Source organism: Ischnura elegans, chromosome 3 (genome assembly GCF_921293095.1).
Source record: "Ischnura elegans chromosome 3, ioIscEleg1.1, whole genome shotgun sequence".
NCBI lineage: Eukaryota > Metazoa > Arthropoda > Insecta > Odonata > Coenagrionidae > Ischnura > Ischnura elegans.
The window spans coordinates 63,257,164-63,401,342 of NC_060248.1; positions in this window are offsets into that span (position 1 = coordinate 63,257,164).

Here is a 144,179-nt window from a genome sequence, read left to right on the forward strand (position 1 = left end):
GACATCGCTAGAAAATTAGCGTATTCGTTAGGGTGGGTTATATGGCATGATGTGAGAGTTTCCTCGCCTTCTCTCATTCGCGAACTGAAAATGACAGCGGGCACAGAGTCCGCTGGGGGAGTTCCATTGGGAAGGCAATGTATGGCAGTGGGTGTGGTCGAGGGGGGTGGGAGAGGGCAGATACTCTTGGGGGGTCTTGACATCTCGCGAGGCCTCTCCAACGTGGAGGGAGTATAGGCGGAGCCAATGGGGAGGGAAGCCAAGGTTGTGCGCTCAAGCCAGGGCGAAGAAACAGGACCAACCCGGGAGCGATTATTATTCATTATCATCTATATCTCTCATTTAAACCTTTCCCCAGTTCAAACGTAGTCATTTTTACCTCGAGTCGCTATACTAGAATTGCATTTTTCTGCCTTCATAAGATTACTTTTGCAAGTATTCTATCAATTGAGGTAGCTTTTCATCAAACATTTTGCAAATCTCTCCGCCTCGAATCTCTACGCCCTCCTTCCTTACCTTCTCTTACAGCAAACTATATATTCCGAACCTATTTTGAAAGAATGCCGAATTAGTCATGGTGAATTTATCCTTGCATATCCTGCTTTTGGGTGTAATTTACTTGGAATTAGCCTCAAATATTGTGATATACCTTCTGTACGCCACCTTAGCCCCCTACTCTGAGTATATCGGCTGAGCCAAACGTGAGCCACTTTGGAATCAAATGTGTGGCTTTCCTTGTGCTACACCGATGGAAATATTTGGATTGAATCTTCCTTTAGCGTCTTCATTTTATGCTAATGCATTAGATATTTTTTATCCTTGAAGTGCTCAGTGAGAGGGCGAGTGAAGTTCCTTCGAAATAATGTTGTTACTTATGCATAGATTGTTTCTTTTAATACCTCAAGTGATATGTCCATCCTAGATAAACCAGTAATATTCTTCAAAATGGATCTGTTAGCAGCTTCGATCGATTCATGTTGAAGATGGCTTCGCCAGGAGGTTTTAATATTTACCATGTGAGAGTTCATTGCTTGTAAGCTGGAGAGACAACTCGCCTCGGTCCGGAATGGTAGGCATTTCAGCCACCATTGATTGATTCCGACTCGCTTTCATTGCGGTATAAAACTTTACTTGACTGGCTGTTTACTACCGGTCTCGCCGACTGCCTCGAAGATCTAGCTATTGTTTCTCTGATTAAATATTACCGCGGAAAGGTTGCTGAAGATATTTATTGAAAACCCACGTCGCAAACGCCTTGAGTGTTTCCATCCCTTCTCTTTCTGCTATTGCATTACATATTTTTTTATCCTTGAAGCACTCAGTGACAGGGCGAGTGAAGTTCTTTCCTTCGAAAATATGTTGGAGCTTATTCATTGGTTACTTCTTTTAGATACCTGAAGTGATGTGTCCATTCTAGATAAATCAATAGTATTCTTCAAATTGCATCTGTTAGCACATTCGATCGATTCGAGTTGAAGATGGCTTCGCCAGGAGGTATTAAAATTTCCCATCCATAGGAGATTCATGATGAAAGAACACAAATTGTGATTTCCACACTTTTTTAATTCCAAAACTCAACAACTGACCCACGTTTCAACATACTGTGTCATTTTCAAAGTGATGCAACCAGTACTCTCTCAGTATTTATGCCCAAGCCAAGGTATAAAGTGGGGGCATATTGAATTGGTGTTACGAGAGTGAGAGGGGAAACAGTTTGAGTGAACAAATAAATGAAGGCCGAAAACAGAAAACATACATCAAGTGGGACGTGAGTGAAGGTCAGGGTTTTCACGTCATGGGGATGCTTAACTTTAACAAAGGTGAGCCAGTACAAAATAAAACATCATTACTAAGTCAATCCGGGCTATTGGCAATTTTGAATTTTTCCATAAAATCTAATTTAAGTCCTTTGTCATTACAATGTAAAACATCTGCGTCAAAATTGCTGAAATGGTTATTCAGGCATAAATGGTTAGCAAAGCAAAATTTTCCGTCATTATATGTAAAACTTCTTCTCTGTTCCTAAACTCTGTCTTTAAACCTTCTACCAATCTGGCCAACATAACTCAGACAGCAGTTCTCACACTTTACTTTGTACACTCCAAATCTGTCCATCTGATCATATTTGTCCTTAGAATTAAATCAAATCTTTTCAAGCGTTACTGAGAGAGTGCTGGTTGTATCACCTTGAAAATGACACAATTTGTTGTAACGTGGGTCGGTTGTTGAGTTTTGGAATTAACAAGTGCGGAAATTGACATTTGTGTTCTTTCATCATGGATATATCAAACTTCTACCAAATCAAGCCAGAAACCTCATACCTTTCATTGTATGCCAAAGGCTTTATGTGATCTCAAATCTTTGGCCGACATTAAAAGAAAAGTGAAATATTGGTTAATATGTGATATTGTAGACTTGTAATTTCTTTATTACAATCTGAAATGTAAAAAGTATATTAAATTATCATAGTTTTGTTTAAAAGCCCCTAAAGTTGAAGTTGAAACTTGTAATATAAATGCTATGCTCTCCATGTGCCACATGTTGTATTGAATAACTGGAACCTTCTGACGAGCCATATGGCTCAGAATGACCAAGTTTGTATATGCAAATAAAGGCAATTATTAAATATAAAAAAAAACGATTTTATACGGTCCCATGGGTGAGTTCATTGCTTCTAAGCTGGAGAGGCAACTCGCCTCGGTCCGGAATGGTAGGCATTTGAGCCACCATTGAGTGATTCCGAGTCGCTTTCATTGCGGTATAAAACATTTCCTTGACTGGCTGTTTACTACCGGTCTCGCCGACCTAACTGCCTCGGAGATCTACGCTATTGTTCCTCCGATTAGAATATTACCACGGAAGGGTTGCTAAAGATATTTATTGATAACCCACGTCGCAAACGCCTTGAGTGTTTCCATCCCTTCTCTTTCTGCGTCGTGCCAATCTCATTACACGAACTCTGACAACTGATTATCCCATCCTCTCCTCAAGGCTCGAAACAAGTTTGCATCATCACGAAATGTAGCATCTTATAAATAATGGCGTAATGTTATCGAAATAAATTACCTTTAGTGATTGGATCTTCCTTGACCTTACCTCATCGTTTTGTTTCACTCTATTCCATATTTCTTTATCAAACTCTTCCCAGCAATATCGTTTGAATACTTCACATAGCTACATATTCTCTACTTCGTCGTAGATTCGCAAAAATTCTTCCTATCTTCACACGACGGTAGAATTTTTTTGCGTCTTATTTATCTTCAAACCCTTTGCCTGACCTATTCCCTTATATTTTTCTCTCCTTTTATTTCCCTTCTACAGCCACCGATGAAGCCATATTATTGAAAGCGCTGCATAGCAAGTGACTTTGTTCTCAGTCACGCGCACGGGTGCTAAGGTATCATTTCACCATGAAAATATCATTAGACTTAGCCAGGATACGAACCTGGGTCTCCCGATTGCCGCTTAAGTACGTTACCAGATGATCTCTCCATATTTCGTGTCACCCTAAGACAACCAACGCGGCGAGAACCCGGAAGATGGAGAGATAACCTAATCAAGAACGCCACGGAAAACTGCGAGAGTACAAAGTATGCTAATACATACCCCAACAAGTCATCCACTTTCGAATCTTTGCCAGCCCCGGTGGCGGTGAGGTTAAGTTCGCCTTCCAAACCGTAGGTCATGGGTTCGAGTTCCGCCTGGGTAAGTGGTCCCCATTAAGTGGTTTGTGCTGTGCAGTGTTGATGCTGGAATCCCCGTTGTAAAGGCCCTTATGTGCTACGTACGGGAAAGTTGGAAATAAATAAATAAATGATTAAAAAATCTCAGGCTGGGTTGACCGAACAAGTTCACATTGTGGCACTAAAGACAGAGAGAGGTGTTGCTGCTTAAGCCACTGTCGGAAAAGCCAAAGTGCTAAGCCAAATGATGTTTTCAAGGCGAATTAAATTCTTGGTGTATACCATGCTGATGTTATTATGTTATCCGCTTGCTTGGATCAGCAATATGATGCGATGAAATTCGCATCGTTGGCGTTTCCTCATTCGTGTATGGTCAACGTCACTTACTGAGTGTTTATATATTTTGTTTTTTGCGTACTTCCTTCTGCTTATAAACATGTATTTATTTTCTGCCTTTTCTTGGAATCCAGCTTCATGCAATTCATTGTTATATATTCCTATTACGTTTATGAGCGACTATAAGACATAGCGATTATGCGTTAAAAGTTATAATTATCCCCTCTTGCACATCGCGACATCGTTTTTCATGTGTAATACCATAGAGTAAGTAGATGGTAACACGAATGACACTATTCATCCATACTTGAAGAAAATACGAAGTTACGCTTATTTCCGAAAGATTTCAAATGAGGATACATTATCACCTCTTTTTCTTAAAGTGAATAACTATGAAACGAGAAATATTTAACGTGAATTTTACTTCCATACTATATTTTTATTCACTTGGAAAAGTTTTTTAATGACTAATTCTTCTTTTCTCTCTTTCAGGTGAGTTGAAATCATCATACCATTTGCAAGTAATTAAGCCTGTTCCGTAAGTAATATTTCATCTCAATATCCAGTCAAACTTTTAACCTCAATGCAGTATACCTTCTAGTCCTTAAGTTAGCTAGCTGTAACACGGAACCTATTGATGTATCATAATTTGAACAATGTGATGCCTACTTAATTTATATGCATAATTTATCCATCCTTGAAAATAAAATTATCCATAATCGACCTTTTTTGAGCTGAAAGTGTCATTTTTAGACACAACGATATGCGTCGGCAGAGGATAAATGATGGGAAAATGTCATCGAAAGGGTGTTTTAAGTCAATTTTTGTAATTCCAAATAAAATAAAAACGCGAACGCTCTAATTTTTCCAGGAAGAATAAGAGTTGAATTCATGTCAACGATATCGAATGTCCTCCTGAATATATCGCACTTAGCTCTTTTGGAAGTCTTTAGTATCTTCAAAAAGTTTCAATGCTAAATGCCTTTTTGATGCAAATTTTGTTTTACGTGAAAATACTAAGTATTCCTCCAACCGTCATATAGTGATTTCACGAAATCGCGCCGCAAAAACCATACTTTTATACATACGTACTTACATACATATAAAATCTTGATGAAAGCGAACTAAGCGAAAATATAAGTATGTGGCCGATCAAGGCGAACGAACAAAAATTGTACTAATAAAAACATAGACACACGTAAAAAAGGGACACTCACAAAAAAAACGTTCAGACGTTTCAGCGGATTGATCCGCTATTACTTAACGCACGATCTCGCTTGCCCAGAGTATGGAGCGCATGAAACCTTAGTATTTTAGTCGTAATTACGTCCCTTGTTCCTTATGCGCTCCATGCACTTCTTTCCGAGTCCATTTCCACTCCCTCCCGCTTGAGCGAATGCACCCCATTCATTCGTCTTCCTCTCTCTCTCTCTCTGGCTCACTCACACGAGCTGTCCGCTCTCCCACCTCATACATCTTCCAATTCATCTTCCGCGGGCGTGATTGACTCCTCGGGGGGTGCGCTGACTGACATCACGTGATGGCAAGGGCTCGAACACGGAGAATTCATTATTGGATCGGTGTTACTCGAGGGTGTGGGTCTTGGAGGGGGGGGGGGGTGTGGGTCGGAGAGTATGAAGGTCAAAGGAGTGTGGAGAGAGAGAGAAAATAAAAAAAAGCCATCCCCCTTCGCGCCTTTTGCGCCGCATCCTTAATGAGCGAAGGGTGTGTGGAATATAAAGACGAGGTGTGACCGCTCGTCTCCTATGTAAGCGGTGCGCTTTTCGAAGCGAGGGGGTTTTTAAATGCATCGAATCCCATTCTCTATGCTTTCTCTCTCTATCCCTCGCGATGTGCATTGCAATTTTTCCCTCTGCGCAGGGGGTCCATCCCCCACGAGTGGGAAACAGTCCCGCTTTTATCTCGCAGTAATTTCCACAATGTTTTCAGGATGGGTTTTCAAACTCTCATTCCCTCCTCAACACTCATCTCTTGTGTTTTTCCCTTCTGACGTCCTCTCCTCCCCCTCACCCCACCTTATATGCTTCACTTTCCGTGTTAATTGTTTCCCGCCTTTACATTATTTAGGATCGTTATTCATTTTGAGTGTCCTCGGGCCCATCAAGGAGAGATAAAAAGGAGGCACCCCTCTCTAATTTACGGCCTCAGTTTTGCACTCCGCGTGATTTTCACGCTGATGCGAGAGTGCCTTTTGCCTCGTGTAATTGCCTCGCATAAGTGGAAAATAAAAATCGCTGTTAAAGGATTGCTAATTCGTGGTTCATTACGTCCATCTCGAGGAAATGCGCGTGGCCAGACAGTTTTCTGTTGGAGATTCTAGGAGTGCTTATCTGTGATTGGCGCGCATCTTGACGAAATGATTATGTGCGGTAAAATCCACGTGTTGGCCTAATGGTTATGATTAAAGTAATTCCTCCGGTGAAGGCTTGTTTACGCGAAATATTTTACTAATAGTCGTATAAAAGTGCCCCCTGCCCCACGTTTAATTCCTCTTCTTATAGGACGGGGCCGATCCAATTCTATTATCCAATACTGTTGGGCGTTTTCGGCTTTACTTTGGGGAACCACGAATTAAGAAGAGTAATTTTACTTTGTTCATTGCACAATTATACTTTAGTCCCGATAATGCTTCAAATCATACAACGTCGAATTATCTTGATGATGACATAGCGTTGACGAAATCATGGAAAGGAAGGAAATTTAGAATGGAACGAATAAAGTGAATTTTTATTTCCTGCGTTCATGAACAGGAAGTAGCTTATGAGAGGATCGTAATACAAGAGTATAAAGAAAAGGCTAGGGTAGAGTCTGATCTGGTGTGTAGCACTTTTCGGTGCGGAAACATGGACACGTAGGAAGTAGAATGAGAGGAGACGTTCGAGGAGGCGTTGGATATGTGGGTGTTGCGAAGAATGGAGAAGGTGAAGTGGACGAATATTGGGACGAATGACAAAGTGCTGGGCATGGTGGGCGAGGAGAAGCAGCTTCTATTTGAGATACTGAGGAGTCAGAAGGTATGGATGGAACGAGTACTTATAGGGGAGGGGATGTTGAAAATGGTATTAGAGTGTAGAATTTTGGGTAAACGAGGGAGGGGAAGGAAGATAATTGCATTTTTAGATGGAATGAAATGGAGTAGACCATATTGTGAATTGAAGAGGGAAGTCCTTTAAGGGAGGAGAGGCAGTCAGAGTACTTCTTAAATGCTCCATTCATATCCATCATAATCGGTAGAATACTTAACTAATTATGTGTACATCTCATCTCCTCTAAAATTTTCCTCTTGCCATTCAGCAAGTTTAGAAGTTCGTCATTTATTTTCCTTTTCATCCTTCTAACCTCCTCCATGATTCTCCATACCCATCTCGAACGCCTTCAGCCTTTTCTCGTACTTTTTCCCCAAACATGGCACAAGTAATAATAGTGAAGTAATTTGTTTCCCAGGGAATAAAAATATCCCTCTTTAATTAATATTCAACTAACCATCGAACCATTTCCTGCTCTTTGTTTAGAATGTCCGAGGTTAAAAATTTCCGAGAGCCATAGTAAATGTTTCTGGAAATGCATCGCTGACAATTTTTTCTACCTGTCTTCCCTATTCAGTTTCCGCGGCACACGTGAGATTTCTTTTCCACGGCAGGATCTGAGATGTAGACTCTCATTTTTCGCGCACAAGTTCTCATTTGATGCATTGCATCAGTCGAAGCCGTGCCATTTAGACCGAATACTTGTCTCACATTCATCCCTTTACAGGTTTTTCAAGTCCCTCCCCACCTGAATCCACTCTGACGCCATCGTTTGAATAGCCAACCCCTCGGAGAGAGTCACAACAAAACGTTCGGGGAACCCGATGAAATATGACGCGACGGTTTTAGCACCGTTTGCAAAGAGCACCCATTTGCATTAACGAGGGAATCAATCTTTCCTCCTCCCTCCGGTCTGCGATGCACCAAGTCCCTGGGAAAAGTGCATAGCAGGATGAGTGTGTGTGGTTGTCTAGCTATGTGTGTCCCTACTGGAAGTCCAAAGGTGATGTCTCAAGCTCCGCCGTTGACAAACGCGTGTGCATATCTCCGGCGTTTCATCTAGTAATTTTCGATTTGAGAGTGCCCGCTGCGCTATAGGACGCTCGCTGTCTTTGCGAAGGCGTCTCCAGCATGCTAGACGAAGCGAATTCCTGGAGCACGGCGCGAAAGTGAATGGGCCTCTTCCTACGTCGTCAAACGGGGCCTTGAATCCATAACTTCGCTCGCCGCGGTTTCTCGCCTTTCATTTAAATATTTGGCGTGTTCCCCTGGAGTTATTTTAGTCGCCGTTGACGACCAGATGAACCCTAGAATGGAGTTGTGAGCATTATTGCTAGCTACATCCATTCCGGTTCGGTCTGTGTGTTTTACTGCTTTACGTCATCGGTGATGTTGCCAGTCTACAAAGCATTGGATTTCATTCGCACTATCCACGAAAGGAAATCGGTTGAAGGTTTGATTTATAATTATTCATGCCTGTTCATTTTATGCATGCATTCCATGGGGAATTTTCATAATAGCTTCTCTCATGAATTACCTTTAATAGCATGTCTACAATAGCGTTATTCTTTCTTCACTAGGCATTATTCCTCCTTATAAATTCAAGCTTATGCGGACAAGAACATCACAATGCGTCAATTTTAAGGCTATATCTCTGGAAGATTTTCAATACCGTTAAATAAAGTATTTTGATCAATACAATTGATATCGTACGTGGAATATTCCCTTCATTGAGCTTCTAAGTTGAAATTTGGTTTTATAAAACGCAAAATGAAAGCAAGCGAGGAGAAAAGGTCGTCAAAATGCCCTTCAAAGATATTCGAAGGTAAAATTATGGCAAAAATGTTGCGGAAGGCAGAAAAAATGTATCTGCAAGCGTGGAGGACAAGTTTGCTGACTTGAGAATAAAATACGGACTGAGAAGTGAAGGGGAAAGACTACCAGGGGAGAAAAGTTATGACATAAATAATTACAGGAAAGTGATAGCAGTGATTATAATTGGAAGCAATTTTAGTTTTGGTGAAATCTCTTTTAAGAGGATTGAATAAATACATCCACCCAGTCTCGGAATTAATTGATCTAAAAATGGTATTTTTAATAGTTCTCTCATTTGAAAAACGTGGAATCGGCTAAAATAATAGGGAATCGATTTTATTACCAGTAATTTTTGAAAACGCGCCGGAGAATCTTAAGACTTCAATTGCAAAGGTAACTCGTTGGCTATAGATCAACTATCCGCTCATGAAATGTGATTCGAACTGCGGTCCCCTTTGATTTCTTAGTGATTCCATAGCATTTAGCGGCTACCCATAGGCAATCCACGTTTTCTCGTACGATAGCGTTCTCAAAAACTGCCGCAGGTATTGGACCCCTACTTATTCCGTAGTCGCGTAGTTAATAAATAATCGTATTCATATACACTAAAAGTATTCTTTGCCCCACATTTTAGAATTTTCAGTGGAGATTATTTACAAAAGTTTGAACATTTACAAGCTATTATTTATTGCAATTTCTGCAGAGTATAATGATTATTGTTGTTACATTTCACCCGATGTTGGACCAGGACGCATAAGTGCAAAATGCAGAATAGTGCGGCTGCTGATATTTAGGAATGTATTTATCGATGAATTAGAATGCATTCGCTCCTCCATATACCCATTCCCAGATTGTCACTAACCAAACGTTCCATCCTCTCCCGCCTCTCTTCCCTCATAAATTCCCATCCAGATCACATTGACCCGTTCTCCTTTCCAAACCACTCCTTTACAAACCGCGCTATTTCCTACCTTAATAGAAATTCTTAAGGTCAATAAGTTTACTTTCAATGTATTGTTATTTATTTAAATTTATTATGTTTGATTGTGTTTGTACTTTTTAAGTTTGTTATACTGTGCCACTATAAAATGGCAAACTATGCTGTATGTGGACAATTTGATAATTAAATAAATAGACGAAGAAATGCTTTGTAGTGATTAAAAATCATTAAAACCCGAGAGGTATTGATTCCATATGAGGCAGAAGAGTCGGTTCAGGCTTCCATAGAACTCCAGGGTGGTATTATTCATCAAGCCGAGCTTTCTGGTCCGGACACTTGGTCAACGCGGTGAAATGTATTTTCGCATAATAAATGTTGTTTACGATAATTACAGGTTCTCCGGTCATACGGTATTTCACCTTCAAATGATTCGTTTCTTCATTTTTATTTCCTCGGGCTGTTTCCTTTTTTTTCGGCCATGAATCTTCCGGTCCGGCTCCTTTTTTTCTCCACGCGAGCCAGCTTCGGAAACGACAATAATCTCCCCTCCGCGGGCGCGATTAGCAATCAATGCGTGCTTCTTGGGTCATCGGATTGGGGTCTTCCGATAGGGCCGTACTCCACCGCGCTTACATTAATTATGGCGAGAGCAGGTCCATCCCCGAGAATATATATCCCAATGCACTTCGCGTGGAGTTTTCCGTCGGGCGGGAAATATATTATGTCTACCATCGATTAGTATTACGCATTCGCTGCTTTTCCCGAAATAATTGCCTGGAGAACAATAGCTCATGCGCGTGGTGGCAGGATAAATTAATGTCCATAATTTATTACTCGCCGGGCCGTAATTTTTCAACGGGCGGAATCTGATAAGTGGCCATTATCGATAGAGATCGATCTAATAGAAAAATCGTTTCAAGTTGGTTATTGGCGTTGGCAGCAATTTGTGAATTGAATCCGAGATATCACAGAAATGGTATGTTATGAGTAATGTACTTACTTCTCTTCAATTTTTTATTTAACTAAACTCTCTGCTCCTAAAACTTTGGATTGAATATTTTCCACTACATGCGAAAGCATTGTTAAGTTGTGCTTAGTGTATGTCATTATATAGCAGATTCATGGAAAGAGCACAACTGTAATCAGGTATCGACTGACTGACTCCATTCCTCCATTGTATTCTGCTTAGCTATTCCATTAATTCTTCAGTTAGTATTTTTTCTGTTTGTTTTGCTGCACTCTCTGGAAGGATTTTCGTCTTGTAATTATTCAAGGGTGAGTGACATTATTATTTGTGAGTAACATTTGGTAAACAGATATTTATGCTTGGCTCCGCCAGAATAAAAGATGATTGTCAATTTTTAAAAAATACACAAAACCACAATATGAGCACAAAATAATATGATAAAAGAGAATAAATAAAGAAATTTGCATAAAAAAGTCTTCAAGATCTATACCCCAACACTCATTATTAAATAAAACTAATATACTATTCCCTTTCAAAAAATTACACAAAATCTCACTGTGAGCAAACATTAATAAACTAAAAAAGAATAATAATATTTCAGTTGCATTTAAAATTCTTCAGGATCCATACTCCAATAAAAATTCATAAATAAACTAATAAAACTAATATACCTACTATTACCTTTCATCAAATCGCACATAATCCCAATGTTAGCACACAATGTTAGAATTTAAAAAGAATAATAATTAATTTGCATTTAAAATTCTTCAAGATCTATACTCCAAGACACTGAATCAACATTAAACAAAGATTAAGGGAAAGGAAGATATCAATTCATGGTAACAATAATAACGTAAGTGATAATATTTCCGAGTGCATCGGCAGTGAGTTGGTTGGAGTGTCCTTTCTCTCCCATCCCAGTGCCCACCCCTCTTCTTCTGGCCGGAGGACGCTCAGCAATAAATCGCGCGGAATTCGAAGTGGAGGAGGGCACGCGGCATGAGGCCCCGCTCCCTCCTGGCGAAAGGCCGTTATTTCCTTTTTTTTAATGCTCCTCTTTCATTCTCCCTTCCTTTTATTTCATAGCGATTATCTCCTGTCCTTTCTCCTCCTCCTCCTCCACCGATCTCTTCTTTGCTCCCATTCTCCCTCTTGCCTCCCCTTTCCAACTGACCATCGCGGGGGTGGGAGGAGAAAAGGGGGATTACAAGGGGACGAATCACTCATATCGGATTAGTCCCTTTCGACGACGTATTTCTAACTTAGCATTTGCGCTATCATTTCGAAATTTTCTGGGTACTTTTTTTGTGGATCATATTTAAAATTTGCCGTTATAAAAATTTTAAAGTTTTAATTCAGTATTTTCTCCAATGTAAAATTTTGATATTAGCCTAAGCAAGACAGATACTGAAAAGTGTATACACATTAAACTCTGAACATTTCCATGTAAGGGCATAATTTAAAAAGGCGAAAATGTTGGTATTAGCGTTACAGGCAGATGTTGAAAAGGCTTTACTTTATATACAACGAAGATTTCAATGGAGTGAATGAATTTAAATTTTCGTTTAATAAATAAATACACCTAGGAAAAAAGGACAGAATAAGACTGATCCAGAGGGAGGGATGTTCCTTCATAAGGGGACGCAGAGATCCCGGTTGACCGGTTTTCTTTGTCGCGTAACATTAGTCTAAAACTTATGCAAACATCTTGAAATTTTTATTGCATATACCGTATAATATAGTTAGCATTTACCTATTCTCACCATTTGACAATTATCTCACAATCAGTGCTTTCACTGGAATAAATATTTATGCATGAAATGCAAGTAAATTTGAATAGAGTATACTTTTAATTCCCTGAACATTTTGTTATTATAACTCAAATGTAAAAAAGTTAGTACGTCTCGAGAAGAGAGGAGTAGGCGAGCGGTAGGGATGCGTACAATTAAAAGCAAAAGCCTCACATCGCAGGAATCAGGGGTTTTGAGACGTAATTGTGTGACTCCTTTGCAAATTTTAGTAGAATCAGCTATTGCCTCCCTGAACTGTATCTAATTTCCCACTTATCGGGTACTTTGCTCGTCATTCATTCTTATGTTTAATTTTTTATATCAAGTTTATTAGATGAATGCCGCACCAAAATGCTCATTTCGGTCCTGCCAATGGAATAAATTGTGAGGTTATGTATCGATATGAGATGATTTGTTCCTGATAATAAAATGAAGATATCCAATCTTGTATTCAAGTCTCGCCGAAAAAAATGTTGGTAGACGTAATAAATGACTTATATGAAACTAATTGACACTTTACTTTGAATTACTGCTTTTAGTGTGTATTTTTATTGTTGTTTCACTCCTGCTATGCATTTTTTCTTTTATTTCGTAATTTTTCCATTTATCGAATGTAAATCCCCACTTATCCGTTTAGCACAAGCTGCTCTATCGTTTCCAAATGAGCGTTAAATAAATAAATAAAGTCTGATGTCAGGGCACTTATACAACTACCAGTTCTAAAAGAAGTGACTATCAAGAGCATTGGACATAATTCATGTCTTCCAGAGCTTATGGCCCTACAAATGCGAGCTATATTTTTCCACGGCAGGCAATGAGAATTAGTGCGTTCGGATCCCTTTGTTCCTCCCTTATTCGTTTTCATTCCAATGGGCCGTGACGTATGTGTCTAAGGGAGAGTCATACGTGTGCGTGACGTATCGAGAGGTTCGTACCGACAAATGCGACGAGGCAGCGTGGGCAACCGATAGCGTGTAGTGGGCGACAATGAGTGGGCAAGTTTATCGATTTATCCCTTTGAATGCGATGGGCTGAAGAAGTGAAGATGATTCTCCCGCCGTGATGGTATTATATGTTCACTGCTAAAGGCCTTATCATTCCGAGTCGTTGGAAACACGCTTGGCAGCGGGAGCCAAAAGTAATTGCGGTTGAGGAGATTAAAAATTGGAAACCAATGTATTGAAAGTGAAGAAGATAATAGTCAACTGTTCTTCCGCTCTCTTATTGTCACATAAGGATAATTGCGTGCTTGAATTCATCGATTGTTATTCATTGATTCGCTTTCTCCTTTTCACCTTTTTCATTTTAAGAAAAACATTGAAACATTTTGCCATACGTTGATGTTTTTCGCTATACTCAGCTAATCATCAAAAATTTATTTTCCATCAAGTAAAAAGGTTAACCGGGATTGTCAATTGATCTTCTCGAGCCTGAAGATAAAGATTAATTTTAATGAATGATTATTTAATAATTTATTCCCAATAAGACCCATATAGAAATTGGTTTTTCATCCTCAGTTGACTGTTTTACCAATACATTTAATAAAAGCTGCTAATTAAAAGTATTTTTTAAATTTTTTTGACGCTATTAGGGGATCGGTTTAAATAATTGCAAATTTCATGCACGAATGTTAAATTTCACACGGCCCTAGTTTTGATATGTCGTTTTATTTTCACTCACTTATTTTACTGCCACCATGGTGAGATTAATAACAACCCTAATAAACATAATTGACCCTGAGACAGTTCAGTGAGGGGAATCGTTCCTTGCAAAATATTGTACGTTTTTGATCAAACCTTTTAACGATGCAAATTAAGTTTCAATTGCTTCAATTGAGTTTTCGTTAAAAAATTTGATATTTGACGATGCCAAAAAATATGTCAAAACTATTTGTTCAAATTATAAATCCTTGTAATTATATATATAGTTTTTAAAATCAGTTTTATTGCGCGTAGTGTTTGTAACACTTTTCAGCCTGACCTTTAGAATCGTGCCTTCTCCCTTTGAACTTTGAAAATTTTGAAATTTTTGCCAAATTTCAAAATTTATTTTCCTTGACTATATAATACGTAAAATTTTTTTGAGAGGGCAGTACTTAAAAATTACCTATCTTGTTTTACATTTCACGATAAAAAGCAATAATATTTACAATTATTACTGAGGGAAATTAATATGCGTAACTGTATGGCTAGTATTGAAAAGAAGAATTGGATATAAATGCGAATGGCCTGGTCATCGACTTTTTCGAGTGTCTGAGGTCGGTACTCTGGCCGCGACACGCGGGCATTAGCTCTTGAAAAGAGTCCGTGTATATTCGCCAGGTGAGGAGAGGTCTCCCGCGAGGCTCCCGCTCTTTTGTGGGCGCGAGGTGCCGAGGAAGGGCCGACGCCGCCGCCGTCATGAGCGCTTCCCTTTGCGACAAGAGGGTTTTGCGCCTTCGAGTCCGCGTGGGAACGCCATCCATCTGGTCATAGGTTCAACCGGAGCCCTCTCACACACATTAGCATGCTGCGGGCAATTATACATAGCCATCGCATGTGGCAGGGTGCCAAGAAGTGTTTTTACCGCTCTTGAAAGCGGACACACGCGAAATGGGCACTGCGGACTGAGTACAAAGGGGGAGATCCATGGTGTGTTACTTTACATAAACAAAAATAGAGTTCAACTTTAAGTTACATAAACTAAAATAAGACATAGTAAAGAAGCTACTTTCCCCCCAAAAAAGAACCAAATTTATTTAAAAAATAATCCAGTAGGATAAACAAAAAAGAGAGAAATAAGAAAATCTTACAACTAATACATAGTAATAGTGAGTAAGTTCTAAACTAATAATTAGTAAGTTCTAATTTATGTTAATCTTTAATAAATTAAAAGAGCCCATCTCCTCATATCACGACATTGTTTTTTTGCCAATTTAGACTATTACTTGTGTCATTTGGCCACATGATGGCGACATTATTATCCGATTAAAATGATTAAACTTGCGGTCCACTGGTTTATTAATAAGAACAACGCATTTCGACGCTTAGTGTCTTGTTATTTCTTTTTGACTTGATGATGATCAAAAGTGTCGAAACATTTTGTTATTATTAATAAACCAGAAGAGAATACTATAAGTGTTATCATTTTATTCAGGATGCTGTTCCACCATATCTCGCCAAACACAGTTGAATTTTAGCCGATTAGTTTTAAGTTTTTAGGTTTAGGTTGTTCAAAGGTTTTAGGAAAATATTGTGTCTTTTTAGATTAATTTTATCTATTATCTTCCGAATTTAGTGCGCAAGTCATGCGCTCACTACCAGCCTTTACTTCAACTTCTCTGTCACTTGCATTGGAAAGGTATACACTTGTCCCTAAACTATTGAAAAGTCATTCTCTTTTTTGCGTGCCAAAGGGCTCAATCGTGTCCAATGAAAAGATGCTCGTGCCGCACTGACTCATTACGTGTCAACAGGGCTAAAAATCCAAATTATGAAGGTGTTGGTGGTTTCATCATACACCCACCTAAATACGCCACTACCTCTGGAAGGTCACTCCGTCGCAGGGAAGGCGGATTGATTATGAAGACAAGATGAGAATTTTCATGGAGAAAGTTAATAATCAGAGTGGTTTTAGACTTAATGTCACTTTTGAAATGAATTTTTGAGTGCTACCCAATCTTTATTTTATCCCAAATCCAATAAGTGTTATCCAAAATTGAAGGAATATTTTAAAATTATTTAAAAGTAGAGAAATATGCTAAATTTAATAATCAAAGTGATTATTGAGGTCGCATTTGAAAACAATATTGATTGTGGGTGCTATCCAACGTTCCTGTTATCCGAAACCCAGGGCGTGTTTTTCAAAATTCAAGGAATCTTTTCAAATCATTTAAAAAGGGAAATCGATTGATATTGTTAGCAGATTTATAAATTCGAAAGGTCAAAAGAATATTTTTTGACGGATCGACATTAAAGTAGGAAAAAGGAGTGTTAGCTTATAGAGCAAATTGTCTATTTGTAGTGAATTTCAAAGTGAATGCAATCATAGAATAACCTCGGACGTCAAATACATGATAAATCATTAATTTAGCATCTTCACGCTCCAATACAGTTTATGAAAGGCCAGAATTGTCTCTAATCTTTTGCATATTCCATGGACACTGTGGTTCCTTGTTCAATCGCCTTCACTTCACTAACATTTATCGAACTTGTTCTCCTGTACCTCCATTATCCACGTATTGTGCTGAATATAATTCACAATACAATATTACTGTTTTATTTCATATGACTCCTATGTCTTTTTGATAATTATTTAGGGAGTTGTTCTCTTTTGAAATGAGAATAGCGCATTCCAAACGGCTTCGTGATAAGCCTATCTTTTACTGTAAGAAATGCTGTTGAACGTAATAATCAAAGAAAGTGTCATTTTTGAACCCTTTATCTGGTTAAGGATACGAATTTTGCCAGCTCGATATCGAGGCAAAAGCATCTCGAGGTTAAGAATTCCATTCAAATTATCAAATTCACTCTCATATATTCCACTTCTTCTTTTCCAAAAATTCACCACTTTAATTTGAATAAATTCATTTTCAATAATACTAAGCCAAATATTGTAGTGATCAGGGTAGTCATTTTTATTGCAGCTCTATTGAGTAGTAAGATCCGGTAAAAATTGAACTTTGAGCGTATTTGGATATCTAGTTTGATTAAACCAATCTATTTGCCACTGAGATCGGATAATTGGATAAATGAAGTGACATACGCTATTGTATTCATGATTTTGTGGATACTTTTTATAGTGCATGTACATTCACTTCCAAAATATTCTCCATTTTAATTTAAATCTCAATTTTCCTTCATTTATTTGGACAAAATCTAGTTTCAAAGGGAATCTCTCCCATGAGAACTATAAATATTTATATTTTTGAAACAGAAATGCAATTTCCCACTCAAAAGGAACAGAAAGCACTCTTTTTGCAGAAAATTGCCTGTCCACTTGACTAATAAAAGTAAGCTGTCTTTCCACCCATGAAGCCTAGAAAAATTCCATGCGTAAATGGTCAGTTTCAATAATCTACCCTTCAATCAGACTGGTTAATACTCGTATTTAGATACCTGTATGTTTGTATATCCATGAAAACAAACCGTGAAATAGTTGCTGTCCGAGGGAAAAAAAGAGACTCGGCACGTTTTGTGACGCCTCGTATGGATAAACCGATCTATCAATTAACTAATGCCGTCGAGCGGAATGGTTAAGGAGTTTGGAGGGAGACTGCAAGCGACCGCTCCCGTGCTGCGACCCACGCCCTTCATGGCTTCCAGAGTATTATTCCTCGGCGGTCGTTAGCATTAATCGTGGAAGTAAAGTCGTGGGTGGGGAGAAAGAAAGGGGGGAGGAGAAAATAGCGAAGGTCGCCTCCCTTGTCGATGGGAGGGAGGGGATTGGGGAGTGGGAGGAAGTGAGGATGTGCCGACCGTGGAAAGGGGAGGGAGGAGGAGAAAAACCAATTCATTTATCGGTCAATCTTTCTTTCTCTCTCTCCTCCCACTCTCTCATTTTTATTTATTGCCGGATTCGTTAGATCGCTCCCTCGGGGCTCATTTGCTGTGGGTCCCTGTTGCTGTGAGATCCCCCAACCCCTATACCACACTCTTTCCCTTTCCACCCATCTCTCTCTCTTCTTCAATGTTTCTCTCTCTTCTTCCACCTCTTTCCAATTTTCCTCCACGTTCCACCTCTCTCTTCTTCCTCTCTTTCCTCCTCTCTTTTGTGTTCTCCTTCCATTTTTCTCCCATTTTCTTCTTCAATTTTTCTTTTCCTCCACCCATCTCTTTCCTCCTCCCCTTCTCTCTCTCTCTCTGCTCTTTTTCAATATTTCTCTTATCCTCTTCTTGAATTTTTCTCTCATTCTCTTCTTCAGTTTTTTTCTGCCTCTTCTTTAATCCATCTCTTTCTTCCTCTCACTCTCTGATCTTCTTCAATTTTTTTCTCGTTTCCTTCACCCATCTTCTTTGCACCTTCTCTCTGCTCAGACCCTAAATTTGAAGCCCATCTGTCTTCATACCATGGGATATTTTTATAAGTTATTGGATTAATGAATCGGTGGATCACTTTTTTTAATACAGGTATATTTCCTACCAAAATGAGATGAGAATACATAGAAATTTATCTCGAAGTTCTCAAATGCTTTTAAATTCAAATCTCTATTTTATTAAGTCAGCAAAGCCAGTCTCTAGGAGAATCACTCCTATGAGGATTCTAAATGGTCATATTCATAAAACAGATTGGCGATTTTTCACTTAACAAGGCCAGAAAGCGCTATTGGAAAGAATCACATTTTTAGTAAAATATCTCTCACTCCTCCATCACAAGCATTTTCTATTTCCAGTAATTTTTGTCCATCTCTTTTTTCGTTTTCCTCACTCTCTCTCCTTGCCGTGATTACCATTTTAATGCCTAAGAAGGTGAATTACAAACATGGCATGGATTATAAAAGTTGAGCAAAATGTAATTCTTCTCTAAAATACTTTTCCCACTAACATTATAGCTTAATTCTCCCTCCTCTTTCTCGTATTCTAATCCGTTTCGCTCATTTCCCTCTCTATCACCTCAGTTCCCAATTTGCATATAACTTTGCCTACATGGCGTGGATATATTTTATAATGCATAGAAATATATCTCGAAGTTCTCAAATTAATATCACCATTTCATTCTGTCTCCGCTTTTTTTGTAAACTTCCCCATCATTTCTTTTATTTTATTCTCTCTTCCTCTTTTTAGTCTCTGTTTTCAGTTTTGCACCTTAGCAGATAAATGATTCATCGTCATGAGAGTCAAGTGATTTTTATTTAAATATGCTTGAATTTAATCTTTTATTTATTTTTTCACATCCCACTGAATAGAGCACATAATGGCTATTTTCCATTGGGGATTTCAATAAATTTAACACTTTCACGTGCATGAATGACCATGCCCTGGATAAGGGCAACATACCGAGGCACTACTTGAACCCGCGACCTCTTGTTTGGCAGACAAGGACTTTATGCCGCCGGTAAAGTCAAGACAACTCTTCAGTAAAATGCTATGACCACCATCCCTACAATAATTAATTAATTTATCCTCTTTTATTGCGCATATGAAATGATGCACTATGATTCTTCTATTACAACCCGAAGTAATAGTACTCCGAGAGATCTTTTGTAATATGCTATCACGTTTTCAATTACCCGCACTTTTTCGTCTTCAAGTGGCTGCTTATTGGTAGTGAAATGATGAAAATGCTTGATGAATTTGCCTCATGTAGGAAAAATGTATAATAGAATACGGTCGCAAGAAAGCATAATAAATGTAGCCGAGAAATTATTCCAATATTTGGGTGGTAAATAATTCCTTGCGTATGAGTAAACCGTGATTTTTTTCTTCACAGAAACCTCCATTTTCTCCTCAGACTTGAAAGTGAACAGGTAGTTTATTCACGTAGCAGAAACTTTATACTCTTGTCATGATATTTCTGATGCTAAATCACTCCATACCATACGGGGGGCTGCTAGGAAATAAGTGGTACGTAAAATACGCCAGCCAGAATGAAACGACAGTGAAATCTACCCAAATAGAGAAAAATTAGGAAAAGCCACTCGTGGGTTAGAGTGATAATCCTTGTATCTGAGGCTAATGGCATTCGAGCCCCAAAAAGTACCTATATTTTGGCAGTCAGTCACCGTAGATTCCTCCTGAGCTATCCGCCCTTGACACTTTTCTCCTCTCTTATCGCGGCTGAAGAGGCATGGGAAAGGGGAGACAGTTGGGTTTTCCTTTTCCGAAAGGCATGGGCCCATACATTAGACGAAGGAGAAAATCTAGGTGGAGGCCCGTCTGCGTTCCTAGCTTTCGGTTTGATAACAGGAAATAAGGAATGTTTTTGGTCTCGCTATGCCCCATGCCTTCTGGTGGCCATGGATATATTTTCTACCTCTCTCTCTCTCTGTCAACTAGAATGCCTCATTAGGAATCCTTGTCTCTCTTTGCCCTAATGACGCAATCGTTGGGAAACCGCGGTAATCGGATCTCTCATGGTTATTGCATACTTATTTCGTGTACATTTAATCAACTACGCATTGGTGAACTAAAATTTTCGACTATCAAGTAAAAACTAAATTAACGAACTAATTTATCTCCGGCAGTGAAATTTCAATAATGTCGTAATCGTTGGGAAATCGTATCTCCCATGATTATTACATACTGTTTGTTTCTTAACGCGAACTTGTAGAAGACACTGGTTGAGCATAAGTGAAAAATATGACTTCAACTCAGAGACATCATTTAATGAACACCAGATCAGAAGAGTATTATTGCTCAGACTTGTACATAAATAAATACATTTGGTCACTAATCAAAGAACACAACTGAATATTACAAAAAAATAACACACACTTATTCCGTACATCTGATCAACTACGCATTTATGAACTAAATTTTTCGAATATCTAGTACAAACTAATTGAACGAACTAATATATCTCCGGTAAAGAAATGCCAGTGGATTATCATGGTAGAATTTGACACTGATGTAGGCAAAATCTGATTGATAAGTCCCCGGGAAACGTTTCTAGCCAACTTCAGGACGGCGTAGGTAAAAATCTAAAAGTTTTCATCGTTATTAATAAAATTATAATCTTTTATTTAGTTTTTTTGTGATGAGAACATCATTATACTGATCACTTAGCTGATTACATAAAAAAAATTCTTAGGAGAGGAATTTCGCCGACCGTCTCTCAATTAATTCGATCTGTACCGCCTCCGTTGGCGACTATTTCGATTTTTTACCCATTCTTATCCATCATTTCTTTTTTTTCTTTCGCAGTAATTTCCACCTTTGAAGGTAAACCACTCTCATGGAATGGAGTATTTGTCCATAGCATGCAAATTATCTCGAACTTCTCCAATCATAATCGTATTTTCACTCTACCTCGTCTTTCCCGAATTATTCTTCATCGTTTCTTTTCCATCTCTCTCCATTTCCATCTCTCTTGTTATATTGTACTGACTAAATTCCCACAATATTTTTGAAATGTGTGCGAAATACCTCGAATTTCTCCCAAACGTGGTATGGAAATTTTAAGCTTTTAAAATGCCTACCAATACTGATTTTTTAGGCTAGTTTGAAATGCTTTTGAGGTATATACAGCGTGGAAGGAATTAAAAACCAACCCCTTGATTTTTTTTAACATTTCCACCCTTTAATTAAATAGTGTTTAGCTCTCTCCACAGTGCTCTAAGCAATGATTTATGTGAATAGGTGAGGATTGAGCTTACCATTACTTAAGCAACATCGTTTGAATTTCACACACTCAGGTTGCATGGGCCAGATCTTTTCCTTGGGCTGCTTCGTTCCTTCGGGATTTCTCTTAAGGGATTTCTAAGGTTTCAGACGGGATTTAAACTCAGGGTCTGAGGTCAACTGCTAGACTCTGCTCCCCTTAAGGATTGAAACAGAAATTATAGATTAGGGAACTGGAAATGAGGGTTAATATAGATAGTCTTGGAAAACCTGGAAAAACCCGTGAGGTAAAATCGGGAATTTATTGAAGTTTCACCCTTATTTGTGTCACTTTTATGACCACTTCCTCATCTTAAAAAGAGTTTAATCAATAAATGAACGATTTTCTAGAATCAAGCATCAAGCATGAATATTGTTGTCTTCCCATTTAATTGAAGTACGCTTTTGCAACACTATGTAGTCACAGATCGAAAAGCAGCATTAGTAACGCGCCGTTCTTTTTGAGATGAGGATAACTCCTGGACTTCGATTCTATTTTCCGTATTTTTATCAGGGATGTGATCCGGTACGAAACTTTACGTTTAGTGCCCGGTCCGAAAAGGCACGAAACGATTTCGTGCCTTTTCGGACCGGGCACTAAACGATCCGATTCATTTCGGTCCAGGCTGGCACGAAACTTTTCGCTTTTAAAATTTTAGGATCCCATACACTTTATTTTCCGCCTCGTATAGTTTCGTGCCGGGTGGCACGAAATTATCCGAAAAAGTGGTTAAAGTGCCAGACCGCGTATATGTGCCGCGCGGGGTTTAAGAAAGGGACCGATGCGGACACGAAAGACCAGCTTAGTGGATGTCCTTCTAGCCCAGGCCCATCCTCGAACTGAACGACCCTTATCTATCCCCTCTGCGCGGTCATCCACTGCTATTTGCGTTGTTTGTTCCAAAAATATATTCGTAGCTTACCTTATATTTCTGAAGTTAGAAATGAATTCTTCATTTTTCGCTCATCACATGGAAATTTCAATCGGAGTTCTAGCGTTAATTTCAACGGAGTTCATTTCAGTTGCAAATCATCCTATATGGAATAGAAATATTCTAAATCCGTCAATATGATCGTTAGAACTTCGCTTAAAATTTCTTCACGCTCAAAAAACCCAGGGAATTCATCTTACATTAAATAATCGATGGGAACAGCAAATACATGATTCTATAAAACACGACTATTTCAGTCAGTTGACCGTGGACTAGCACTGTGAAGCAGTCTTTTAATCCTTCGAGGGTCTGGGACTGGGGCAGAGGAGAAGGATCGGCGCGGCGCCCCGCTGAGTTGCGTCCCTGTCTTAGGGCAGTTGAGAAGCTTTGCTTTCCTTCGACGCGAGAGTGCTCGTTACAGAGGAGTACAAAAGATTTTCAAGGAACTCATAATGCCGGAACCTCCATGGGGCTCCGGCGCGAAAGTGTTAACAAATAATCCCAAATTTTAATTTGTTCTGAAAACATTATTATAATAAATATCAATATAATTTAATCTTCTTTTATAATATACATGCTATATTTCAACCATGGATGTCTACTACCGTGTGAGACGATTCAGTCCATTAATTTTTTTTATTTAAAGAAAATAAAAAATGCTTTTATCGCAGATAGAATCCATAAACGTTAATTTTTTCCCGTTAATTTACCCGATTTCCGAGCTAATTTTCTATGAGCGCTCACTATGTCACTAAGGCACTGTAATATCAGGATTGATTTTTCGTTATGTAAACTATTAATTAGTGCTCTGTCAAACGGTTAGAAGAACTTTCATTAAAGGTGTCAACAATAATGACATCACGCTTTTTGATAGTTCACGATCCGCTTTCGTACGACACAACAGCATCCCAGTTTAAGTTTTCGTCACCTCATAATATTTAACTGGGAAAGCAAAAGAATAACTTTTTGCATATAATTTTTTGATGTAACTATTATGAGAGATGACATCAAGAACGGGATACTTTCTTCAAGAAAGGGTGAAAGAGAAGAGTTATTTTTCGTCATCAATTTGTTGGCAACTTGTCTACAACAATAAAACTGTTTGCAATTTCCACAGTATTTATTTACCATGCAATGCATTTCAACTCCGAGAACAACTCTCGGAAATTTACTGTACAAAAATACAGACATATTCCCACCTTCTCCGATGGGGTGTTTACTAAGTGAAATGCTCAAATTTATGATCTACTTAGGACAGGTAAGAAGAAAGGTCGCCACCTGAATAAAATAATTAGAGTAGGTATAACAGCTGCTGGCAATCACAAAATGATTCATTTCTCCCTGCGAAATACCTGATAAACTCGTAGCATACATGTGAATTTGCAAAGGAGTGCAGTGCAAAGTCACATTCAGAGTTTGCATTAGAGGTAATTCAAAAATTGTCCAATTTCAATTCTCATACTTGGTTTATTTTTCGCCTTCTCCTATCTGTAGCCGCTCACTTCTCGCGTTGGAAACCCCAACCCCCTTCCACCTTATTTTATCCTTCCCTTGCGCTTCTCGTCTCTCCTCCCCTTGGATATTCCGTCTCATTATCCCCAGACGCCACAGAACCCTGACCACTTCAATTACCTCTTTAACTATGTCTTCACCCGATGCCCAAACCTTCTCAAACAATGCAAAATGCAAAAAAAATGCCAAAAATGCCAAACCTTCTAAAACAACTCCTTGAACCTTTCTTTATGAGTGGACAACCCCAGCATATGCCGTATAATCCCTCAATAGAGTCCCGAAAACGAACGTTCTCCCGCCCCGTCCCTTTTTCTCCCGCGGGGAATTCCCCAGATTGCCACCTCATTTGAGTGGCCAATGACCTTTCCTTCTCTTTCCCTCCATTCCGTCTTTCCTAAAATTTTTATAGGCAAATGTTCTTCCTCTCCAGCCCCTCTCCGCCTTTGAGTGAGTGAGAGGTAAGATCCGAAACTATATTGCACTATATGGCACGAAACTATGGTGCCTTTTCGGATCGGCACTTTTTTCCGTAAAGTGCCATTTCGGGCTTGAGGAGGTTTCGTGCCATCGCATTTCGTGCAATTTCGGTTTAGTGCCTTTTCGGTTTCGTGCCTTTTCGGTTTAGTGCCTTAAAGTGGCAGCGGTCCGAAACTATTGAAATTTCGTGCTTTAAAGTGCTTTTTCGTATCGGATCACATCCCTGATTTTTATGCATAACATTAACGCTAAGCGTAATACATGTATGGAGTTAATTTCTATTATCTTACTTTTGCCTTCTGTTCATTACTAATGAACTTACTCTTCAAATATGGAAACCGGAGGAACTCATTTTTATTTTTTTTATTTGTGTAGACTTTTTAATAATGCCAGGGGAAGCGTATGGATTGTAGTAGACTCTCAGGTCAAACGTAGGGATTCTAACTGAAGAATCTCGGATTTATATCCTTGACGAAGCCTTTGGACACCCTAGTGAAGAGTTCTCGCTGAGATGCTGGCCCAGGGAAGGAAACTTGATTTACTAACCTAAAAGCATGAACTTTACATTCCCATGGATTAGAATGAGGTGAGCTCAACCCCCACCTATCCAAAATAGCCTTCAGGTTGCATCGCTGAGTCAAAGAGGGGGAGATAAAGTTTAAAGAGGTCTAAAAAAGCTGCAAATGCATAATAATTTTATTAATACGTCATTATTCGAATTGTTTCGCCTGAAATGGACAAAAAATATTGAAATATCTTCCACAGTTAAGGACAAAAATATTGAAATATCTTCCACAGTTATCTCCTCTTAAACATGATAGAAAGTGTGGCGGCCATAATTGAGCAATAGCCATTGCACTTAATCCACCTTGGTGTGGTTCAATGCACTTCCTCAGAGATTCCTTATCTTAGGACCCTATTTTGAGAATCAAAGGCACGTCTGCCGCTGAGTTGGCATTTTTGATAGCTTTGAATACCGAGGCCAAAGAACTCGTGTCAAAAGGTTCTGCCTCGTCACGGTGCCAAAATGTGGAATGGAAATTTTGAGCATTTAAAATACCTACCCATACTGATTTTTTAGACTACTTTGAAATATCTTTGAGGCGTATACTTAAGGACAGTGTGGAAGGAAGTAAAAACCAACCGCTTGATTTCTTTCGTAACATTTCTACCCTCTAATTTAAATATTTTGCTATGTCATTCCCGGCTTTCTAGCGCTAAGTGTTGCTCGAAATTCCGGGCTGTAAATTTCTTCCCTGTTTCAACTGTACAGTATCCTTTCATCTTGTTCAGAAAGCCGTATTTTCTGATTTAGATTCGTAGTGAGCTCTATGCATCACATAATAATTTTATCAACCAGAAATCTTATTAGTGTCTTAATTGGGCTTTCTTTTAAGCACGAATTCTTCTCCTATTAATTCCAATAGTGGGTGTAATTGAGTAATGGATGTTAAATTTACTTTCATTTCGAACCAGCCCAAGAGATCACGGCTTCGAATCCCACCGCTGATGGAATTTTTTCTTAGGTTTCTGTTGATATTTTAGTTTCCTGAACTATATCCATCCCCTGCTGTTGGTTTTTACTCAATACCAATTGTCGGTGTTAATTATTCTTTCGACTTCGGCAAATCTATGCTTAGTTATCGTAGAGAATTTTTTTGTTATTGTTTCTTTCGTTTCGCAATTGTATTTATAATACCTACCTTTCTTTCTTAGCTCTACAAAATGGCCGTTTTTATGCTTGAGTCTTATATCTCTATGGATACTTGATACGGAATATTTCTACGAACTATCCTTTAGGATATATGTATCATGGGTATATTATTCCATGGTGTGAAACAATATTGTTTGAAAATCATCGCCGTTTCCTTTGAAATCCCGGAGGGATGTTGAGGAGAGATTTTTTGGTGCACTTCTATCAATTTCTGAGTTAGACCTTTTAGTTGTTGTATTTCATAGTTGTCTATTTATTAACTCCTTGGAATCTTGCGTTCCATTACTTCCGCTAGATTACTTCTCTTACTCTTAAAATCTGCTGCTATACTTCAACAGCTTTTCAAATGATTAATATGTAGAAACAATTGTTTGCTCCTGTCATTGAACTAAACTTTCTCAATGGGTATAAAATATTCCATGCAGTATTGTAATCTAATGCCGTTAATATCGCGTTGGTTTATCAGTTAATCCGAAGTTCCACGGAAATATTATAAAAAATTGGCGATGATTAAGCTTAACTATTTAGACCTTAAGATAATGACCGATTTCGATGCAGTACATCAGAAAAGGATTATTATGTTGCAGTAAAAACTGCTCGTAGTACATTTATGCTATAAAAATTGAAATTTTTTATCATCAAATTCCACTCACATGAAATTTTTATTTTTTATGTGGAATTTTAACAATTAAATTTCGCTCAGTCACGTCTAAAACGACTCTTTCTTCAGACCTTTAGGTCACCGATATTTTTGAAAATGAACCGTTAATATTAGTCTTTCGACGATACTTCACTAAGGCATCTCGTGTTCCTTTTCTCCTCCTCCAACTTTCTTCAACCCAACTCCTCCTCCGTTCCTTTCTTCTATTTTATTCGATCCTTCTCACACGTGTCGAACACGATTGACATCCCGCAACGTCAAAGATCACTCGGAAGGTTTTGACCGCCGCGGACGGGAACACAAAAGGATCGAAGCGAAGGGAAGGGTTGGGGGGGAGGATGAAGGGGGAAAGGCAGACAGTCCACGACGCGTCACGTACGTACCGATATGTATATGTGGTGTGTGCTGGGGTCCCTGGGCCGTGGCTTCACCCGACCAGAGCCGCATCGCTTCGACAGCGGAAAGTGACGTCGGTGTGAATTCTTCGCTCGCCCCCATCCCAACCAACCCACCTCCCAACCACCTCATCATCTTGATGATTCATCGGCGTAGATGAGTTTGGAGGTATGTAGGTATATACTCCGAAGTGTATATGTATCCTCATCCAGTGGCGCAGCGAGGGTGGGTTTTGGGGGATAAAACCCCCCCCAGAGCTCAGAGAAATTTTAAGTTTAATCCATTTTACTTAATTGGATTGATATTACTAATAGAATAGTGTAAGGATTAATGAAATATCCCTCAGAAAGCCGTAAAAACTCACCATTTTGAACCAACTATCTTAAAATTCCGCAAGTTATTCATCTCTCACCTACCGCTTATCCTGGTGGGTATTCCATAACCTACACAACCCGGTATTAGTCGCACCTAAACCCCCCCCCCCAGAATTAATTCCTAGCTGCGCCCCTGTCCTCATCCACCTCGTGATATCGGCCGGACTACTGGGGTATTGATAGAGTAACGTTTGATATTTATACTACAACATGACGTTAACCATCGAAACCATGGTCGTGTTTAAAAATAAATTCTGTGGAAAAACGAAGTTTAAATTTTATTCATCCAAATGTTCAGCAAATTCCACAAAGTATCGGCGGAAATCACCGACTTCACTGAATTCTGTTACTAATTTTAATGTTTATGTTTAATGAGTTGTGATGGAAGGTGGCCAAGGAGTTGTTGAGAGGATAAAGGGGATTGTTGAGAGAGAAGTCATCAAAAATAGAGCTTGAAGAAGAGAGAAGAGAAATAAATGGTAAAATGGTAAGAAAAAAGAGGTCTTTTGAAGAAAAAAATGTCTAATATTACTATAGTATTGCTCCTTTTATTGAAAGTAGGGCACGATTGAAAGCTTTAGAGACAAATCATCACCAACTCTTAATCCCTCGTGTTTCGCCGTTTATTGTCTTATTTCTTGCTTATTACTTAAAGCTTTCACAAGAGGAAATCGAGGATAGCGAAATCTTAGAGTTTAGATAAAAGATCGGTTTTGACATGATTGTGACACAGACTTCCTGGAAATATCAAATATACTCTGTTAGCATAGCTTGTACGTTTTATTATAACTTCGGATACGAATATTGTTGAAATAAACTGTATTGATGACTGTTATTCGCGAAAATTCGGTACCTCTAGCCATCACCTATAAATTGTAAGGCATGATGTACACAGTACGGATACGGTATATGTATTCTCATCCACCTCGCAGTTACCCAGTGATGTAGCCCTGACTGGTTCGGTATTTTAAGTGAGTGTTTATGCGTGACCTGGAAAAGTGTACGAACAAGGTTGCGTTATGATTTTGAGGTTTTTACTTATTGAGAAGTATTCTTTTAACGTTATCTTCAACCGTATAATATACTACATGCCAAATATCCATCTTTAACTTAAATAAAAAAATTAAATATATGACATTCAGGATTGGCGACGTTCTACTTGAAAGTACAAGCAATTACAAAAAATGTGTTTCATTAAAAAGATTCGACCCCTTGAGTTAAACCATTAAGATGTAGACATCGTTCACTTTAGATACTGACTCAAATCAAGATTTCTATATTGGTTTCTCCTTTTTTTTTACGAAAATATGAACCTTTAGATTACAGCAAAATGAAATCACCCGCAGAATTTGCATGAAGAATGAAACATTACTAAAATTAAATTGATAATCATCGTCACCAGGTAAAAGGGTTGATTCAAAAAGGAAAGTTTTCTGGAACAAAATACTTTTAAAGCTCAAAAAAGTACTCTCCATTTCTAAAAAAAGCTCTCAGCATGTTTTGAATCCACCGGATGTGCTTCAATTTCGATCAGTCGCCGTTGAAATAACGAACGCGGGGATCGCCCTGCGGCCTGGAACGATTTGAAGGTTACATTTTGTTCTTGATCTTCGAGAAACGACCAGAGTTCTGCTACCGCAGGATAATCTCGAGGTGATAAGTGGTAAAAAAGTGAAGAGACGACGACACAAGATACTTCTTGAGGTGGTTGGTCTAAATTTGAGACCGCAGGGGAAGAAAAGAAATTATAGGAATACTCCTTTTATTGATATCAGGATGCGACTGAAAGTTTTAAAGATAACACATCCCTTGCTCTTAGCCCATCATGACTTATTTTAATGTTGCTTCTCAGAAAAATGTATATATTTTCAGCTCTATTCAGGAAAAATGTATACTACGTGTTCTTTTGATTTAAAAAGTTTAACGCCGAAATATGTAGCTGCCACAATAATTATGATTGGGTAGAATATTTACATATTTTTTGCATGAGAACTCTTAAAATTTAATTTCTTCCAGACGCAGCTCTGTGTTAGAAAGATTTAATCCCTCGTATTTTGTGAAGATTAGAAATACCCTCAAAAATGTCTTATTTTGCTTGATATTTACTTCAAACTCATGGACTGAGTGAAATAAATTGATCAATATTGGTAGGAAATTTTGTCATGCCGATTAAAGCCTTTCTAGCATAAGCACATTTCTTCAGTGACACTATCTTGCCGGCAGGAGCAAAGAATTTTCCGTTGGAGAGGAGGGAGGAGTGGAAGCCTCTAGTAAGTGGTGCGTTCCGTACCTCAGCGGCGCCGCGGTATGGGGTAGTACCCTACTGGGTGGATCGAATTAGGACGGACTATATCTCATACACGCTTAGAGATAGGTCAAAACAAACATTAATTCGGCCCTAAAGGACTTTACTCTCACGTTTTACGTGAAAATAGTGCCTTTTCAGCCCCAAAAAACTCTATTGAAGGTCCTCAGTGCTTAGGGCCCATGGAGCGCGGGTTCCCGTTATTTTAAAGTAACCAATTTTTGACGTATGATTATAAACCTCATTTTGATTATTTTGAGACTAGGAAAGCAAAACTTTTCTCAATTCTGAAAAAATAAGGGCCGGCCTAATGTTCATGTGGATTTAATTGTTAAACGTTAGCCGGCGTGAAGACCGAATTGGGCTTGTGTTGTTATGGGTGGTGTGGCAAGAATTAAATAAAAATAATTACGATAAAGCAATCCTCTTATGGTTTTATTACGTTGGGAAATCATCAATGAGCGGTGAAAACTCAACTAGGGGGATTCTCGGGTTTTCCATCGGGTAATTGGTGGCATGTCTCCCGACTTTTCGAAGAACGATTCGCTCTTCATCTCATTTATTCAAAAGATCCCCTGAGGATGAAGAGCAAGTCATACTTCGAAAAGTCGGGAGACGTGCAGCCAATTACCCGGTGGAAAACCCGATAATCCTTTCTGCCCTTGATACGCCGGAAAAATTTAAGATCTGACAGCAACTGCGTTGGCAAGTGTGGACAATACCCTTCCGCCGACAAGGCCGTGTAACGCGCGTACATACAATACGCGTGTACATGAATTCACTGGTCGTTTTTAGGCGCTTAAGTGCAGCCGTTTTGTTAACGGGACAGTAGCCGATCGTGGGTGGGAACATAGGGAAGTAAGAGCGGGGGGATCTTTGAGCGGCCGTCGGCACCTCAGCTCAATTGGAAGGCCTTTGAGAGGGACGGGAGCCCGCAGACGCCACCGACTCCCTTGGTGGTATGTTCTCCCTCTAACCCCCTCCGGGCCACCCTCGGACTGCGCGAGCCACGGCCTGCGCCCACAAGCGTAGGGGACGCTGCCTTTTAGGCAATACCCCACACGCACCTTCCTGAAATAGATTCCCTCGTAAAATAAGCAGCATACCATTTTCATTGCACTCGGGATACTTTAACCTCCTCGGTCCTGGCGGTTAGTATGCAATAGACAGACGTTTGAATTTTTTCACCACTTGGCTAAGAAAAATGTCGTTATTGCAAGTAGTTCAGAACGTCATGACAGAGACAGCATCATACAGAAGCCTAATGTTGTTTGTAAACATCTAGTTGACCAAAAATACGTGAATATGCCTGCGGGATTGACGAGGTTAAAAGAACACCTCTCCTTATCCTCCGAAAATTGAAAACCTTTGGCTAACCGTGTTATTGTTTGCTAATAAATATATGCTTAGGTATAATATTTGTAAATATGCGGACACATACCTTCATGGTATACGATGTAGAATTATAGCAGAATAGGCATCAAATCGATATAAGTAGTATTTAAAATAAAAATTCGAGTGTAAATTCTGATTCGAAAAGGCCATGCTTTTGATGAAAAAAGTCCCGTTGGCATTGTGAATTCTATAATCCGAAGAATGTGTCTGTGGTGGAGAAATTTGCAAATTTAAGAGTTAACTTGTGTGAGAGAATGTTATCTTATCGAAATTATGTGTTCTAAATGCTTTACTGCTGTTAATACTATTATTTATGGAAAACATTTGAATTTATTTGGCTAAAACTACAAGAGTTAAAAGATAGAATGTCAGGATGAAACGAAGACTGCGTAAGTAAAACAGCATTTTTTTCATTCTTTTTGGATGGCGAGATAAATTCATTGGTTCAATCAAGCCAATATATAGTTCAAAAACTTGCTTAAAAACGTAGGAAATTTCAAGTCTATCGGTAGCGCATACATATATGGTATTCTGCAGTATTTATTGGGCGTATATTTAGCAGATCAGATATATTGCTTATTTTCTAACTAATGAGACTCAATTAAAAGATTTCATAAATTTAAGAACCCTGGTACTTGGGCTAGTGAGATTCATAGCTAGGAATGTTTTTACTTTATCGGGATAAAGGATATCGTGTAAAAATTTCAAGATTTCCACCATGAGGCCTATATCAGATGCCGAAACTGCAGGCTGATGCTTATTCACGTATTTACGAAAACTTGTTCTTGGGCTTGTGAGGTTTATAGCAAGGAATGCTTTTCATTTTGCAGAATAAAGGATATAGTGTTAAAGTCAACCGAAACTTGAAGCTTGTACGTGGTGGAAGGGCTCCATATTCCAAATGAAAGACACTTCGTTACCTCCGCAGTTTACTTAAAAATGGCTACCAGTTTCTCTCGGAAGTTGCGCCATTAGCAAGTGTATGAAGGGGTATTTATGTACTTTACAATGGCTTAAATGCCGAAACCCGTAGTAATTTTAAATGAATTGGGGAAATAATGAAATGTCTTTCATTGCTAATATATAATACGATTGATAATATATAAAAATTTTAAGACTTTCCGCGATGAGGCTCTTAGCAGATGGCGAAACTGCAGTTGGATGCGTAGGACAAGAGCAAACATTTCCACGACCGCGCGGTTGAAGATAAGGGGCCTTGAAGTGGGGAAGAGGACCGATGGGAAAGTAGGTGGGGAAAAAGCACCAGACCGCAATGCTGGAAACCTTACCCTCCTTTTTTCCGTTGCCATAGCAGGCCTAACTTCCCAAAGAAAGTTTCCGCTGTTGGAAAAAAATAGGTAATCCTCCCTCGACCTTCGAGAGCTCTCTTAATATCCCCTCTTATCCCCTACCTCTGTTTCGACCGTAACACCCGAAACATTCCCTCATCTTTTGTGAAAAAAGAGCCGTTTTTATCCCCTTATTCTCTTACCCCTATTCGCCCTTCATTTCTGCTTCTCCTTGCTGCCCGCTAGTAATTCGTTTATTATCCTCCTCTATCCCCTTTCTTCTGAGGAACCCGAAGCCGACCGAGTGGTTCGAAGCGCCCCCAATTTTACTGCCGTGGCTGCCGGCTGCTCCTCAGTGCGTGGGAGTGATGGTTTCCTCGCCGGTGAAAGGTGTGAAATTTCTCGGATTGAAACGTCGACGTCGTGTGTTCTGAGGCTTGTCAACTGTGGTTGACGGACGTGTTTCGTTTCACTGCTACTTGAATCGCTTTGGAGTTATAGGCTGACGCTATAGGCATGTGTCACTTTACCCCTTGAGGTTGTTCTATTACGATTTGAATACAGTATTATATAAGTTGCTACGATGTTTTGCGCATGATGCATTGAGAATAAACCGCATGTGATTAGTTTTTCTTTTTCACGAAACACACAATTTTCCATCATGATATTTCACCACAGGTAAGAACATGCCAATCAGAGAGTATATTATCCAAGAAAAACTGTTTCACCACGTTTTACTTCTAACAATTTTTCAAGAATTCCCCGCATATAGAGAGCCAAGGGTGTCATTATTACCAGACAAATTTTGCTTATTTGGGAAGGTATACTTGAACTATTCGAGAATAATTACGGTACGAGATGAATCCTAGCATTCATTTTTTAATTTTTGAATAAGTCTTTGGTTATTAAAGGAACTAATTTAAAGTGATTTAGTTGTACGCCCTGAGGCCGCTATTTTAAAAATAATAATCGTTACTCTACTGAAAGTCCCCCAAATCCACTCTAGGAAATGGAATGTTGTTCGTTATGCATCGCGCCCGTGAGCAGTTAAAGCCAGGCTGAGATGTGACTCTCGTGTATTAAATTTTGGACAATGCGCGAAATTATACTGAAAGAAGTGTCCGTTTTGGTCTAAAAAATTCTCGTTTGGGATGCAAATAATTTTTCTTTCAAGTCGAAACCTAATAATGTGAGCCGTGGAAAAAAATTGAAGTTGCGCGATTCCCCATGCATTTAGATTTTAAATGGTTCGTGATTCTAGATATCTTTCTCGATATGGCCTGATTCGAAATTTCTCATCGTCACTTCGACAGTACCATTGTTTACAATTCAGCGCCTTAATTTCGTGATCGGCGCGTGGTCGGAATAGTTTCGGTGGAATTTGTTTATTCATCCCTTTCGTTACAAACCCAAGTTACGCCAAGTGAAATTGAAATTGCCCGTTTTCTCCCCATCAACACCAGCACCCATCGCAATCTCCCTTTCCCGACTTCCTGTCGTTTCCAGGTGCGTGTGCTTCACTTTCCAACTCCCCGGAGTCGTCACCGATATCACAATTTGTGGCGCCCCCCACTCCCCTCCATCTACCCTCATTCCTCGCGTCCATTACTCTTTTTTTTGTCCAACCACTTGCATCCGCCGCTGCGCTCAGATATCTCCACGCAGCGGCGGCGGCGGAGTTGGTGCGGTGGAGAAAAATGGTCGCTTTGCGGGATCACCACTCCCTCCCCTACCACCTGCCAACCACCCATCCCAACAAAAATCTATTTCCTCTCCCCCTTCACCTCACTCCTCCGCTCCGGTTTAACAACCAGGGAGAGAGAGAAAGAAGAAGTCCCGACTCCCGACCACACAAGTGTGATTGTTTTCTCGGAAGCGGCGACCGGTGAAATGAGAGTGGTCGTTGGTTTTTACGTTTCGTGGAGATTTTTCCGTGGAAGGACGCGGGATATTATATGGAGTGTAAAACACGGGGTGTTCTGGTGAGAGGTGAACAAGGGAATCGGCGCGAGGAACATGACAGCTCGAGTGTTATCCCCGTGTGACCGATGCTTGGGGAACGATTGAACGGCGAAACGATCTCTTTAGCGGCAAAAGATGAACCACTGCGATTGTGAAAAGCTAATATTCCTGCTAGTTGGTTAGGTATTTATGGTTTCAGTCCATGGATGACATTGCTAAGGATCTTTGAAAAGGATCTTCACTGAGGATCTTTGAAAAGTATCTTCGCGAAGTATATTTGAAAAATATCTTCCTTAACGGTGAAACTTTGGTGAATCCAGTGGTAAATATTATTAAAAATTAAGCCTCATCAAATTAAAATTCTTCGCATGCGGAGGCTTGCGAGATCTTCGCATTAATATGCTGAAGCTAATTTTAGGCAAGTAAAATAACGAACTGAGGGTCATTTGTATACTTTTGAGTTGTATTAAATAATTCAATAATTGGTGATGATTGAAGAATTACCCATCGCTTTAATTTTAAAGACATCCTTGCCTAATTCCTTTAGCAAATTATCTCGATGAAAACCATAATGAATTATTTTTCACAATAACCTCCACATTACAATTGAGATTCGTGTTGACGTATTTTCTTTTTACTATCTACGCCGACACCTATAAATCAATATGAATATCACACACATTAGTATACCTACGAGTCTCTTTGACGAATCTTGTGAAACCTCTTTGAAGTACTAATGGATAGAAATACTGCTGATAATAAGCCATAAAAGACAAGCTAGTCGAAAATATTTGGCACTTGGGCTGTCTGCCCCAGAGTCCCTTCCAAACATGGCTAACCCGGCAGCGGCTAAATTGGATTTCGGTTTTATGGAGTACTTGGACACTTCTATGCCCGGGCCGCGATATTTCCCCAGTTGGAGAACGGGATTGTAATTCAGCGGAGAGTCCAAATGACCAGAGGAAAGTATTATATTGCGGTGGCTCTAAAAAAGAGTTCAATACACCGAGAGGAGGAAGGGTTGGGTTGTTGGGAGGCGACCATTTGGCTACGTGGATCATGAGAAATATCGTAGATAAAATCGCACGAAGGGAGGAATATCCACAACAGTATGCATATAACAACAAAACTTTATCGAATGATCAAAATCACCCATATTCCTTAAATTGAGTTATTAAGTTAATAATTAATTACTAATAAATATCAATCATAGAAGTAATAAATAATAAGATATGAGGGGGCGATAAACCAAGGAGTACAAGTGATTTTCTTCCTAAGAAGGGTTAGGTACAGAAATTGATAGAAGAAATATACAAAAATTTGGTGGCCAAGGGATACCTCTGCGCTGTCATCGAGTGGAAAATCACATGCACTGCTAAATGTATAGCTGATCTCGTTTTTTTATTCATCTAATTTCTGTAACCCTGTTTAGAAAATAAAATCGCTCTTGCCCCTTGGCCTCTCACCCACTCATATAAGAATAAATCAGTTAGAAAGGAGGTGTAACTGCGAGTTGAAATCAAAACGTGAGCTAGGTAGGTGAAGATCAATGTTAGGTGAAGCGACAGGCAGGAGGAGAAAGGGTTGGAGTGTTCGGGAGGGGACCATTTGGCTACGTGGGGCAGGAGGAAAAAAAATGAACGGTGCAGAGCGTGTGGGTGTCTCATTTGGTAGGAAGAGTAGGTAGCTGGGGGGGAAGCGGCTAGAAAAAAGCCGAGCTCTTCTCTCCAGTCGGTCTCTCCCTCTGATCTTCTGCATCGCTGCATCCAGTTTACTCTCCCCGGCTCAACCCCTCCTCTTGTGTTCCGCACCACCCTCTCCTCCTCTTCCTCCACCCCCGGGCGCTCTCCCCCACCCCCTCGAGCACTCGTCCGCTCCCAACAATTTCCCACTTCCTGTCCCCCCCAGACCACTCATCGTGTGTTTCTTTCCAGAGCGAATATTTGAGGCTTCTGTCTCTTCCTGTAGTGTCCGTCATCACTAGGCCGACTCCTCCCACTCGTCCGCCTCCGAGCTATCTCCCGGTGGGAAAGACGGGAGTGGGAAATTGATTTCGAGAATATCGTACTTCATAATTTGTTCGCTGCACTCGTACTCATGTTGTCTTAGGCTGTATCCGGTAGCGCCAAATATCAAGTTAATTCGTTTTTGAGTTAACTTAAAGCTCCAGGGCAGCAACCCATATTGACACATTCGAACTGAGTACTCTCTCTGAGGGATGGTACATAACGTGTTAAAAAAAAAGAGCATCGGAATTCCTCTGGTGCCGTAATATTTCAATTCAAGAATATCTGAATGCGTTTTTCTCACTTCCGTGCTATAAACCAATGGAACTGCATATAGGAGGCTCAATTCCATTCCATAGAAGGTTGATTTCTGTTGCCACTTCGGCTGCTATTTTATAGGTTTTTAAAAATATCCACAGCGTGGCGATGTGGTCCTCACGAATGTTTTTCAAATGTTTTGCGGTATAGTAATTGAAATTGCGGGGAATAAAATTAAAAAACTATTAGTTACATAAATCACATAATCGAGAATATAAAGCTTGGTCAACAAGCCTGATTAAAGCTAATTTCTACGTGACATTCCGATCTTTTTGCCCGTCATTGACGCGAGTGGCGACGTGTGTGAACTCATTCAAATGCGCGGCGGGTACAACACCTCTGCAGGAACACTTGAGGATCCTGTATTGTAAATTTCGTGCTACTAACTATGACGAGGACCAGAGGATTTAATATCCTGGATAATATTTTGCAGATGAGAGAAATATGAAACTGTTTTGGAAACACCGATAATGGTCATTGCTTGATCAAATAATCGTATGTTAGAGTAAAATTTACGTTCCATTTCTTCTTTGCTCACTTTTAATCAAAAATTGAAGTTTTATGAGAAGAATATCGAAGGAAAAAAATTGAAAAAATTTATTCCAGCGTAGCGACTGCCTCGTGGTACTGTGCCCTCCTTAGCTGTAACTTCGGCTCCATTTGATCCTCCGATATCTACTTCGTGTGACTAGTATGAACCAAAATTCCTTTAATATTTCACTCAGCTCTTTTCAAGCTCAATTTATATCCATATGTATAATATTTATTAATATAGGAGACAGTAATTATCCTTTGTTTTTTACTCTACTTATAAATCTTTCGAAAATGCCCACCACTTCCGGCAAAATAACCTTGAGTGTTATTTGTACGTACCTATTATCTGCCTTTACAAAATTAAATGCCTTTTCTTGTCTGGAGAGATCGTTGTCTAAAACAAACTTTCAGTGTTCTATCAAATTATTATACATGGTCTTCATGACACTGTGAAATTAATGGTTACAATTTTTTTAAACCTTTAAAAATGGTGTAGCAAGTGTCCTGTGAACCAGTTTTGAAGCTTATAAGCTCACCAATTAGGGTCTTAAAAGTGCACAGGATGTAAAGTTGAAGAGACCATCTCCCATAATTAGAGAATGTATCAAATGATATTTATCAAAAAGTTGTTTATTATGGTATCATCTAGCGCCGAATATAATTTCCAGTGCTTCAAAATAGTTCTATAAAATAATTTTCCTCCATAATCAGACCGGTTTTCAGTTATTACCGAATTGCCGTATGAAAAACGATATTTCGTGCTCACTTATACGGTTGGTTGTATTTGTGCATGGACTTGTCAACAATCCTGAAGGTCCTCTATATATTTTTAAGCATCCGTTCTTTTTACTTTGGAGCATAAAACCTCCGTTAACTTCTATGCTCTCCTGTTTGCCTAGCCCGTGATTAGTTGGGTGGTGGCGTCAGGTGAGGAGCAGTAAATCGCTTTTCTCCGCACGCCACGAACTTTTGTCCCGTCTTCTCCTCTTCTTTGAGGCGTATCGCCCTTCGACGTCAAATTACCGAGACGCTTTCGATTTAGCTTTTTTTGTGTTCGCATTGTCCCTTTACAGCCGTTTTGCTAGCCCTTGCCATGTCATCGTGGTCCTCCAAAATTTTCCCGAAAATGACGTTTCCGTTTTAAAAACGAATTTCCGACCGTGTTGCGATGAGAGCTACTTTCGTGGAAACTCATGGGTTTCGATGCGGGAAGTGGTGGTTACGTGGAGTTCAGAAAGGAGAAAATTGTATTGTTATTTCCTTCTTTACCTCCATTTCTTTTTTTTTCTCGAAGTCCTCTCATCCTGGTGCCTGCTGTATCGGTGCTGACAATTATTCGCTAATGGAGATTTAGAGGTGTCATGAGGTCATGGGTGATCGTACGGAGGGAGGAATATCAGCAACAGTATAAGTAACGACAAAAACAGCAATTTATTGAATGCTCAAAACCGCACTTTGTCCATCAAATTTGATTGTTAAAGTAGTAGTTACTTTAAAATAAAATAGCATTCATGCAAGTACTAAATAATAGTATATAAGAGAGTGTGAAATAAATAGTTTGCGGGTTCACGTTATGGAAATCTGACATGATAGATTCAAAAACAAACGTTGTTGTTTTCCACACAATATTTATTTAAAAATTCAACCGGTTTCCACCAGCTCATTATCAATATAGGTTCTTTATCTCTTGATAATGCCCTGAAAAGGTCGGAACCGGTTGAAATTTTAAAAAAATACTGTGTGGAACAGAACGAATTTTATTTTTGAATCTGTTCTTAAAAAGAGATTAAGCAATCAGTTGGAAAGGCGGTGTAACTGTGAATCGAAATTACTGCGTAAGCTAGGCGTTTCAAGGACAGTAAAAGTGACTGAGATGGTACTAATAAGGGAAGGTAAACAGTAGAATAAGAGTTGATGCGATACTGACTGACATAATTCAGGCCGTTACAAAGTTTCTATACTGTGGGTTGTGCTGGGTGGAATTAGGAATGAAAAGAAGATGATATCCATACGAAATATCCATCAGTACTTTACTGAAGTTTCTTGAGTTATTCCGGCGAGTTATGTTGAAGAACTCTTTCTTAGTCCTCCAACGGTTAATATGTTATATTTCTCCATAAGTTCCGATTGCAGACTCAGCCATCGTATTCAGAGGTCTCTAATTATGACTTTCAATGCTCTCGCAACGACTCGGAAATTGAAAAGTCGCGTCGGGAGAGATGGAGCAGGTAAACCGATGGGAATAATTTACCAATATGGAGTAAATAAGGGTGAAGTCTGATGAGAATTTGCATTGTGTGGGAGGAGAGGGGTCAAGAGGGAGAAATATTTCGTCTCAAGAGGAGAGATTAAGATGCTTGCTTAGCATGTAGGATGCTTCCTCACATATGCCTTCTCCGTTGTAACCAAGGAACGAGTTAGTTTGAGGATGAGAATATTGGCTTCTCTGCCGTAGAACCCGGGTTCAAAGTCTAATGGCTGAAGAGAGTATTAGGGCGTAGGTACTAATCCATGCATGTATTCTGCGCGAAGAGCAACTACCTGTGCTATTCATCCCATGCTTTATCCAGCTCTGTGAATCGACTGTGGCGCTATTCTTTATTTGAAGAAAATATTTGGCCTTACTGCAAGGAGCTAGTTAGTTTGATTACTACTCGTGAAGCAATATTAGGAGCTACCTACGTTTAAATGTTATAACGGTTCTTATTTTATAGTTGCGTACTCAATCAGGATACTTACTTTATATTTTTTTAACAATATTTTTTGTCCCTGCTGTCCGCATTTTCTTTCTATACGCAGGTAAATATTATCGTAGAAACCTTTATAAGTGAAAGACCTTTTATTTGCTAATTCAAGGAGTTGTCGCGTTAAAGGCCCAATTTTTTCGTTGATAATTGGTTGTATCTAATAATTGTTAAATTATTGAATTTTCCGTCTCAGTGACCCTATTCTCATTTCAAGAATATAAATCGCAAGTGACGAGCGTGTATATTCGCGGCATTTTTCGAATTTCCACTAACACACGAATACATGGGCTTAGACGCTAATTTACTGGCTCTTCTAAGATGGAATAAATCCCACGGCATGTTCCCGTCATGCACCGGGGGCTCTGCTGGGACTCACCGGAAATTATATTTCTGGAAATTCAATTTCCAGTTCTCCAATCCGAAGCTGTAGAGGCAAGAATTTAAATATTCCCTGTTACCGTTCATATCGGCGTGAGAACACCTAAATTTAATTTTCAATGGTTCCCAAGTTTTTTTGTAATGGTTACCCTGATTGCGTCCTCTTCTTCCTGTGGGAAAGGAGGCGTATGAGCTCTCCTATGACCTCCTGGTCAATATCCGTTTACCTATATAGGAGGAGATACGGTCTGGGACTCGGATCAGTTTTATGTATACTTTTTCACATGCCTGCCGTTTTAATTCTGTTTGGAAGATATTTTTTTGCATTGCTTCATAAAAATATTTTTACGCAAGAAACATTGTTTACGTCACATGAATATCTGGGGCGTAATATTTCTCGTCGTCGGTACATAATTAATATTCCTAGGTGGTACCATACCTCTATGATGATGATAACCTGGCGTTGATGGTGTAAAAAATAATGGAAGTCTTTTCAGTGAAATAGAATTTTGAAATACCATTGTAGTTCTTTTAAAATTATAAATTGTTTGGACTCAACATGCTGTTATAAAATAATTATTTTCGCTTAAGCTAACTTATCCGCTCATGATGAATGCGATGAGATGTATTGAACTCTTATTGACGCCATTTGGGAAATTAACGATCCATTACATTCTTTGCCTCACGATACTCAATATCAATGAATTCGTTTGATTTTATCAGTGATATCTTCTTTTCAGACGGGTAAGATTACAATTGCAATATAATTCTCCCTCTTTCTTATATTTTTATTCCTTCACATTTATTTTCCTTTGTAAGTGCTGCAAGAAAATCAAAAACTCTTTATTTATGGATAATAAACTTGGCCCGGTGGATAGTTTTAGAGCAGTCTTAAACCATGAACATGATATATGTAATGATATATAATAAGTGATGACTGGTGCAACCCATAGGTAAAATGGTAGCTATAATAAATAGGCTTAGTTAGCTAAACTGTAAACCTTAGAAAAAAATTGGTCTTTATGGGTTTCCATTTGCATTTCTACCACTTTTCATGGTTATCCTAATTCTCCATCTCGGTGTTTTCTAATGGATAATATTGGCCTGTTAATACCTGTCCCAAAATCTCTAATTTAGACGAAGCTTGCCCTACTCGATACCATATCATGACTCTTAATTGTAGGTCTTGAATAGTACCTAGTAATTCTAATAGAAACAGTATCAAAAATAGTTAGTCTAGACTCATATTTTTAGCCACTTCATTCTTCATATTCATGCTTCCATTGCGAGTTGCATGATTGCCTTTCGGACTCCTGTCTGAAAATTATCTTATAATGTTTGTTGAGCATTCCATGACAGGCTTATTTTGAAAAAAATCGCGTATATTAAGACAAGAAGGGTGTTTTTTTTTTTCGAAAAATAATACCTCATGTGGACTCCACTGGAGGGCATTGCCAGGATATTTAGCGCCACGTGAACACAAGAATAGAATGCTCTACAAAACGAAGAGCCTAAACTGGCTTAAATTCGCGGACTGGAAAGAAAAATCGACTTCTTTCCGTACCTCAGATTGTTTTCTTTTTTATTCGATTCGAGAAATAGAAGGAAAAACGTTGGAGTAAGCGAAACATTTCAATCCCCAGCGATACCTTTTAATGGACACCATCTTTCCACTCAGTTCTTTTTCATTTCGATTGTTTTTTTTTTTTTTCATTTTACCTTTCCTCACTGGTCTTCTCTCTCTCTCTCTCTCTCTGTAACCTCTCAGCGAATCCGGCTACCATTTCCTCACTCACTCTGCTTTTTTATTTGCCCATTTCTTCCAAAGCTTCTTCCCCGTCCCAGCAGATTCGGGGAATGTGCCCTCCGATCGGAGCGACGGAATTTGCAATTTTTCTCACACGACCTCTCTATCTCTCTCTCTCTCTCTCTCTTTCTCTCCCGCATTTATTTATTTGTTTATTCCTCCACCAACAGATATACATATATCTCTCTCGTCGTTCCCTTTCGGGAGTTCCATCTTGTTTCTCCATTTGGCCGGCCCTACCCCCTTTTAATCTCCTCAAGCCTTCTTTGCCTCCGTCCCCGTGGGGAGTCGGTGTCGCGCACGGGAGCGACCAATTTAAACCTTTTAGTCACACGTTCTACTCTTCATGCTGTGTGGCAAAAGGGGGAAGGGAGGCTATCGATGGAGGTGGGCTAGTTGCCTCCGCGTAAATAATGAGGTGGTAGGGTTTCGGGATGGAAGCTTCAAAGGTAGCTTCAGGGGGTAAGGGAAGAGAAGTGAGATGGCTGGAAGGCTGCACGTTGGCCAACTTGACCGCTACAACGGGTCGGTATATAGGCAGAAAATGGAGACGATTAGGATGCAGGAAACATCTCTCTATATTCAGGCACAAAAAGGGCAGCGTTTGCACAAAGTCAAGATAAAATTATTGGTGAATTTTTGTTTTTCTCAATTTAATTGTAGATGCCGTGATTTTTTCGAAAATCCTTCATGATGTGTTTGAAAGGAAAGAAAAATCTGCAGATCCGCATGGTGTACTTTTTACTTAATAATATCTGTCGTTATTAAAGATATATTTATACAATATCCTTGTATCCCCTAAGTTAGCGATACATATCTATCTGGTCCCAAATACAGTCGCAGATGACAAAATGAATTATTGCACGCTTAATGAGGTCCAACCACATAATGTGCGCGTGTCGCTATGATAGTACCTACCTATGGAAGAGTGCATGTTTTTCACCCCTTGTCATACACCCTAAAGTCGGCTCACAGGATATCGTGTATATGAGCTGTACCCCCATCTATCCTAAAAATGACCTTTATATTGAAATAGTAAATTTGAGTGTTAACTCTCTTTTATAATGTCGCTCCATCATCTCCGTGCAACAAGGACGCTGAAATCTTTACTCTGACTTGTTCTTTTGGGTGTTGACAGCGTCGGCAAATGAATCCGCCTCTTTGATGCATCACATGAGTGACAGAGCCGTTTGAATTTTGATCCCTCGACGCAATACGGCTCGTACATTAGTCCCTGGCGGTAATTCGCGGAAATTACACGCCGCGAAAGGTCCAAATGCCTTCCGGACGTCTCCTCTGTTGCCGCGACGGACAGACCTCCTCTCACATTCTCCTTTGCGGGAGGGAACAGCTCAATTTACTGCCCCCGAGCGAACGGGGTGTTTGATCGGTCTGGTTGGCTGCTGTTGTGGTTCCTGTCTCGCATGGCGGAGCGAGGAGAAATTTGAGCTTTTGCACAATGGCGGGGGGGGGGGGAGGGAGGCCGCGAAAACTCCGCCGGAAAAAAATAAATAATTTGGCACCTGCGGTCGGGGCCGCGAAAAAATCATTCTCATCTCCGGGATTACCCACAGGTTCCATGTAAGACGGATATTAAATTCCGCTTATGCCTCCGTTGGTATGCTGAATTGCTTAATGCCCTTCACTGTCCGCATAGAAACGCGAATCATCCACCTAAATTTCGGCCCTTTTTTCCATCCTTCTCACTCGGATGATTTTTTTAACGTGTCCTTTCACTCCTCATTGCCCTTCCATTGCCCTCCTTTTCTTTTCTACAAGGATACCTCGGCATTTCTCTCATCCGTTTCTTTTTCTCTCTTATGTGTTTTGTGCGGGAATTTTTTGAGCAGTACATAGTTGCATAATATTATCTAGCGATTAATTTCAATCAACGTTTATTATGGGAAAATAGTTGCCCGGGTGTAGAAATAGGGTTACTTTGAACTCAAAGAGGTTGCAAATTTACCTCGTATCTCTATAAGTATATTTTTTGAGAATTTGAGAAATTTATTTGCATTTTGCATCCTTCATCGACTTTTAAATTATTAAAAAATCGCCCTAGCGTATTAAGAGTTTGGTTTCTACTCGCATAGCTTATTTGAAAGAGGCTAATATCGAAAATCTGAAAAAATAAGCCACTTCCTGTGGTCTCTGCATTTCGGAATGGTTCAAAAACATGTTCACTTTTCTCAGGAGACCAAATTTTGACCCCAACCTTCAAAAATAATGCGTACGATCTGTGAAATACTGGAAATGTCTGGGCCACATAAAATAAGGACATAATTGGAGAACTGCAAGATTGGATCTTTACTCTACAAATGAACAAAATTAAAAAAAAAACCGGGGTAATGCACGATAATTGTAGTCATTGATGGACTTGTCTCATAAATGAACCAGCTGACGGCAAAGCATTATAGGCTGCTTGAGTCAATAATCCCATAAAAGGGGAGGTCATTCATGAATGATTCACTTTTCAACTGTGGAAAATTTATATTGAGGAAAATACACAATCTATTTTAAGTATACCAGGATGAATACACCATCCGAGCCATAAATTCACATTGATTGAATTATTATAATTAAAAATGCTGTTCAAACCAAGTATATCTATTAACGTATACATTATTAAATCATCAATTACCGCTTGTATTTTCCTTGCCCGCATGACCTGAGTATTTTCCTTGCTTATTTAGATCCGACGGAAAAGATAAAGCATGGTAGAAGCGTTGCGATGTAAAGAGGTATGGTGTGGTACATATTTGGTGGAGGTAACGACAACTGAGGACCTTTGCGACATGAAGGCAGGGTTGGGAAGGAAGGCCATGACAGTATAGCACTGCGTAACATATCATGAAGTAATATATGAGCATGTTTAGCATGAGTAAATCTATCTGGAAGTTTGCAAAGTATTATGGATAATGGCCAGGCTGACGACTGAAATATACAGACAGTCATATCAATACTTGGGGCCAAAATTATATAGTATGTTGCCAAAAAATGTGGCAAAGAAGGAGTAGAGATGGGGTTTTATATCCGCAGTTAAAAAATGGCTTATACAGTATGAGGAAGTAGAGTTTCTGCTAAGAAAGGTCTTATAAACGTCTTCAAATAAAGCTTTATTGTATGTAATTCTTATGCGTTATGAAAGAAAGTGTGTTATGAAAGAAAGTGTGTTATGAAAGTGTGTGTGTCAAGAAAAGTTATCCATGAGTATATTGCTGTAAATTCATAATCGAATGCAGTTGTCAAGAAAACAAAACACTCAATTAAACGAAATAAATGTATTTTGTATGTATGTTAGCACCAGTCATGTTCTAAATAGTGTGTGATGGTAGCCCCAAAACCTTTCCACAAAGGGGTACCTATATATTCCACAATTATTACAGGTTTTTTTTCTCGATGTAATGTATTGAATATGAGTGGACTAAAATTATATTATTATATAATTAATGCAACACGATCGTGAGAATTGTGCCATGGCCCCGAGGCTGAAGGCGAAGATTTGAAAACCAGAGGTGTTCGCTATTTGACCAGAGCTATGAGAATGAGGAAAAATTCCATCAGTCAGCGTGGCACTCCTCCATTCATTTTTATTTCATTTACATTCCTCCTCGTCTATGACGTGAGAGGGTGGGGGGTGTTGGGCGGGTTGCCTAACCGAACGAGAAAGAACGACCAACGTGCTTTTATCGATAAGGCGATCAAACGCTCAAACACTTCGGGCCCGCCGCGAGATGATGAGGCGGCCAACCTGTGCTTTCTCGTGATTGAGGAAGAGGAGGAAGCCGGCGGTGCGGAGAGGAGATTATTGGGACTGCTTCTCTTCGGAGTGGACGCGTGAAGTGAAAAAATTCTACTGCAGTGGAGAGCGGGGCAAAAAATACTGGATGTGGTCAAACTATGTCTCTATTCTTTTATCTTCTTGTTCCTCTCCCATCGCACCATATTCCATTCTCATCATCTTTCTCTCCCCCTTCCTCTTCCCACTGGCTTATTTAGATCCGACGGAAACGATAAAGTATGGTAGAGGCGTTGCGGTGTAGAGAGGTATGGTGTGGTATTTGGAGGAGAAAACGACAGGTGAGGTCATTTGCGACATGAAGGAAGGGTTGGGAAGGATGTTTGGAGAGAATCCCGGCGTCGTCATAAGCCTGCTCTTAACGAAATGCGCAAAGTGGACCACGGCTTAGCGTCCCATCGAACGGACGGAGTGCTGTGCCTGAACTGCCTTGCGCGCAACAATCCATCAGGGAAGCCAATGATGAATCTCTACCGGCTGAGATTTGAACCCGGGACCATGGGGTGGGCATCCGACACTCTAGTCACAACACCAACCCGATCCCCTGGTACAGAGAGGTCCTAATTCAAGAAGTTCAGCATGGCTTGGATAGGTGACGGTAGAGCCTATGTTACTTTCACCTGAGTAGCACACCAGGGTGCAGGAGGATTGCAAATGTAAGCGTAGCAGCTCCTTTCTCCAGACCTCTTACTGCGAAGAGTGTGGTCGCAGGATTTTAATCCATTTATCTTGAGCCGCAGGGTATGAGCAAAAATGTAGCCAGAAAATATTTTCAAAGGAGTTTGCTTGGAGAGGGGGTAATAGGGGTTCAGTTGGAGTAGCACGAGCGCAAAGGTGATAGCATATTTATATATACGTGTATAGTGGTTATCTTATACAGTGATATCATCCGATAGCATCTTTTCATTCAGGGGGAAAACCGCCCCCCTTGATCCGCCTTTGCGGTTTAAGACTGTGCGCTTAAAACTGTAGGGTTTTGTTTAGGAAATGCGGGAGGGTGCTTTGCTTTCCGTGGCATGGTGCCTTGGTGGTAGGTAATACCCCTATAATGCATTTGAGGACTGATATACGAAGACAAGCTGCTTTTTTATATTTATGAATCATTTATAAAAAATTACTTTTCCAGTTGGTATACTTACATTGGAGAGCCATAGTATAGTTGCCATCTTTTCAATTTTTTCACTGATTAATGGGCGAAGCCTCTCAATTCGCCTTTGTGGTATAAGATTGTACGCTTACTGACTCTCAAACGTTTTGGTAATGACTTTGAACTCCCTGTTCGCTACAACCTTGTAGACAAGCACTTTATGGAAAAGCCGACCACGCTACCGAAAGACCGTTGAAGGATAATATTAATTTTTCCCCTGAAAATAAATTATCGTAAGCTCTCAGACACTTTCAACATTTCCCTGACCTTTTCACATGAATTTTAAATTATTAGCGAATTTCAGAATGAAAAATACTTCTGCCAAAACGATTCCATCTACAGGTCGTGACCTGGAGAGAGCGTCAGTGACCGGGTCTTTAGCCCAAAGATAATGGCCCGAGATTTGTTTAAAGCTTTTCATTTTGCATAAATCATTCGCGAAATTATTTCAGAACAATTATTGTGTTATTTTAGGTTTATTTTTGTGAACTTTGAGCACACCAAGAAAATCTTTTCTTTATTCCTCAAGCAACTAATGATGATATTTCTTCTCGAAAAATTTCCCCCTTGATGGATGCTCGAAATCAATCAACGGCTCCTCTTCCTTTGGTTGTTTTCCAACATGTGAAAGGAAGTTTGAGGGGGAGAGGGGAAGACGTGTAACTTTGTGGGACCTCTTCTCCACAGAGGATTTCACGTTTTCCTCGCCTGACCCCCCCTGGTGAAGGCGGGGATAAACCTTCTGAAACTCGTGTTCCCACCTTCGCCAAATGTGTCCTCTCATCCCACCGCTAACGCTCACGGCTTAACTGACAACGGAAGGTTGGGCGTGGAATGTTGGTTTTGTATACGGCGGTTGGTTATTCAAGCGTGATATATTTTTTGGGAGAAAGCACGATATAGACTTAAAAATTTCAACAGTATTACGTGAAGTTATTTATTTAAACTATTACGTAATAAGCGATTGCGAATGAATTTATTCATCTTTTTTGTCTAATTGCTATTTTTTATTTTTGCTTTAGACATTGACACAATTTTGTCATCGTATCATGAAATTGTTGATTGTGAATTCCGGCTATAATATTTTTTACACAATTTTATATTTAGAATACTATTTGCTTCTAATTCTATGCTAGAGCAACGTTTGAGTATCATTCTGTTGGTTTTTTTTACCCCAGGGAACAACCCAAAGAGATTAACAAAAAAAATCATTGCTTTTTTATTTTCGGTAATTATTTTTTAATTGTTGGATGCAACAAGCCAATACTATTTTTTTTAAGTGTGGTGGAAACATTTAAGTGAAGATATAAAATTTTTTGTCCTGTGTTTTCCTCTTTTTTCATGTCGACGGTAACAACATATGACACATATTGTCATCATGGCAAGTGTAGATCGACATACGTGTTGACCCTTTTATAATGTTATGCGTCAAAACGCTATATTGTGCCCTTAGTCATTGAAATAAGTGGGCGATATATAAACGTTTTGTTTTTAATTATGATGAATTTGCCATAAATGTAACTTAAGGACCCTTCTATGACGGAGAAGGCTTCTCATTAACGCTATTCCATCGACTTTATTGCTTGAATGGAAACAGATTAATATTTATTTCAATTGAAAACTTTTTACCCACTAAGTCTTGTGCTCAAGAAGAAGATAAGTATGGGTCAACGGATAAAATTTATTTTTTAAGGCTTTACTTTAATAATTACTTCAAATCCTTGAATATCGCTAATATTGAGAAATCGTGGGTTTTAAGTTACCTTCAGTTTTTTTGCAGCCGCACAGCTAAATTTATCACCCTATGTAAATATCGTTTGGGTTAAATCATCCATAGTACTCACCATAACTTTATAGTCATCCCTCAGAAACTATGTGATTTCAAGACAACAGACCTACAGATGTCATTGTCCGTCAGATTGTGCATCGTCATGTTACATATTCCGGAACTATTGATAAGCAAAAAAATTTGTATTTTCGATATTCTTAGTTAAGAATAATATAAACGGCTTTGCACTCCGGAGGAAGACACGCACTTTCAACATAGACCATAATAGGGCGTGAGGATGTCTAGTTGAAGGGATAGAATGAGCATGAGATTGACGTGACATAGGATATCGATTTCTTTCATTCAAGGCTCATTTTCGAGACTTGAGTGTTCGCATTCGAGATCAATCATCGGCTGTGCCCAAAGTCGTTAGCCAATGGAAAATTGCGCAAAAAATCTCCGTTCGTCGAAGTTGGGCCCGTGGGCAAAACCCCTGCCGGACTCCAAAACCTCGGAGTAGGTTGCAGCTTTTCTCCCATCGCTCCGAACTCCACGCCTGACCCCCTGTGGAGCGAAATAGGGGAAAAACCTGTGAATACCAGTGTTTCCTACCAAGGTTCCCGCTTGAAACATCCCCACCACAAAAGGTGAAAGAAAGATACATCAGTCCGGAATAGGTGTAGGTGGTTGCGTAGGCATTTCCTTTCTTCTTTCTCTCTCTTCTTTCTTTATTCCTTTTGTGTCCGCCGTCAGTTCGCAACCAAACAAGATCCGATGCCTCTTTAGCCTGTCACCCAAATCACCGTGCTATGGGGGAGGGGACGGAGTCGTCCGAGGTGCTAGAGAAGAGGCCTCGCAGAAATGAGTGCTAGGGAGTGGTCGGGTATACATATATACACATAGGCATCTCTACATAAGGGACCCTCATAGGTGGGGGACATATTTACTCGCCTAGGCGCGTGTTATATTTTTTTTCGTAACGGAACGTTGAGGTGGGTTGGATGGGTAGATGGATGGAGGGGGTCATTTCACGACAAGAATGGCGGCAAGGTGGAAAAAAAATGTGTGACGCCTGGCTGAGAGGAAAAAAAATGAACGTCGAGAGAGGGACCTTTAGTGCGGCCCGCCCTCTCGTGTCCGAGGTGTGGAGGAAGTGGGTGGGGCGGGGGTTGGAGAGGGAGGGGAAGTCGTGGGTGACGAGAGGGTGGGACCTGAAGATCTCCACCGAATAGTTGGGTGTTGTTCCAATTCGAGCCCACTACTCCAGCGAGAAATACAGGCAGGGAAGATTAGGATGTCGAGTCTTTGGTCTTACGGAATCAATGGATTCGATTTCCTTATGCAGTCCGTCGATATTTATGTACTTATGCTGGAGAATATACAAGTGGATTTTATGGAAGGCTCAGGATCGTGTGGATTTAAATAGAGAATCCATGAGCTTAATTTGTGAATGCTTCTACCGTGAATAACATTCAGGTTCAATGGTTATTAAAAGGATTGGGGATTAATATTTTATCTAGATGAAAAAAGAATTTTTCTTTAATGGATACTCACAATGTATAATTAGTTGATGAAAGAGCCCACGAAACATGAATTATTGATAGTGTGAGTGAGAATGAATAACGGACAACTTACTATCCGTTGGCAAGGGGATGTTTTTAGGTTGTTCTTCTTAAGGTTACCATTCCTTATTTATCATAAGGTACATATGAGCTTCCAAGAGATTACCATTATTTTTAGTGAAAGAAAGTAGCTTTACAGTATTTGCTTAAGAGTAAGGAAGGGGAATGTGAGAATTTAAGTTTTTCTTATATAATTATCTTCCAACGCAATGCGGAATTTAAAATTTCATTTGATACCACGCTGACAAATTGAAATGTGGATCGAGGAATATGGAGAGAGAGAAAGATGTTCCGTCTTCTTGCCAAGGTCTTCATGGCTTCTCTTCTCTCCTACTCTTCTTAGAACTTACTCATTACTTACCTTGTCGATTCATGTGATATCCATCATTCTTCTCCAGTGTTTCTGTTAGTAGTGCAATATCTAGTCAATAGTCCAATTTGGTCCAAATTCAGTCGCCTTCGATCCAGTGGCGGCTGGTGGTAATTGATCTAGGGTGTGCATTAGAGCAGATATAGGATGATTTAATTATATTATGTTAATACAAATAGAAAAATAGAACAGAAAAAATATTAGCATGCATGAAAATAATTATTATAAACACACCTTTACAAGTGACGGTGGGTGAAATTCATTCTCCCTTCCTTACACCCTATGTGGAATTAGTGTAGAAAACGGCCATACAGATGACTCTGTACACGGACTAGGATCCTGGGCGCAGGTGGTGTAGGTGGCGGCTACACCACTACACTACCTGCGAGTCACTCACCAAAAATATGCGCGTGCGCACTCGCATCGTTTTGAGTCTGCTCCCATCACCCATTTGAACTGTACATACCCCCCCCCCCCCCGCATACTTCGTCCCGCCAGAGCACCCTCAAGCGATCGCATAAACCGAAAATGCGCCCGGCGCGATGCCACGGGATCGCACACTTGTAGAGCGGTGAATTCGAAAAGGAGATAGCTGTAGCGTTCGGAGCTTCGTGTTTCTTGCATATGCAGACAGGAATTTTATCCTTCTCATTGCAAAAGAATAGTTTTCTTTTATAATTCATTCATCTTTGGGTGTGCACTTGCTAACATGCGTACACGCACGCGCCGCCACTGCTTCGATCGATTTTTAATGTTTTCGTAATTTCGTCCTGAGTTAGGGGAATAAGAAACCATGTAGTGTAGGTGGGCCATGCTCTCCAATGCCGCGGCAATCCATAACTTGTCTCAAGCCTCTCATTTCCTCTACATTTCTCCCGTTTTCCGTTTCCTCTCTAGGAAGAGTCTGGAGAAGCCCTGAAGCGGGGCAGAAATAATTGCCGGGGACTGCTTGAGGACGGTTGGCACTGCGGTCGAAGGAGTATCGGCGCCTGGATTGTGGAGGAAGGGTCCCTAGAGAGAGGGTGGGGGCTTGAGGGGTCTCTTTGCTGTCTCCGTGTAATGAGTAGCCAGGAGTTGAGGGTCCCGGGATGACTCGGTGCCGCCGCAGGGCCTAACGTGGCTTGGGCGCCGAAACTCTTGTGTTTTTTCCTGGAGTTTTTTCTCTGCTGTTGGAGAAGCCCGCATTGACGATGAGGGACATTCGGTCATAGCCGACGTTCAATAGCTACGGCGCTCGATTCTTGACGCGTTGTCTTTTACTCTCTATCCAGAAAAAAATGCCTGAGAACGTCTACAATTTCTTACTCATAATCAAAAGTAAGAAGACATAAAAATTTACTTCAGTAAGTTATTTGATATATGATCGTGTGTACAAAATGGAGATAGCCGGTCGGCGGTCAAGACTTTATTCGTTGTCTTTATTCTTTATCCAGGAAAAATATCCGAGAGCATCTTAATATCTTACTCTAAATCAAAAGAGAGACTGCATTAAAATTTACTTCAATTAGTTATTTGAGGTGTGCTTGGGTGAATAAAAACTATCGTTTTTTACTTTACTATTTTAAATGTTTTTGGGAATTTAAAATTAAGTGAAGTAATCAAAATTGGTAATTCCTTCACATTTCTCTCTTAGCGTTCTACCATCCTCTAATTTCTTATCCTATTCTTTTCTGCCACTAGTGGTCTGGTTTTGGTCCTCTCCGTCGTTCACCCATTTCTTGCTATTTGTCGGGTCCCTTAAAATTTAAGGGTTATCCATATCCAATGCTTAAAAATTGCTCCTTAGTGGTGCCATTGTAAGTTATAGTATACATCCACGTAATACCCCGCAAGCCGCCCAAAAGGCGTGTGGCAGGGGGAGTTTGGACACCAGCCGATCACAAATAAAAAGGAAGCGCTCCAAGGAAATTACGACTAGCATTTACTTATTGAAATCCTTTATGGTTCGGGAGAAAAAAGAATTCCCATATCTATCCGTTCGGCAAAACATATCTCTTAATTTATCGCTTCTGTCGGACCTCGAAATATAGCGCGCCTCTAATATTATGTTCTCCGTGTCGCTTTAAAGATACCCATTTTCAATTGTCCAAGCAATATAAGCCTAGCGCGCAGCGTCCGAGTCAGGTACATAGGCACTTACTAGTGACTAACTGTTGTTGATATTCAAAAATTTGTACTCACGCAATGCAATGCATATTATTAGCGGAAAATATTTCCATTTATTGGAAAAACCATCGTGATATAATTATAAACGGCTTCCATTGATCAGCTTTGAACAGCAAAAAAGAAGTTTGCATTTGGTCTTTTTCATATTCTTGCTGGTGTATCAAACTGCCTATACACCCTGAAGGCATCATATTTATTGAATTTCATCATATTTATCAATGAATTGGCCGAAAAAAATACCACGTACCTGATTTAATCAGCGCTAAGGACAAAAAGCTATTGCGGTGCCGGTATTTCTTAGTTTACATGAAGCGTAAAAGGAAAGCGGTCTAATTCAAATGCAAATAATTCTACCAGTAATGTCTGTGTAATTATTTTCTCTGTCATACATTTTATTACAATTTATCTACATCATAATATTGCCTTCTTCAACACATATTTTAATCAAAAATTGTCGTTTTCGGTTCTTAAGCCCACATCTTAACCGTAATCTCTTTTTTGTTATGGCAAGCACAGATATTGAACTCTGTTTAAAAACCTTATTTTAACTATCCTTTAATTCATATTGGATGTAATTTATGCGGTTCTTACTCATAGATGCGTCGCTTAAAGCTCTTCTGATGGGTTTTGTTACTTCAACGTTACCCTTGTCTAGTGCGCTATGAAATAGGAGGTAAATTTTGATTTCTTGCTGATACCGTATGTTCTAACCAGTTTTTATTTCGGTGCTCAAATTTTTCTTTCTTCATCCATATAAAATTATATCCTGAACTAATAATAATTTTTTGTTTCTTTTTATTCCAGGTGAGTGTTAATAGCAAAAACAAGCCTTGGTCTACACTACCAGACAGTGAGTACGGCTTTGATTTTGAAATTTGAATTCTGAATTATTATTTTTCAATTTCCATTTTATAAGTCAGCTCTACTTAAATAGCAACCAGAGCGAAATTTTCGTTTTTCAAAATCGAGTGTAACCTGAGTCATATTACACGTAGATCTGCATTTATTCTCGTTCCGCATGGGCAAATACAGGTGAACTGGTGAAAAGCGAAGCCTATCCTGTTGTCGTGAAATGATAGTCTGTATTTGCGAAAACGGAGAGGTTTATATTCAGGAATGGAAATATCTTAGCATTCTATCCTTCGAGCGTAAGGACCCTTTAGCGCGGACAGAATGTTCCTCTCCGATTATTACCATGTCATTGGGGAGGAAATCACTGAGGAAGGTATCTATAATAGCTAGCCTCTCAGTCTCTGAAGACTTTTGACTTTGGACAGTTTTTTTCACGTTGCGTGTCGTCTAGACGGTCCCAAAATTTCGATGAGTGATTACCTCTGGAGCGACTACAATTCCTTCGGACCAATTTACTCTCAAATTTGAGTCGTCGAAGTTTTCATTTCTTCAATTCGAATCATGTTATCGATACGCAGGATTGTTTTGCTGCCTTGTTAAAAATATTGGAAGGCTGAAATTTCAACACGGACGTCCTTTTTGAAGAAAATCATGGGTTTCAGCGAAGCATGGGTTTAAGGTTTTGCTGCGTTTTGTCTTGAGGAAGGTTGACAGGGCCAGACAATTGAGGAAAAAATGTGTCGTTTTTATTTGAAATTTTACATTTAAATTATAAGACTGATTTCTTATGCTTAAAACTCATTCCACACAGCTGGCTGTTCATTTATAGAGATTTGCGTGATTACAAAGAAAGTTTTGGAAGTGGGTTTGGTCACACCTGGGAGTATGTCTGAAATATAAACTTTTTTTATTTCTCGCTTTGGAGTATATTGATAATGTATTTGAGATTGGGGGAAAATATTAATATTAGGCTGAGTTAAGTCATTTTAAAGAACCACCCATGGTATTTTTTTATTTAAAATAAATATGGAATAAAAATTTAGGTACTATAGGACTGGTGTGGATAAGAATTTTTATTATAGCTCCAATCTGTAGATGATAGACACTTAAACGCTAAAAAATGCCCTTATTTCGGAAGAAGAGGGACGGGGCCTCACTCATTACATACGATCCTACCTCTGAAAAAGTATATTTCGCTTACCAGGACCGCTTGTTAGCTCACTTATAAATGACCAATAGATTTTAAATATTATAATTAAAAATGTGTTTTCGGTTTCTAAGAGTAATGCAGATTTTATAAGATTGTTTTGTGTGACCTTATTTTTAGATAGTTTTCTTTGTCATTTGAGGGTACCGGTTTCCTTTGGTTTTTTCACTGCTTCTGTTTGGAGAAGTTTTGCTTGATAGAATGATTCGTATTCATCCAACGCCATGTTAAGTTTTGCATGGAGAGAGACCTACCTGAAGATATTTTTTAGATCTTCCCCGCAAATTCTTAAATTTTTAAGAGTAACTGCTCATCGATGAATGATTGATATCGTTGTGATTTATTAGGCAGAGTTGTAAATTGGGTTATCTGGTTCAAACTTCAGTTGTTAGTTAAATGGAATTCGAATTTATGTATTTTTTATATTATAGGTGTATTTTCCTATCTTTACCTTGTTATAAAATAGGGTCACTTCTTCATTTACTTACATTTCATGCTACCAGCTTGCAATAGCCTACTTGTAGCAATATTTAATAAAAATACAAAATAAATCAGAGAGGCCTCAAGTCGAACCGGATCGTCTGTACCGTCGTTTCTGGGTCTTCGGACAGGGAATGAAGAGGATATTCCGTAATTTTTACCTTTAATGTCGAACATAGCTTAGAATGGACGGTTACTCCGAAATCGAAGCGTTTCTTATCGTTCGTAAATGCTCCTTATATTCGAACCGCGCCCCACCGATCTCCTCTTAAATATCCCTCGGATCAACGCCGCCGTAGCCTATAAAAGACAGCCAGGGCAGTGCTTTATCTGCTACCCCGCAGTTGTGTGTGTACACGCCACGGCGGGTTGGTTGTATTTCTTATATCTGCTCAGGTTTTTACGGGCCTTTTCCCCCGGTGCACCTCTGCTTCGTTCCGGCGGGGAAGAAGTGTTCGTCGAGGGGCCCGAAATAAAAAGATCGGTCGTTAAAATCTCTCGAGTCGTGAAAATTTCGTAGGTATTTTATAAAGTCTTTTCTCACTCTCCCTCCATTATCGTCTGTTTATCATCTCGTTTAAACAAACTTGCCGTAAATAAATTGAAACATGTCACCGTTGAATATCTAAAAAGGCAGTCTGTTGGGGCTTGTAAATTATCGGATAACTGCTACGGTGAAGAATTTCTTTTGAAGTATTGGGTAACGGAAACTTTTCTTAGGTGAATCACCTCCTATCGTTTGGAATGTTCTCACTTCTCTAGCATCTCCCGCGGCTGTTGGAATGACAAGAAATTCTCAGTCTTTTGATAATTCTTTGTGGTAATGATATAGACCTTGAACTATTTCCATCGACATTTTGTGTAAAGAAGTTTATTACCTCATTTTATGCTGCCTTTGTATATATAAGTCTCATTTATGCGCATGCATATATGCAAAGAATAGCGGGAAATAAGATCTATAGAGACTATACACGCATTTCGAATTTTACTCTGATTCGTGTCTTAGTTTCCCCGGGGAAGGAATCACCATGATATAACAGAATATTCCTGTAGTGAACTCCACAAGACCCAGGTGGAGCGTGAACCTGGGTCACTGGAACATCAAGTGAGGTTTTATCTAAACATGAAATGAAATTCGTCCCCACGATCTGGCTGGCCAAATTAATTAATATATGTAATCCGTTTTGGCTACAACCTTATTCCTCTAGAAATGCTCAATATTTATGTAATAGGTTCCTATTTAGTCATAAAATGCATTGCCTTGGATTTAAACGGTATGTTTATGATGCTACCCCTATGAAAAAATTGTATAAAACTGTTTCAAAATTTTATACAATTTATACAATTACCATGGCAATTGTATAAATTGTATAAAATTTTGAAACAGGTTTATACAATTTTTTCATAGGGGTATCTTTGGTATTTTTGTAATTATCTCAAAGTGCAAAGAGATCATTAGTAAAATTATTATTGCGATGGGGTGCTGATAAGATGACTAATGTAGAGGGTGCACTTGTTCACAAGTTGAGTGAAAGTCGAACAAAGCCATCAATGATTAAATTTGGTTTTCGCGAATATTCGTTCGTGCTTGTGTTACTGAATTTTTAAAACAAACCCAAACCTAATCTTGCCAGGTATGGAATGACTCTCAATATTATTTTTTTGGCATTTCATATTAACCTGGAACGCATCTGAGTACCTATTATCATGTTGTCAAAGTATAATAATTTAGAGCGATGAGGTAAAGGTGAAAAGCGTTTTATTGCGAGAGAGGGCTCCACAGTAGATCAAAAATTCGTACCTGGTTGAAAAATTGACCTGGCGAGATGCTTAGAAGAGCATGACTTTGAAATTTTCTAAACTTGTTGAACATTTTCAAATGGTTTGAATGATAGTAGAAATGGTGTCTTTCCGATGAATTGAGTGGCATTTACGCACATAATTAGGAATAGTTGATTATTGCGATGAACTTGCTGCATATTGACCATACATATTTTCAGGTTATCTTCTCGCCACCCAGGTCTCAATCCAAATGGTAGTGCAACTTCGTGAGTTAAACTCATTATTGAGTATTTTTAGACGAATATCTCCAAATACCGATCGAATGTAGTAATGTCATATATTCCTTCACCCTTTCATGAAATCAAACCATTACAAACACCACGTTTATATACACCAAACCGTGGATGTCACCATCTACCTACCTCATATTTACTTGTCCTTGCCTTTATGATGCAGAAAATAACTTATTTCTGAATATACTCATGAATATTAAGGTATATTTCATTGATAAGTACGTATTTTATTGCTATCAAACTACATAATCCAATTAAAATGTAAAATTTCTCGCGGAAAGAAATTAGCTAAGCTGTTTCATAGAGAAATAAATAAAAATCATAAAAATACGGAAAAAATCGGAATTACACGTCGAGTATCCATAGATGCAACGATGATAGTTGTTCTGCCGATATTACTCTCGAAAAAACTCCACTTAAGTTCGAGTGTCTCGACCTTGTTTCGTCGCCTCTGCACATCCAGTGCGCCGAAAACTCTATTATGCCCCTCCACTCCTCCCCGAAAAACCATTCCAATCGCTCTCTCGCCCAGATTAGTTTTTTTTCCTCTCCTCAGAAGAGCTCCAGCATTCCGTGTTAGCTCGCCAACACTTTTTATACGAGCGACGCTAAAAAATTCAAGCGAAACGGCGACAACACGAAAACAGGAACATTCTCTCCAGGCGTAGTCGGTATGGGAGCCTGGTCCTCTTTCGGAGGAGGAGAGGGAATGAGACGAGAAGAGAAGTTTAGGGAATGAGGGTCCCGTATTATGATGTGCTGGCAAGACCACGGTTGAGATATATATTTTACTGCCATCCAATGTGCAAGATAGCCTTCTTCTCTTATCTCCGGTCCAAAACTGGTCCTCCCCCTTCGTTCCCTTCCCTACTTTCCGTGCCAGGGTCCCAAATATCTTTTCCTCCGAGCGACACTCATCGGGTTGGGAAGGGGAGTTGGTAAGAAAAAGTTATTGGATTCCCCTCCTACTGCTTCCTTTAACTTTTCCCCCTCCCCCCTCTCCATTGTCCAACCCTCCCTCCCCCGGGTCCGCCGACCAATCACGAGGCCCCGAACGGAGTGACAACCTCGTGTTATTGGTGTAATATATCTACGCAAGCCGATGCTCTTTCCGCACTTTATATGCCTCCCTTAACCGGACCACGAAACGTTGAATTTTAATCACGGCCCGGAGGATGATTTTCGCTAGTTACGACGCGTCGCCACCGCCTCTCCCGGGATTCGTCTGAGTGTTCACCTTGTTTTCGGTGTTTGTGCTGGTATTATAAATTTCCCGTGATCACTGTTTCTCATCCTTGCTCCTTGCTTCAATACTTAGAAGAAGTAGTGGCTGTATTTTTGGGTGCTTATAGTTTAATTCTTCCTGTTTCCATATAACCTCATGAGTATTCGCTGCTGTCACACCCCTTGTTATGGTGTTTACTCAGTGATAATAGGTAACAGGATTGCCTTCCACGTACAGTGGTTAATTTTAAGACTCTCGGTTCATATATGCTTTGCATCCAAATGCCTCAGGTGACTTTTACAAGAAGCCATTAATGATTGCAAATAAATTGCAATTTGGTTTCTATAATAATTTATATTTAAAACTCAATGCCCTTTGGCCGATTTATTATATTTCAAAAAGTGTTTCGGCCAAGATTTTGAAAATATTACCTATCTAATATCCACTATTAAACGTCGCTAAATAATTAGTTTTACTTCAAGTATGATAAACTGCCTTTGAATTTTCATTGAGCATAATCGAACCACTGATTTTCGAGTTCCTTTCGCTTTTATGGCATTTTTCTTTGTATATCGTAAGTATTGTCTCGGTGACTTCATTCTTCTTGCTAACTTGAAATTAATTGTTCGCAATGGGTGATTTGGTAATATTTGAAGGCGCGAGTTAAGGCTAGATAATTTCGCCATGCATCTGTTTCATGAAGCTCTCTTTTGCGTCGCAAGTTCAACAGTGATTGAATTCCAGCGTTTAAGGAGCTTACTCCGTCACCACTTTCAGAGTTTATGCTGAGTTTTCTTCGATTAAATAATTTTAAAATTTGAAATTGACTAATTGTTTTGTGAAAATTACAAATCGATATACATATCTTATACTCTGACAACATGATAATAGGTACTCGGATGCGTTCCAGGTTAATATGAAATGCCAAAAAGAAATAATATCGAGAGTCATTCCATACCTGGCAAGATTAGATTTGGGTTTGTTTTAAAAATCTGCTAAAATTCAGTAACACAAGCACGAACGAATATTCGCGAAAACCAAATTTAATCATTGATGGCTTTGTTCGACTTTCACTCAACTTGTGAACAAGTGCACTTATTAAATTTGATGAGAAATTTTTACATAATATTGCACCCTCTACATTAGTCACAGTATAGAATTATTACTCAAAATACTGTGGGAAACATAAGAAATGATACTTTCCTTTTCGGCTATCCATCATTCGGTGATATTTGGAATGTCATGTCTTGTTCTCTCTCTTTTGTGGTCTAATCTTTCCTGCTCAGTGTAATTACACAGTCCAGCATTAAGTAGGTACATTTTATAAAATTGTATTCCGTTTTCCACCCGGCTTCTCGTAATTCAGTACTTTCTCCGCCAACCTTCCCCGTGTTGAATACTTGATTCTGGTTGGATTTACTCGCTCGACCTTTAGTTAGTATCTAATACCTTTGCTTTTTTTTGGCTCCCTCAAGACATTCCAGGCTTTAAATACACTCCCCCATCTCCATATCCAATGATTCTTCCCCCTCTTCTCCGCCCCAAAACGTCTTTTTAAAGCGTTCACCCTCGTTTGCATTCCCATTTCTATCCCCAACTCGCCGCCTCCGAAATAAAATACCAATAATCATAGTGAGGACCGGAGGGACGTGAAGAGGATAGCAGCGGAGACCATCCTACCCGAAGACTCGCTGGTCACTCCCAAAAGGAAATAAAATGAAAAAGAGGACTCGGACCGTCGTCGCAACCTCTCTCCCTTCGTTTCTCCATTTCAAATCCTTTCCTCTCTCAACGCCCCTCTCCTCCAGTTTCCAATTTCCACCCCCCGCTAGTCCCACTCCAAGCATTCCGGCTTCCTCTCTTACCTTTTCTACTTTACGTCTCCCCTCCTAAGAGAGACCCCATCGCCGACGACTCCTACCTAACTCCTTCCTTCCCTGCCGGTCCCCGTCCTTACCGGCTCCGAAAAGAAAATATATATCGAGGCGGAATAATGAAGGCATTTATGTCCCCAAAGGGTGCCATCTCTTCCTTTAAAAGGATTTCATCATCTCGTCGGTCGAGTGAGTTTACGTGCATCTTCTTCGACCTTCTTCTCGGACTACCTCTATCCCTCGTATTGATCTGGGAGACTCCAAAACATGATAATGAGCGACGTTGCGACATTGCCGTGGAACAAAAACGACGGTTGCTGTAAGACTTGTTCCAATCAGTACTATAAATCCCGCAGTTGCAGAAAATTTTTCGTTTTCCATTCGCTGATCTAAACTACTGATGTATTGCTGAGGATTTTTATTGCTTAGAATTATTTTGTTTAGTTATTGTACTGATAAAATTCGTTTATTCTTTCGATCAAACCTATGACCAATTACATTTTGATTGTTTATTTGTTTTCCAACTTCGCCGTAAACAGCACATACAGGCCTTTACTACAAAGGATTAGCAAAGAATGACACAAACATTCATGCCCTGGATAGGGACCACCGACCCTGGTGGGATTCGAACCCGCGACCTTCGGTGTGGCAGGCGAGGACTATACCCCAACGCCACTAAGGCTAGCAAATCGGGATTATTGGGTTAATCGGTATTTTAAAGCTCGAATAGCTCTGGTAGTCGTTGTAGAATATTAATAGTATTGAATAATACTATGGCCAAAGTGACAAACTACAAACTCCGGCTAATCCGAGAGGCGTTTCATATAAAGAAATTCGAACATAATTTCAACAAGGACTGCGGTTAAAAATTAGCAACACGTGGGATCATACACTAAAATGATGCAAAATAAATGACAACCTATTCACCCTTTCAACCTCTTTCCATATAAATATCCTCCACAAGAAAGACTATCCTCATTCTCTACGAAAAAGTGACCAGCAATGGCCACGAAACATCGGGGAAAAACCGAACAAATACGCGAGGTACACCCGAAAAACATCACCAATCGGATCACTTTGTCCGTCAGAGACGCAAGTGGCGACTTTCGTAAACCCTTTGAAATGCGCGGTCGGTGACAACGCATTCGGAGGCAGACTTGAGGATCCTCTCTTGTAATATTCGTCATCCTTCCTCAGCTTAACCTCCTCAGTCCCGGAACATATCTACATAATTCTGGTTAATTAGACGTAAGAAAACATCATCATTTGCTATCTATGTATGTGAATCATGCTTCTGTTTGATGCTGTCATCTGTCAGGACGCACTGAACTAGTTGCAAAAACGACATTTTAGTCAGGTAAGTGGTGAAAAAGTTCAAGCGTCGATGTATTGTATACACTACGAGGCTGAGGGGGTTAAGACTCCGAGTCGTAAGGCTCCTGTGGTGGGGTGATCGGAACTTATTTCACGCGCCGCAACACTGCCACGGTACATTAAACAAAATCCTTCGGAAACAAACCCATCCTTGCTTCACCTTCACCTCCGCTCATTAGTGCTTTACCGCCGCCGCTTTCGTCATTCATCACATTCGACTGGTCACGTCCGACTTTTTTCTTCCATTCCACTCCGGCTAGGATTAATGATAGAAAACGCTCCTCGCCTTTTTAGCAGGTCACAATGGTACCCAGACGTCGTTAGCAGTACTGAAAATAGAGGGTGGAGTGCACAGCGGAGAACTTTGGAATTCTAATCTCCGTTGAGTTAATGACTGAGCCAAGTTTTTTTCTGCAGTCGCGCGTTCCTTCCGTTAATCCCGGAACCTGGGAAATACTAATGACCTAGCGACCTAGGACGGTCCTGCCGGTGAGTTTTCGTAGGTCCATTAAGCTAAGGTTGGCGGTCTAAATTATGCCCGTCTCTCCCGTATGCTTGGAAAGTATTTTTGTGAAGAATTCGGTTTGAATTTCTGAGCCCCGAGGTATCATATGTCCGTTCAAATTAAGCGTGTTTGCTCAAATGAATGTTATTAGAATAAGGAATAATATCAATAGCAATGTCGAGTTTACATTCGACTACACCTAGTACCATGAGTCTCGGTATAATTGCCATGAGAATTAAAGAACCTGGATAGCGTAGTGGTCTGCGCAGTGGCCCGGAAAGCCAAAGGTCCGTGGTTCGATTCCCGGTCCAGGGGAATTTTTTCTCATGGCAATTCTTGTATATTTCGACTATATTTGATGATTCTGATTCAATTTTAAATAAAGCACACGCAGTTTGAAACATTAAAATCTGGGATATAAATATAAGATTCATATAAATATTTATGCCTCCAACCTTAACGAATGAAGGTATTTTTGTATATAAGTATTAAAATTTCATCCAGCTTACAACTTCTGTAGTAAATGTATTTCTAGTGACTTCAGAGGGAATTGGGTGGTAGGTATTTGCCGTAGGAAATACAATGCCATTAGGCACCAAATTCAAATTTTTAAAACTTACTATTTCGTATTTATTTAGAAATGGCCATCTAGGCTGTTTCCAGTTTATTTTCCCGAAAGGTTTTAGTGGGTAAAATGTATTTCGGTGGATCACTTGGTGGGAAATAATTTACATTGAATCTTACTGGCGTTTTGGGAGGGAAGGGGTTCTAACATCCCCCTCGATTGTGACGGCCTTAATGGTCATTCTTAACTCTGCCTTCTGGGGAAGTTAAACTTTTTGGGTGAGTGGATGTTGAAGAATATATGTGTACCAGGCGTCGGTTTACAGCCACGAGCGTGATTCTTCCAGCGGGGGTGGATGTAGAATTAATCCCGTACGAATTTGGATTAGCGGTGGTGGAAATGCTGCTCAGAGGTGAATGGTTATCGAAAGGTATAAAACTTTCAGTTTGTTTGCAAATACTACGGTCAGTATATTTTTGATGGCTTCAAAGAACAAAGCAATCCTTATTTCGCTCTTAAAACAACGTCGAAGCTTTTTCCCACCTTAATTATTTACCGAAGCGCGAGGAGAAATCATGGTAAGGAAAATATTGGAATACTGAATCTGATAAAATGATTAATCTTCGACTGTTTGACCAAATCCAACAATGGGACTCGATAGGGATATTTTTAATAAAATATGTACATATGCGATCCACAACACCTGAGGAATCTGAACTATATTCTATTCTTAACGTGGTCCCTTGAGAATTCTGGTATAAAATTTAGCTGCAATTTTTTCTATTTATTCTGTCTCTAAGAATTCAGTTTCTATAGGAAAGACATGATTCCGGTCGTAAAGTATGAATACAATCCCGAAATATTGATCAGGTACGTGCCAAGGATATAGAGGAAAATCTGTAGGGACATATCGGTTGTATCATGCTCGACTTTCATGAAAAGGTACCTTTAATAGTAGACTTCTTTTAGTGGAATTTTTTATTAATGAGTGCGCTTCCTTACCTGCAATACGATTGGTGGCAGGTGAAGACGTATCATTTATTTAAACATCGTTTATTCGGCTCATACAAATGCAAAATGTTCTGAGAAACCTTTTGCTGTTCTCAGAATATTCTACGCGACCCTAGAAACCTTTGGTCATTGTTATCTTTCTTGTTGGTTTCTGTCCTTTATTATGTATAGTATTCATGATTGTAAACGTACCGTAAGATGGTTTTTTTTCCTGTTGGAATTGGAAATGGATACAAATGTCAGTGAATAACAGGCTTAGTACCTGGGATAAGCTCTCCGCCGATGAATGAGAACAGAAATAAGCTGAAATGATGAATAAGTCTCCGGGGTATACATTTTTCCCGGTCCGTAGGAGATGTTTTTCATTTTTCTTTTTTCCCTGCTAGCCGTATGCTGCTCCTTTCAAGAAAATTGTATTTTTCTTCATGGTTCTCGCATGGTTTACGGAAATTTATGAACCAACTGTGTTGTTGATTTTGAATTATCTTTTCGTGCCCTGAGAGATATCTACTCAATTAGCCGTCAAAGCAGACGGATGAAGGTTTTCATAGAGAAGATACGAAGAGATGTTTTGTTTGAGCTAGCTTTTAGAGCTATATGGAATACGTGAGTGTTCATGAACAGTGAATTATTAATGACGTTATAATCACGACTCGAAATAGACTTATGCTTGAAAGGGAAAGCAGTGCTTTAATTTAAATAGGGGTTTTCATGGTGTAAATTTTCATTCATTTCATTTTCATTCATAAAAAAAGAAAAATTACTTTTGCAAGAAATAAGTATATTGACTATTATAGGAGCTTTTATGATATTTTTTCACCCCAAACTAAAAAAAAAAAACTTAGCGCCAAAGTTCAGGGCATTATAAGTACCATCATTTAGTGTAGCTACGTAGGTCCTGAGTAAATATGAATGCTTTAAATATCAGGTTAACAGCCACTTACTCCCCTCATTAATCAAAGTTTCTTTTTTCATGTTAAAATAATAAATCTCAATTGATCTGTAAAAATATGAATAGCCGCTGACATTAGATGCGATACAAATTTCTTCTTCGAGGAAACTGATTCAAATGAAGCATTCAATTGCTATCAAAATTTAAAATATATGATGGACACAAAATGCTTAATGGAATGCTAGTGAAATTCAGGGGTTCTCTGCACGACTTTTGCAGAGCCCTTTCGCGAATCATGACATGTAGATAAAGGAATCTAATTATTTGAAAATATAGATGCAGTACAGAAAAAATAAGATTCAAATAGAGGATGTAACTAACAAATAAATTGAATAAACGTGTATCGATAATTTTTTACTTATTTTTTTATCACTTCTAGTTTCACGAGATTGTGTTTGCTATAAAGAAAATAGTACTGTCACTTTTATTTTCCGAAACCTTTACAATTCTTCTGTCTTTCTTTAGCCACGTCTTACGAATGCAAACATACCACGGTAGATTAGAACATATTAATATAATAAGAGAGATAGACTGTAGAACAGATAGATTAAGAATGTCGTTTTTTCCAGGATTAATAAGAGACTATAACGGCAGCGTCAGAAATTACAAATAGGTTAGTTGGCTTATAGTTTTAACTGTATGCAATTTTTATGTATTCCTTTAATTATCTTTCTGACTTTTCATATTATTTATAACAAAGTGCTTTGTGTGTTTTAGCTTTGTTGGCTTATTGCCTTCATGAATAGTTAGCAAGTTTTGCCTTTACATAAATTTAGAAGTATAATTTGTTAGTGTGGGTAACATTTTATGAACGTGTGGTGTGCATGTCGGAATCCTCCTGAATGCTGCAGGCTGGGGATCACCCCCTGCCAAACACCCTAGAGGTGGTTCGCAGGGTATAATTTAGATGTAGCTTCCTTAGAAATTCTGAGCATTCTACGCTCTATATAAAATGTATTCAACGTGAAAGAGCAGTTGGAACTTTCGTTGCGGGGATAGAAGTTATATTCGCCGCAACTTTTCTTCCTTGGAATTATTTGCATGCTCATGATTGCATCGCTTCCCTCGAAGGGCGTGTATTCATCCCTAATCTCTTTTAAGTCTTCATCGCCTCTCCTGTATAGCCACCCTACCTCTCGTATTCTTCTTTTTGCAACCTCTCCTCGGAGGAACAGCTTGCCCATTTCTCAAAGCGTGCCGTATTTGTCGCCAGCCTCCGCGCGAATATCTTTGGGACCATTCGGTCGACGCCCTCAGGAAATACTGCCCCCACGTGTCCCAACGTATTGTTCTCCTCTTTTGTTCTAGTGCATAAATTGTCCAAATTTCATCGCACGCCTCTGCTAAGATTACCGGTTTTTTCTCCCTTTTTCCCAACCATGATTCCAGCCGTTTTCCTTCGTGCTTCCTTCTTTCTTACCACTTTTCGTGCTCTCTAGTAATTACCTCTTGGATGTTACTTGCTTCCTGATGACAGATTTCGCAATTTCTGGTGCAAATCCCTATGAACAGCCTCTTTTTGTTTTGTTATTTTTTATTTTAATTGTTTTAGCATTATTTCACTCATATCTAGCGGATTAGGCACTTTGTAAAACTTAGGCACTTCCTAAATTTTTGTTGCCGGAGCGAAGTCGATTACGAATAGATATGCGTCTTAACATACTTTATTTTTTACGGGATATGAATTGCCTATTTAGTGAAATAAGAAAAAATTCATTTTTGGACACCATTCAATGAAGCATTTTTAGAGTCAATGTAATATTTAAGCCATAAAAAAGCTTGCATCAACTAAATTTTAAATTATAGCTCAAATAATTATAAATACCCCCTTGATACTAAGTTCTATGCTAAAGCCCATTCGTAAATAACTTAATCATTGGGTATTTTACCCGGCGTCAACCCTATTCCTTCGCTTGTTTGCAACGCTGTAAGACACGTATAAAATCGTTCCAGGCTTAATTTGGTGGAAGTGCGATTTATCCATGATAAAAACTACAAATGGTAATTTCCACATATAAATACAAAACTCAAATACCGAAAATGGTTTCGATATGATATGCCATTTTTTGGGAACTTGAAAATGGCATAGCATGTCGAAACCGTGGTCGGTAGTAGAGTTTTGCATTAAAATGTGTAAATAACCATTTTTAGTTTTTATCATCGATGAAGAGTAATTCGGGAGAGACTGTGGATAGTGAAAGTACGATAATGATTGGAAAAGTTGGCGACATTCTTTTCGACATGCTATGCCATTTTCAAGGAGATACAACAAATCCAAACTGCTCCCCTACCCACTCCCCTCACTCCATATCCATATACCCCCTCCTCCTAACTTGGCTCTGGGTATAAATACTTAGAGAGTTCTTGTTGTAACACCGTGAAAATGATATAGATGGTCGAAACCATGGTGGGTATTTGTGTTTTGTATTAAAATGCGGAAATTAACTTTTGTAGTTTTTTTCGTGCAGTAAGAAATATTTCGATACGGTTATATAAAAAGGGTGCTGATGAAATTCACCAACTCATTCTTAACTGTTTGATATTCCATTTTAAGGTGTCTTGAATAGTATACTTTTACTTATACCTCTACTTTTTTATTATTACGAATTAGATTCATGAGAGAATTAGGAAATTTTAGAAAGTATTAAAAACCAGGACAACATTCTGATAAATTAATATCTTTGCCTATCCTTTTCCCCTATTCTGGCGTCCGTTTCAAAATTCATCTCTTCCCCTTGTATGTTTAGTAACCAGGTTACAATAACAAGATAAATTCATAATATTTTACGCCTGATAATGATAATCACTCATCGAAACCCGAGTCGCTTCATGTAAAAAAGTATTGGTGTAAGTAAAAGTTTTTTATCGAAGATACTTTAGGGTGCAGATGATTTAAAAAAAACTCATTCCACCACGCCAACTCGGAGCAATTAAGCACGATACGGTATCACAGCACGATTGAAATTGGCCAAGTTGGGCGTAATTTCCTGACGATTTCGACACCCTCTGAACCGTGAAAATTGTTCCACCACCTGGTGAAAGGAGTCCAACTAATTTCCTTACCTCCCATAGCCATTTCCCGAGTAGTATTACTTTTTTATGCCACACGAACCGTTTTGATCGATTATATCGCTCTCTTCGTACATCTTCATTTAGTATTAAATCCCAGCGTCTTTTGGAACAGAACTATCGCTTCCCTCCACATCTCTTTCAAAAAAAGATCCAATGGAACGATCCCATCTCCAAATCCTTTCTCGTCCTCATAATTCAGCCGAAGTTTTTGATTTCCCATCACGGAAGATCGGACAATTAACGAGGTGCTGGACTTGGTCTATATTACACGGGCCTCTCGCGAGAGAAAATTATTTCGAAAATGAGAAAAAAAATCGAAGCGATCTCATTTTGTTAATTATCCGCCATCTGCTCTCTTGAGAGAGTAGAGATGTGCGGAGAGATTTTCAACTTCCTTCGCGGAGAGAACACGGCTTTCGTGGAGCTTCTTCCTACTAGGTCGTCTTTTTCTTCGTTTTAGTTCAGCCAAAGTGCTCTGCTGAAAAACTTACCCTTCCTCCACCAGCATGGGACATTCCTGTGCGGAAAGAAATCCGCGATAGCGGAGTAAGAAGAAAATAAGGATTTCCCGAGGTGGTAACGAGGGTTGTACTTCAAGTTTTTTCTCTCAATTGTTTTTACGAAGGCATAAAATGTTTCAAATATTGTGAAAAGACGATTAATATTTCTGTAATGAGACGTAACATGCAGATACCAGTACAAAATCCAGGTTTGGAAATTGTATTTTGCATTTTTTATTATTTGTTTAACGAATCTGTACAGAAAGAGGACATGTTGACTCGGTAGATTCACACAAATCTATTTTAATGGCAATATTTTCCATTAAGGTACGTTTATTTAGATTAAAATATTTTTTATTGCTATGCAACAAGCTGCAGTTCCATCAAGTAACGTCAGGGGCGATTGTGGCATAAATCAATCATGACATAGTTTTGAGAGTAAATTAAGTCGTTCAAAATGACGTTAGACACATCAATCAGTACTTTCCAAAATAATTCATCCCACCCGGTTAATTGGAATCCATCCATTTTAAATTAATGCGATGGGCTTGCGTAATATCTTTGTCTAGGAGTTAGCGTTCCCCTCTAGTGAGAAGATTTATTTCCGGAACCTATTGATGATGTTATTGAGTGCCGGCGGTTATAATCCATCTTTCAACATGAAAACTGCCAATTCTGGCAGAACCGTCACACTTGTAAACGTATTAAAAGTTTAGTCCACTAAGGACGCGTATCCCAAACTTGTCCCACAATTAGATCAAATTCTTTCGGCTGGTCAAAATTCTTGTGAGCATTTTGAGTCACATAGTTTTTTTAATGGCATAATAGGAAACTTTCCCAAACATTTATGACAGCACTGAATAGTAGAGGCCTTCACGTTGTAGAAATCCATCTTACTGATTTGTAAATGAAAAACTTTGCTGTTTCTACAATTTTGAACTTTATTTTCCTGACTAGTTTCGATACACTGTATCATATTCATAGGACTAGCAGTACAAGTAGCGTTGCCGTGGGTTATATACCAAAAAAGGGGGGGGGGCAAAGAGTGGAAGGGGAGGGGAGGGGAAAGGGGTGGAGAGGAGATGTCTGTAGAGCGCTACATTGTTGCACTTCGCGTAGGAGGGGGGGGGGAGGAAAGGGAACGTACTTAGGGAAGGCGGCGTGGGTTAGCGTCATGGGGATTATTTTTCGGGTGCAAAATTGGGATGTTCAGGAGAGGGGAGTGGAATGGGAAAAGGTGGTCATTGGTGATGGGCTCTTTCTTTTTAACTATTCTTAAAATTTCCAGTTGCTCCCTGATGTCCATTTGTGACCCTTTCTTCACGCGGTGCAGCAACTCCGGGGTGAAATCCGCCTGATGTCCTTCTTCAAGGAGGTGGGAGGCAAATTGGGACAGTCCCGTTTTCTTGATGTAGTCTCGTCTGTGTTCTTCGCCTCTAATGGCTAGGTTCCTCCCCGTTTGTCCCACGTATTTGGCGCCACAATCACTGCATTTTAGTTGGTAAACCCCACTATGGAGGGCTGGGTTTATGGAGTCTTTGATGGGTGGAAGCAAGCTTTTTAGATTCCTGTTATTGTAGTAAGCCGGATGAATGTTCATTTCTTTGAGAAACTTTCCTATTTTAATAGAGGGTTGTCCTACATACTTCAGGCGTCGCCACGATCCTTTGTCATTTGTGGTTGAGGAGTAAAAATCCTTGATTAACATTTTTTTCCTTTTGCCTGCCAGTAAATCGTCGATTAATTTTTCAGCGTAACCGCTGGCGACTGCAATTTTTTTAATTGTGATTATTTCTGACATGAAAGCTGTTGGCTCTAATGGTATGGCTAATGCTCTGTGCAGCATGCAGTGAAAGGCTGCTAATTTTTGATTAATGGAATGTTTTGAGGATGAGTGGATGACCTGATCGGTGCACGTGGGTTTACGATAAATAGTGAACTTGTGTTTCCCGTTTGTGATTGAAATATTAAGGTCCAGAAAATTTAAAGAATGTCCCTCTGGTAATTCCATCGTGAATTTGATGTTGGGGTGCAAAGAATTGATCAGCTTCAAGAAATTTCCCAGTTGTCTTTTCGTTCCTGTCCATAAACATAGAATGTCATCGACATAACGAAACCAATAGTGTACATTATTCATGAGGGGGTTTTCACTTTGAAAAAGTTTATCTTCTAGTTTGTTTAAAAAAATTTCGGCTAGTAGGGGTGATAAGGGGGAGCCCATCGCTAAACCTTCCGATTGCTCATACACATTCCCGTTAAACAAGAAATAATTTTGATTAATACACACTGTTAATAATGATATGAGTTCGTCACAAATGTGTGTGGGTGTCTTCACTTTTTGCAGCACTTCCTTTGCTGCGAGAACAGCTTCTTCTCCTGGAATACTGGTAAATAAATTCACTACATCGAAGGATACTAAACAAGAATTCTTGGGTGTGGTTACTTCTGTTAAGCATTTAGCGAGTTCAATGGAATTTTTTATGCTGTAAGTCGCACGGAAATCGGAGTGTTCTATGAATTTGCACTTCACAACCCTAGCTAAGGAATGTGCTGGTGAACCGATGCCTGACACCACCGGGCGGATAGGTATGGATTGTTTGTGCACTTTGGGCATTCCGTAAAACCTGGGGGCGGTGGGATTCATCTCCATGGCCTCCCATTTTTCTCTGGGGGTAAGTGTCGTTTTTATGTTGGACAACACTGTTTTGCACTGAGCTTGAAATTTCACTGTAGGGTCTTTTTTTAACAATTGAACGTTGTTTTCTGATATAAAAGCTAAACATTTGTTAATGTAAGTGTGGTGGTCCATGATTACAGTTGAATTACCTTTATCTGCTTTGATGGCTAGCAACTTTGCCGTTTTGAAAGATTTTTTGATGGATTTAATGACTGATTCATCTTGGCTATAGGGAGTTTGCTTTCCATTACCGGGGTCCACTCCTTTTTTCAGAATTGAGTTTAGATTATTAGCAACGACACTTTTGATCACTTGATCTTCTCTTCTTAAGGCTACTTCACAATCCACGACCAGATCTACTAAATCACTGTTTCTACTTTTTAGGTTGGGACAAAATTTAAGACCTTTCTCTAGCATTTCTTGTTCCTCCGGTTTAAATTGGTGATTGGATAAGTTAATGACACTATCATGGAAAGATTGGGGGATTTTTGTCGGACTCACAGTTTCTTTCGTGGGTGGTGGTAGTTGCTTTTCCCTCAGTTGTAGCAGCTTCTTCTTTACCGTCTGGAACTTCTTGTGCGCTATCTCACTTGCCAGGCTCCTCACCCGATCGTCGAACACATTCCATTCCGTCCAGTGCAGAGATGCCGTCAACTCGGTGTAGAGGAGATGTCTGTAGAGCGCTACATTGTTGCGCTTCGCGTACCAAAGTTGGAGTTCCTTCTTTATCCACGCCTTCTTGGCTGCATTCAAAGCGTGGACTGCGGCTGGTGAAGTGCTGCTAGAACGGACACTCACGTATACCCTTATCACCCCTACTAGCCGAAATTTTTTTAAACAAACTAGAAGATAAACTTTTTCAAAGTGAAAACCCCCTCATGAATAATGTACACTATTGGTTTCGTTATGTCGATGACATTCTATGTTTATGGACAGGAACGAAAAGACAACTGGGAAATTTCTTGAAGCTGATCAATTCTTTGCACCCCAACATCAAATTCACGATGGAATTACCAGAGGGACATTCTTTAAATTTTCTGGACCTTAATATTTCAATCACAAACGGGAAACACAAGTTCACTATTTATCGTAAACCCACGTGCACCGATCAGGTCATCCACTCATCCTCAAAACATTCCATTAATCAAAAATTAGCAGCCTTTCACTGCATGCTGCACAGAGCATTAGCCATACCATTAGAGCCAACAGCTTTCATGTCAGAAATAATCACAATTAAAAAAATTGCAGTCGCCAGCGGTTACGCTGAAAAATTAATCGACGATTTACTGGCAGGCAAAAGGAAAAAAATGTTAATCAAGGATTTTTACTCCTCAACCACAAATGACAAAGGATCGTGGCGACGCCTGAAGTATGTAGGACAACCCTCTATTAAAATAGGAAAGTTTCTCAAAGAAATGAACATTCATCCGGCTTACTACAATAACAGGAATCTAAAAAGCTTGCTTCCACCCATCAAAGACTCCATAAACCCAGCCCTCCATAGTGGGGTTTACCAACTAAAATGCAGTGATTGTGGCGCCAAATACGTGGGACAAACGGGGAGGAACCTAGCCATTAGAGGCGAAGAACACAGACGAGACTACATCAAGAAAACGGGACTGTCCCAATTTGCCTCCCACCTCCTTGAAGAAGGACATCAGGCGGATTTCACCCCGGAGTTGCTGCACCGCGTGAAGAAAGGGTCACAAATGGACATCAGGGAGCAACTGGAAATTTTAAGAATAGTTAAAAAGAAAGAGCCCATCACCAATGACCACCTTTTCCCATTCCACTCCCCCCTCCTGAACATCCCAATTTTGCACCCGAAAAATAATCCCCATGACGCTAACCCACGCCGCCTTCCCTAAGTACGTTCCCTTTCCTCCCCCCCCCTCCTACGCGAAGTGCAACAATGTAGCGCTCTACAGACATCTCCTCTCCACCCCTTTCCCCTCCCCTCCCCTTCCACTCTTTGCCCCCCCCCCCTTTTTTGGTATATAACCCACGGCAACGCTACTTGTACTGCTAGTCCTATGAATATGATACAGTGTATCGAAACTAGTCAGGAAAATAAAGTTCAAAATTGTAGAAACAGCAAAGTTTTTCATTTACAAATCAATTTATGACAGCGTTTTTTATCTTTTCATTAAAATCATACATATGGTCAGGTTATTTGGAATTTTCATTAAAAGTAGGTAATTATTTGATCACCTTGACATTATTATTTTTCATGGTACAATATTATTACCGTACTATAATATCTAAATAGTTACTTGATCTTTCATTTATAAGCTAATTTCAGAGTTTATCTCTAATACGTATCATAGTCAATGACTGATTTGATTCAGGTAGTCACTCAATCTGATGCAGAAAATCTGATTTGTGAACGTTATTCAATGAATTTTTATTTCATATTTCACTACGCAAATTCAAATCAAAAAGATATTGACTGTAGCCTTAAATTTGCGGATAGGTTAATAATGAAATTTAGTTTGCGTGAAGAATTTTTATCAAGTACAAAGGGAAGACAAGAACTGGTAGCATATTTATTTTGTTAGAGTGAATAATAATTCACGAATATTATTCTAGTGCGCAAAAAAATCAAAGGAAATGCCCATTCTGAGGCATTAGAAAACTTGTAAATACTTGTGGGAAGACGGCGATTACCGCTGTAAATTTCCCTCATTATCAGAATTCCTCCGCTAGATGGCGGAAATCTCGCGGATCTTTTTACACGGGAAACGTTCTCGAATGCCCCGGAGCGGCGGCGATATCAGGGATGTTTTAAGAGCCTTTCCTCCCTTGTCTGACAAAATATCTTGCATTCGTTAGCTCCCCTCAAACGTCCGCGCACACATGCTTAACATCGTCGGAGACCTCCTCTCGTTCGAGAAAACCGGGTTGCCCCCATCAGAGTCATTGTTTCCTTCCGAGTCAACGGCGAGACTTCTCACGTTATCAATCAGCACATCAGTCAGAGTGAACTGGCCGTTTTGTTCTTCGCTCAACTCTCTTTCCATTCCCGTCGCCGATCCGAATTCATTTTGCAGCGTTTCTGACACGGATGTTACTAAAGAGGACCCTCAAGTCGGCCTCTAAATGTGTTGTCACCCACCGCGTGCGTTGAAATCAGATTTCAAAAGCGCCACTCGCGGCGCCACCAGTCAGCTGTATCCACTTTTCGCGAGGAAATGCAAATATGCATACATATGTAACTGTGCCTATAAACCACACATTTGACGCATGCGAGACGATTGTCAACTAAAAAAGACCACTTCCACTCTCGTTAATGGTGAAAGCCACTCTCAAGGGGACTCCATTGTAATATGTGTAATGTAATATCCGTAGTCACACTGAACGAGATGCAGCAGCCTAGTGGCGCCGCCGAATAAAATTCGCGAGAAACGGTAATACATAAAATGCTTAACTGCCATGATCTAGGGCAGCGGTTCCCAAACTTTTTCTTTCCGCGACCCATTTTAGCTCATTCTTTTCAGCCGCGACCCCCTAAAAATGGTCGTCCAAGTTTAAGTACGTTGTTCACCATATTATTAGTATCTCGCGACCCCTTTCCGAACGGCCTACGACCCCCTTGGGGGTCGCGACCCCCACTTTGGGAACCGCTGATCTAGGGCATCCTTTAAGAGTGGAGTCCTATATAAGTGGAGTCCCCTTGCACCAACATTTAAAACATTTAAATGGGTTTAAATTAGTCGCCACTCGTGCCGCTGACGGACAAATTGATCCGAGTTTCATGGGTAAATAAGGTGTAATTAGGAGTGATAACCGAAATTTGTATTCATGATGATGTGATCAATACAATTCATAAGTTTTCAGTACTACTCCTCGCACTTACAAACAGTTCAATCCAAAATATAGAAAAAAGTGGATCGCATTGCACTCATCACCGCGCCGCGGACATTTTTGAAAAGCGATTAAAATGCGAACGAAGTGGCAATAGAAATCAGCCTTCTATGGGATGGAATTGAGCCTACTCTTCGCAGTCGCCTTGGCTTTAGATCAACGTGGCGTCGAAATCTTTCTTTTTTCTTCAAGCTTCCTTCCACCTCTCTCTCCCTCCGTTCTTGTCTGCCACGGAAGGACGCGAAAGAGCGATAATTGGCTCTTGCGCATGCGACCAAGATTGAAAGCCCTGAAATCACGTGACCTTATCCCCCACTCTTCTCTCTCCGGTAATACGCTGATTGGCCGATTCGAAGAAGGTGAGTTTATTCCTTTCGAGTGAAAATTTCTATAAGTAATGGTATCGGGTGTGACTTCGTGGAAACGCCTCGGTGTAGGAGTGTGTGAGGAAATAGCCATGTTGAACCTCATGTGGGAATGTCCAAGTTGCGACTTCTTTTTTTAGACGCTACTCCCGAATATTGTTATTTTTGATGAATTCAGTGCTAAAATTCGAGACCTAGCAACGTATAACTGTTATAAAGTCTATTGGAATTTAAATAGAATTTGTTCTTCTAACTTCTTCCCTTTTTTCGTCTTGTTTTTTTATTTAGTACTCAAATTGGAGAGCAATTATTAAAAAGTCCATTGTAATTTTGAAAAGGATTTATTCTTCAAACTTATTCCATTTTTTCTATAAGTATTGACATATCCTCGCAGATACGTTGTTTCAATATTGGCCTCAGCTTTTAGCTACTTCCATGGTTCCCAATCCTCCTGTAGTGACAGTCAGTTATCGTATCTGTAAAACTACTTCTTCGGTGTAATAGTTAATTATGTAATTATAATGCGATTAACTTTAATTTTGGTTGCGTCTTTTGGTACTTAGTAAGTATTTCTGTGCATTTAGAATGATTTACGTTCCGCACACAGCTCTTAAAAATAAGTATTTTCATTTTTTTCCGGCAGGATAAAATAAATCTCTTTACAAGCACAATAATATTATTATAGCACGTAAAATATATCAATTTTGGATGATACATAATGAAAAAACATCCTCTTCTAGCATTTCGTCTTTTGATACCTCCATCATATACATCTTCCATCCAAAAATCAGAGACGTTGTTGAAGGATGAGTTTTTAATTGTGTATGACCCAAATCCAATGTTATATAACTGAGGCAGGCGAGATGTAGCGGAAGAACATCCTGAGAAAACGAAAAGGGACTCCACTTTTCCGCAAGTTTATTGCGTGCCGCTCAACACTTTTCGACCGTTTGACTTAACGTTGCGCGGTACGCAATTCACTTGTGAAAGATTGCCATTTCACTTCCGTTGATCCCCAATACCTATATTGTATCTATTGTTAACACCACGAGGTCGAGAAGAATAGTTCAGTCATTTTATGATTATGCCATCGTAACTATGGTGATACTGCAGTAAAATATTGGGATATATATTCCATGTAGTCAAAACTAACGCATTATCGTCATCACTGATCAATAATTCATAGGTTGGTTTGACGCAGCTCTCAAACCTATTCTCCTATCCACTTATCATTAAATACCCACTTATTACGCCTATTTAACATCCGTTTTTACTGACTACGTGTATTTAATCCGTTGTCTTCCTTTTCCATTCTTGCCATCCACTTGTCCCCCGACGATCGTCTTCTCCAAGCCATCAAAATATGGCCGAGTATGTTGTTCTATTTGAAGAAATTCCCTGATGGTAGTGAAATTTGGTGTAATCTTTCATCTTCCAAAAACGTTCCTGACCCTGAGAACTCCAGGGCCACGTTAATCCTTCAACTCATACCCTGTGATTCTCTCTATATCCGCGTCGCACCATTTTTCGTGCAGCTCGTGAGGTGTTTTCCGTGTGCACCTTTCCGGGGGAGGAAGGGGAGGAGGGACGAATTCACCTCTCGCAGGAGGGTAATTAACGCATTCCTCGCATAGCTGCGACATTTTTTGTGCACCTCCTCTCCGCAGCCACGGACTGTTTCCTTCCACGCTCTCCGCCAGCCACCTCGTCCTCCCTCACTCCCTTCCCCCTTCCCACACTCCCACTCGCGGCGGTATTTACAAGCTAGGCCGATGGGCATTAGTAAGTCCCGCGGATGAGCTACTGGCGAGCCCATTCTAGTCGACGCCGTGTGCGTGTGGAGTGGGGGAAGAAAAGGATGGACGGGGGGAGATTCAACAGATCGTTAGTGAGATAATCTGCTGAATGAGGATTGATAGGATACAGAGTCGCATAGGTAGATACGTGCTCCTACTGCTCCTGCCCTGAGGTTTTTTAATTTTTTTTTCTCTTAGTTCGGTTTTTTTTTCTTTAAGGTGATGGGGTGGGGGGAGAGGTGGTGGTATCCTTTGCCCATACCCAATCCGCGAGAGCCTCGCACTGGCTTGGATGTGGAAGTTGGATAAGGGCGCCCGTAAGGTGTTGAAATTTATGTTAGTGCCATGTGTATGGATGCAGTGAAGGGTCTCGGGTGACTAGCATCGCCAGGATGGACGCAAAAATGGAGCTTTGAATGAAGTGCAAAAACCCGGGGGAGGAAAAATTATAAGGGCGGGACATTAGTCGCTGCAAACGACCGTGGAGACTTCGATGCCTGAAAAAATTACCATGCCGAGAGATCCTTGACACATTATAGCGTGGACTTTTAGAAGTTGGCTCAAGCATGAGATGTTTGTGCGTGTATTCCTGTCCACAGTTATTTGAAGTTCTCGTCGAACGAGGTATATTTTTCTCCCGCGGCTATCGCACCATGTTCATCGACTTTGTGCAAGTTTATAGCCATATCTTAATAAGTAATCGAAGAAGTTGGGAGGCGTCTTGGATTCTTCAGCAGAAAAGCTTGGGGCCATGCACTTGCTAGGGGTTTAACTTCAAGGAGGAAAGTATGATACTCTTTCACCACAATCTACTTAAGCATTTAGTTGTAAATTGAATTGACGTTTTCTTGCGGGTGTTTGTAAAATAATTCTCATTCCGAGGTATTCTCGGTAGTGAATATTTTTTGAGAATGAAATACCTTTAAGTTTTAAGTCTCGAATTCCCTCTTCTTGCTTTTTTAATTTAGTCAAAAAGCTGTAAATATCTCGTAACTGATAAAAACTAATTATATTAATTTTGCAGCTGTATGGGTAAGCTGCATTCAAAATGGTTTTTTCTCTCTTTTTTAAGAATATTGTATTTCCTTCAAACAGTCTCCCCTTTTTTATTTTAAAGGGCTATATAACCACATACATTTTATCTCTTAATACACGTTTCTTAAATCTTGATGAATGTCAGAGTAATGACACTAACGAAGTATTTTACTTTATAATGTGAAATCACTTCAAAAACTAGAAATCTGTCCTCATAAATAAGTATATAATGTAAATCCATATCAATTCTCATCTATAGGATTATGAGAAAAGAATTTGAGCTAATTTTTGTCGCCGATATTTTTACATTTTTCTTGTAAAGATAGATTCTTAATTTCTATTTTTATTTTTAGCTAATGAAACAGGCCGTACTTTAATTAATACCATCATTTGGTTCCATGGGTTAATTACCTCAAATTAAATACAGCACAACTTCAGTCAAGTCGCAGCATGAGGTAGTGTCTGTTATACTGGTTTTCATTTCCTCAGTTCTTATTTATGAGAGAGTGAGAGAGAAAATGACATTTTTCTAACCACCTCCGTAGAAGCCAAAAGTTACCACTTTAAGGAAATACTTTATTAGAGGTGAGGACGAGGGTCGAAATGGAAGGGTGGCCTTAGTGGAAAATAAAGCAAATACCCATTTTGTAAACATTTCTAAGCATGCTCTTCTTCATCGAATTTATCCACTTTCATTTTAAAAAATTGAGCCTTCCACGCCTTATACTTTGAAAATTGCATTTAAAATCTGCAACTTCCAATGAGGTCCTATGAGAATTCTTTTCTATTCGTCGAAAAAACTGCATTTTTATTTTAGTGAACAGAGATCAGCTGTTATGTAGCCTCTAATATCATATCCACGATAAAAATTTAATGCTTGAACCTGATCATAATAGTTGTAGTCGCTAGTTCGATAGTTACTCTACATTACAACACTCATCAAGTGAATAAGGTTATCGATTAAAATACATATATAATCAAAGAACCTTCACGAAGTATTTTCTAATTTTCACTATCTACAATATAGCACGTCATTCGTAACAGCAATCATATTAAAACAACACATACGAACAATAGGATGTTAGTATTTCTTTTGAATTGCGTTACGGAACCTCCCAAGGTAACACATTTGTTTTGGTTCTGCTGCGATATGTGATGGAGTAAGGGTGTAAATGGCATATTCTAGCTCCTTATTGGAGAGTCACTTAGTCGTGGGAATGGCATGATTCAGGCAAAAGAGAGGGTTCATTTTTTTAAATGGTCCTTATACTCTACATTTTTTAAATTTTATTTTAGAATCCACAATTTTCTATAACTTCAGGAGAAAATGTTACGCTAAGCGTTCGAAATATATTGTATACCGTTTAAGTATAGAAATTGGATGGACGTTATATTAATAGAAGTTTAGCTGTAGTGTGATCGATATAAAATAGTAGATACTTCACCATACCATCTTATGGCTATTTCTTTTGAATCATGTACTCTCCGAAGAAGAACCTTTACTAACTCTTTTTTAATCACATCGGTGGAATTACTTTATTCCGGGCGATAGAGATAGTTTAAGGAATTATCTATTTTTAAATGCTCATTTCACCATATATTTGTGAAGGTCGTATTTAAGATATAAATTTCTACATGCTTGCGGGAAAATTTCGCTCTATGCATTATCAAGATACAGGTAACAATTGAAATTTAAATTTTGAGATAACAGATAAATGATGCAAGGCTCGCTATAAACTGATTCTCGTAGAATAAATAAAACTTGGGCATTTCACCATGTCATTTTTATATTCTCCTAATTTTTCTCCTTAGTTGACATGAAATCACGCTCATTGATTGTTCTATTAATTGAATATTGTCCACGTAGAAAGAAAAGTAATTGAATTATTTAGGGACCAAGTACTCCATAATACAACCATTGAATATTTTGAGCAGCATGCTAAAAGTTGGAAGAACCTAACTAGGTATTCCTTTTGATTCACGCAGTATCCGCAGAACCTCCTTAACAAACTTTTTTTTGCTCCAATTGGTGAGGAAGTGAAGGGGGCGAATGGTATTTTCCCTAAGCTCTTCAATGGGAGAATAAGAGCCACTCGGTAGGGGAACGACGCGATTCCTGGCGATAGAGAGGGTCTAAGGGAAGAGTTTTACAACAAAAAAAAGAACAAGAATCTCACTCTCTCAAGAAAAAAAGATGCGGTGTAGGGAAGAAGCTTAGAGGACACGGTGAGGAGGCAAGAAAAGTGCGGAGGGGGAACTGGAGATGTGGGGAGGAGAGATCTGGAGAAAGATATGAGGGAGGTTGTGAGCAAGTTGCGCTAATGAGAAAATAAACGTTTGGGATGGAATGGTGCAGAGCAAGGACGTAGTGGATTGGTTGAAGGAGGAGCAGACTGAGGTTGGAGTAAGAGGAGGGATGAATCGTCGGGTGCAGAAGGAGTCGGCGAAGTAAATCCGTAAAGTGTGTTGAAAAGGTTGAAGCTTTCGTTCGGAGGGGGGAGGATTTTTTTATTTTTTCTTTTCTCCACCCTCGCAAGGGTATGGGCTCGGCGGTAGACGGGTCCCGGGAAGGTAACGGATGACTGGGCAGCGAGGGGAGATGAGCCGGTGAGACAACGCCATATCACCTGAAAGCTTATGGGAGAGTAGTCGGAGAGGGGTGTGGGGTGAGTGGTTGTGACCGCGTTTCGATTCAAGGGTACCAATCCGTACCTACCTCAGATGTGCAACAATCATATCTCTCATAGCTCTCTCGGCCCAGCCAAGTAAAGTGAGCAACGAACAATTATCCCTTTCCGAAGAGACTGAGGTCATAAAAGGCGGTGCAATTGGCATAAGGCCGTAATAATCGCTTTAAAAGTTCGGTACCTTTCCTATTCATGGTGGTGGTGGTATTTGATGGAGGCGACCGACAGCTGAGGGCATTTTTCCCCTATAGGGTAGTAAATAACGTTAATTATTATTACGTAAGGTGGAGAGAAACCCGGCGTCTGCCTTTGCGTAATCTTAACGAAAGGTGTCAAGGGGACAGAGGCTTAACGTCCCATCCGTCTGACGGAGTGTTGGGATTGAAATGACCTCCACACAACATTCAATCAGGAATCGGGCAGTCTTTAAAAATTCTCTGCCACTGCTGGGATTAGAACCCGAGCCCTCGGGGTTGGAAGCCAACGCTCTAGCCACCACACTAACACGATCTCCGTTTCCTATTCGTCCGACGGGCACTCAACTCGAGCGTTTCTGGGCTGTTAGTGTGGTATAAATGATGGAGAGATGTCGTTCACTCACTCCTTGATTCAAAACTTAGCCTGGTTGGAAAAACTAAGGGTAGAGCTCGCCCTAAATTAATTCGTTGGTGCTAGTATTTCAGTTATTCAGGGTAGAGAGGGTGATTTTACTTTCCCTGGGCAGCCTCGTTTGTAAGATTGTTGTTTGTGATGCCCGAAGTCTTCTCCCGAGCTTAAAACTATGTACCATTCCCCAACATTTAACTGTCTCCTCTCCTTATCGGCATTTAAAAGTAAATTTGACTGGCTTATTAGTCTGGAAGGTTGTTCCTTATTGGCAGTGTTATAGGTTGTTCCTTATAGGTAGTTCCTTATAGGGATCTATGGGGGGGGGGGCTAAAGAGGCCATAGCCCCCACCCCTTTAGGAATCCAATTTACACTAGAAAGAATGGTATTTTTTCCGACCCCCAATACTGCTGGAATTTTTAACCCCGCTTAGGCCCCTTATACTTATCCTGGATCCGCCACTGCTTATAGGAGAGCTATTTTGGACAGTTCAATTCCTATAAGAAAACAAACATTTACAGATACTTTCTAGTTTGACTACAAAAAGCTAAGAAAGAGGACCGCTACAGTATACAAACCCCACGAAAGTAAAACTTGCTAAAGGAAAATAGATTTCCTACGCGCCTCATACGCGCGATACTTTCTAACGAGGATGATATTCGTTGCCAATTCAGCAAACTTTTCTGTATTTCAAAGTTTAATCGCGAGTTACGACATTGTCAAACCATCAATTTAAGCACTGTAGTTAAATGGGAATAAGGGCAGTCTCTTTTTTTAAGGAAAGAGGAAAATAAGTTTGAACTCGTAGCTTTAGAGCGGGTACCGCTCGTAGTTTTTGGGGTATTTCAACTCTCTCAGCGGTTGGTTTGAGTCGAGCTATTGAGGTAAATCATATATCATCCCTCGGAAACGGGGGGGGTCCTTTTCTCTTGCTCTTAATGAAAAAAAACAATACTTTTCCAACGCGTCAGGTGCATGCGATACTTTCCATTGAAGGATTGTATTCGTTACGATTTTTGCTGAATTTAAAAGTTAACTTGCAAATTCCGACAACTTCAAACCATCCATGTAAGCACTGTAGCTGCATGGGAATACGGGAAGACTCTTTTTTTTTAAAAAAAAACAAAGGAAAAAGAAATTTCAACTCTTAGTTTTAAAGCGGGTACCGCTCAAAGTTTTTGGGGTATTTTAACGCTCTCAGCGGTTGGTTTGAGTCGAGCTGTTGAGGTAAATCATACGGCATCCCTCGAAAAGCGGGTGGGTCCTTTTCGCAATCGACTCTTATACGCTCGTAATTACCCTCTGATTGGTCCCGTGGAGCAGTCGAGCGGTGTTTACTGCCTTCTGGACCTTCCCTCATGCGGCGATTTCATTTTTTTTTATATATTCCCTACGAGTGGCCGGGCTTACGAGGATTTTTTTTAACTCTTTCGATTTCGCAATCGGTCGGCGGGTGTGGCGATTTCAGAGTGAGGGTCTTTTGCTTCGATAAAATTTCCCGTGATGAGAAAAGCGTCGGATGTAAAGTAAACGATCGACCCAAGCACTTTGATCACGTGCAGGTTCCTTTATGGGGCCGATATATCTAGCACTGGACACGAAAAAAAGTCATCAGTGGATCTGGATTAGCCTCATCGGTGGGAACTTTGACGCTCTTTAATGTAGAGATTTTTATCTGAGGCCAGAATACTATATCCATCCGTTAAATTACTTCTCTGAAATGGGAAGTCACTTGAAGGTTCCCAAATAACTAACAATAAGCTCCTAGCGTAGGTTTGTGAGAATTTTTTAATGCGAATAATTTCATTGTCATCTGCAATTGTTATATATTTTATCCAGTTTACTACAGCGTAGGTACTATTTAATATTTAATAAATATTCAGAACTTACTGTCTCATCATATTGCCAAGTCTTATAAGCTAACTAATGTTGAAATGGGAAGTACTTTCTAAGCTTTCCTTTTTTGACTCGTTAATTCTTTCTTACAAGAGATGATATGTCATTTATTTTCGTAATTAAAGTAGGAATTTCAATTTTAAGGATTTGGGGCCAGCTTAACTGATTCTTAACCAATAAGATACTGTTTGAACAATTTTAAGCTTACTTTTGTTGCTCGCCAATAATTATTTTGCCATATGTCATCACGGGGAAATAGGTTCTTGCCAGGTTGGCGGCTGATCAAGTGCAAGTGTGCTTCATTCTTTGAATTTACAAGTGCAACAGTTTTGCTGTTGGCCACTTATCCCCAAGCGAGCTTTGAGCAAGGTAAAATAATAAGGTCACGGGTGACGACGGCTTTTAGTCTTATGGCTTAGGGTGTGACGGTGTCTGAAGCTATTTCTTCTTTTTATAAGAGCTATGGTGGAACTATTGTCGGTGTTCGACTGTTGAACTTTTCCTCTGAACTTGTTTTTCCTTGAGTTCTAGAAGAATACCCTTTATATACCATGAAATCTGAGGGGAAGGAGGTGTTTGAAATTCCACAGGAGGAAAATCATTCGCTGCGACCGGGAACGTTCGCGCTTTAATCTCTCCGGCTGCGTCGCAGTGTCGCACGACTTGGACTGCTAGATACATAATATGGCCAGTAATCCACATCACATTGTCCGGTAAAGTTCACAAATTACGGCCACGGCCTGGCTAAAGCATTCGGCCGGAAAACGAGGGATCCGGGGTTCGTATCTCGGTCAAGACGAATAATTTTTCCTCTGTGGAACTTTTCACATTTTGTATCGCGGGTGAATCCGTAAAGTTATCACTGGTGCTAGTCCCTGTATACTGGAATCGGAAAGTAGGTGGTGAATATGGGAGAGATAGGCGTTGAGCGTCTACCCTCGTTTCATTGGTCCACAGGAATATGGATTGTAATCGTGGTACTGAAATTTGTAAATTTAAATTTTTTTCGGAGCAGGTGGCTATGTTAAAAGGCCTAAAAATATTCTTGTGAAGGTGGAAAAGACTTCGGTGAAAAATATTTGCTTGGCTGTGAAATTACGATTATTATTCTTCCATTATCTAAGACTTGCCGTTTCGGCACACGTTCTATAAATTGGTATCCTTTAAACCACAAAGCGTGCTGATTGATTATCAAAACCGTTACCTTGATATGCCATTGTAGTTCCAGCATGCTCTCTGATTAATGCGACAAATGAGATTTTCTTCCTCATCTTCTAATTGAATTTAGCGGAACACCCCGTGTACGTGCAGTGAACTTCATTTTTATTGCCGCGAAAGCTCTCTCTCTCCCCTCAGCATTCAATTTGAAGCGACTGCTTTTTGCTAGAGAAACTCGCTGCAGGTGAACACAGCGGTCTTAAGCTTTACAATCAGTTAAAAGTCCAAATTAGATTGAATCAGACTTCACGATCCCCGCGGAAGATGTAGCTGCCTACACAGGAACCCCATTTGCATTCCTTGGTACATTTTAAAAACATGCCGAGCAGCCATTACCGCTGATTGTCCTTGTAACATATTGAATATTCAGTGATGTTTTGCCGATGGGGTTAGGCAGGCTTCGATCGACCGTGTCCAATCTCCGGAGAACATTGTAAGTTTTCTTTTGCAGGGGGCAATCTTTCCTCACTTGAGCTAGACCGCATGACTCCACTACAAGCGGGTTGCATTTGTAAATTTACCTCCAGGATGGAGAAATTTTTCAGTAGGGATCTTATATATTTTCTACCGGTGATCTTCCTGGGCCGTTAACCGACGCTATCGTTTTTCGTATGCTTCAAATTCTCCCGCTTTTGTTCTCTGCGAAGTTCTTTTGTTTTCTCAAACTCACTCCCAAATCAACGGAACAATTTGTTTCATTCTTGTTGCATTATGTCTCGTCAATGATGATCCTCCATTGCTGTATTATTTTGATGATTATCTCAACCGAAATCTGAGATGAAAATTTGCCGTTTTTCATAGTCCTCTCACCGTCGTTGCTTGTGGAACTTCTCTGTGCAGTTCGCTTATTTGGTACATTGGTTTGACGAGGTTCTTATTGTCATTTTTGTCTAAGTTTACGTAACGGAGTAAATCTCCAATTTTGAGAAGGATTTAATTAAAAATAACAGACTTACTCTGCATTTTGTTGAAAAAGAAGTGAACAAGAAATGTAGGCATGTTTAATTCTTCTTACTCATTCAATCTATTAAATAACAGCAAAAGGGAGAATCATTTTTATCGAAACCAACATGGTATTCATTAAAAACTTCAAAAACTAGCGCAGCGAATTTCTTAGAAATCTTTGCATTTGCCCGCACCTTTCTTTCCGGGGTATGGGACACGACTTTTTTCCGGAAGTAGTTCATTTGTGCGTAAATCATGTAAAGCAGAGGTAAGTCATTTGTCCCTCAGTAGCTTCGCCTTCGCCTTCGACTTTTCTTACCTTTCTTCTCGTCTTTTGTGACACTTGAGTGAGACCAAGTGGACTGACTGCACGGGAAGCGAGTGAATTTGGAAATTTACCTTTGATAATTACCTGTAAAAGTTCATGGTGAAACAAAACTCAGTACTATTCCACAAAATTTTTATTTTAACTGTCAACCAGTTTCGACGTTTATACCGTCATTATCAAGACTAACTTGTTATCAAGACTAACATGGATAAACTTCGAAACTGGTTGACAGTTAAAATAAAAGTTTGTGGAATAGTACTGGGTTTTATTTCACCATGAACATTTCATTGTTCCACCAAGTAACGCCCAAATCAGTTGATTTTACCTGTAAAAGTAATTTTATCAGGGCTCTTAAGCTTTTGATACTGTTTTTTTCGGGCGTTCTCCATGTATTTATTTGGTTTGGTGTCCTACGTTTCGTGGCCGTTGCCGGTCACACTTTCCTTCGGCCGGCCACCCTTTTCTGAGGGATTCCCTAAGAAACAGCGACCAGCTACAGCCACGAAACTTAGGGCAACAAGCAGAAGAACCCTCACTAGGCTTAGAATTGGTCATACCGCGCTCACACATGCATACCTCTTCACCGAAGAGAAACAACCTCCCCGCTGTGATAGCTGTGATTGCCACCTTACTGTGAGACACGTTCTGGAGGAATGTACAAAATGCTCTCATGAACGTAGGGAACTAGTTGGAAACCAAGATATACGAACCGTTCTGGGTAATAATCTGGATAATATTAATAATGTAATGCAATGTATCATCAACACAGGCATAATTAAACTCTTGTGACTTCATACAATGGGAGACCCCTTTTTATTGAAAGCGCTCAATAGAACTCAATAAGCTTCCTTGATGTAAAGGAACAATGAGCGGTGCAAATGACCCTGCTGTCGACGCACGCCTAAAAACGCATCTACTACTACTAGCAGAATAAGTAAGCGGAGCACACCCGAATAAAACGCCAACAACAGCAACAATGACCCGTGAGAGCTTCAATGAAGGTCTCTTAAGTTCATATAAATATACATTTTTTCCCTTCCTTGCTCGCTTTGTCGAAGTTAGCGTTTTTCGTGTTCCGCCCCTTTCTCTCTGCGCACGTATTTTTTATTCTCGTTTTCTTGAACCAGAAGTGAATGGATGGATTCATTTTGTCGTAGAGAGAAAGGTGAGGGAAATTTTTGGCTTCTTTCCTCTCTTCTTCCAGTCCGTCTTTCTCTTGACGGGAGAAAGAAAAAAATCACGCGCGGAAATTACCTCAACGCCGGAGATTTAGATCTGCGTGTTCGACGCTGACTGGAATTTCTCATCTCGCGATGCGCTCGGGTTGATAACCGTTATGGACATTACGAGGGTGACTTTTATATATTAACCATGCATGATATTATGAAATTTGCTTTGCTTCCTGTCCTTTTTGGTGAATGAGGCGACCGCTCTGTGTTTTTTTTTCGCCATTCCATCTCCCGTTCATGCGAGATTGCTCATTTCGAGATTCAAAAGAATCTCTTGAGCGTAGAATTGAATTTCTTAGTTTTTGGGTGATAACTTTTGAAATAAAGTTATGTTGTGAGTATTTTCAATGCTTTTGCCATAATGAAGTATTTTTTAAAGAATTAATTTGAAAAATCAATAGAAAATTCTGGGTCTTCATCGCATTTGAAAATTGATTTTTTATACCTGGTTTATCTAAATATTCTAGTATATACAAGCATACATGTGGTGGCTCTTTTTTCTTATGTTCGGATGATTATTAAACAATTTGATTGGGTATGAATCAATTGAATTTTTTTTCTATTTTCGCCATTTTTGTACTAATTTACGTATATAATTGTTTTTAACATTACATTAATTGTTTTTATAATAATGATCATTGCTTTATAAACGAATGATAACGAAACGCAGCGGCGATAGTCAAATGTAGTTGTGGGGGATATGTTTATTTCCTTACAATTTCGGCTTCAATTGGCCATTAATTCATTTCTGTAAAAAAATTAATTCCCTTCGCCGGAAGACATTATGGGAGTGTGTTGATGGTCATCTTTCCCCCTTAATGCCTGCACATTTAAATTTCTGGCACCGAAAATTATGTTCGATGACCACTTTTGTTTAGGGACTAATGGCAATGGGCGCAAATGTTCCGGGCACGATGGAGCTAAAGCGTCTCACCGGGGAAAATGGCGTAGTGGTGGTCTTTTGTCGTCGGGGCTGACCCCATTTGCATGTTTCTTGATCTCTCGCGAAGAAATTTCTTTAATTGCCTCCAAATGAGCCCGCGGATTTGAAGCGCTCCGCAGACCAAATTTCCCAAACGGAACGTTTAAATTTATTATGCACGAATTTTCCCCTCCGTGAGGCATTAAAGTCTCATTAACATCCCCAGTGGCTTCTAATCAGCCCCTAACCCATATCCGCCCAGAAAACCCGCTTACGATTGTGAAAAAATTAAGGCACTCTATTCCTTTGGTCGTCTTTAGTGATCAAGTGAAATATATATTAATTTCGAGCGAAAGGGAAGTAGTGTTCAGACTGATATTCGAGCGTCAATATAATTTTTTGTGTTGGTGCTACAAAAAAGAAATGGAATCGATATTGTAGAAAAATATATCGTGATTTCGAATTTGCACTCGCTGTTTCCGAAACTATCGCCAAAAAATTTGTAAGTAAAATATATTGGTAGAAATTATGAGAAAACATGGAGAAAATTTCATGAAAAATGTCGTTTCCGAGACAAAAATGTTGGTGCGAAACCTCTGCCTCGTTTTCAGCGGCCAAAAATAAACATAGCACCTAAATTTATTTCTCCATCACAATTTCTTAGCTTTACTAACTCCTCTATATTAAGTGCTCAGGTTTACTTGGTGGAACCACATATTTATAGTGCGAAATGACTCACTCTGTAATGCTTCACAAAAATTTATCATACCGACCCTGGGTTTTAACTGATAGATCATATAGCTCTTCCTTTACGATGACTATCTAGTTGTTGAACCCAGAGTCGGAATAATAAAGTTTGTACAACATTACAAAGTGAGTAACTTCACACTATAGATAAGTTGTTCCCGAAGTTAGACCCAAACAAAAAATATATATAGGACTAAATGAGGCTAAGAAATTGTGATGGAGATATATATTTAGGGGCTTGTGTGTATTTCTTACATTACAAAGTGAGCTATTTCGCATTATTAAGTCCTGATTACTTGGACTGTTTTCTATATGAACTCGTAAGTTGGATGAACTGCTTGAGTTGATTTTGGCGATTTTTGGACCCTCCGCCATTAATGAGATATCGTAAAATTTGAATCGACCCCCTTCCCCCTCCCTCTAATCTCACGTGAGATTGTTCAAAATGCAGATTTTCAGAGAAAATACGTTAATCTATGCTTCATTGCATTGGATTTATTAAAAAAAAAATTTATATAATTATTTTTATTTCAGATTATTTAAGGCTACTATCGAAGATAACTAAGATGGCAGTTTTAAACTCTTTCTTGCGGAAAAAAAATACGCGGTACTTGCCAGGACCCCTCTCCCACTCTCCCTCACGTGAGTTTGAGTGAGAGCCGGCTTGACCCCCATGCCTCACGTAATTAATGGATGTCCCCTAGGCATTACTGAATAGGGTCACTGGTATTATTTCACCCCCGCAATCGCCGACGCCGCCTCGGGCGGACCGCTCGTCGTACCTCCCGGAGGCGAAACTTTGTGCTCCCCTCTCGACGGAGAGAACCCAGCCTCGAGGAGATATTTCGGAACCGTCGTTCCGCGGGGGCTTTGTGAACCCCTTAGCCCATCCCGCAGACATCCCCGCTCGCCAGATGAGAGAGTTTTAAGAAGAGAGAGGATGAGTCGGTGGCCATCAGGAAGAGAGAGAGAGAGATGGCCGGCGTGGAATGAGATGAGGGGGAAATGCGTGAGTGTGTGTGTGTACGTTTATTTTTTCCTCTCCTCCTCTTGCCGATGCGTGGGCTGGGATGGGGAGAAGTCGGTCGGGATGGGAGGATTGAAAGAAGTTATTTTTTCTCTCTCTCTCTCCTTTCCGTGGCGGTCGAAGGACCATCCGTGGAGAGTGGCGGGATGGCATCTTTTTCTTGCGGTGGTGGTGGAGGCGGTCGGCCCCCCTCCCCCCCCCCTCTCGGTGGGATGGGACGCAGATAATGAGGCTTTCCCTCTTGGCGTCCAGCTGGAGGTGTCTGCCTTGATGGTCCCTGCCTGCTCCCCCCCCTCTCCCTTCCCCCTTTTCACGTTCCAGCCCACCAAACTTCCCCCCTTCCCACCCCTTCTCTCTCAGCCGAGCATGTCCAACCCCATCCCACGGGGTAGGGTGGGTGGGTAGATTCCTTTCCTCCTCCCCCACCACCAACCGCTGCACCCTTTGCTTCCTATAATCCAGCCTCTCTTCCTCTCTCTCTCTCTCTCTCCTCTTTTGTTACGTCTCCTTCCGATTACGTCCGAGCAGGCGGGCGGAATGATGTTCATTTCGGTGGGTTTATGTGGTGGGGATTTATAATCATATATTTTTAAATAAATTGGTCTATTTAAAGGGAATGTTTTACTTGCATAGGATACGGATGGAAATTTCAAAATTCGAACCTTGGAGAACAAACTAAAAGTGAACCACAACGAGAGCAAATTACATTTTACTAAACACCTTATTAAGACTGCTCAAGGCACTGATTGAAAACCCCAAAACTCTGCATAAAACATTGCATACTTATGATTGTCACCTTCGTAGGTGGCGGCGGAGTAAATTGAAAAAAATTGAAAATAAACAAGAGGTCACGGGTTCGAGTCTCGCCTGGATAGCTTTCCCCTATCCAGGGCATGGTTGTATGTGTATGATGCACTGAATTGTTGAGGCCTTTACTTTGTAGAATTCCATTATATGGTTGGAAGGAAATTACTTTGCTTTTCTACAAAACACACACTTTATTGCCGACTAGTTTCGGTTACACTGTACCATTTTCAAGACAAGACTAGTCACTAGTCTTGAAAATGGTACAGTGTAACCGAAACTAGTCGGCAATAAAGTGTGTGTTTTGTAGAAAAGCAAAGTAATTTCCTTCCAACCATTTTATGTGTATGTTAAAACTGTTAATTCTTTGAAAACACCAATGTAAAAGGTCATACAGGCTGAATTCCGTTTTTTGGGAATAAATAAAATAACAAATTGTAAATTAAATTATTTAGAAATTCAACGAAAGTTCAAGATGCGAGGTGAGATTCTTGGTCTTTTCCAAATGCATGTATTTTAAACGATTTGACAAATTTTTAATTTTCCCAAATGTTATGGACGATCTTAATCACAATTGTCGTTGGGATACAAGTCAGATCGACTTGTATCCCAACGACAATTGTGCCCCCGCTGCTGCCCTTGATGAAACGTAACTTTCCTCCTCACCCCATCTCACCACTCCACCCCCTTCGCTCCTATCCTAAATATTATCTCCCCCTTGACTCGAGACTGCCCTGACTTCTCATGTTATTAAAGACTTGCACGAAATAGTATTTCTGTTATTTGGCTCTCCACCCTTAAAAATGACGCATTGTCGTTGAAATCGATCGGGGAAGGTTAAAAAGCTGTGGGGAAAGTTCAAAGTAATTTCTTTTAAAATGTTTATCGTACGGAGATTCCAGGAAGCATCGCCTTCATTCATTAATTCATTTAGTGCCGTAATTAGTAATTCATTGCCGGCCTCGGTGGCGGCGGGGTGACGTTCTCGCTTGCCAAGCAAGAGGTCGCGGGTTCGAGTCCCGCCTGGGTAGGTTTCCCCGGTCCAGGGCATGGTCGTCTGTGTACGTTTACTTGTTACATTTGTTGAACACCCCGGTGTAAAATGGCCAATAAGAGCTGTATCCGGTGGTTCGAGAATAAAATAAAATAAAAATAAATAGTGTATTTGTTGGCAAAGATGGAATTCATAAAATTTTATGTACGGATGTACTAATAAGGAAAGGAAAGTTTTCTACAATGGTTCATTATCATGGTTGACTTGACTGACTCAATACTTAAGTCCAGATTTGTCGATTTTTGAACAAGTCCTGCGGATTCAAGTATTTTGAATCTTCGTAACCCAAGAAAGCCGTTACATTAGCGTTCTGAGTCAAATTATGGCAGATCGATCCGATTCGAAGCCTTCACAAAGGTGGTATGGTGTGGTATATGGAGGAGTCGACCGAAAGCTTATGTCATTTGCGTCCTTAGCAAATGGAGGATAGGTTGGAGAGAAACGCAGTGCTGGCATTGGTCTGCTCTTAATGAAAGGCACCAAGGGGACCACAACTTACCTATCGGACGGAGTTTTGCTCTTGGAGTCCCCTATATAATTCACAAAACCAGGGATCGAGGAGTCTCTGAAAAATCTCCGCCACTGCTGGGATTAGAACCCCGGCGTTCGGGATTTGAAGCCAACAATTTAGGCTCCTTGCACACACACCGATTTTCGACGGCTGGTAAGAACATCGGCCGGTATCTTATTGGTGGAGCATTATTGCACACATGCAGGCTGCTAGCAGGCAGCGCTTGGCTTAAATAAGGATTATTACTACTCTATCAGATGAAGGAAACTTTCCGACCTTAGGCAATTTTAATAGGTGATTATAAAGAGATGTTTCCCTGAGCTCTGTGCCTCATGCATGCATTGGTAATCTCAGGCGATGTAAAACTCCTAACTACTCGTATGGCATCGAGGTCCCTGTGACGTCACGTAGAGTGCCATCGCATGGGCGCCAATCTGGCCTTTTTCAAATGAGGTAAAAATTGACCATTAACATTCGTCTAAACTGAGATTTTCTAAAACCAAATCATTTGTATATTATGAATACACTAATGGTGGGTAACGAATCGCAATCAATGCCTTTCGTTTTCTTTGATGAAGGAAACTACCCTATTTAGTGGAGAGCTGCATCAAACCAATCTTAGGTTAGTTGACCACTGGTGGTGATGATAAAGTAAAGGAGGCTCCATTAAACTTGATACAAATTCATATCACTCGGATGAGCTTGAGGATCACAAAATTAATACATTCAAAGATGCGAATAGGAGGAGGGAGGTTATCCCGACGGGCCGAGAACAACCGTGTCGAAAGCGGAGGGAAACATGACCATGCCGCTCGCCGACACGGCCAAGGCCTTTCATCAAAGGCGGAAAACACCAGCCGGGGCCGAAAATGAATTTGGGTCCCTCAGGGGTTCCTCCGCCCTGGGGGAAAATAATAACCAAACTCCATTGGCTTAATCATCTCGTATACTTTCCGGAATGGATGGACGAGGTCGAGAATCACGGGTGGGGAACGAGGCGGGCGGGGAGGAGGAATTTATCAATGGAGAGACCCGTGGAGAGGCATAACAGGAACGGTGTTTTATAACGCGTTCGTTAATCTCTTTGCTCTCACAGTCCAGTATTCGATAGCATCCTCGAGTTTAGTGTAATGCCTCGTTCAGATTGCGATTTTTCCAGCAATCGTTGGAACTATCGGGCATTCACACAACGATGGTTAAAATCTGTGCTGTCCTCTAGTGCTGACATCTAAAGTGAACGAGAAATTGACGGTTAGTAAAGCTGTTGAGGTATGCACTATACAGGTCCAAGATATTACTGTGTTCAAGGTGCATTTTACGAATAATTTTTATTCCGCCCATATTCTTCCTTCCTATGACAAACCCATGAAAAAAATAGAGCGAAGGGTGCTCCACGAACTTTTCGTCTTTCTCTATTCGCTTCCTTTTCGGTCTCCCATCGCCTAACCATCGTAAAGCGGCAACGTTCGGAACTACAGTAACTATTGTCAGGACACTCATTCACACTGCTAGTTCGTCCAACTATCGTTAGGACGATCGCTCGGACAATCGTAATCTGGCTTTAATAAACTTTTAATTTAATTGCAAAAAATATATGTCGTCATTTAAAAATCGAAAAGCGTGAAATACCTACTCCAGGAGTAATAATTTTTCGATATAGGCAATAAAAAATAGGAAACCACCCTATTCTCCTTTCAGCTAATCATTTCGCGCCTATGTATTTCCTCTCTTCCACACCCTTCTTTACCTGTTCCATATGTTTTGTTTGAGGTCTTCCTTTTCCGTTCTTCATCATCATCATCACTGGTCAAAACAATCCTAGGATTGGTTTGACGCAGCTCTCCACTCAGTTCTCCTATCAGCTAATCTTTTCACACCTACGTAATTCTTCTCTTTCACATCTCTCTTTACTTGTTCCATATATTTTGTCCGAGGTCTTCCTTTTCCATTCTTGCCTTCCACTTGCCCTTCGACGATTGTCTTCATCAGGCCATCATGTCTCAAGATGTGGCCTATAAGGTTGTTCCGTCTTCTTATTAAGGTTTTCATGAGGCCTCTCTTCTCTCCTACCCTTCTTAGCACTTCCTCGTTACTAACTCGGTCAATCCATTTGATTTTCATCATTCTTCTGTAGCAACACATTTCAAAGGCCTCTATCCTTTCTTTCTCCGCTTTGGTCATTGTCCATGCCTCACTTCCGTATAGGAGCATACTCCAGATATAGGTTCTTATGAATTGTTTCTTTACTTCCATATTTAAGTTTCCCGCTGTAAGCAGGTCTCTCTTTTGGTGGAATGCTCTCTTCGCCTGGGCTATTCTGCTGATAATTTCTTTCTTGCTTCTCCCGTCGCTAGTTTTCCGTTCTTGTCATCTATTTTTCTCTCGACGATTGTATTCATCAGACCATCATGTCTCAAGACTTAAACGGATAATGAAAAAACTCAATGGGGGGCGCATAAGATATTTTGAGCAACCTTATTTTTATCGTAATGAAAAATAATCAAGTGACATGCACAATTTAAGGTGGTTTTATTCAAACTGATCATACTCACATACAAGACAATATTACCTTACGATATAAAAAAGTAATAAATGTGGTTCTGCAATTTTTGGCAATGCGGGCAGCCCCGTAAGGGGGGCGGCGCCTCTTGTGCCCCCCATATGTATCCGCCATAGTCTCAAGATATGGCCAATAAGGCTGTTTCGTCTTATTGCCTAGGTTTTCATGAGGCTTCTCTTCTCTCCGACTCTTTTTAGGACTCCCTCATTAGTAACTCGGTCTATCCGTTTGATCCTTATCATTTTTCTATGGCAACACATTTCGGAGGCCTTTACCCTTGATTTTTCCACTGCTGTCATTGACCATCTCTCACTGCCGTATAGAGGCATACTCCAAATGTGAGTTCTGTAATGCATCAAAGGGACGATTATTAAAAACAAAAATAAATGGGAACCTCATTTCAAACCTGCTCCTTCAAGCTAATATTTGATAAGATAGCTATATATTGTCTTCTGAGAATATGATTATAACCAGCGCCGTAAAATATTGATGATTAATCAGCTTTCGAACCTCGAGACCTGAATGGTTTAGTGATCCTCCCGGTGGCGCGGAAACCCTTTGGGTTGCGGTTCGATTTCCGCAGTTAAAAAATTTCTTTCGACGACAATCAACGTGAATAGAAGTGATTGCCTTGGTCTACGGCTTAATTAATTTTCGTTATTGTGCCTTGTTTTATTTTTTCCGTGAGGCATTGTGCCAATAACCCTCACGTTTCTTCCAAGAATACGAATTGTTAACATCGAGTGAGAGTGTGTAATTATCTTGCTCTGCTCATTTTCTTCTCAATTTTTCAACTCATTATGCCCTTCGGTTGTGCATTACAGTATTGGTATTTCTGCTCCAAGAATTTCATCAATCCGAACGATATGTACTCTCGTAAACGATTTTCGTGAAATCAAAGAAATTTTTCAGAAACCTATATTTTTACCGATACTCCACCATCCGTAAAGAGTAATATTGGTGCATATTAATACTCCAAGTATCTTTATAAAGTGGTTTGAGTGGAGTAGAGTTCCTTGGAACGCGGATCGTGAATACGGAGAAGCCGTAATGGGGCTCCGATACTCGTCGTGTCGGTGACTCCTGATTACCTGCTTCTTTCAGCGACAAGCGACTAATATTTCTCTTAGCAAGTATCCTCCATGATACACGAGTGTCAACAGCTGTTGAGACAGCTCTCGCATCTTCATAATTGCCTTGCCAACAACATCCCTCCTCTAAGAAAGTGCAATCCTTATTTGCATAGGAATTATCGAAGTGTTTCACCGTTGAGGAATTCAAAACATATGCCATACTTATAAATTTGTGGAGTCATGGTAGTTAGACGCCTTAAGGGCTCTCTCTCGTTTTATCTCCTTGTTAATTAACTTTCCGCACTAGTTTTTGATTGATATAACGCATGGTTCTTAACAAGCTTTCTTTTTTTCGTCTTTCAGGTATGATCAACTTTTATCCATCGGTCTTATGGTGTTCAAAAAATAAGTGAGTAACCTTATCTTATATTCCACAAAATGTGTCAGTGACTAAATAATTTGTTCTTGTAGGGATAATTTATTATCCCACGTTTCATCTTTTCGGGCGAGCCATAAGAAAAATATTTCTCTATTAACATATGTTACTCTCTGCCATCTGAAGGTAAAAGCGTGTGGAGTGTGTTTATATTTTGATTATTTTTAATTTTTCCATGCATCGTGATTCACCTCCAAATGCTCTGGTACAAATCCCTTTCAAAAATCTAGTCGGACTTGAATTTACTTTTGTTCTTCGAACTGGAAGTTAAGAGACATCGAGCTCAATGTGCTTTAGCGTAACATATTTTCATCAACAAATGGTGAAACTAAATTTGCTTTACAAATGTAACCAAATTGTTTTCATAGTACTCTAATGGCCTTTCCGCAAAATTGATATCAAGAAGCCAATGCTGATTTATTCACCTCAAAAAACGATAAAAAATACAATTAAAATATCGTGAAAAAACTAAAGAATTATTCTTATTTGCTGTTTTTTATTTTACTTCACTTAGAAGTTACCTCAAGGTTTCTTGATTAATTAACTTTTATTAGCGATAAAAAAATAATGTCAACGACCGTAGCTCATAAATTATTTTTAACCATTAGTAAAACAATGCCTTTCGTAGATAAGGGAAAAACTCAAGTGACCGTATAAAATCTTGGGAGATTTTATTCGGCCATTTGAGTTTTTCCCTTTGCTACATTTTTGTGGCCGCAGAGTTCAATTCCTCCGTTTTGCAAAACAATTCCTTGATTATGAACTTTTCCATCCGGTCCTTGTTAAAAAGAGGGCTATTTCTTATATCCAGAGGAATATGCTGACCCTTGACCTATTTTCAAACGTTTGGTAAAAAAATATGTCCCATAAAATAAATCATTTAAGTTTAATATCCGGATTCTAAGTATTCGCTCACAGTAGGGAAGCTTGCTTCACTTTAGGCCAAGTTTTGCCGGATAAATTTTATTTCATATAGTTAGCTCAATACGGTACCTAGCTTTGGTATTTTAGCATTCCGTTTTCTGAATTCAAGGGCTATGCTAAAGCGAACAGAATTTTCTTTTCCTGGTGGTAGGTATGTATTTGTATCTCTAGTCGCTCTTTATACGCCTCAAATTTTCTCCTTCTCCTTAATGTCCTCTTAACTCTGCTTTTTTCTTCCCTTGCCATTCCTAGAACCTCTTTGATTAATAGATTCATAAATTTTATCTTTATGAGTCAGAAAAATTCTCATTGTGTTGTTCATGGGCTAAAAACTATTTTATTTGTAGTGTTTCATGTAGGTATCCTAATTCCTTCCGCAACTCTTCGTGGAATTAAGACAACTACTCGTTTCATCTGTCATCGCTGTCATCTGCCTCTGGCATTTGTCCACTATTTCCGGAGTCATTTTTTTCAGGCTCCACCAATTTTCCTTCTATGATTGTTTTCTTTTTTCGCTTGCGAGCCTTTTCAGGTTCTTCTTGGAATTTTCTGAGCAAAATTGAATGAAAATCAGTTTATGTCATGCGATCTCATGGTAGCCGTGCTATCATTTAGAATTCGCGGCGGGACGAATAATTTCCCTTACCTGATATGGAACTGTGGAAGTGAGGCCTTAAATTTTTAAATATGACTTAGTATACATCCATTAATACGGTGACACGATACGCAAAAAATGATCCCTTCTTGGGATATAGTTTCCGGATCATTAAGCCCTGGATCATAAAGAGAGTCTCAAGTTCTTGAAATGCCTTGTAGATTACGTCATCCGTAAATATATATACTGGTTCTGGAATTCGGTTAAATTTCCAATAGAAGGGAATACAGAAGAATTTTAAAGAAGCTTTTCGTATTGAAAACAAAATCAGAGAGTAGCATAATTTTAGTAGTAGCTTAGCGATCATATTGGTTACCTTTGGCTGTTATAATTCATTTCGTAAATGTACCCCCCTGAACACACGACATCCTCTCTACTTGATTATCGCTTTAAAATCTACATAGGCTGGTTATATTGTCACTTGTATCTTTAAAATTTCCTCTTACCACTTATTTTAAAAGTGTGAAGCTTTCAAAGCTTTTTTTGTCTGCTTTTAGCGAATTCGACCATTTAGCGATGACAAATTTATACCTATTTTCATTTTTCGCTTGTATTTTTTCCATTGTTAGGCATTCTGGCCTATCGATGAATAGAATTTTTGGTCCTTCCAGTTAGTGTCATTTATTTGTGCATAACCAGAGCTTGAGTATCCGCAGAATCAATTATAAGTACAAAGTAAACTCATTTGACACATTGAACGTATAATTGCTATAGTAATGGGAACATAAAATATCGAAAAAATATTGGGTGAAAACTGAATTTAGCTCTCTCTAAAACAGTCATCATTCCGTTCGCAATTTTCGCTGTTTCAACGCGTAAGCAGCTATATCCATCAGAATGAAGTATCATTTTTCTGGCGTTGTGGAGTGGATTTGACTACTACAAATACTTTTGGAATAAATAAGGTAGTGCGAAGAAGACTTCTCAGTAATTTGCGCCTAAAGGCAGTTGAAATTTTTCAATTTTCACTCTGGTATCTGTGGAAATAACAATGATAATACTTTATTTGTGAGCGTTTTTTTACTAGCAGGATTAATTGGTCTAGATTTCCGTAGAAGTTCTAAAATACAAGTTTTAGAACAACATAACTAATGTTTTTGCAAAGCCCGGTGGATATCAAGGATGACAAGGCATATTCTTTTTTATTTTTGCAAAAATGTACTTGGTACTCCATTTCTCGGTGGAAGCTCCTTCCGCCATGTTGGTCAGAGGGGTGGGAAATTTAGTACCGGTGACGTAGAACACCATCTTTCTCACCGGGGTGGATGGAGAGGGAAAAAGCGATCGATTTTGTCATCGAAGCCAGTCTAAGCGAGTCGAAGCATCGTAAACATTTTCACTTCTTCATCGGCTCCAGCTAGGGAGGGGGCGGGGACTCTTTATTTTAAAGGCGAACGAATGGAGTGCAGATATTCCGCCGCCCGCTTTAATGGCGGGCTGTTACTTCGTTTATGCTAATCCGCATGTGACCCCTGCTCCTTATTTATGGCATGATTTTTCCGAATGGGAGTTTGTGCGCCGGCAAAAAAAAATAAGAACTGAGAAAATGATCTCTTGCTTCGAAACTCGAAGTGCTGTTCGCTGTTCCGATGGATTTGGTGCTGCTTATCGTGGACTCCTCCCTCCTGCGACTCGACGAAATTCGTAATCTGAGCGGAAATAGCTCACGGGATATCTTTTAATCGCTGAGATGATAATGGAGTAAACCTCACGCCGTGAACGTTGCTCTAAATTCCTTTTAGTGTGCTAAATTCGCGAACTATCGAGATATTTTGTCAATTTAATTTTGCGAATTAGTTCTCTAAGAATCTGTCTTAATGTGTAAGAAACCGGTACGTTGAAATTATCCGTAAGCTTTGTAAAATAGTAACATAATTAAGTATGAATAAGTCAGAACTCTGTGAATTTTATGCGTATTTTTACAAGAAACCCTAGATATGTTAAACCCTAGATGTAAATAAGCTAGAAGCTTATTTATCCTATCTTCCCACTCCATTTCGAGAGTCCATGGTAACTGACTTAAAGCTGATATCTAATCCTTTTACAGAATGCTCTATCATTGTCCTCAGCTTTCCTCTCAACTTTCGAATAGTATCAGCCGCACGCATTAATCCCATCGGCCGATTTCTTTAATATCTCTCTCTAGGCGTCCACGTTTATTTCAACTATTTTCTCGTACGCTTTCCTTTCCTGGTAGTCTAGATGGTAATATAGTGGGATAAGTTTATTTATCAAAATTCTTATTTTCTGAAAGTCATGAATTTCGAGATGATATTGACTCATAGTCCGTTTTTGAAGGTTAGAAATGAAACAATGCGAGTTGCATTTGGTGATGATTTACAATGGGAAAAATGTCATTTAATGGTGTACAATCGTAGCAAAAAGCCCATTTGCTGTTTATTATATTTGGGCTATTCTGACTCATTATTTGGACTCATTTTGAGATCTTTGTATCATCTGAATCTATGGAAAAATATAGTCTAATAGCATTCGATCTCATATAAACATTAATACCCAGATTTAAGAAAATAGTCTTAGTCATTGGACGCAGTCGAATACCTATTAATAAATAAATATAAAAAAAACTCCCGGGGTAATCCAGCCAAATTCCCAGTAACACAAACAAAAATTAAATACTTCATGACGTTTTTCATTTTTAGTATCTTTTTATTCGTCTTTTTGTGATTTTTTAAAATGATTTATTTGAAGTCTGCGTCAGTGCTTCTAGAATGAATTTTTAATGTATCAATAAATGTAAGCGGAAGCACCCGTTAGTACTCCCACTTCTTTCGCAAAAAAAACTGATTTCCCATCTGTCTCCACGTCGGTTGGTTTACAGGGTTTGCTGTAGTTGGCTTCAAACGAGTTCTCTTAACGATATCCCTCGATTACCCATCCTGGAGGACTGGCCGCGGGCTGAGGTGAGAGATTTTTGCCGCCGTTCTGCCGTCCGTCATACTCCGCGCTCTCCGAATCGGAGACCTTCCATCGACTTTCTGTTTTGCTAGCCCTTGCAAATCACTTCGTTTTTTGACGCTGCTATCGGCTTTCAGTCCATCCTACCGCCTGTCTCGCGTCACGTCCAGTGCAGCCACCGCTGTCACAGTCATCGGCCGTTTCTACTCTGGTCCTTTGTTTGCTGTTAGCATTGAGTGGGATCAAGCTTCACACTCTTCTTGGCAAGGTCGTGGAGAATTTCTTACGGTGAGAAAAGGATTCAACTCATAATGAAACCCATCCATCAGTGAAGTTTTAGATTATCTTTGCAATTATCTTCCTCTACTTAGAAATTTCTTATGATGATGGGTACCGAGGTTTTCAAATATTGCTCCTGGATAAGATTCATTTCCCACACTAAAATGAGATATTTGTGCTTTTTTCTAAAACTTTTTTTGTACTAACTTTGGACTATAAAACTTTGATAATGACTGCAGACAAGAAATACTTCACTATGGAAGGACTAGTGAATAGGAGAGCGGAATGGAGTGCTGCATCAAACCAATATTAGCATTGTTGACTTTCGATGATTATGATGAACGACCGCATAACAGTTGTTACCCGAGTAAGCGCAGTAAAAATTTCAAGGAATCACATAAATTGACTTTGTTTCATTCGGATTATTTAAAGCTCTGTCGCTGGACCTAGATATTTGCGCAAAGAATTTTTTATGATAATAATGTGGTCAGTAATAGTTGAGATAATATATATATATGCACAAATGCAAAAATTGTTTGATTGTCTAAGTTTGGCTTAACATTAAGAGTTGGATAAAATGAGTGTGGGCACGTGGCGCGTCAAATGTTTTTACAGACATGTAATTTACCTTTCCAATTTCCATTTGACTCTTGATCCTTTTATTCCATATTGGTGCCCTCCCACCCATTAACTGAATTTCTTATCTTTCCTCCCGATTTGCGCAATACTGAGCGAGACGGCCATGAAGCGCGTCGTATCCTTGAACTCGACGATTGAAAATTGGACGACTTTGAAATGGAAGCCTACATATGTGTCCATGACTTCAGAATGGCTACTAAATTATGCTTAATATTTGGTTAGGGGCCTGAAAAATATAATGCGTGATTGTGAGGCTCTAATTTTGAAAAATTCTAATCTACTAAAGTCATTCTCAAATTGATCTGTTGTCATGGCAATTAAATAATATAAGGATTTCTATTTCCTCAGAGGAATATTTTCCTGTAGATAAAAGAAATTAATATTCTATAAAACTGTCCTCATCACCCTCTCGGTCAATTTAAATGCATTTAGTGCTATTCGGTGATGCTTTTAAAAACACCAAAATCATTTTTAGCTTGGTGCGTCTTAAAAAAGAATTATCAGATTTTAAATATGTAATGTAACTTTTAAAATGGTATTTAAAATGGTTTATTAACAAATCTGTCGACAACTTTTTTAGACTGGACCTAGCTTTCAAATTATATAGTGCGTGATTCAAACTGAATATTATCGACGCTGGCCGCTCAAAGAACAAGATTGAACATGATATTCCCTCCCATTATACAGTGATTGCATGAAGTTTACCAATCTTTATGGCATTTTTTCCGTCGAAGCTATTCAGGTGATAAATATTCATTTTTAATTAAATAAATCAGTACTTCGTTGAAGATTTCTGTAGTATGAGCGTGATATTTTTGGATTGAAAATAAATTTATCATTATTCCAGTAGTAAGTAATATGAAGTTGATGGTGGGTACATTTACTTTGTGGGAGTAATAAATAGTAATAATAAAAGGAACTTTGTACTTTCCGCACTGATTTAATACTTGGCGACCGTTTCGACGACTCAGGAGCTTTGCTCGATAATGACGTAAAATATCTCGAAACAGGTTTCCGCGTATTAAATCAGTGAATGAAGTACAAAGTGCCTTTTATTATTACTAGTGAGTAATATGGCTAACTATATACCTATATTGCAAAAATTGCTCGCAACAGCTCCATATAGGACTTAATCGAAGAGAGACAAAAATAACGAAATCGGAACAGGTATTTTGAGCACAATATTACTTATTTCTAAGTGGTGCACGTTGAAACATTCTTCTGTGCTATAGCACTACGAAGAGTGATTGACGAGGACAACGGGATCGGAAAAAAAGATAGTAACGACCGCGCAAAAAAAATCAATTCCTCTGGCTGATTGATTTTTTTTCCTTCGCAACTCTCTATGCCGCTGTTCGTTTATCCGGAGAGAAGTCTTATAGCGTTTCCACGAACGCCACGACTAGTTTAGCATAAAATAATTACGAGGTGTTGGAAAGGTTAAACGTTTAGAGGATTAATTGTGCACAACCGCGCGTCACTGCAAGAAAAGGTCGTTCCCCGAGATTTATTACGGGGTTTGATGCCCGTCGGATTGACGTTGACGGATGTATTCTATCCACGTCGTTGAATTAACTTTGTGAGACAGAAAACGCGAGATCAGTATACCGCCAATCTCTCTGTCGTGCCCCGAGGCAGCAGCGTGAATTTTGCCGAGAAGCCTGTAGTCGTAGTACGTGAACATATGTACGAGTGTAAAAATGGCTATGAAAATAATATGGTCGTTCCTTCTTTGCCTACAACCTATGTACGGGATGCTCAAGTCGTATCCCACCCTCTTTAACGTCCACTCTCATGCATCCAAAGTGACTGGAGATATCGTGTTGAGACTGTATGGTGAACCTCAATACGATCGATGGCTTTTCGTTGCATAGATGTGAACGAACCTTTTCCCTCTCTCTCTCTCTCTCTCTATCTCTATCGTGCACAGGAAGGCGCAAGTCCCACCGTGCATAGTAACTGGTCTTAATTAATATCTCAAGGTGTTTGTACTCATTACGGCTCTTGGATGAGTTCCAATTAAAACCTGAAAACACTTGCACGCGCGCCGAAAAAAAAGCAATCCTTTTTAACTCAGTGTCCCGATTGGTTACGACTGCGAATGCGTCCAATGCTTATGATGCCAGAAGAAATATCGAGTTACCGTCCGTCGTTAGTGATTGCCCTTCTGGCTATCCCCTGAACTTTGTTTCCCATCGGCATGTACCGCGCTCAGGAATCCGCGCGTAAGAGCGGAAGTCGTTGCATGGGAAAGTACCAAGATCACGACGCTGCCATCCTATTATTTCATCCTCAGCGCCCATTGTGAATTGAAATAATGGATTAATTATTCTGTCTCGTGCATGCCGCTCATTGAATAAATTAGTGCCACAACCACCGTCGGATAGATAAGTTATCATAATTGCTAGGAAATTATATTCGGGAAATGAAAAGATACCTGTTGTTCCCTAAATTGATGATATTTAAATTATGCGGTACTTGGCTGAAATAATGTGGAAGAGAAATAGCGATCGAGAATGCCGTAAATTTACGAAAAAGAATGTGAACGCGCTCAAAGAGAGACGATAACGTGTGAATGATCTTCAACTTCACATTATAGGTGAAACAGATGTGCCACTTTTTTCCCACTTGTACGGATATAAAAATTGTAGCCATCGAAAAATATCCTTTACCATGGGAAAACATTTTTTCCTGGATTAGGAAGCTAAAAATTGTGCAGAGACAGTTTCAGAACATTAGAACAGCTACTTGATGTATGTTTTCTCTCACTAGTTGAGGAATCTTAGAAGTCTACAACCCTGTCATGTACACTCCATATAATCCAGTCACCTTCGCCGTCTTCCAATAACCCTTACCTATTTTTCCTCCCATGATATTCATGTCTCATCTGCTTTTAATTTCCCCCAGCACCTTCCCTCCCACTGACGCGTCATGACGTTGGCTAGAGCCAATGAAATATATTGATAACTTCTCTGAAGTATTTTTTTATATCTCTTCTTCTCCAGTATCGAAGATTTTAGCTCTTTATTAACGCAATTTATCTTCAAAAATTGCTTTATATATGCAATGTGTACGGCTAATTCCATTGCCAATTTTGTGTGTTAAAATCTATTTCATGCTGAAATATCAAATTATGTTTTCTGGTGGGCCAGGGGTGTATGTGAGGAGGACCTTGGGGACTCGGCTCCTCTCCTCCTTCCCCTCCCCGAATCGAAGGAAAATAAGAACCTCATCCTGAATTTAATTTAAAAAATGCACTAGGGATGGCCACGGTACTCAGTAATACTCCTCGATATATGTTACCGCACGCTAGGGAATATATATTTTATAGATTCCTATACATTTCAACACACAGTATCATGGGGTGTCATTCCTTTAAATGCCTTGCCTGGCTTTGATCACGCTCCCCACATTTGTCAGATAAAATCTATATATACGCTATTGTGTTACGGGAAATTTGCCGCCTTTGTTCAAAAATTCTCTCGCACTGGCCCTGGATGCGTCTTAGTCCATCGATTCTCGTAGTTCTCTTCTGTTCCACTTTCATTACTCCTCAGCTCTTCGTACATATTTCCCATTCCTTTAACACTAACATCTATTCCGTCACGCCTTTGGCTGACAGGGGAGAAGCTTCCCTCTCTGAACGAAGCGTGGCTGACATTCTCTGTCTTGACGGGAATCGAGCAAAAAGTGCACACAATGTCTGGTGGAAAAGAGCGAGCACAGGAGCCTTGAACTTCCGCGCCTCCAGGAGTCCGGATATAGTTTTTTTTTTGTAATATTTCGTTCTCTTTGAAGAGAGACGCCTTAGATGGATCGACGCATCCGGCGGTGATTGTTTTGCTGCGAGATGAGAACTAATAAGTGAGCTTGTGTTTGTGTATTCCTGCGAAGATTTCCCCGCGGATAAGCGGAATAAAGTGTCTGGACGGTCCGCCATGCAGTGGTTATCAGGGTAAGATCTGACGGGGGAGGTTCGAAGCTCAGCCCCAAAGAAAAGGGAAGGCAAATAGTTCCCTTTTTACGCGTCGTCATTTTCTCGCGAAGCGGCTCAGCTCCTGTGACCTTCCCTCGCGAAAGAAACGCTTCCCTCGGCGCAGCACCTGTCCGGGAGGCGTCTGGCGATTTTGTCGGTCGGAATAGCTACCCGTCGCGTGCATAATCTAGGTTTATGGCATGAAATGACCCCTTCTCTCGAAGGATAGAATGCTGATACGAGCCATGCATCCGCCGGCTCCCTGGTATCTGGGGTGTAGCCGAGTTCCATCAGCGTCTGTGGCAGTGGTTATGATGATTGGAGAAGACAGCCGACTGCTATTCAGAACGAATGGGTAATTTTGTAAGGGCAGAGTGGAGGCAAACGGCGTAAAATTCGTCCGTGTAAACCACGTGAATACCACCAAAGCAACCCAGTTTGCATTCAAACCTGAATGAAGCGCCTGTTTCGGCACGGCACACGAACAGGAATAGAAAATATATGGGAAGAAATTGCATAAAAAAAAACAAAATTTGAGCGATAAAACGTAATTGAAAAGTCTTTTGGTCAAACTCGATCTTATTTCAATGTCCTTAATCGATCCTTTGCCCCCAGTGAATATCATTTTTCTGGATCCTCTAAGGCTACCTTATAGAATACCTACCACCACTGCTAGACAGCTCCAAGGTTCTTCTTGTTACTCCCATCCTTCGCGCCCTTCACGGCATTTGTTATTACAATATATTTTTAGTTGGTATAAAGGATAAATAATTCATCAATGAGAATAATAAGTAAATTTGGCCATCCTGAAGTTGATTGCAGTCTATTGAGGATGTGCTATGCGATGCGGAACAAAAATACTCTTCACCTGTGGTATTAAAGAAGTGTTGCTATTGTTATCAATCTTATTTATTTATTTATTTTCACCTTCCCCGTAAACAGCACATGGGGGCCTTTATAACAGAGATATTAACGAAGTACAACACAAACATCCAAATTTGGTAAAACATAAAAATCCGGGAATGCATACATTGGATGTGAATAATTTAATTCTTATATTTTTTAATTAAATACATTTCTGGGTGGTAAAACCGACTGTTGTCTTTATTTTCGTCATTTGAATAAAAAGATTTAAGTTTACCTCTAGATCGGCGACTAAAATGCAGTCTGCATTTTTGTCGTAATCGTGTTTAAATAGTTAAAGTAAAACAAAGACTTGGGTCTCAAATGATCATTTTTGACTCTCGATATGAATAATTATTATATAATTATAATAATTATTGATATCGAATAATAATTATTATAATAATCTTCATTCATTCATTCATTTTTATAAAACTCTAAGATTGACGTGCTGTGGACTCTCACTTTTCCATGTGAGTTTGTTCATTTTCTGGTTTTTCTACATACCATTATCCTTCCCTTTGAGTTCCAAGTATTTATAGCAAAATTTTAGGCAACAGTATTCAAAGCTGCTCTTTTGCTAAGACTGCGAGGGCTACATCTACATAATACCCTGCGAGCCTGCTCTGAGGCAGGGGACGATCAATCACCAGTATGCAATAGGATTTCCACATGCACACCACACGATCCAAAAAACGTTACGCATGCTAAGAAATTATACTAACACATTGATGAAAAGGTAAAACTTGCCAACTACTCATGAAGGTAAACTGCCAATAAAGCTAGAACACACAAAACAAGATTAGGGTTACAATATGGCAATGGGTAAGGCGGAATATGGACTAAACCACAATACCCATGAGTAATATTTCGAAGTCATGTATGATTGCCATGAGAAAGAATTCCTTTAAACCAGAAATCGAACCACGGACCCTTAGATTCCCCGAAATTTGGACTGCGAGGACCACTACGCCATTTCCCAATTTCCCTCAGTATTTTGTAATATCCCTCGATACGATTCCCAATTCCCATGGCAATTGTACCGAAGCTAAATGGTACCATGGAAAGGCAAAGTTTCGAGGCTCGATTCCCGATCCAATTTTTTTCTCGTGGAAATCCATGTATTAACAATATCCATGTTAAATACGACAAGTGAAAAGATTCGCTTCCTTGTTGAGCGTAAAATAATTAGAATTTTTACCCGGGACCGGAGTTGATGAAATTTCCCGTTGAACCTGCCGGGCATGAAATATTTACCCAACTTCCGTCAGGTGATGAGATGTTTTTGCGGCATAAGAAGATTTTCATCCCCCTGATGCGCTAGTGATTTTCTCTCTTCGACTTCGTGTAGTACATAGTGAGGCTCCTAGCGTTACGTTCATTATATTCTCTGCGCCGAAGAGGAAAGCAAATCTGGACGGGGCGCGTTGCCATGGGATAAGTAGAAACGACTCTTTCACACATTTGAACTCTCTCAAGGGAAGAGGTGGACAAAAAGCGACCGTTTTTCCGTCCACGGTAATGAGTAAAGAATGATGATGATTCCTAGGAAAACTACTTCGTTGGAATATCTTCGACGGTTTTCCTCATTTCTTTCGTAATCTTTTTCTCCATCTCATCCATACGAGCCAATGTTTAAAAATAGCATTTTTCCATGAGCCTTTCTTACCTTCCTCTTTTTGGTGCTCGAACATCCTCTTTCTCCTCCGTTATTGCGTTCTTTGTCTCGCTCTGAAACTAACTGCTCTACGTTCATGCGTCTTACGCCGAGGATTTTCTCTCATTGCATGAGTGAATCTTATGACGTTCGCCCACTGGAATTTCTGCATTTCATGTAAAATGATCAGGCAATGTCTGTATTATTTTTTTATGTCCATGCCCTGTTCTTTCATATCCTGTGTACCCAGAAGAATGTTTTAAAATATAGAATACCCATGTGTTTCGCATGAAAAAAGTGACTTTGGACGCAGTCACGCGCACGGGTACAAATATAAGTACCCTAAAGGATGAAGTTTGCCTTGAAAAAGTATTTGATTTAGCTGGGATTCGAACCCGAATCTCCGCATTGCCGGTCAGACGTGTTAATCAGTTACATAACCCAGCGATTTTCTCTCACTACATGAAGGAATATTATGACGTTCACGCACTGGAATTTCTGCATTTCATGTGAAATGATCAGGCAATGCCTGTATCATTTTTTATGTCGATGTCCTGAATTCTCCATATCTTGTGTACCCGGAACAATTACCTAAAACCAAAGAATACCCAAGAGTTTTTAATGAAAAGTTAATAATAATCCGTAATGGAGGAGCCTCTTCCATGTGGCTAAGGGTTTATTTTTGGAGAGGGTTCATTTGGAGAGAGTACACTGAATACGTATCTCCCGTGCATGTAAGGAGGTGGTTCGAACCTCCAAATCCCTCCCCACGGACTTTCCAGGAGTCGATATCTGTTTATAAATATTGTAACCGCGGAGTATTTACCAGTACTAGGCAGGAATGTGCGATGTACTCCGCATTTACTTAAGTAGGCTCAACGAAACAGTTCGAATCGCTTAAGTTAAGATGACGCATGCCTCCTCCTCGACCGATCTTTTCTGGTGACAGTGTATTCGCTGAAAACTTTCGCTGTATGCACCTTGAAATTTTAAGGCCTCGCTTAAGGTATGGCTCGTATAAGTATACTAAATCATCAACTTAAAACTTTAATTTTGTTTAAAGTCCTGCAGTATATTCTCCTCTATCTAAAATTTGGATATTATTCCTCGGCATTTTCTCAGGCCTAAGTAATTTGTACTGTCAAATGTGGATCTACTCTACTTCACACTCGCTCGGGGATTCAACCCGGAGGTTAGTAAGGTTAAGTGAGGGTAGAGCTCACCCCGGACTAGGCCACAGGCGTGTTAACTTTACACATTCAGGGCATGCGGGCCAGTTCATTTCCCTGGGCTACCCCTCACTTCGAGGATTTTGATTTGGAGTGCCCGAAGGTTTCACCCGGGATTCAAACTCAGGATCCCTCGATCAGCATTCAAACGCTCTAGGCTATCACGTTCCCCTTACTCTAATTATCCTGTAAATTTCAAGACGATAACTTAAATTTTAAAAGAGTAATTCGTCAACTACGACTGTATTAGATGGAGGTATGCGTTTTCTTAGGTGAAGACGGCTTTTATCGTTTTGGGCGACTCATATACCGTTAATTAAATGCCACTGAATAAAAGAACGAGCCTGGAGAGAGGAAATCGAAAAACCATGTGCTTGTTCCATCGAAGAAGGTGATAAGCCGACTAAAGTAGGAGGAGCGAAGCGATTCCCATCGAGATTTACACCCTTATCCTCACAGATTGTCTTATTTATGCAAATCCGTTTTTGATGACGAGAGCGGATGTTCCCAGGCGCGACGTGGGCCCAGTTTTGCGTGAAGGAAGCGCGTAGCAGGTACTTTACGTGTAATCCACACTATGACTTATTTTTGGCGAACCGGAATCCGACCACCCAGCCGTTTGCCGAGTCACGGCCAAGGTTGTTAAAGAAAAAAAAATCGTGGTCACATTACCCGCGCAGGGGGAGATATATATTTGCGTAGGCTCATGAGAGTGTGCTCAACAGAGGTCGTCTAATATGGTCGTCAATCTAAAAAAAAAAATTAATTCACGGATATAGATGTACCGATTCTTCGATTTTTATTATTCTTCTTATCGACCCCTTGATTTATAAATCCATTTATAAGAAGCGTATTGGTTATATTAGGAAATCAAAACAGGAACTTCTATTTATTTCTTCGGAACATTTCGGAATTAGTTATTCCCTCATTAGGGCTGAAGTTGAAGAAAACTGGCTAAAGCACTCGACCAGAAATCGGGGGATACGGATTCGAATCCCGGTCAAGGAGAATGATTTTTTTACCTGTGGAATTTTCGTACAATTTATGCATTGCGGGTGACTCCGTAAAAGTTACCACCGCAGCTAGTCCCGCGATGCTGAAAATAGAAAAACGGAAAGTTAGCAAAGTAAGTGACTATGGATAAATTTTTATAACATGCCAAAACATTCATGCTGATATTCAGTATTCACAAACGTAATGAGTTATAGACTATACATGCTGAGCCTCTATTAACTAGTGCGGTGAAAGCTATCCTAGAACCAAACTATGGCAGGTATCAGGGGCGTAACTAGGAATATGCTTTGGGGGGGATGGGATGGCCTGGGCGGGAAAATTTTTTAAAAATGACATGCCTGGATATACGTTTTACATCATTTTAGCACTAAAAATTTAAATTTTAGCTGATGCAGTCATTATATTTCAAAAGAGGGTCATATTTTTAAATAACTTTTTTATTTCTCTGATGCTTTTGGGGGGATCCATCCCCTTATCCTCCCCCCATAGTTACGCCACTGGCAGGTATTAGGGTCCCTTATTGAACATGGTAAAAACGACATCTTAACTCTGTCGGTTAAGTAGCCTATTTCTCTAACCTTATTCTTGTGGTTGCTTTTACTGTAATCATAAGGCTCTCAAAGTATCTTGGGCGTTAGGCAAAAAGAACTCTACTTGCAATTTCCGAAAAAGATTTAATCTAAATTTTTCCCTCCTATCGTTTAGACTTTTCCATTCTAAATTTCTATTTAATTTATTGGCAATATTATCGCAGTTCATCACTCTACAATACTAATAGTTTATCTTAGCAATTTAAAAAAAATCTTGCTGGTCGCCTTTGTATTCTAGCTATATTCGAAACCATTCCTTTTTAAATACGGGTCCCATACATTAGCGACGTATTCCAAATGGGGTCTCGCGAGAGGATAATATCATCGATCTTTCTTTTAATCTATCTTCAGTAGATACTTCTCTTTGGGTCTACCAAAGGGTACTTTTCCTTCATTTTATCCCTCCTTTATAGTCGTTACGCAATTTCTAATTACTCTTTTCATATGACTCTCCATTAACTTCATTACCTACCATCGTTCATTCACTAATTTTTAAACAATTCTAAATTGACGTACTGCAGACTCTATTTCTCTCTTTTCCATGTCGATTTTTTCTTTTCACGGTTGTTCTTCATACAAGTATTCCACTCTGAGTGTCCCAAGTATTCATTGCTGGGTCTTCCCCTAGTACCTTTCCTTCAATTTTCCCCCATGTTCAAAACAGTGTTAGAGGGTAGAATGCTGGGTAAACGAGGGAGAGGAAGGAAGACAATAGGATATTAAGATAGAATGAAAGGGCGTAGACCTTATTGAATTATTATTATGAATTGAAGAGAGAATTCCATGAAGGGATAGGAGACTGTTTTCAACATCCCCTCCCCGCGAAGTGATCCCTCCATCCATACCTTCCGTCTCCTCAGTATCTCATTTAAAAGCTGCCTCTCCTCACTCACCATGCCCAGCACTTCGTCGTTCCCCCCTCGTTCTATCCATTTTCTACATTCTCCTCCACACCCACATCGCTTCCAGTCATTCTAACGTCCTCCTTCCTAAGTGTCCATGTTTCGGCATCCTAAAGAGCTACTCTACAGATCAGACTCTTTACAGACCTTTTAAAATCAAATAGAAAAATGGAACATGTCAAATACAATTGTATAGTATCCTTTTTACTCTGACTTTATTAATAACTCCGATTTTCACTTCAATCGAGTCTTTATTTGATAAGACCTCGATCGAAAATAAAATATGACTACTGTGCGGTTTTACATCCAACCCAGTGCATTATCTGCGTAGTCCAGTACTTGGGATATCAAAGTGCTTGGCAGGGAAAATGTAGGAATCAAACAATAATACAACATCCGATTCCATCGAATTGAGATGGTGGTGTAATTGAATCCATATTTTTTTGCCATTACCGACCACACCAGTATTTCTCATCATGGATAGCTACTTTGTAGCCATGGTAATGAGCATTACCGGTAGTTAGAAGTCGCCTTAAACGACGGTGATATGGAAAACTATCGAATCAATTGCGGTTGAAAAGGTTTTAGCAGACACGCTGAGCAGGCCTTCTGCAAATAAGTTGAGAAGAAGTGCAGGTGTAAGTCTCGTTTTCCCGGGATTGTCGGTGTAATCGCATCGTCCGGGTGAAATAATAACCCACTCCTCCCGCGATGGGTGCACGATAGCGAGGAGTCATTGACAGGGGAGGGCGTGTGCAGGTCTTTAATAGGCAGTCAGATAGCTGTGAAACCTCCGGCTATCGTGAGAATTCTCCTCGCAGCCTGGTACGTTTATTTTTGCATCGCTGCATGCAAATTGCGCTGGTGAGTAGCAGGTCCTGGGTTGATTCACTAAAATACAGTGCGTTCCGGTTGTTTGGTACACATCGAGTCTGGCTCAATTTATAGCCCGGTCAAAATAGACATTGACCCTAAAACCAAATAATTTGCATATTATGAATACACTAATGGTGGGTAATGAATCGCAATCAATGCCTTTCGTTTTCTTTGATGAAGGAAACTACCCTATTAGAGTAAGGGGAACGTGGTAGCCTAGAGCACTTGGCTGCTGATCGAGGGATCCTGAGTTTAAATCCCGGGTGAAGCCTCATGATAGGGACAAATCTCCAGGAACAGAATCCTATTAGGGAATGGCCTTAGGTATCTCAGTTAATTTGGGAAAATAGCCGTTTAAATGGGCCTCAAATAGGTGGTATTTGACCAATACAAATGAGTATATGAAAACCGATATAACGGTTTTTAAACACTAGAAACCTATTTTGTACACTTTCCCTATGCGTTGAACTAAATGTGATTATGCACGCCTCTTTCATAATTTCAGATAAATTTTACTTTCAGAATATAATATTGATGTTTATCATTCCAGTATTTTTCATACCATGAATGAATTTTAAGCATAAAATAGTCCTCCTTGTTACATTTCAACGTCCTTGTATGCCTATTTACGGAACCCTTCGTATTAATGTGCTAGCCACTTAAGATTTATTAACAATGGGTAATAGCCCGGTCAAATTAGCCCAAAAAATAGGGGTACCCTTGCATAAATTGCCAACAAGCTGAAAATTTGCATGAACCTCAAGGATACCACTCTAATGAAATCCTGAAAATTCCCCATCGATCCCGTGAGTGCAAAAAATTTTATTCTAGGTCAAAGGTCACAAAAATGAGTTTCTTGCCTTTTTTGGCCAAACGGTTAGTTTTATGATAAAAATTTCTCAGATCAAAATTGTAGATTAGAAAATTATCTACAACATTGTTATTTCTATTTTTTCTCTAAGGTTTACCGTTTCTTAGAAAAAAAATTCTTTCGAATGTAGGCTGGAGCAGTACTCTCCGTAATATCTTTGACTATATTGTTGCGTTCTCCGAACATTATTGGAACATTATTCATTATTATTTAAAAGTTTTTTTTCTCAGAAACGATAAATCTAAGAGAAAAAATAGAATAAACAATTTTGTAGATAATTTTCTGATCTACAATTTTGATCTGAGCAATTTTTATCATAAAACTAACCGTTTGGCCAAAAAATGCAAAAAACTCATTTTTGTGACCTTTGACCTTGAATAAAATTTTTTGCACACAGGGGATCGATGGGGACTTTTCAGGATTTCATAAGAGTGGTATCCTTGAGGTTCATGAGAATTTTCAGCTTGTTGGCAATTTATGCAAGGGTACCCCTATTTTTTGGGCTAATTTGACCGGGCTATTACCCATTGTTAATAAATCTTAAGTGGCTAGCACATTAATACGAAGGGTTCCGTCAATAGGCATACATGGACGTTGAAGTGTAACACGGAGGACTATTTTATGCTCACAATTCATTTATGGTATGAAAAATACTGGAATTATAAACATTCGTATTATATTCTGAAAGTAAAATTTATCTGAAATTATAAAAGAGGCGTGCATAATCACGATTAGTTCAACGCATAGGAAAAATGTATAAAATAGGTTTCTAGTGTTTAAAAACCGTTATATAGGTTTCCATTTATTAATTTGTATTGGTCAAATACCACCTAATTGAGGCACGTTTAAACGACTTTTTGCCAAAATTAACTGAGATAACTAAGGCCATTCCCTAATAGGATTCTGAGATTTGTCCCTATCATGAGGCTGCTGGTAATCATCATAATTGGAATAAACTGTATTTTCAATGCGATTAACACAACCTTCAAGGAAAGAATTATTTATTAAGTGAATTTGAACACCTGGTTTGTTTTTTTTTTCAAAGATAAATGCGTTGCAATACATTCCTTGTATTTATGCGCCGTTAGTTTTCTTAGTTACATCAAGCAATTCAAGTTTTCCCTTGATATACCAATAGATGGATAAAATCTATTATCAAATGAGGAAGAAAGACTAGAAACAAAGCATATAAATTTTGAGAAAGATAGGTGGATTTTCCAACAGTTTACCCTGATGAGTAAACCCCGAAGGAGCGAAGAGAGCACATTCAAAGGAGTGGTGGTGAAAGGAGGAGTGGTGAGTTGGTGGTGAAATATGACCCGCTTAGTCAGGGGAAATACCTGAAATGATATTATATTTTTATGAACCTAAGCTCTAAGCTCAAGTATGTAAGGTTTAGTTTTCCATTTTTATCATAAAATGACTTCAAATTGAACTTAATCGGTTTTTATTTTCTTATTCTTTAAAATTAAACTGCCATTCTTGAATAACATCTGCACTTCAGAAATTTCCGCCAATTTCACCTCGTTTTTCTCTTCGTCTGTATTGAAAGGAGATATTCCATTGCGAGAATGGAAATTCTAAATGCTTATAAATCTTTATTTATACCTGAGAAAATAGCGAAAGTGTTTACCCTGAGAAATAAATAGGTCCCTTGATATTCACTCCTCGTAAAAATTACTCAATTATTTCACATCTCTGATGTCTGCTTGTAGTTTCGCTCCAAAGGCATAGTGATACTAGTGCCCATGGATTGCCGCAACAGTAGTCGAGTATTCCGGAGAGGGTTAAGTAATCAGTCGCCCCCCTTCCGGCAATGGCCGAACGATAACGGAAAGCCAATGACGGGAAGTGAATGTGTGAAGAGCTCATAAATAGGCAGCATAATGGCAATAAATTCAACAAATATCGCGAAATCCTTGTAGGGAGTAATGATAATGAGTTAATGAAGAGATTACCCACATCATTCGCCGGGAAAGCATCAAATCATATTTAATAATGAGTTCTGTCACCCATCAGTATTTCTCAAGGCTTAACTTGTTGCTCATTTACCCCAAGATTACTTTAAATAAACCATAGTTCGTTTTACTTCTCAACTCTTTGAAAAGGTCACCACAAATCCCAGCTATTTATTCATTTTTATTTATACTCGAGTAACTTACGAGAGTGTTTACCCTGAGTTATTAATAATTGTCCCATTTACTCGCCCCTAGTTCTCAATTCTGTAATACCTCACATCACTGGTGTCTTCTTGTAGTTCGGCTCCAAGGCATAGAGATGCCAGTACACATACCTAGATCACAACAGTGGTATACATAATGGGTTAAAGAGGCAGTGAGATAGCGCTAAATACCCCAGCTGTCGCGAAAATATAGCCATATCCAATGATAATAAGATCAGTAATTTCCCAATCGGTAGTTTCTCAGGGTTAGGTTGTTGCACGTCAATCACAAAAGGACAAAAAAAACACATTTTGCTTAAAAATGTTTTATTTACCAAAGGTTTAAAAATGTGGCTCGTCCTATGCGTGCTCATGAATTCCAGCTATTAATTAGCAATTTTTTTTAGATATCCTATTAGTTAACAAGAGTATTTTCCCTGATTGCGAGTTATAAAAAAGTTCTGAAAGATAATTTATTTACCATAATTTTGAAAAGGTTAGTCCTTTGCGTGCTCATGAATTCCAGCAATTTATTAACTATTAATTTTTTTTGATACCCTGGTAATTATCGAAGGTATTTTCCCTGACTTGTAAATAGTAATACTAGCTGCACCACTGAAATGAAGTACTCGAGTATTGTCTACTTGTAGATCCACACCGGGGCATCATGACCCCAGTGCACATAGATCGCCGCAATGGTAGAGTATTACAGAAAGGGCTAAATAATAACCCTCCCGCGGTGGCGATGACCAAACAATAGCGGAGAGCAAATGGCAGGAATGGGATGTGCATGTGGCTCTTTAACAGGCAGTCAGATAGCCCTAAATCTACCAACTATCGCGAAAGTATGATAATGCCCAATGTTAATAAGCTGTAGCACTAATCAGTAGTTTTCCAGGCTTATTTTGTTTCACGTCAATGGCAAAAGGGCAAAAAAGCAGTTTATCTAAAAAATCTAATATTTATCAAAGTTTAAAAAGCTGGCTAGTCCTTTGCGTGCTCGTAAATTCCAGAAATTAATTCAAAATTATTTTTTTAGATACCCTGGTAATTAATAAGGGTATTTTCCCTGAACTAAAAATAAATTCCCTTCCCCAGTTCCAGCAGGGATGTGGAGTACCCGAGTATTGTCTACTTGTACTCCCACTCCGGGTAATGGTGAAGCCAGTGCACATAGATCGCAGCAATGGTGGTAGAGTATTACAGGAAGGGTAAAATAATAACCCTCCTCTCGCGGCGATGACCAAACGATAGCGGAGAGCCAATGGCAGGTCCTGGAGGCTCTTTAATAGGCAGTCAGATAGCACTAAATCTGCCAGCTATCACGAAAATTCTCCTCTTAAAGGGACTTCGCGCGTTTGTTTTTGCATCGTTGCAGCCACTCTTGTCTCGAGTCGCGGATAGCGCCGACCTTGAGAGTGCTCGCTCGGCCGGCTAGCGAGAGCAGGTGTGCTGATGCCCAACGGATGAGAGCGGGCGATAGAGAGGGAAGGAGAGCAGCATCGCGGAGAGGAGGAGGGTGTCTGATGGCCAAAGGGCTCTGATATTTATGTAGACCCGGGCGAGCGGAGCGCGATCTCGGCCCGATTAAGTCGTTTTAAGCGGCAATAATAGCTGCGACGCGACGGCGCAACAATGCGAGGCGCGGGAGAATTTCAGTATCTCGCCCTGTCTCTTTGAGGAGTGCGTAATTAAAATTTTGTGTCGTAAAAGTGTTCGGAGCCGTCGATTTTCTACTGTCGTGCTGGATTGGAGGTGGTTTTCCCATGGCTACGAGGCGCGGACGACTCCTCCCTGGGGATGGAGTGTTTCATTGCGACGCGTAGAGTAGAACTGTGCTTCATGAAGTGGAGTAGGTTGTTAGGCATATGCACATAAGGGGGGACACGTGCCCCCGCTAAAAGGTGCCTAAAATATAGACAAGATTTTTAATAGGGTTATCATTGTATTCGTTTTGTTTTGTACATTACGGAGCCTTAATCATTTAATTTCATATTAAAACGAAGAGAATATTTCTCATAGAAATTGTGTTATGTTGTTTTTAATCTCAAATATGAGAAGACCTTTTGCCTGTCAGACCCTTGTCTCCCCGACCCCCAGAAAAAATTCTGGATTCGGCCTGGTTGGTAAGTGTTTGCAGGATACAACCGACAGTGTAGATCATTTGCTCCATTGGTTACAGGGTGCGAACGACTACTGCTTGACGGTGGAGTGTTTCACTGCGACGCGTAGAGCAGAAGTAAACGTAGTAAAGTAGAGTAGGTTGGTAGGTATTTGGAGGATACCACCGGCAGTGCAGATCATTTTCTCCATAGAGAAGGGAGGTTGCAGGAGAAACTTGACGTCGCTATCCTGCTTCCAGGTTTGGGTAGTCTATTTATTTCTAGCCTCTGACCGGATTTGGTACCTGGCCCACAGGACGGAAAGCTATTACTCTGGCCACTTTACCAGGCCTATTCTCAACTGGAAAACATATGTGAAACAAGTTTGCCGAATCAGGTTCCTTCAAATTTGCTCCAAGTATTACCATTTAATTATTATTTAGATTTTCTATTTAGTGTACTTCGGTGGAATTAAAAGATATGCTCAAACATAAAATCTTTGCTTTCTTTCACTCCTATTATGCTGTCCGGCGGAATATCACCATCAATTGGAAAAGTGGTGAAATCGATTTTTAATTTATTTTCTGCAACTTGAATTGTATTAATTAATCGTATATATGGTTTCATATATACTAAAGTTAAAATAAAACCAAATATTAATCTTCGGGTAGAAAAATTATCGTGGAATAAATGTATTACTGTGTACATTTACTGATTTTCTTTCTGCTTTTTAAAAGAGCTGAATCGTTTCCTCCAGTAGTAGATGTTGGAATCCATCAAAGGCTTCAGAGTGAGGAACGTGAATGTAAATTCATAAGCCCATGTTCAAATAGTGTATGGGAAAGCTATGTGAAACTCATTGTGACTGATCGGAAGTGCTGACGCGGAACCGAAATTATTCCATGGAGTTCCATTACCTTACGCGGGAGTGGAATTAGATCTTATGCGTGGAAGGCGTTTCTCGATGTGTGTTTTATTTCCCGTTAATATGAATGCGCGCATGAGCTCTTCTGTGTACCGGCCTGCGAATAACCGGAGTCACGTTTCCATGAACAATCTTGTTCTAGCTGACGCCTTTGAAAACTCTCAAATTTCTCTCTTAATGTGGGCGTCAAAAGTGTCCACTTCTACGACTCTGACAAACTTTTTGTTCAATTTTGTGATGTGAAAGATTGAAAATTTGGCATCGGAGACCTTATCGTGGAGTCTGGGACCACTAACAGTGGTTTGGGATGGCCTTGACATTTGTTATTCTCGAAAATTAATTTGAAATTGTCGTGTAAAACTGTTTACAAGCCTATATATTTTGAGTCTGAGATCATACTCCAACTAAAATACCCATCTCATTGCTTCTTCAGTCAGCTTAAACGCTGATTTCCTTAGTGCCCGTTCCTTTTGGTTTTAACTTCAATTCTTTATCATTAATTATGCTGAAGGTACTCGCTATTTTTAACATATAGTGTATTTTTGTAAGCTGTGGAGCTAAAGTAAATACATGATTTATGTTGAGTAAGAACCTGCCAGCCAACATCATTCCTAGTAAGTGAGGGGTTCTATGAATTACGCAAAAGGATTGATTTCGGCCAAGCTCATTTTTTACCTATGGCCTTGTGCGTCTCATCGAGCATGAAGAGGAATTCATTAAATTGTGACGATTTAACAATACGCATTTGATTTCATATTTCCTTTTTCTAATTTGGAAAAAGAATTACTTCAAATAAAATTGCGCTTCTCAGGTTATTTTCACCAGAATCAATCCTGAGTTGGCTTTCGTGTTATAAATAATGTGACGTAATGAACGTTTACTTAAGATTTTAAGAGCGATGTTCTTTTGAAAAGGGAATCGGGTGGGTGTGGGGCTGGCTTCCCCCAAGTGGATCGCGGTTCAATTACAAGCTGTTACACTGATTGTTAAGAGAATGCCTATCCCTACTTGAGTGCACTGTGGAGGGAACCTTAGTTGAGGGAAGGTCAACACTCCGTCTGTCGGATGGGACGTTAAGCCGTGGTCCCTTTGGCGCCTTCCGGGTATCTCTCCACCCTTCCTACTCTACCCTTACGTATGGGAAAATTACTTCTGCTTCCGGTCTCCTCCTCATAATACCATACCATACCTTTCATTGAAATTAATTGAATTTTGCGAAAAATTCTTAGGTATGCCACATAGAATCACTGTTTTCCTCGAATTATAGGCAGTCCACAAAAATATTTAAAGAGATAAAGTGGCCTTCCCGATGCTACTATAGCACCAGAGATAATAAAAAATTGGGCTTTTGCCTACGTCGCTAGAATAATTTGCATTTTAAGTTCCTCACCTTTAATTTCAAATAGCTAATGCGTGTTCACGTAATTTAAGTCTTATTTCTCTCTATCATGCGGGTTCTTACATCGGCACTGACTCACCGAAAAGCCTTACTCCTTTTAAAAGATGAACAACAAATGGAACTTTTCTCTGACCGACTCGATTCTTTATCTCTTCCGCTCGTTCACTCACAGGGGAGACTCTTATAAATCGATGGGAAAACAAGCGGTGGGGAGAGGGGGAGGAGTGAACCCGAAGACACAAATAAAGCTTAAGAGAGTGAATAAGAGAATAGAGAAAGGTGCGGAATGAAGGGAAGGCAAAGGGAGTAGACGAATGGATAGCCCGACGAGAGAGAGCCATGTTCTCCCGAATGCCCCCACCACTCCCTTCCATCTTCCCCCCACCCCACTTATCATTCCAAAGTCGGCCACTCCTTTAAGTCCGTATCCAGAGGAAGAGGGCCCACTCCGCCTTTCTCAACACAAATAAATAACGCCGCTTCCCTTGCTTCCCTTTTCCATCTCTCTCCCTCTCTCCACCGTGGTCGCGGGCCACCGCTCGAGAGTGGTGCCCCGAAAAGGCACATCCCATCCACCAATCCGTAGGGAGGAAGTTGTGGGGGGATCGGGTTGGTGTGGTGGCTAGAGTGTTGGCGTCCCACCCGATGGGCCCGGGTTCAAATCCTGGCAGCGGCAGAGAATTTTCAGAGACTGCCCGATCCCTGCTTGAATGTTGTGTGGAGGACATTTCAAGCGCAACACTCCGTCCGTCGGATGGGACGTTAAGCTGTGGTCCCCTTGGCGCCTTTCGTTATGAGCAGGCTAATGCCGACGCCGGGTTTCTCTCCACCCTTCCTCACCTACCCTTCCCTCATGGCGCAAATGACCTCAGCTGTCGGTCGCCTCCTCCAAATACCATACCATACCAGGAAGTTGTGCTCGAAATGTTATTGGGTATGAGGTTGGTGTCTTCTACATCTACATCTACATCTACATAATACCCTGCGAGCCACCTCTAGGGTGTTTGGCAGGGGTGGTCAATCACCAGCATGCAGCATGCATTTGGACTCCCACATGCACACCACACCGTCCAAAAAACGTCCCGTATAATAACAAACTATACTACTATATGCTGTTAGAAATAGAATATAGAATAGAAATTCAGAAACATGCATTAAGTTTTACATAGGTTAGTAGGCTACACTACAAGTCATGCAATCTATTTACGAGTTCTATTGCTGCCGTTATAATCTCTTATCGATCGTGGAAAAAATGACATTCGGAATCTGTCTGTTCTGCAATCTATCTCTCTTATTTTATTTATATGATCTGATCTTCCGTAGTACGTTGGCGTCCGCAAGATATGGTTAACTTCGTCAGAAAAGACACTGCTCTTGAATTTATCTAAAAGGTTTAGTCTATTTTTCAATCTACGGTCCGACAGAGATTCCCATCCGAGTTTATCTAAGAGGTCAGTTACACTGACAAGACTATCGTAACGACCTTTCACATACCTGGCAGCTCTTCTTTGCACGCGTTCCAACTCTGTTATTAAACCTTTTTCATGAGGGTCCCAAACACTGGCAGCGTATTCCAAAAGTGGTCTAACCAGGGAAAAGTAGCTAATGAAGAAATTAGTCTTGTTGCCTATTGCGTTTGTTTCCCCTGTCCAAGGGCCCATATTCCTGAGGAGATATCTTTGGGGAAGCGAAATATTACGAGTGAAATATGGTTTGCGGCACGATGTGGTGGATATGCATATTATTGTTAACTTTTTCCGGAGAGGTATCGTTGAATACCGCATCAAATTATGCTCAAAGATATCGCACTGTCCACTTAATTTTAAATTTATAAACTCTGCTTTATGTGCTACGATTGGTTTGCAATCATCAACCTGAGTACCTGATGCCGTAAAGGATCATTCACAATAAAAACGAGTCGGTCATTTTTTCCGCAAGCCAATCGAAACACGTGTAGTAGAGTTTGTGAAATTATATTGATTGGACAGTACAATATCTTTGTGTATCATAATTAGTATTGTTTAAGAAAGGCATTGCTCGATTTTCCACTATTTTTTTACGCTACACGAATTTTGTTGCATGATAGTATCACGCGAAATAATTTTGTTCTTTGCATTCACGCGCGTCGTGTACTGAGAAATGGTGCGAAATATTGTTCAGTCTTATTTAAACAATCTTTCGTAGGGGCTGGGTAGACGTAGTTATTACTATTGTACAAGTAGAATTTTTTCGTTGCGCTTCCGTCACTTGAGCTGGAATTCGTACCTTGAAGGTGAGATGAATTTTTGAGGGGATGAATCTTACTTACGCGTGTATAGGTAATACATGAAGATTCTCCCAGTACATCTCTCCATCCGTCGGTTGGGACACTAAGGTATTGTCCCCTCGGCACCGTATATATAAAGTAGGCTATCCCGGAGGCGACATTTATCCTTTTCTTCCTACTATTCACTCGCCAGCGTAAATGACTTTCAGGAAATAACCAGGTAATCAGCATATAAGCGAATCGGCTTGAAGGGCATATCACGCGGATGACTACTCCAGGGGATTCCACTTCGTCCAACTCATCGGCAAATCTTGGAAGTGACCATAAAGGATCATTCACATAAAATATAATTCGGTCAATTTCACCGCTTTAGAAATCGTCGCAATCTTTGTGAATGAGCTTTGATAGTTCAGAGACATCAATGCATGTCAGGAACTTTCAGAGATTTCGACGCCCGCGTAACGGATGAACGAGGATCATAGCCTTATCGTACGGAATTCATAAAAATACCTCCAGCTGCATTATGATATTTGATCTAGTGGTTCGAAAATGTTCATGCTGAAGTAAACCGACAACTGCGCGGTAGCCTTGGCTCAATGAAAATCTGAAATATTTGTACAACATATAGCTTTTACATGAGACCTGCTTTCGATCATTGCCAAGGGATTAAGGAAAAAGAAATAGAATATAGTTTTTCTCCTCTAGTCTATTGCCTGTAGTAAGAGTTCCATCACTTCCGTCAGCTCCAAGCTGATGATTATCTTATCCTACAAGTTTTATCGTGCGCAAATATTGTTATCTGTGTAGATAATGCCAGGAGTAAACTATAAATTAGACAATATACTGCTCAGGGACATAAACTACAGTTAAACAAAAGTATGAGTAGGTACTATCAAAAATTATGGCTCAGAGTTGCTCTTTATTATTATATAATCCAGTGGTAGATATATACCCCTTCCGAATGGCATAAAGAAGCACCTGCACCAGAAGGATAAGCTATCAGCAATACCCTTTACTTTATCCTTCACCGCGGTAAATACCCTTTAATGCGTATATTTTGTTGGTGATAAAACTGGCTCAACGGTTAGTTTCTGTTCAGTTAGAATGTGAATGTGTTATTGCCTGTGCACGGTATATTCAAAATAAAAAGACCATGAAGTATTTAAAAACAACAATGCAGCTTATTTTGTTGGATATTGTACGACATGTGAGTTAGGAGTAAGAAGTATAAAAATATATGCAACTTTTCCTTGTTGCCTTCCTTTTCCATGAATGCAGTATCAGTCTCGTTAAACCTGATGGCCGAAACTTGCCCCATCTTCATGTTTAGAGAAGGTGCTCAAGTCCAAAATGTATTCAAATTGAAATTCAGACTTGCATGTTCTTGTCGTGACGAACCCTGTTGAATGGTTAAGGTCGCCTCTGGGTTTAAATATGGGTATGTATTTTACTAAACACGGTTCTTTTGCACTAACCAAATGTGACGTATTTGATGTATTTTATTTCTTTGGAGATAATATGCTAGGTAAGATACTTTTTAGGGGGGTCAACGATCATAATTATTATTCACTACCTTGGACCCCTTTTTAGTGCAAACATCAGCCGAATAGTGGACGCTTTACCTTCGCTCGACCATTCTTTTTCATTAATTTCATTCACAGAATTTATTAAGCACTACAAGTACAAGCACTACGTTCACAGAAGTTATTATTATTCACTAGTACTATTTAAGCGTTTAACTAGCTTAAAAATGAATAAAACATATTTAGAACTATATTATGTATCCATGCCCCAAATAAACGATAAACTAGTAGTGATACTTTACCAAAAGGAATGGTATTAGAACGGTTTTTTCCTTCGAACAGTAAAGAACTTAAATAAATGCTTGACCGTTGTTAAATGACCTCGATTTGGCCTACTTAATTATTGTGGCATATATATAGCCTAACGCCGAATTTCCTAACATCTCACGCTATTTAGGCAGATTACGGGGCAGCATATGTTGGTATATCCTCAAAATTTCAAGGAGATAGGTCAATTTAAATCAAGTAATAACTCAGTCAGTGATTTAAACAGGAGTTTGGTTTCGGCGGGTAAGAGTAGAGCTCGGACTAAACCACAAGTGTGTGAAGCTACTCGCATTTAGGCTGGTAGTCCTAGTTCCTCTCCCTGGGTCACCTCACACATCCAGGACTTATTGCTTTGGAGTTGCCAAAGGGTTTTACCAGGATTTGAACTCGTGACTCTTAGGACAGTTGCCAAGCTTTCATTACGCTACTTCGCTCATCAAGCTTCTGATATGTCAGGAAAATAGGCAAAATATGACCAGCGTAGCTGGAGCGATTTGTCCTTTTAAAAGGACTCATACCTCCTGCTTGATCGGTGTATGTATGCTACGGATTACTTGGTTTAAGTTATGCTATCATCTTGAAATTTTAAGAGCATTTGAATCAGACTTTTGTCAAAATTGTCTTGTACCTCATACTTGATATTAACTTTGAATTGTTTTACTTCATGTAATTTGCTTACATATCAGGTACAGGAAAATATTGAGCAAGGTCTACTATGCTTACCATGAAAAACAAATTTATACTATTACCCTGAAAATGACAGACTAATAGCATATATTTTACGCGAATTATATCCCACCAAAAATGATCCCGAAAAGCTGTTTCACTGCCGTTCACGCGGCAGGATTAGAAATATTACGCGTAATAATATAAATTTTACGCGACTAAACTCTCACCAAAAATGACCGATCGGTAGGTAAGTGTGCTTCCTCCAAACCGTGGGAAAAACATACCCACCTCTAGTGGTATAAGGAGGTGCTTGCCTCCGAAATGTATGCAAATTGAAATCGAGCCGTGGTCATTCTCATTCCGTGTGCTGTTTCTGATGGACCCATTTTATACTATTATCCTATAACTTTTAGGGTAATACTATGTATTAATAATAGATTGAAAGTATAAATTTATGATAGGGTAATAGTGTAAATGTATAATAGGGTAATAGTATCACCTTTACGTGATTAATCTCCCACCAAAATCGACCGGTCGTGAGGCAAGTATGCTTCCTCGAAACACAGGACAAAGCGTACCCCTCCCTCGTGGTATAAGAAGGTGCTTACCTCCGAAATGTATTCAAATTGAAATCCAGCCGTGGTCATCCCGTGCCCTGTTTCTGATGGACCCGTTTCAATGGTCTTTGGGTGCAGCACCGGTCGAGGAGCGTGCGGTGGACACACGGAGTCGGTTACGCCCACCCTCTCCCGAAAAACTAGCCCCACCACCATTTCGTTTCCTTTCCTCACTCCCTCCTCGCGCTTCTTTATGTCCCATTGTTATGCAAGACAGCGGAGAGATTGCCCGCGAAGGATGGGAAGAGACGACGGGAGGAGTGGAGGAGCCGTTCCAGGCGCCTCCGCAACAATATCCCATTATTGCCATTGTTTACCGTTCGCGCACCGTTTTAGAAGGCACGTTTTGTCACCGCGAGTCCTCCCCCGTCCTCTTTTTTCGGGGGAGGGTCGGGTGTCTTCTGGGCGGAGGCCTGAGAGGAGGTGAGTCCCGAGGTGAATTATCCTCATAACGTGCGCGTCGCTGATGTTTGTTCGGGGCTGACTCAGCGGGAAGCCACCCCTTTTACCACCCCCTATAGAGGGGGAGGGTGGAAAGGAAATGGTAGGTGAGGAGTCGGTTTACGTACCTCTTGTCGGATGCGTCGCCGGCCTATTCTTCGCGAAGAGAGCGGTAAGGCAGAGTATTTGATTCACCACACTCATTGCCAATATGATGGAGTCATCACGATGGTAAAACTCACCGAGGAAATGGCATTCTGGAATTGAGAGGTACCCGACGGCTTTAACCCTCGACCGATCTGACAGGCACAGGCATAGTTTTTTCTGGTGCACCGCCCCTTAGAGAGTCAAACAATACTTGCGATGAATAAAAGGATTAGAGCTCTACGGCCTTGAAGAGAAATTGTAAGATGAAGTACTCCAACAGCCGTAGCGTATTCTACTTGTCCGTTTTACAACGACCCATGCATGACTCTATTGGTTTGCGGGGATGGAGTTAAGACCGCAGAGACCAAACACAGCCTCTTAACCGGCAAGCCTTGAAACTCATTCATACACTTCTACACAGAAAGAGACACATGCTAAAATTACCAGTAGAATAAGCTCAAGAAGAGGTCAAGACCAAGATGCAGAATGAGACAAGATAGATGCGAATAGCGCTATTCCGGCCTTCAAAAGGCTCTTTTCAACGCGAAGCAACTCAATCTTCACAGCGACACAGGGTTGAAGTGAGTTTTACATTTTGACTTCCTTTGCTTGTGTGCCTAAATAAATCCACAGAAATTAAAATAATATTTTCCCTTATTTTCTACATCCTGGAGATGATTGGGAAAATTTGGTTTAACTTAATACGGCCATTTAGGAATTTTTCCGCTATGTGCCCGACATACGCACCGCGCCCCGATTTTTAAATTCCCAGACCACGCCCCCCGCAGGGTTAATATTTTGTTGCTGGGCGAAAATGTTCGAATGCACGAATGAACCCATGAGTAACTTTCTGAATGTCTAGAATGTTTTATCTGAATGATGATGGAAAAGAAAACGTCTAGGGTTAAATTTTTCAGCGACTTAGGATTTGTCACTGCTCTTCATATGTAATGTTAAAAGTCATTCCATAAAGTCTGAGATTAGGGGATGAAAATAAAATAGAGAAGGGTTATATTTTTTTGAGATAAATTGTTATTACTGTGTGTGATCGCCAGGGAATAACAATAACTATTTCCTGGCTAGTTGGTATCTGCATCTTTTACTCTTTTTACATATTCGGTTAGGGTAAAGGCGGATCATAGCTTAGCTATAAGAAAAAAATTGACATCGGTCTTTACTTGTGCTTCAACATTTTTCACATATGAGGGGTTGAGAAGCCAAGGGGTACAAGTGATTTATTTCTCAACACAGTTAGGTAAAGTAACTTATCAGAAGAAATAGACAAAAATTGGTTGCCAACGGATATGAGTGAGTCTCAGTTCAGTGCTGAGCGGAAAATCAAATGCACTGTATCAAATATCTAACTCATATCATTTGTTTTCTATACCTAATTTCTGTACCTTACTGTGTTTAGAAAAAAGAAATCACTTGTACCCCTTGGCTTCCAAACCACTCATATCTAAACTACTGACCATATGCCTGTATGTCATCTATTTCGAGTGCTGAATTGGTAATTCAATTCTTAGAGACGGCGTAGAATGTAGTTTTAAACATAGTTTAAAAATGTAAGCCTCCTCTAGACCGTGAAGAATTCTCAAGTTTAAGTTGTTTTCTGGTTAGTTATTTCGAGGTAATAGTGTTCCGCCAATCAAATGTGTGTGAAATTTATATTTTATTGGCCTTTAAATGCATGTAAACGCATAACTAGTGTGGGAAAGGAGTTTCTTGGTCACTTGGGCGTAGTTAAAACTCATAAATGTCTTGAATTTATACGAGTTGCCACGGCTTAACCAAAAGAAATATCTACCTACTGAAGTTACATTGACATGGATAATTTAGTAGCAAGGTGCACTACTCAGAGACACTTGTATTTCTCGAATAAATAATGGCTTTGTTAATACATAATTTCTGCTTAGTTTATTTTACGCGTGTATTTGCGATGGGTGTCCTTTTAATGTATTTTAAGATCTATACTTAAATATAAATGCCTCATACGTTTTATGCTCGCTGGGAAGTCAAAAGCTTAATAGCTTCCGTTGTTTACAAATAGCGATCAAAGAAGCCGGTTTTCACTGAAGTTTACGTTGACAGATGCGGCAATAATGTGAGCTGGTTGTGCGAAAGCCAATAGTTTTCACTTTAGAATCGGATTTCCATACATTGAGGCTTCATTTATTCAAATGCCAACTGCATGCTCTTGAAGACGTGAATTATACCATACTAAATTAAAATTATCCGAGATCGAAGTTAATCATCTAAAAATGGTATCTTCACCCATCTTGGAAAAGCAAGCTTTCATGAAAACTCAGCAATCTTCACGCAAAAATACCAAGCAAAGGGAACTTAAGCTGAACCAGGCCCTATTATGGGGTGAAACTTTTAAATACAATGCGTATGTACTATAGGTGATTCAAACTTAATGTTTTTTTTATTATTAAGACGTAAATGCTATCTTTTAAGTTAAGCAAGTGAACTGCCGTTTTGTGAACCAGTTGAGCATCGGCAAAAAAACTTCTTCTTGTATTTCGAAGGATTTGCCACAAATTCATTTGTTTATGGCCGTATATGGCATGCATATTTGCCTCTGCCTGCCATGGAATTCCACGGTTATTCATTTCTTCTCTTTGATTGGCATTCAAATCTCTTTATTTATCGATAAAATACGATTTTACGACAACACTTGCTGCCTTCAATTCTTCTTGGAGTGTTATTACCAACCTCTTACAGTACCAGGGAGACGATACTAGCTTATGCATCTATTACAAGCGTGACATCTGTTTTAACTCTTCATGAATTTAATGTACCTCATAGTATCATGTTTGGACCAACATTTTGCCTTAGCAGCGCATCAAGTGCTTCTCGTGTCATCACAGGTCTACCCACAAGGAGATATATATTAAATACCGCACATTGGGCCTCGATTCTGCTCATGGGGCCCCGATTTAAATGGGAGAACCATGAATTACGTGATGAATCCGATGAGCTTCTTTGGCTGATTCCAACGAAAGCGTTTTTTTCTGGCTATTTATTTCAATTTTGAATATCATTTCAGTTTTTCACGAAGTTTTTAGTCTTTTTTCCACTATGGAGAATGCGAATGACAGTGGCGAAGACAGGAATTTCGTTCGGGGGAGGGGGGTTCAAAACCAGGGGGAAAAGATTTAAAAAATTGGGTGATAAGTTGAGGGTTTTTAAAGTAATTTTTAAAACTTTTCCTGATCGAAAAAAATTATGTTTCAAAGAAATATATTGTTAGTTAATGGTTTTTCAATATTTTGTATCAGTTTTCTTTTATGATGAATCAAAGTACTTGTGCTTTTATATTTCAGGAGTGGTTCGGTCGCTACGTCACTGGTGAATGCTGACTGCGCTGAAATCCGAAAGCTGAGACCAATATTAAAACCCTTCAACTTCTGTCATATTAACAACGTCGAAACAGTGAAGTGTACTCCTTCAAGGAGACTATATTGAAATTATTATACTTTTGTAACAGCTCATATTTAACTTTTTATGATGCTCTTGATGTTGTTAGGGAGTTGTAGGTGGAAGGAGAGGGGGGATTGATGAAGGAGGACATACAAAGGAGAGTTTCTCGAAGTATTGAGGCAAAAAATTGTATCTTGAAGAAAAAAAGGAGGATTTGGAAAAAACAAACGTCGGACTGTAGTCTCCTTGAAGGAGTTTGCTTCACTGTTTCGACGTTGTTAATATGACAGAAGTTGAAGGGTTTCAATATTGGTCTCAGCTTCCGGATTTCAGCGCAGTCAGCATTCACCAGTGACATAGCGACCGAACCACTCTTGAAATATAAAAGCACAAGTACTTTGATTCATCATAAAAGAAAACAAAATAACGAAAAACCTTTAACTAACAAAATATTTCTTTGAAACATGATTTTTTCGATCAGGAAAAGTTTTTAAAACCCTCTACTCATTACCCAATATTTCAAAACCTTTCCCCCTGATTTTGAACCCCCCTTCCCCGAACGAAATCCCTAACTTCGCCACTGTCATTCGCATTCTTGTTTACAATTCCTGTGAGGCTGCATCTTCCAGGAAGTGCCTTCAAGGCGCAGCCGCACCGCTGCATCCTTCCATGCCGCGCCTCCTCCCACAGCAGTCGCCCGCCCACACACCACTCCCCAGACGGCGACTGGTATTAGATATTCTCCGCTGCCGCACCACTGTGCATAATGAGCCGCGTGGCGGGAGTTACTAATGACAACCCCCATGGGCGGCGCATAACGCCTCGCCTTACTCCCACTCACACGCAGCATCATGGCCTCACGTCTCCCATGTACTACCTGGTCGGAATACATTTACATTCATTCGTGCGATGAACTCTTTTTACGAGGAATAATTTATGGAGGTGGCACAGGATGCATTTGGAAGGGGGAAGACAATCGTGGAACCTCCCTTCTCTCCGCTGGGCGCGTGCTCACGAAATAAGGAATGGAAGAATTAAAAAATTTTTATCTCGCGTGTTTCTTTTTTTTTATTTTTCGGCAATGGACCCGGAGTTATGGCAACCTCATCGCGTCTCGTCTTTGTCACGCTCGCCATTGTCTTCTCGTGCGTTAACGATGAGGAGGGAGGCGCGTCTTTCATTCGCCTGATCGTCAATTCAGTCATCGCGTTCCCTTCTTCCGCAATAATAATCGCAAGGCGTGATGAGGATGGTGAAAACTCAGTCTCTTCACTGTCGGTGGTTTGTTTTTATGAACACAATATCGTCAGTGCCAAAGAATGGCAGCGCTTACAGATAAACATACGTTTATGCCTGGTCTGGAATAGGAAGACAGATGCAAAAAGATGTATTATTTAAGTATTCTACCGATTAACGTAGGTTTAAATGGAATATTTAAGAAGTATTCTGGAAGTCTCCCATCACTCCATGGACTTCTCTCTTCAATTTATAATAAGGCCTGCTCCTTTTTATTCGATCTAAATATCCTATTCTCTTCCTTCCTCTCCCTCGTCTACCCAACATTCTACCCTCTAACATTTTCAGCATCCCCTTCCCGCTCCATACATACTTTCTGTCTCCTCCATATCTCACCTAGTCGCTGCTTTTCCTCACCTACCATGTCCAGTACTTCGTCGTTCCTCCACATTTCCGTGTACTTTTCTTTCTCCATTCTTCTCCGTACCCCCTTCTCTAACACCTCCAGTCTTCTTTCGTCCTCCTTCTTAGGTGTCCATGTAGACGTAAAAAGCTTCCAGAAAGACGCAAGCCGTAAGAGATCGATTATCTCCATCAAGAGACGTTAGCCGTATGACGAAAATTCAAAATCAAAGAGATGAGGAAAGCTGTTGGAATCATATATCATGACAAATTATCAGAACTTGTTTTTTCATTGCGTTTATTCCCACGATTGGGAAGTTTTCCCAGTTACTTCAACACATATACGTGTACAGATCTTCCAGGGCCTTACTTTACGCTCTACCTTGATCATCTTCTAAATTATCATTTTTTTAAACCAGAGCGATCGACCTGAGTCACATATGTTACCGGTGTTACCTTCGAGGAATCAGGACATTTTTCTTAATTCTTAAGCGCAAATTATCTCAAGGGTAAATTTAATATCATTAAGCATGAAATTTCGCTTAATAGACACTTGGCATAATTTTTACTCAATTATAGGTTTTTTTTCTATACATACGTCCATAATACACATTTCTTGGCTACATGGCTGTGTTCAGACCGTTGCAGGTGACAAAGAAGTGATTACTTTTAAGAATTCTCTGCCCGTGTAAAATTGAGTTTTGTATCATCTGGTGGATTTAGTAGGTATTGATATATTCAGGTGTCTAGCTTTCATCCCACTTTTCATGCAAATTAAAAGAAATGACGTGAAATATACAAGGAAGAGCATTATTATATTCTAGTGCACGTATTATTTTATTATATTTTCGGTGCTAATATATGGTTTAAATTGACATATAGAACCTAGAAAATTTATGGATTTCACACTCTTCGGCGTGGAAAATTCAGGGAAGCTTGTTCAAATACCTGGAAATTTCTCTGAAATTAGACTGCCTCCTGTACCTACTATTAGATATCCTGAAATTATGGTGTCAACCATACATTCTGTTAGATAACTTGGAATTATACTTTCTATCTCTATATTTTTATTTGATTGAACACATGTACTCCTAACTATTGTGGTCAATGTGGGAATCCCCTTTCATGCTGTAGGCTGGTGATGGATCACCCCCTGCCAAACACCCTTGAGGTGGCTCGCAGGGTATTATCTAAATGTAGGTGTACCATTACAACTCGATACCCGCACCGAATTTGCGATCAATCCGTGCCACACTTTTCATTCGATCCGAAATATGAAAGACTCTTGAAGGAAACTTCCTCAGCTGTTAATTAATGTCGCAATGGGGTGTGATCTCTTGCCAGCCGCAAACCGTGTGAAATCTGGTCATGGTTCACACGCACTGCTGTTGTTGAGGTTTGAGGAGAGGGGACAGTCGCCCTTTGAAAGTCGATTCTTTTCAGTGTGCTGAGTGCGAGTCTTCGATGAATAACTTGCTTCGCTACGCACCGTCAAAGGGAAAAAAAGAAAACTTAATTCGTATTTTCAGATGTAGGTAGAGCGGGTATAGCAGCGAAGGTATTGACACGTAGTCAAATTTAATTTTTGAGCGATATCCAGCTAACGTTTCTCAATTCCCTTCTAATAGTGTTGGCGAGGGGAATACCCAGTAGGTGCAGTATTCATGGATGGTAATTGGTCATGCACCTGCGTATTTACTGATGATCTGGGAAAATGTTCGAAACGAGGATATAGATCATTGAGTAATCTTAAATACAAAGCAGTGTAGCATTTTTAACCTTAAGTTATAGCTATAAATAAGAAATTGCCCGCAAATATGGAGAACGGGTTAAATAGCAAATAAAATTTCTTAAGCCGCTGCGTAATTAGTTACTAACTTTCACTAGATTTACGAGACATTAGAATAGTGGGCATTGAAGCCCCTTTTCCCACATACCCTTCATTCCTTCATTCGCTCCGCGAATTACCTTATTTTCCCTCGCAATAATCGCGTTTTAATTTTTACCACCTTCGCGCACACATTTTCCTTTGCCTGCAATTGAGTTTTAGGGTTTTCATTTATTTTCATTACTTGTCTAGCGACCTTGGTTTAACTATACAATACGATAGCGATTGGAAAATGGCGCAAAATCACGTCTGAATCGGTTTAATTTAAAATTTTGGGAGTAGGCTCACCTTTTTGCCCGCACATCAGAAAAATCCGCAAAAAATCCTTTAAATGGCTCAATTTAATTTTTTTTCCATGGCGATAATTTAAGCAAGAATACCGTGAATATTTCGAAACCCTCCGCGAGAACGGTGGTAAAATATACAACTGGGCTGGAAATCGAACCACGGATTGGCAATTGCCATGGAATTTCAGGAACCTGGATAGCGTAGAAGCATGTGCAGCAGCCGGGATAGCCAAAGGTCCGAGTCGTGGAAGGGATTTCCACCGGGTCAGGTTCTCCATCACGGCCGACGTTTCGATGAATGAGCCGTCCATCGTCATCAAAGCATTAGGGCAGAGCATGAGGGCATGCAGGGCATCGTCAATATGCCCTGTGGACGATGGACGACTCGTTCATCGAAACGTTGGCCGTGATAGTCTTTTATCACCTTGGGCCGTAATGGAGAAACTGACCCGGTGGAAATCCTGAGTAACCTTACACGATACAACACGCCGGAACAACCTGCGATCATTCTTCAAAAGTTCGTGGTTCGATTTCCCGAAAGGAGAATTTTTTCTCGTGGCAATTCATGCATATGAATACCGGAGGTGATGAGAGCGAAAAGAATAGTATAGTTCGGTAGAGGCCGCTGCGAGGGATGAAATTAGAATGAAAAAGGAGATGGACCAGACCCCCGCATATTCAGTCGCGTCTCCCGTGACGGATCCCCCTTACATTCCACCGTCCGTTTCGTACGACCAACTCCCCCTTCGCTTGCTCTCTCCTACGCCCTGGAAATCCGATCCGGCCCGCGCATTCGGTGCATGAACTCGCTCGTTCGTTCCCCTCGGGTCCAGCAGGCCCTCAGATGAGACCCGCTGCCAAAAAATATGGCCACTCAAGGGAGAAAAACCCCCACGCTCAACATCCCTGCTTGTCCGTCGAGACTTCATCTCATGTGGGACTCACAATCATCGCCCCCACTGCGAGCTCTGACCCTTCCTTTGTGCCAGGGTCTCCTCCCTCCGCTTTGCAAACACTGCTGCCAGGGGTGGGCCTGGGGGATGTCCCGCGCGGAGTGACAGGTGGCTCGACCGTAGAGAGATCAGGGCTGCCAATCTCGGGAGGTTACAGGTTCAAGGGCCAACGTGGTAAACCAGAAGGAATGGAGTGAAACCTGTGCCAAGGGACTACCGAATGGGATGGCCTCTTAACCCTGGATCACTAAATCTTCGTAATTTTTACGACGCCCCAAATTAAAATTCCTAAGTTTTGGAGTACTAACCATTTTGTGATCAAAAATACGTAATGAAAGGTAAATTATCTTGAGTAGATTTCATAAAGTCACGCCTGAAACAACTAAAAAAACACGTAATTTATGAAATTTTAAATATTTTCCCCAGCACATTTCATCAAATTTTTTGTTATTAATCAGAGTGAAAAGAATTATTTAAAAAATATTTCCATTGAAAGACATATTATGACTTAAACTTTAAAATATACATTATCAAAAATACACGTAAAGCATTAAGTTAATTGGTTTAAAGCACAAAAATAACCTAATTGGAAGGTAAACACAATAGCGTCGTCAAAATGACGAATGTTTCGTAATCACGTGATTCTGAACCAGGTTCAGCAGTCTAGGGTTAAGGAGGTGACCACTGAATAGAGGTGAGTGAAGTAAGGTTTTCAGGAATAGAGTGGAGTAGGCAAAAAATACGTGATGAGAGAGTGATCACTCTTTCGCCTCCTTACCATTTCTCTCAATTGGACCGCAATCGATTTGGATTCAGAAAGGACATTGACTAGGTAATTGAAGGTTTAATGAGGTTTTAATTGTTTGAAATGAATATCAAACATTTTTTTATCTTTTAAATGCAACTTCAAGGGTATTCATGCAAGGAAAGGATAGGACTTATAGGATAGAACTATAAGGTAGGAGGAGACTTGAAGGATGGTATTTTATCCTAACTTTAAATATTCATGTATTATGAAAGAAGTTTAGTATTTAGGTGGATTATCAGGGTCCATCTAGAATTAGCTCTCATACTTTCTTTCTTGGTATCGAGTGTAATTAAGAAAACACATGTCTTGTATTTATGCTCCTATTTTTAATTATACTATTTCCTTTAACTCCAGTGTTGTTCCTTCATAAATGGTTAGGGAACTCTTGCATCTCATGCTGTACATGTATTGAGTCGTTTTATGTTCTTCAATGCTGCCATTTACGATTCCATTCGTAAAAAAGCGTGCCTAGCGAGGAAAAGAAGACATCCCCTTTTTCTCCAGAGTGAATAACTTTATTTTTCCACTTTCGCACTCACAGATACAACTTCCTGCCATTGCATTAAGTGATTAAGCATTTCTTTTCGTCACGCGATCTCGGCTAATTTTACGATTCTAACGAAGATGCCCTAAGGGAATATAACTCCAAGCTTTTAATAATTATCTACTCCGTAAGAGCAGCGAAAAATTGCTACTGAAGCAGTTTCCTCAACGAGCGTTCATTTCAAGACGGCATAGAAAAAGTTCGCCAATAGCTTCCTCCAAAAAAATTTGCCGACCTGCGTGAAAAAATACACTTTGTATTGTTTTACTTCACACCTATTCCCTTCAATGAATGAGTCTTCCAGATATCCAGCAGTGCAGCGAAGATTTACGTATTACGGAACATTTTCGTTCGCTCGTTCGTAATACACCCGAATCTTTCCAACGCAACTCATTTTATTTTCCCAATTCTCTAACACCGGTTGAATTCATTCTCCTCAATGCTTTCCGTGCTGCCCAGCATTGCATGACGTCCGTAAACATGCTTCGCTCTTACACGCTTTGGATTTATTTCCGTTCTGCTGCCGTTCACCACTCGTCTACGTGACGAATTTTACGGGCGTTTTATACGGCGATTGCTCTCAACAGCCCCAATCACGGGGACAGATAATGGAAATGAGTCAGAAAAACTTGAAGGAAGAATTAAAAGCACATCGAATCACTCGCTTTCCCTCCCAGAATCTACCCCCACCACTTTTATAGAGTAGTGGTGTTACGCTGTAAAGATCCCCAAGACTTTTTCACCCTTGCTGTGCAGAATGGTGTGATTCTTTGTAAATCGTACTCCGAGGAAAAACTTCTGGCAGAGAAAAAGCCGTTCGAATCGCTCGTCTTCGCTCCTGATTCTTTTCCCCCTGCTATTCTGTTGGAGTCTTGGCATTACGCTATGAAATCACCACGATTCCCGCACCCGTGCGAAACGTGAAAACGCTTTGCAATTCACGCGCCAAAGTAACATTTTGGGTCTAGAACAAATACGACGAATTCTTCGCCGACCCCCTCAGAATCTCCGCTCACACCACTCCGATAGAGTCGTGGCATTAAGCTGTGAAATCCCCACAATTTCCGCGCCAGTGCGGAATGGAGTAATGCTTTGTAATGCACGCACCAGACTTCGTCACGCCTTTTGGACTCCTTTGAGATCAAGTCCTTCGGGGAATGAGTCGTTTTGCTGGACCACGCCCCCTTTCGGGAGGTTTTCTCGTAAGAGGACGTATAACGCTTCTTTCTCTCCCACGATATTCATTCATCTAAAAGAGTCCCCTGCTCCATTAGTTACTTTCTTTCTTCAACTTTGGTATCACGAATCTCGCACTCATTCATCTCTCTCAATCCTTTCCGCCGTCGTTTGTACGTTTCCTCTCGCTTTGGTGTCGCGGTCGTTATTCTTTTTGGGATGACGCGCCTTCGGGTTTCCTTGCACTGCGTTCGAGAATTCCTTTCGCCAGCTCTTCTGCCCGTCTCTCCCTCGTGACGAATTTCAACAACACGACCGTCGCGCATCTGCTGCGTCCCGTGGAGAAAGACATCTTCCAGTTCTCTCTCTCCTTGGCTTTTTCTCCTACTCCTGCCATTGCTCGCCCTACCTTCATCAACTTGGAGCTCATACACTACTATAACTAAACTCCCGTGTTTATCTATGTAAGTCTTGCAAAGAGATTCCAATATATATCTGCATCTGCGAGGTACCGGAACGTTTCAGAATTAATGATTCCTTCATTAGTGCTGCTGTGGGAGAAATATGTGAGAGGATATGGATTATATTTCCTAGATAGCTAAACAAATGAAAGGATCGTATAATACTGCAATCCAAAGATTGGTATACTGCAGTCCTTCATTTCTTCCTAATCCAAGCTAATTCCTTTTGTTCCGGAATATTCTTTTGCCATCTGTCGTTCTTCATCTACAATTACAAGCTACCGTTCAAGCCACCATCAGGGTGTATGGACGTCTATCTTGTTAACTTTGTAATGTAGTAATTTTCCACACTTTTTATTCACTCGATCGGTTTCAACGTTCATACGTCGTTATTAAGAGCTGTCTTGCCAGACTGTCAAGAGCTGATGATGAAGCGTAAACGTAACGTGACGAAATAAGGTTACGTAAAGACGTGAATAAAATAGTGCGTATAATTACGACGGATGTTTCTATCTTATTTCAATGAATTTCCACGAAGCGAACCCGTCAATAATCGATCTGAGAAAAGTCTTATCTATAAAATGGGAACTTATTTATCCAGTGAAAAAGACTTAAAGGTGAGGGGTTCAGAACCCAAAAGAGATATTGTACCATGATCACCACATCAAAGAAGCTTACTCATGACACACAAATACGCTGAATGATGCCTATCAAATAAATATTTACTAAATCGTTTTCTCATGAAAGCATTTAAGAAGAACCTTCACATTTTCCTCGAATTGTAAACTCTTCTTCATAGGAGTGCCTTGCCATCACTACTTGCCTACATACTTATGTGTACGGATTAATTACCCTACTCCTTTATGAAGCGTTAAAAATTTGTTACCGGATTTTTATGAAAATATTTATATTTTTTTACTTGACACATTTGATTAATTGCTGACAATAACTAAAAATGCTAATTTCATATCTTCCACTAATGATACACGTATAAGTTAATCACGAAAACCCGAACTTTTTGCTTGTATATAAGTTACAACTGTAAAATTCCTCATTGTCTGAACAGGAGAAAATGATATACTTTAACTCGTACTCTATGGGTGGAACCCAGGCCGCATAGGACAGGCCATATGTTTCCTATTGTTGGTCGTTAGTTGTTGGGGGGCATGTTGCTAGAGCAATAAATTCTTTCGAATCCCAATCCAGTCGGCTCACTTGAGAAGACGTGCCCCCCGTCGGTGACTTCCTGGTTTTGGATCGGAGTCCCTATTCCGCCGACGAGGGCGTGGACCTTGAAAATAATTCGGCGGTGAACTGGAGTGTTCTTCCATGCATCTCTCCAGATGTCATTCTCTCCCGGGACGCGTCGGCCATCGAGGTCTTGTGGTTTGTTGATTGTAGTGATGTTTCAATGCCCAATTTGGATATCTATGACTTGATACTTGGAAAAAAAATTAGAGAATATACAATTTTATTAGGATTATCTCTGCTTAACAGTAAGGATATTTTTTATTTCATGAGTTTAACCGTGACAAAAAAAATTGATGTCATCATCCTTAAATTTCAAAATTTTCCCTCTTCAATGTATGCACTTCATCAACTGATGGCCAAAAATAGCCTTTTCTCGGCAAACTTAATGAGAATTGCATTTTTGAATAGACGCTTTTATGTAGGTTCTTCAGGTGATACCTGTTGAGTCACACAGAATTGTTTATTCTATCAAGTCTACATCGTTATCACAAAAAGCGTTAACTGGAGCAATGCAACTGAAAATCAATGACAGCAAAAAGAAATGTTATGTTTTCATATACAGTTGAAATTGATTAAACCAATGGTTCGCGAGTTCATTTCGTGAAATTCTGACATGGTAGATTAAAAAATAAACTTTGTTATATTAAAAACTCTACCGGTTTCGACGTTTTCAGGTCATTATCAAGAGGCAACAAAAATTTAAATGAAGAGCTCATCGCATCAGAATTCAAAATGTGACACTGTAGTTTCGTAAGAGCAATGATGGAAACAATTGAAAACTATGGTTTGAGAGAGGAGAGAGCACCACCTACAGGGGCGGATCCAGGATTTGTTTCGGGGCAAGGGGGGTCACAAGATTCCGACAGACAATAGATCTTCTCGTACTTGAGATTAAGAACAAAATACGACTATTACTACACGAAATATTCTCTTTATTTTTATATGAACATTATTACTATAAGACTAAATGATTGAGGCTCCTTAATACACTAAACAAAACGAACGTCATGATAACCGTATTAAACATTTTGTCTCTTTTATTAAGGGACTGGGAGGGGCGCGAGACCCCGTGTCACCCCCCCCCCCCCCCCCCCCCGAAATCCACCTATGGTCACCTACAACTTCAAAGCGACTCCCAAGGAGCAGATGTGCTTGCAAGGCTACACTGTAGAAGCGGGTTGCAGAACCTCGAATCGTTATCCTCCAAGACATTTCTCTTGCCCCCGTGAAAAGAAACCGCAATGAGTAAATGCCGTCATGAGGAATTTATGGCATCCACTCCTTCGCTTAAGTGAAGGGAATAGGTGGGATTAACCCCCGTGGGCGACAGAGGATGTACTTCTTCCCACTGACGGCTCGACCTTAGGCAATAGTGTTATTGCGCGATTAATAGAATAAAGATGCCCCGTGGGGTGGCGATTTGTGACATACGCATCCACCGTGTGGGATTGAAAACGCTGGTTCATATATGTTACCTATTTCCGTCCTCCCGTGCCTATATGACGCGCGCGTAAAAAAAGCACGCTTCCCTCCGTGGTGAATGTTCACTGTCAAGGTGCGAGGGAAATCTTTTGTGCCGGCGGTTATTCTCCGAAAGCGCCCTCTCCACGCAATAACTCATCCGGTCGGGGCTCTATCTGGGCGTCATCGGGTCGAGGAGACATTTGCGCCCATGTCGTACTACCTTGGCCCTATTCCTTATTCCTCCATCAAACTACCCCTATATTATGATTCATTAGTATAGCAAAGAATAATGTAGTCCCAAGTCTATTAATGACAATAAAGTATTCTACCGGGGATCGGGTTGGTGTGGTGGCTAGAGTGTTGGCTTCCCACCCGGCGGGCTTGGGTTCAAATCCCGGCAGTGGCAGAGAATTTTCAGAGACTGCCCGATCCCTGCTTGAGTGTTGTGTGGAGGACATTTCAAGCGAAACACTCCGTCCGTCGGATGGGACGTTAAGCCGTGGTCCCCTTGGCGCCTTTCGTTAAGAGCAGGCTAACGCCGACGCCGGGTTTCTCTCCACCCTTCCTTCCACACCCTTCCCTCATGGCGCAAATGACCTCAGCTGTCGGTCGCCTCCTCCAAATACCATACCATACCAGTATTCTACCGAATGATGTAGGTTTTCATTAAGCTTCACGAAGCATTCCGGGAGTCTACCCTCCCCTCATGGATTTCCCTCTTCCATTCAGAATAAGGCCTACTCTCTTCCATTCTATCTAAAAATCCTATTATCTTCCTACCCAACATTCTACCTTCTAGCACTGTTTTCAACATGCCTTCTCCGCTAAGTAAGTGCATTAACTCAAAAATTGTGCGAAAATTCCACGAGAAAAAAATCATTCGCCTTGATCGGGATTCGAACCCGGATCCCGCGATTTCCAGTCGAGTGCTTCAGTCAGAGGAATGACGACTTGGTAGTTTAACTGGCAAAAGCACTCGACTGGAAATCGGGAGAGCCGGGTTTGAATCCCGATCAAGGCGAATGATTTTTTTCTCTGTGAGATTTTCGCACAATTTGTGCATTGTGCGAAAAGTTAATTAATGAGATGATAAGGGAATCCATTTGATGGGTTTAATGGGGAAGTGCATGCATTTCGTGGGAGTTCGTTTGGCAGAATCTCTCAAACATTTCAGGGAGGTTAGAACCCTTTAAATCCCCCCAACCCGCTTGCTAAGGCCTTGTTAATTTTCCACACGAAATGAGAGGACGAGAAGAATATCGATGCATAAAGCCTACGTTTAAGCAAGCTCGATTTATGCTTAGCTTAACCACACCATCGTGTCAAGAGAAATCAAATGGCTCAGTTAGCTGCAGAAATGGAGATCTTCCATGAGATTGAGTTATTTTATCATCCTACAGCAATGATAAACGCTGTTTTAAAATTATGAATGAAATAAAACAATTGTGAAGACAGTCCTTCGTACAATATAATATGCATTTTGATCTCTGCATTCTCTTCGGGTTTTCACCGCGTCCGTTGGGTTTTGGCGAACACAGTTTCGCTGACATTGCAGTCAGCGTCTTCAGGTCGCTCGGGGGTCGCGGAGGTCATCTAATAACGCCGCGAAAATCTTCGAACCTACATGCATGTTAATGGAAGTTCAGCGGTGAGTTATTCTGAGTCTGGTGCAATCAATTCCACTGGTACGTTTAAGTAATCCGTTTCAAAGGTCCAGCCATAAGGTGGAATCGATCGTAAAGATAATCAGCTCGTTACCGAAGAACATATTAGTCCTATACCGTCAATGCTAATCAACACAGAGGAGTACTTGGAGAATATATGCCATGCATACGTAAAATAATTTACTTAAAATCTATATCAATTTGGTGTTCAACCATTAGAGTGCCCTATCTCTCGCTAAAAGTACCTTAACATTATAAAAACTAATTCATATTACCAAAAATTCGTCAAATAATACATCAGAAAGGTGAAACCACGTATGATAAAGATTTCCTAAAGTTTTTGAATATATAACTTTAGTTTTTTTAGACCTAATTTTTGTCCTAACCTACTGCAAAATCGGCTAAATTACCTCGGCACTTTTAGCAGAGTACCTAGAACATCGGTTGGCACGCAACGGGTTAATCGATTTATCCCTAAGTGACCACAAGTAGTGAAAACACTTGGCCAAAATTTTAAAACCCGTACAAAATCTGAGTAAAACGTATCAAAGCGAAGTTAATACCTCGCATTTATTCCATGTTTTTCAAAGGTTGGTTTATACGAGTATGTAGTTCCCTTTGAGAATTGAAAGAAGTTTAAATTTTAGGAATCAGAAGTTATTCTGTAGTTGCATGGTATTTGTGAAGATCAGCAGATTTTTAATTGAAGGCCTTCAAATTCTCAAACTTTTTTTCCTTGTCAAATCGCAGAAAATAATGAATGACTTAGCATAAACACAATATGACATGGTCTGTACATATATGAAAGTCTAGATAAATATTTAGTGCCAGTTATAAATATTTTTCTTCCTTAAACTCCCTTTTAATGGCAATTTAATCCCTTCTAAGACCTTTCAATATTTTCTTGATATACTCATCACAAATTTTATATATTTTTCTCGCTCTCTCCCAGATTTACCTTGTACGAGCATTATGTGAATTGTATAGATATATTTCATACCAGTTATGATATTCATTATAAGTCGTTTTTTTGCCCTTTTAATGGCCACTCAGTAAGCTCTAAGAACTTCCATTTTTTTAACCTATTACAACCCAATGTTCCCTCTAAGTAACATCAAACATACATGCATTTTCAGCTCAATTCAGGAAAGATTTAAACCATGTGTTCTTTTGTGCTGGAAATTTTAATGGTGAAATATGTACCTGCCACAATAATTATGATTGAGTAGAAAATTTTCACTTTTCATAAAATGAGAAGTAATGAAATTTAATTTCTCACAGAAGCAACTCTGGATTAGAAATGATAGTTGAATACTCCGGAAAAATGAGATTTTTCTCCCTCATCCACCATCGTCTTGCTATACATGCATGGTATAACTCGTATTTTAAACAATTCGTGCTTCATTTACCGCATCCCCTCAACTGTTTTCATTTTCCCAATCCCTTATTGCAATCGCTGCTCTGCTCTGCGTGCTGTCTGGTTCCCAAACATCCCCTCCCACTCCCCCACACAAGTATGAGAAGTCGTTGTAAAAGCATTCATCAGGAAGCCCTCCTTTCCATTCCCTTGCCTCTCCTTATGCTC